This window comes from Ptiloglossa arizonensis, chromosome 3 (genome assembly GCF_051014685.1).
Source record: "Ptiloglossa arizonensis isolate GNS036 chromosome 3, iyPtiAriz1_principal, whole genome shotgun sequence".
NCBI classification, from domain to species: Eukaryota; Metazoa; Arthropoda; class Insecta; order Hymenoptera; family Colletidae; genus Ptiloglossa; species Ptiloglossa arizonensis.
Genome location: NC_135050.1, coordinates 28,354,094 through 28,498,272, shown reverse-complemented (window position 1 = coordinate 28,498,272; position 144,179 = coordinate 28,354,094). Strand labels below are relative to the sequence as shown.

At 42.0% G+C, this 144,179-nt stretch overlaps 5 protein-coding genes across 9 annotated transcripts; 4 read left to right on the top strand and 1 right to left on the bottom strand.

Moving 5' to 3' along the window:
* The first annotated feature begins 15,748 nt into the window (after positions 1–15,748).
* Positions 15,749–63,210, top strand: LOC143144673 (very long chain fatty acid elongase AAEL008004). The gene is made up of 6 exons (XM_076307316.1): positions 15,749–16,767; positions 33,801–33,873; positions 45,608–45,798; positions 57,090–57,227; positions 59,536–59,778; positions 60,605–63,210. Exons 2-6 carry the CDS (start codon positions 33,813–33,815, stop codon positions 60,950–60,952), a joined length of 981 nt encoding a protein of 326 aa, XP_076163431.1. The 5' UTR covers positions 15,749–16,767; positions 33,801–33,812; the 3' UTR covers positions 60,953–63,210.
* A 4,657-nt stretch (positions 63,211–67,867) lies between these two features.
* On the top strand, positions 67,868–135,765 carry LOC143144674 (very long chain fatty acid elongase AAEL008004). 5 transcript variants are annotated; one of them, XM_076307321.1, is made up of 8 exons: positions 90,584–91,097; positions 119,060–119,213; positions 123,195–123,385; positions 124,051–124,131; positions 125,430–125,513; positions 126,616–126,672; positions 126,786–126,891; positions 128,053–135,765. In XM_076307321.1, the coding sequence occupies exons 2-8, from the start codon at positions 119,156–119,158 to the stop codon at positions 128,526–128,528; spliced, it is 1,053 nt and encodes a 350-aa protein (XP_076163436.1). In that variant the 5' UTR covers positions 90,584–91,097; positions 119,060–119,155; the 3' UTR covers positions 128,529–135,765. The 5 variants fall into 5 exon arrangements, with proteins under 5 accessions (XP_076163433.1, XP_076163434.1, XP_076163436.1 ...); XM_076307318.1 differs by lacking the exons at positions 90,584–91,097; positions 124,051–124,131 and adding an exon at positions 67,868–68,066; XM_076307319.1 differs by lacking the exons at positions 90,584–91,097; positions 124,051–124,131 and adding an exon at positions 69,178–69,559.
* A 783-nt stretch (positions 135,766–136,548) lies between these two features.
* On the top strand, positions 136,549–138,545 carry Arl8 (ADP-ribosylation factor-like protein 8). The gene is made up of 3 exons (XM_076307322.1): positions 136,549–137,009; positions 137,401–137,717; positions 137,793–138,545. The coding sequence occupies exons 1-3, from the start codon at positions 136,887–136,889 to the stop codon at positions 137,914–137,916; spliced, it is 564 nt and encodes a 187-aa protein (XP_076163437.1). The 5' UTR covers positions 136,549–136,886; the 3' UTR covers positions 137,917–138,545.
* Positions 138,546–138,690: 145 nt separating this feature from the next.
* Positions 138,691–140,300, top strand: LOC143144677 (protein FAM32A). Its single transcript, XM_076307324.1, has 3 exons — positions 138,691–139,101; positions 139,387–139,519; positions 139,586–140,300. Exons 1-3 carry the CDS (start codon positions 139,016–139,018, stop codon positions 139,706–139,708), a joined length of 342 nt encoding a protein of 113 aa, XP_076163439.1. The 5' UTR covers positions 138,691–139,015; the 3' UTR covers positions 139,709–140,300.
* On the bottom strand, positions 139,943–143,145 carry Udt (protein undicht). The gene is made up of 10 exons (XM_076307315.1): positions 143,021–143,145; positions 142,766–142,953; positions 142,317–142,562; positions 142,075–142,232; positions 141,860–142,007; positions 141,348–141,774; positions 141,115–141,269; positions 140,797–141,036; positions 140,491–140,723; positions 139,943–140,417 (listed from the first exon to the last, which is right to left on the bottom strand). Exons 2-10 carry the CDS (start codon positions 142,818–142,820, stop codon positions 140,235–140,237), a joined length of 1,845 nt encoding a protein of 614 aa, XP_076163430.1. The 5' UTR covers positions 142,821–142,953; positions 143,021–143,145; the 3' UTR covers positions 139,943–140,234.
* Positions 143,146–144,179: the final 1,034 nt, after the last annotated feature.

Sequence of the window (144,179 nt, the reverse complement as noted above, 5' to 3'; positions counted from 1 at the left end):
CGCTAACCACCTGTTCTCTACCTTAAATAAAAATTCTAAAAAGTATTTCGTATGTAGGAATTACGTAATGTTTACGGATACGTACGAAACGAATTGGAAAGTTATGGATAAAGTCCAAAATCGAAAACAGGTTAAGAAATTAAAAATGAAATTATCTGTATTCGATGTAATATCTAGCTAAGGAATCATACAAATTCATAGAACAATAAACATATACAAACAGTAAACAATTCAGTTAAATATGTTAGCATAAATTACTTTCGTGAGGTGTAACACCTGAGTGGTTAAGGAGTGACAAACAATTTTATAGCAATGCAAAAATAACATTGTTTACAAAGATTTTCCAAATACCATTTACTCTCAAGTTCTACGTGTAATATCTTTTCTAAAGGACGAGTTTATAGAAAAAGCATCGAAGTTACGTTCATGTTCTTATGTTTCATCGAAATGTTTATGTTGCGAGAGTACATTTATTCTTGTATCTCACGAAACTATTCTAATCTGACTTTCCATGCTTTAAAACTTTAAGGCACACGTTTCCACTTCGAATCTCGATCAAAATTAATTTCTATACGCAAATCAATTATTTATAATGCACGAATACGATGCATAGTGTAACATTAATGGTCAGCATATGCGTAAATGTTAATAACAATCGCGTAGGTGAACAAACATTCTCGGAAACTGTTCGCCTTCAAGGATTCCGCAATATCTTGACGTTTGTTTATCATAATTATTAACAACCACCGTAGGACCATACTATAAACAATTATTAACAATGTCCTGCTACAAATAATAGCTCAAAACATCAATTTGTCGAAATATTCGGTTGAATCGAACAGAAACAATCGAAGTAGGGGAAAGTCACCTTCCGCGAGGGTATAAAGACACCCGCCGGTTTTCGAAAATTTCATTTTACAGGGAGCCTCCGAGGTGGACGGATCTCTCGATTTTAGGTACCTGGACCCTCCACGGACCACCATGGACACTGATTGACCCCTTGGTAACCGGTACTGACCGCTGAAAGGCGGTGGTCAGTACTGGCGACCAGTCCCTATTTTTTTTTATTTTCAGTTTTTTTTTCATTTAATTTACTTGTTCCTATACACCTGTATTTACTCACCAATTTTAATTTCAACTTGTTTTTCCATGTTTATTTTCTTTCTTAATGCATAACTGTATGTATCCCTTAACCCACATACACTGTATTCATTTTTTGATCGTGTCTCGACTTAATATGTATCGTAAATTTAATTTGGCCACCTTAGCTAAGTACATCGGAAAACGAAGACTCAAGAGGGCTCCTTCGTCTCAGCCATGGCTGGATCTTTATTTCTAAGTATAGTCTAAGTTAGTTTTAAGGCCACAATGTACGAACATCTGTACTCTGCCGAGCAATTATCGAATCTTTAGCTTATTTTTGCTCGCTTCCTCGTTTCATAGTCCGGCCACCTCTGCTTATTGCATAAGCAAGTGACCGGCCGTGTAGGTGGTCCGAACGGTCAGTCGTCGTCTCTTCCGGTGTGTGCGCTTCTCGGGAGATTTGAAGTGAACACAGGGGCAGGTATCCATGCCGGTCCCTGTGGAAGCCTCCAGGATAGGACCCTCTCTTCGTAAAGCTTCAACAGTCGGGTCCACGGTCTGCGTGCGCTGACACGGAGTTGAGAGAAACGGGGCACTCCTCCTCCGAGGAGGAGTGGAGGCGTCGCGCATTTCCCTCGACAATCGGGCCCAACGAGGGGAAACGGGACTGACCTAGTAGGATCGACTGCACGGTTCGCGTCGCGTCTTTCCCAATTTTGCCTCATTTTCTCCATAATGTAATTGCTCGGCAGGACTAAACCAGGAGATAAAAGGAACTTTGATTCCTTCGATCTCCTTGGTTTGGTAACTTCGTTTGTATTGCGCGTCGAGGGAGATCGATGGAACTTCGAATCCATCTATCTCCCTCTGGGTCTCCGCTCGCAGCAACCTCCACGCGGTGAGACCTGGTAATCGGTATTACTCGCGATGAGAAAGTCTTCGTCGCGAGTAATGCCGAGCTAATCGGCTGCGAATTTAGAATAGTTTCGTGAGATATAAGAATAAATGTACTCTCGCAACATAAACATTTCGATGAAACGTAAGAACGTGAACGTAACTTCGATGCTTTTTCTATAAGTTCGTCCCTTAGAAAAGATATAACAAGTAGAACTTGAGAATAAATGGTATTTGGAAAATGTTAGTAACCTGTTAAAGGATCTATAACTTAGAAAATATTCTTAGTTTCGTGATATTACAATATTCTATGTTCTTTCTGTAGGTATGTATAAAACTTGTTATTACAATGGTCAATGGAATTAATAAATATAGTAAAATCCCAAATTACCTATGAATCGGTTTACCTTCTTTTCCTACTTTTACCGACTTCGCTGATTCAATTGAATATAGTTTCGGGAATCACACGTTTTGAACCTAGAGGTCGCTAGAAATCCACTGATATTCTACGAAGTCGGTATTTCAGATTGTGCGATAACTGAATTATCTACGTTCTGTCTCGTATCTCACACTAACTCTCGTAAGATGTTGTCTATTCGGTATCTCGTCTTCAATCCGTTTAATTACGTAAGAATATTCAGAGTCGATCATTCAGAGAATCTTGTTACCGAAAGAGCAACGCACACGCAAATGGAGGGAATTTTAAATACGAATATACCCAATCGAAATGCTTTCCTTTGCATTTTTCTTAAACACAAAAAACTACTCAATTATATGCTTAATAATAGTGTGCGTAGCTTTCTAGATTTATTATATCGTATGTTTCACTTCATTTTTGACGTGCTCGAAGTGCACAACATTCACATTCTTTATTACACCTTACTCAAAAAAACAAGTCTATATTACGTATTTGCAATACGTATTCTACCAAATGAAAATCGGAACTTACTTATTGCTCTTCGACAAGTCCGTAGAACTACATTCAAAATGTTTTAAACTATACATAAAAGAATAATCGATAGATGCAATCTTCGTATTGCGTTGACAACTGGAAAACATAGTCGCTCAGTGACACGCGAGATTAAAGCGTCTTTAAAGATTATACAAGAGGTATTATATATGGGTCGTGACTATTAATAATATCCGCTGCTTTCCTTCCAATCGATTATTTCGATAATTGTACAAATCTGTACATTTGCGGGAAGTATTCGTCTTATTTTCCGTTGAAACGCAGAGGTTGTCCGCTATGTGGTCAATTAACGCTAATTCGGTTGGTTCGTTCGAAAATCATTAAGAGCGCCACGCGCGACATTCCCGGGTCCGTAATAGAGACGATCTAGTCGTGGGTCCCGAGAACGAGCGAGCAAAGCCGTACTAATTTTCATCGGTGAAAGTGGCGAACGGTGAAAGTCGTGAGCCACGCGACATAAAGGAGGCTTCGGATAAACTGCATATAGCTCGCTAATGCATGCGCTATACATGCTAATGTATTACGACAGATAGATCATGCGTTTGGCCGTCGGTTACGATACGCCGCGCTTCGGCTGCGCGAAACGTGAATTCGTAATCAAGGGTCAGACGGAATTGGACATCATTAGCGAATCGCTTTGGCTCGCGCAACGTCAAAATATACGTTGAACGCTTGACGACAAGTTCCGTCCTTTGGAAAGAATCGCTGAGTCGCAAATCACGATTACGGGTCGTTTCATAAATTAATTTTCGGTGTTCCATTTCGATCGATCCGCTCGAGTATCGTCACTGTTGTTACGCAAGGGAGGTTCGTTTCGTTGCATTAAACGTGCGTTTAATCTGTGTCGATATCTTTAACTTTCGATCTTGCCGCTTTGAAAATATTATTCTTTATCGTTGCGTTCTGTAACTAGACGTACAATAGAACATGTACAATATTCAATACGATAATTTAATCTTGGTAGCAAGAATTTATTTCAATCGATTTACTATTAGGTTCTTCGGAAAGTCATTTAGTTTTTTTTGGGGGGGGGGGGGGGGGCGAGGAAAATGAAACACGATTTTTTTTAAAGTATATAAACATTTTATTAAATTATACATTCTCCATTTTGAAAAACGAAATCACTTTCCGAACGACCAAATATATTTGAAAACAAAGGCATTGGGGCAAGTGTTAAGGACAAGTGTTCGTCTTTTTTTCCCTTTCTTCTTAATATACTTTGTAGCAAAGGTACGATGTTTATCGTTAGTTGATAAAATCACCTTCGGTTCGAAAATCTATCGGCAGTTTTGAAAATTATTAACGCAATCGAAAAGGGTTTCGAACAGAAATTCGTTACGGGGGATGTTCCACAGCGACCTCTTTACAGATGGAGGTATTACGAACAATACGTAGTTCTTGTCAACATCTTGACACCTATCTACTGTCTTTCCAATCCCCTTCTCTTGGATCGAAATCCACCTAATCCCTTTCTCTCGACCGAAAGTGATCCTGGAGCGTTCTTCTGACATTGCTCGCATCCCTTTGAACATCACTGTATCGTTTCTATTGTAAGAATCCCCCAGTCGGATAATATATCGAAATATCCTCGTGGTGCAGTAGTTGCAGAATATTGCAAAATTTGGGACCACCGATTATCAATATGCGAAAAGATAATGGGACGAAGCGAGCACGATCCAAGTAATAAATTCGAACAATAATGGCTATAACCTTTCTCGATCATCCCACGAGGAGCAATTATTGAAATGATCTCGATTTGTTGTTTAGACTCTCTTACATAATAGAACGTATTCGTCCAAAGTCGCGTAAAAAGTAAAACGAAATTTTTTTATACGAAACGTTAAACAAGGAATCGATCGTGAAAGAAAAGTTTCTTGAGGACGATCTTCTTGGAAACTCATTTGTGCGTAAACAAAAGAAGTGGTTACATGTACGTAGAATTTAATAAATCTTATAGAAATTCTTACTAATATCTTTTTATTTCTATATCGACATTTTACGATATACGAGACATTACCAAGAAGACGAAGCTTGTTAATTTATCGCAATCGATACGAGTTCGTTTCACGATGGCTGCTCAATGTACCGCGAAAACAAGGTAAAACAATTTTCGGTACAATTCCGTGAAAAATAAGCGAGAATGGAAATTTACGATACTTTTTGTTCCGTGGATGATAACAATATCTATAAAATATCTGCGTGTCAAAGGTAATGGTGTTTTTGTTGCGGTCGGTATTGTTTTTTTTCGTTGTGCCCAGGGAATCCGTAGAGAGCTATTTTAATATTACCATATCCGCTCGATTTAAGTGGAATATTTCAATCTGCTTAATTAACGAATTGGGACAACTGGTTTCTAACGAGGGCGACGCAAGATTTTTTTCTTTTTCTTCAATTTTTATCCGAGTTTTTTCGCGCGAAACAAAGGCAGATTCCTCGTGCAAAGACAACGAACCTCGATGTGTAACGCGAAACAAATGCAACGCAAAGTGCATCGAGGTGCATACGCGATTCTTCCGTTCGGTTCAAAGACTCGAACGGAGAGAAAAAAGAACGCAAAGCTCAAAAGTTTCGGACGAACGGAAGACGAGAGGAAGGAAATGCACGGAATATCGCACGCGTAACGCATTGTCTCTCGATGCAAATTTATTGGCGTGCCTAATTGCGCTTCGTCGCTATGCGAAGATGCACCGATGGGATCGTAACACCGTTTTAGAATATCGTGCATTAACGCACGATCGAAAGTACCAACTTTTAGAAGTTGATAAATTGTCAACAGTCGATCGTGTAAAATTTCATCGGTATTCAATTTTACTATTATCGGTAGGAAGCATGACGATCCAAACTCTACCGGTGTTGTAGCAATATTTAAAAGAATTTTCTATAAATGTTGAAATTCAGCCTCGCGCGTTACATATTAATGGGAAGCAACGTAACTCTTTTGCTGCTCAATTCGATGAAGAAATATGAGTAATAAAATTACCATTTTCTATTTTCATTTAAATTAATTATACTCGTTTACGCGTCTTTCGCGTATAATCATCGATACGTACGCGTACGGCTCACTCTTGTCAATAATATCGTGCTCGGTCTCTGATTATTTGTCCGTCAATACGTTGAGACGGACAAACAACACACTGTTATTACGAATATCTTTTTGTATCCGCGGATGTTACAATATCTATAAAATATCTGCCGGTCGAGGTAATGGTGTTTTTGTTGCGATCGTTATTGGGTTTTTTAATTATACCGGGGAATCCGCAGACCGCTTTTTCGGTATTAACATATCCGTAAATTGTAGCCGGAATTGTAAATGAGATTTTTGGGGGCTTCGTTGTTTTTATATAGGACATATGAATTTCAAAGCTGGTATCTATTTGGTAGCCGGATTTAAAATTCTCTCGTACGTATCGTGCGTTGAAACGTTGCTTAAAGGGGGCCAGTGAAATCGATTTACACTTATATAAAAATTAATCGTTAGGCGTAAAAAAATTAACATAGCAAATGTTTGCCTTTGGTTGCGGCTTACCGTGATACCTTATGGTAATATTATTTTGCACAATCTAATGTTCTGCGTACGGTGATTCAATTGGGGATTTCATTTTCTTGTATTTTTACCTCTCGAAGTCGATGACTGTTTACTTTGCACGCAGTACCATAAACTATGTGCAAGAAACGCGTTAAATGAAAAGAAAACGAATTTGAATTTCACGCTTCGCGACGTATATACGATTCTCGGTGCATTACATCGATAGAACGTTAAAACGATTTTCATAATGGGTATTAAAAGAAACGAAAAACTGTTAACGACCGTATTTATTTGCCTCTTGGAAAAACTGTATTTACGTTACCGTTGAAAATTACGTGCAACGACGTCCCATAAAGTTCAACAGCGTGAAAAAAAGACGGCAAGAAGGAATCAAAGTACAAATTTAATCCTTTTTACTCGAGGCTTCTTTGCTACTGAAAACCGACGGCTCGAGAAAATTCTGTAAGTCGTAAAGTTAATCCGAAATCGAACATTTTTATATACTTCGCGTACACGTGTTAACATTCTACAACAACGTAATATTTCTGTTCCAATTTGAATTCCAAATTACCAAGTTTTCCCGAATCGAAAATATTGGGTTGTTCGGAAAGTTATTTCATTTTTTTTTTTTTTAGAGTAAAATTCATGTGTAATGGAACATTTTTATATACTTCGCATACGTACGTTTACACTCTACAACAATATAATATTTAAATTCGAATTTGAATTCCAAACGACCAAGTTTTCCCGGATCGAAAATATTGGGTTGTTCGGAAAGTCATTTCATTTTTTTTTTTTAAGTAAAATTCATCTGGAATTGAACATTTTTATATACTTCGCATACGTACGTTTACACTCTACAACAACATAATATTTAAATTCCAATTTGAATTCCAAACGACCAAGTTTTCCCGGATCGAAAATATTGGGTTGTTCGGAAAGTCATTTCGTTTTTTTTTTTAGAGTAAAATTCATTTGTAATGGAACATTTTTATATACTTCGCATACGTACGTTTACACTCTACAACAACATAATATTTAAATTCCAATTTGAATTCCAAACGACCAAGTTTTCCCCAATCGAAAATAGTACAGTGAATCAGGTGATGACCAAGGATCTCCTCTCGAGGCCAAAGGGTTAACAATAATTAATACAATTATCGGTGGACCAACGCGACGAAGATCTCGTTAAAACGATCGCACATTAACGTTTACCTCTATCGATACTGAGATTCGAAGACTCAACGCGCACCTGAAAATTTTGCAATCGTATTTGTTGAACGTATCCCCCAAACGCGCATTGTCGTTGACCGCTCACGGTGTACCGATCGTTCAAGCGTATGTAAACGTTCACGATCTCCAGGAAGTTAATAGATCGATTAATTTACATATAAACGCAAACCGTGCGCGTGTTTCGTTCAAGTGTACGAACCGTGCTTGTTGATGTCTCGAAGTGATCTTCGTGAAACACTTTCTGTCGCGCGTTAAGTATCGATAAACGGGTACCTCGTCTCGTTACGAAAGAGGATACCTTCGTAATAAGTCGCATGTGGGTCACACGTACATACGTACTTACGGACGATGTGTACAAGATGATCGAAAAAAGAAAAAGTCGGGAGAAAATTAACAACATCGTCCACAGTGTTTCCATTTCTTTCGAAATACGAAAGGGTACTAAAACGTAACTGGAGTCATTCTTTTGCAAACGGTTCTATTAAGGTTTAGAATTTCATATTTTATGAAATAAATACTATTCATGCAAATCGATATATATATATATATATCCTAGATGTATATTGTGTTTCAATGTTTTCTTCCACTACTGAATACCGTTCTAGGACTCATCAACGTGCATTGTTTATTACACCCAACGAGTTCTCTTTTTTACTTTGTCTACTTAAGGGTACCCGAATGTAACTAGAATTTGTTCTTTCGACGAAGAGGGAACTGTACACAAGGAATTTGTTCCTCCTGGACAGACAGTGAATCAACATTATTATCTTAACGTTTTGAAAACACGGTGCGAGACTATTGAACAAAAACAGACGGAATATTGTAGACCAAAGCCACGAAGTTTGTCCGTCTAAAAAGTCCTTGGAAAAACATGGCGGTTTTTCTCCACCTTCCCTGCTCACCAGATCTCGTACCGTACGACCTTTTCTCGTTCCCAAAAACGAAGGAATCTATAAATTGATCGATGCAAAAAGGATAAGACAAAAATCGCTCCAATTTGCGAACGTTATTCCCGTTGAACAATTCCAGTTCTCGACGATGAAAAAAATGAACGTATTTACTCGCTCGCTGAGTACTTTTAAAGAGACTAGAATACGAAATTGTAAACTTTGATAAAAGTGTTGGAAACAAAGTAATTCCAGTGACCTTTCCGTATCTCTCTCGTGTGTAACGTGTTGACGAACCAAGGAACGGTTCTAACAGTTGCACGTGAGAATATAAGTGCAATAATTCTTATATCGACTGTTTTTTTTTTGTTTTAAGTTCTTACGAATCTCCTGTCCACTGAACGTAAAAACTGGAATTCCATTTTTAGAAACATTAAGAATGGAAAAAAGATTCCCTAAAAGTATTCAATCTTTCGATCTTTCGGTAAGATGAGCTGTTTTTATACGAATGTTTCGAAATACCACCAGAGAGGAACTCGTAAAGATAGTAAAATACCGAGCTGTAATTTTATTATCTCGGATATTTTTTAAATTCTTCGACACGTCACGGATCAGCTGCTGAAACATTACTGGATTAAAAATACATAAATGTGTCATTTATGCTAAATATACAGCGTTGTGTTTCATTACCAATGCCAAATTCGCATTCTGCGGACAACTATCTACTCGTCGTCTAGTGTTTGCAATTATTTTGAATAATAGGATCGTCGTTTGGCGTTGCTTATACTGTGTAAACAATGTTTTTACAAACGACTTCTGGGAACCGTAAAGTTGCATTCAATGGGAGATCAACGGATAAAACTTTTCCAACGATCTAATACGAAGCGATGATTTAACGAATCTTCGATTTCGACTCTAGATCTCGTCAGTGTAGCTCCATCTTCTAATCCGCACAGACCGATAATCGATAAGAAAATCTTTTACAATACTTATCGAATCGAAGCAATCCTGTTCCACCATCGTTGCAGTTCCAAATACAGGGACGAACTTAAGTTCTCGTCTAAAAAGATTCCTGCTCGTAAAATTACATCCATAAAAATTGACACAAATTTTGTTCTCCAGCGGGCAAAGTGAAAAGGTGTTAATTCGCTCGGCGTTTACTTTTGCAACGCGCGAAAGATTTTATTTAACCGCGGCGTCATCCCGTGTTTTCGCCGTTGCATGTTTATCGAAGGTTCATTAAACGACTTCCTAGAAAATCAACTAGAAACGTTTACTTTCCTTCGTGGTACAACTGTCGTTCCGAGATAACCGGGAACGCGTACCGTAGCTGGTTCAAGGGGAAACGGGCGCGTCCGTTTGCGCTCGCGAGGCTCGACCAATCGAGATTGCGGTTAAAAAACTTTATCGGCAAAGTTCGGGTGACGTCAGGTAACAAACCTTACGCGCAACGACCAACGAAAGCGATCCGCGAGCGGAACCTTGAACCCTTGCTGTGAAAGTAACGTTGTTACGGGAGTCTCCGTTGTGCTCGCTCTCTCGTACAATTCGGAGACGATAACGATTTCGTTCCCGTTTCGTAACACCTGGACACGTCTCGTGAACCTTCGAAGAACGATTCGAACCTTTACGACGAAGACGACCAACGTTCCTGGCGACCCGAACTTTCCTCTTGCGACGTAGGAAGCCGAACATCCGCTCGACATGGTTCACTCGCCGATTGTATTGCGTTGCAACGTACGTAACGCACGTTCGCTCAGAGGATAAGACCGTTAATGTTTACACGCGTGAACGAAGATGGCATGTGGCTGTAATTTCAACGTTTCCCGCGACTCGGACCAGTATTCTACCAACGATGGAGAAACAGCCGGCATTGGTCAAGAGAAAGGGTCCCATCCTTGATGGCCCCGACACGTTCACCGTACTTCCCACATGAATCACGCTTCCTGTCGCTTAGCTGCTCTTTCCGATGGAGATTGCATTTTACTACGGAGGGAGGCACGAGTGAACGCTCGTTTTCGATTCGTGGCTCTCGAAACATCGGCTCGAACGAAATTCGAAGCTCTCGGTGATCGAGGAACGAATGAACCGAGTGGTCGATCGACGAAAAAGAAACTAGCACCGAGAGATTGCGACAGTATGGAATGTTTACTCGTTCGCAACGAACAAACACGGTCGTATCCGCGAAAAGTCTAAACGCCGGTGTCTCGTCGGAGAACGATGTCTCTCTAAAGACGAAACGATTCGCGAGTGACTCGCGAGTGTTGGATCGGTTAAGAGAATCGCTTTCGCCGGGAGCGAGGGTACTCGTGACTTGCGTAACCTCCGGCAAGGACTGTTACACCGGCATTACGGTTTCCGTTGGTTTCCTCGGTGGTCGGGATTACTCTCGTTCTGGTCCACACGGTTTGCTCGTTCCTGTCTGGATCGTGCCGGCGCAAAACGATGCGCAACCTCGCTCTCGGTGCCGCTCGAAAGCTACCATCGACGTCACGCGTCCTTGAGGGAACCGTCTCGTCGAGTTTTGCGAGCGATTTTCACGCGAATACACGCAAACGAGAGCTGCTTAAAAACGACCAAAAGACGAGAGATCGTTACGGGTGTCCACGAGTTCTTCTAGACGACCCCGGTGCTCGATCGAGGTATTTTTCGACAAGATTTCACGTGCTTCGAACGCGTTATGGGTAGCAACGTCACCGGCTTCGAGTAGCGATGGGATCGATTCGAGTCGGTCGCGATGGTACTCGAACAATTCGATGGGGAAGTACTTAATACGAGGTATCGAATCTCTGGTAATTGATACCGTTACTTTTGCGATACGAAGTTATGCAATACGTATGTGAAATTGTAATTGTATGTATTGAATAGTATCGAAATATATTGAATAATATTGTACCTAGTAGTGTAGTACTATACCTACCTACTAATAGTAGAATATACTATTCGGTATAATACTATACCTACTACCATACCTATCTACTAATAGTATAATATAATATTCAGTATAGTACTAGTAATAGTAGATACGTACGCGAAATTGTAATTATATATATTGAATAATATCGGAATATATTGAATAGTATCGAAATCTCCGGTACTCGATACCGTTACTTTTGCGATACAAAGCTATGCGATACGTACGCAAAATTGTAATTATATATATTGAATAGTATCGAAATCTCTGGTACTCGATACCATTACTTTTGCGATACAAAGCTACGCGATACGTACGCGAAATTGTAATTATATCGGGTTGTTCGGAAAGCCATTTCGTTTTCCAAAGTGGAGAATATATAATTTAATCAAATGTTTTTACACTCTAAAAGAATCGTGTTTCATTGTCATCAAAAAAAAAAAACGAAACGACTTTCCGAACAACCTAATGCAATGTCGCGTTCTCTCATCGAAGTTCTTCGTCGATCGTTTTGGAAGATACACGAACTCAACGATGCTTTCGAAGGGACGTCAAATTGGTACCGATACTTTCACGAATTATCAAATGTGTAAAGATACATTTTCACAAGTATCGAACGGGATACCTATTTTGTTTTACGTCTACATATTACGTCTGCATGAATTATCAAATTTGTAAAGATACATTTTCAAAACTATCGAACGGGATACCTATTCTGTTTTACGTCCACATATTACGTCTACAATGTCACGTTCTTTCATCGAAGGTCTTCGTCGATCGTTTTAGAAGATACACGAGCTCAACGATGCTTTCGAAGGGACGTAAAATTGGTACCGATACTTTCGCGAATTACCAAATGTGTAAAGATACATTTTCAGTAGTATCGATACCTATTCCGTTTTACGTCTACGTATTCGATACCGTTCGATGTTATCGTACGCGAGCTGGTATCGATGGTACCGATTCGGTATCGTTCCCATCGCTGGCCTAGGGACGCGTAATAACGAGGTATCGGTGGTTACTCGGAAAAAGGTGTTCAAAGACCTCGAAATGGAAACGATGCTCGATAAGAAGCCTCAAAGCTTCCTCCGTACAAAGAAAGATTGCGGAGAACTCCGTTGGATCGTGTGTATTCTTGTGCCAATTATTTCAAATAATTGGAAACGCGGGAGAATCGAAAAGTATCTACGGTACGAGTTTTCGGCAATGCGAAATCTTCGTTGGTGTATTCAACGATATTTTAAAGTCGCTGGTAACACGTATCGGGTGGTTTTTAACGAGGCAACGATTGGTTCGTTCCTTCGTTAAATTTATTCATCGGAAGAGGACACCTGGTGTAAAATTGTCGGGTAGAAACGAGGTAATCCGAGCTGGCCAACGGAACTTCGTAAACCGCGGCCAAAGTCTTCAATTCAGCGACGAGAACGGGGGAAGAAAATGTGTATGCGCGGCGTGGGGATGGCAACGAGGAACGTGGTAGGTAAATCATGCGGAAAGATAACAAGACGTCGAGGAACGAGGGTTTGGTAACTCGAGGAAAACGATGATGCGAATTATTTTCCATCGTGTTCATCTGGCCAACTTATAGAAAAAGAATAACGAGACCGGAGTGTTGACGCGAACATTCTTGAATGAATACGGCTTTTCGAACGTTCTCCCTAGCCAGTGATTCGACTTCACTTTTTCCAACGATAAAGAAGAAATACGATCGTTAGAGACGCGTAGAAGAGCTTTTAATCGGTTAACGTTTAAAGAAAGTGTGATGCAACGTTTAACAATGAAGGGCTGCCGCCATTTTAGATGAGCTCGAAGTAGGTTAATCTGTACAAATATGGCTTGCGACCGACAATTGGCCACTTTCCCGGCCTTGCCATCGAGTACTTCACTATCGCAGGACTGACCGATCGTAATACGATGCAATACATATTGATCTGTAGAGGGTACTCGTATACGTACGTAGATCTAATTACCCGAAGAAACAATCGTTCTTTAACCCTTTTTACTCGAGGCTTCTTTGTTTATCGAGAAAATTCTTTGAGTCGTAAAATTCATCTGGAACGGAACATTTTTATATACTTCGCAAACACGTGTTTACACTCTACAATAACGTAATTATTCAATTCCAATTTGAATTCCAAGCCACCAAGTTTTCCCGGATGGAAAATATTGGGTTGTTCGGAAAGTCATTTCGTTTTTTTTTTAGAATAAAATTCATCTTTAAAGGAACATTTTTATATACTTTGCATACACACGTTTACGCTCTACGAGAACGTAATATTTAAATTTTAATTTGAATTCCAAACCACCAAGTTTTCCCGGATCGTAAATAGTAGACTGTATTAGGTAGCGACCCAGGATCCCCTCTCGAGTCCAAAGGGTTGAGTTACTACCGTACGCGTTTAGTAACTTTGAATCTTAATATCGGCGTTATTCGGTTACCAACGAGTACTATATGTCGCGCAACTGTCGGTATGCGTGCACCTATTCGCGTTACAACTGTCGTTGAACTTCGGGAATAAAGCTCGTTCGAATAACTCGAGCGAGCGAAAAGTTCCCGAGGAAGCTACTTCGACCGCGCCCCGACCCTTCCCACCGTTGAATAACTTCGAGAAATTGATACGCGAAAGAAAAACCAGAACATCGATACGCGTTACAAAATCCCGGTGTTCTAGAAAATTTGTCAAGAATTTCACGAACGGACCAAAACCCGCAAACCTGTTTTATCGCGTTGGACAATGACACCGAACAACGCAATTACATTATGTACTCACGTTAATCGCGACTCCGGCCTAATCCTCTCTCGCGAACAAGAAGTCGTTACGAAACTTAAATCGCGGCAACTCGTCATTATTTTCTTGCGTTGGTGGAAAGGATGAGCGTCTGTAAACACACGAGAGGAACGCGTATATCAATGACGAAAGCGTCCAAGTAAACGAAACAAGAACCGTAGAAAATTGGTCCACTAAAGTGCAGATGCAAACGTGTTCGTTCGGTAATAATAGTTTCGCGATCAATTGTACGATTCGTATAATTCGACGAAACGAAATTTCAGGTTAGATTCGAAAGTCCGTCGATGTTGTTAATCTTACGAGACACGTAAATTCTTAGGTTACAATTAGGTTACGTTGTAACACGTCAAAACACGAAGATTAGATGCAAATGTATTCGCAACAGCAACATTTGCAAATAACCTGTTTTTTACACTTTCTGAAAGAACTGAGAAAATAAACTTACCGAGACGCATCTAGATTTTCAATGGATCTCAAACCACCGTCATTTCAATATTGTTTGCGACTCGCGTGAAGCAGTCTCGAGTGTTTAAGCAACTTCACCAAGAGCGAATACCTTGACGCAATTATATTTACGATTCGCGAAGTCAACGTACATTTTATACCGCTGTATGTCCGTAGAAAATACCCGAACCAGTTAATAAACAAGATTCTTATCCGCGTGAAAAATAAACTGTCACGTATACACCAACACGTAATAACACTTTCAGGATACGAGGTGGAAACTAACCGAAACATTAGAAGCAACTGTCAACTGCAGGCTGGTTTCCCGCGTAAAATAGATCAGCCTGATTCGTCGCGCGTTCCCATTGGTGCTTCGTCGGGCTTCCTATTTAACTACTTTTGAATGCTGCTGAACTTTATCGCATTTTATTTAATATTTTTAAAACCGAGGTATACATTTGTAAAGTTTGCGTCTCGAATAACTTGAATCTTCGTATCCTACATACCGTGATTGACAATGATCGATACAAAAAGATAATTCAAGTTGCACATAGTTCGACGAATTTTGAATTTTCAAAGCATTTCCGTCGACTTTAAGTCTATTTTAAATTTCATTCGCAATACACGAAATAAACAATTTCGTTGCTCAAAGCAGCAACAATGTGTCGATGAATTATATTTATCGTCTCAAATCGTCGTACCAATGTCTTTGGAAATCATTTTTAGGTATATTTCGGTTGCAAAATATTTTTAATGATATTCTAGTAATTCTAATGGAAAAATTCTCTGGAATTGATTGAAAACGTTCCGTTAAATTATTAAAGGGGCTCGAGACATCCCTTCGTAAAGATTACGAAGGGATAACCAAAGAAATATACCTAGATTTCGAGCGAAAGAAAGTACTCGGGATCCGCGGTTTGAGAACCATTCGAAAACGTTTACTGTAACGTCCGCGAGATGGCAAGTTGGCGGCAGTCGTTTTCGTCGTCGGCACAGCGGTCCTCGGTTCCCATCGTCTTTGTCGCGTCGTCTTCGTCGTCCTCGTCTTCGCCGCGATCCTTCGTTTTTGTTCCCCTTTCGAAAAAGACTTCGTTTTCCAGTTCGACCGTGCAGTGTCGTCCGTTTGGGAAAAAAGAATCAACCGCATGGAGATCTGGCACGAACGAAGTGGGAGATCCGTATGCGAGTACGTAGAAGTGTGACAGGTTACGAACGTATTCGTCGTCGAAAGTGGGAGACGGAAACAGGAGGAAGAGAAAAGAAAAAGGGGACGGAAGGAAGGAAAAAGGAGGGAGAAAACAGTAGCGGTAGAATGAAGCATCGTGGACACGAGGAGTAGGGCGACGGCGAGCAGCAGCAAGGTAGACGGGCGGTCAGGTAGCGTAAACGTTAAACGACCACACGTTACAGCGTACGAAAAGAAACCGTCAGTCGAGTGCGACCGCGTGCACAGGAAACTGTCGGTGGAGATTCGACGACGTTGGATTCTCCTTCCTTTTTTCCCTCGCTCTCCACTCCTTTATCTTTTCTCCTTTTGTCCGTCCCCCTCTGTTTCTCCCCTTTTTTCCTTCGCCTCTCCCATCTGTGTGATACTACGCGCTCGCGACGACGGAGAGGAGGAAGAAGACGCGTGTCGCCGATGAAGGAAACTGGCGACGAGCAGTCATCGTTCTCAGTCGCGTTCGATCGCTTCTAACAGCGGCGAGTGAGCCGAACCGCTCTCGTCCGTTTCGCGATACGGCTCCCGAAAGAGATTCGACCGATCATCGTTGCCGAGAAGATACACGGAAACTCCACAAGGATATAGGACGGACGTCGCTTTACTTTCCCCGTTCTCGTAGACAAGCAACGTGTTTTCTTTTGTATGTACCGTCGGTCAGGTGACAAGAAGAAAACGGGACCGTGCGACGAGAGATTCTCGAACGTCGGTGAAGCCGGTAACCTCAGTGTCGCGAGACGCTCGTAAGACGGAGAAGGAAAATAGCCGGAAGAGGAGAACGGAAGAAGAAGCAACGACGTAAACGCAGGTGGGTGTAGTCCTTTGATGTACTGTGCTCGGTTCCAAATAAGTGTGCGTGTACCGTTGGTTGGCCGAGGCGTGCCGCCGGCGCGCCTTTTGAGGTTAGGACGGGCCGTGATCGATTCCGAGCTTCGTAAAAACGAAACCAGACGCGCTGACCGACGACGACGTGATTCCCCGTGAAAATCCCTTCTCGACTTTTTTCTTTTCGACCGATGTCGCGATTATTGATCTACAAGAGAAGAAACCATTGTGCATCGCGTTGATCCCAACTCGATCTTACGATCGTCGAGCATTTTCCCGGGTAAACTGTTAACTGGAAGCGATCGTCCGCTTCGAGCCTCGCGATGGGTACAACCTAACCTCTAACGTAGCCGAGTACGTTTCAAGTACCGTCACGGATAATGCGTTATTTTATTTCACAATCGTATCGTTCTCCGAAATACAGTTGCGTTGTTACGGTTCGAGAAATAATTTCGACGATAACGATTACGTAGCCGATCCGATTAAATAACCAAGTAATCGTGATCAATAGTTCGATATTCCACGTAACTCTCGCTAATACGAAACCGAGAATGTCATTTTCATCGTATATCTTCTCTTATCGAGCAATTCCATTGGCAAAAGACTACTACAATCTTTATCAAGATCGAACAACGTTCGATCATTTTTCGCAAAAACTCTCTTAGATACGTTAGATCGTTGTATCGATATCAAACGAAATACCCTCGATTCAGGTACGTAATCTTTGGCACACGTTTACCCGGAACACGTAACGATAATTCTCCATTGCTAATTTTGATATCGCGAAGAGAAAAAAATTTCGTTATATAAATCGAGGAGAAAACGGTTCTTTATGTATGCACGTTGTTGATTCTGTTGTCCGAATTCGTCTCACTTTATTCTTCGTCTATTAAAGAAATTGGACGAGTTGGCGATCCAAAGAAAGAAAATCATTCTATCGCGTGTTATACGTGCACCCTTCGTATCGTAGACGGGACAATGTCGTTCGACGATTAAACGTCAAACGTTAACTTGACGCGTCGTATTTAAATTCGCACGATCGTTGCGGGTAATTTTCAACACTAAACGACAAAAAGTGTACGTCGAGGAGATAACGGATACGATTCGAAAATAATTACGTTCTTTCGAAGAGCCACTATCTTGGTCGACGGTAGGACGTATCGCGTAAACGTTACATGCAAAACCGTCCGAAGTCGGAAAGGAAAGTAAATCGGCAAGGTGCACAGCGGCTCGTGAATCGATCTCTGATTCACGAGTTATGTTTATATTCGACGGTATGTACGTATCGAAGGCAGACGCGATTTCGTCGCTACGTGTATCGTTCGCCCTTTCGCTTCCGATCGCACTCGCCGGAGCAACGAATCGAGCGTAACCGCGTTACAAAACACTTTCGTAAACGTTATTCAATCGGTGGTCCTTTCCATCCAGCTGAAAAATTCGTACTTCCATTACGAACGATTTAACACGGTGCTTTGTTTCGATTGCAACGAATCGAACCGTTTTCTACGCGAAACTTGTATTTCATCCAGCTTTACGCGTCGTTCGGGTGCCGTTACATCCGGTTCGCGCGTGCACGCTGTTACGAGAGATTAATAATTCTTTCGCGCGCGGACGTTAAACGTGTCAGCATCGAGAAATAATAACAGGAGAGCGTCGCGTTCATATTTGGTAGAATTGGCTCTCGTCGGTGGTGGTCGGAGCGCGTTCGAAGCTTTTGTTCTCCCTCTGCCTCTCTTTCTTAATATCGCGGACGTTAAACGCGTCAGGTTCGAGAATAATAACAGGAGAACGTCGCGTTCATTTTTGGTAGAATTGGCTCTCGTCGCTGGTGGTCGGAGCGCTTCTTAATATCGCGATGCGTTAATTCGTACAAGTGAAACGCGTTCCTTGTTCCCCGTTTGTCCGATCGTTCGTGGTCCCGTCACGGGAAAACGATTGAAGCGAATTGAGGACTGAATAAAACTGCGTCGATTCCTTTCAATTTTCTTCCACGAATGACGTCCATCGTATCGGCACGAACGCGTTCGCGTTATTTACGAATGCAAATCCCAACGCCGCTAGCGTTTTATCGACCGACGACAATTGAACGAAGAAACGGATTCGTGGAGATATCTACGCACGGGAAATTCCTTCCCGACGAAATAGAATCTTCGGTCACGGGTAAACGTTTTTCGAGTATTGCGTTCGCACGGAATATATCTGTTCGAATAACTCGATAGCTGATATTTCCAGAACGACGATAGAACGACTCGAGTTCGACGATTACGGACGAAAAAGTTCATTTTCGAGACCAGCCTTCAGTGTTTAATTCGCGATGTTTATTCGTAAGATTGTTATCTCATCAAGGATTACGATTGTATCCAAGAAACGAACGAAAAGTTGTCTCGTATTCCTTTCTTTCGTCCACATATTCAGAGCTAGTCGTAATTGCAGATTAATTACCGTTAAAAATCATCCGAAATATTTTCATGGTCGCAGCGGTAGGTTTCCCTCGGAACGAGACCGAACAATCGAAAGATAAGTTTCCGTTTTGGCGCGCAAGAAATTTGTTATTTAAAATTGTACAAGTGTTCCCCGTTCGTTCGAGTGCGTTACATATCGCGAACGATATATTCTCTCTGTTCACCAGACACATGTTTTTCGTCGCCACGGTTGCACTACTTCCTTCCTTGACCTCGGATTGCATAAGAGGCGAAATGTACAATGTCCTCGCTTCGGTTCGAAATTCCGTAGCCAAGCAGGGTGTTCGACCTGCGCGTTCGTCGTTCCAACTCTGTATTCTCGTTACGGTACTCGCGCGACAATGTACAGACGCGCGTCGCGATTCTTCGATTTTATCGTTTTATTGCTAACTGCTCGTTAAGACCGCGCTACTAACAGCAGGGTCTACGATAGTTCCGATAAACGCCCGGAGAAGCAGATCGGCGAGACAGATTCCGTTTAAACGTGGAACCGGTATCGACGAAACGTTCGTGAGCGTTCGGGGAACACGTTCGGCCGTAATACGGTTGAAAAGTCATGGTAATTAACTCCCGTTGTTAGCGCTCCGTTCGAGTTCCGTCGCAGGAGCAAAAAGTAAGGGCATTACTGCCGGTCGAAGCACTTGTTTGGTATATTCGACGATAACAACGGGGATTCGAGGGAATCGATAGACGACGAATGCCAAATGGTATACTCGGTTCGTCCGTACGAAGCCGTAAGTCGAGCGATCTGTGCGCAACGTCCGATCGATTGCGGTTTTAATCGCGTCTCCGATAAAAACATACCAGTTTCCGCGTTATCGTTTGTTCGCGGAAAACATCTCGTCCGAAACGAAGCACCGATCGCTGAACGACGCGTCGTTTCGATCGAGCGTAAGTAACCGACACGTTAACGTGTAATCGCGAGATTTCGTGGAAACGAGTCACAATCCGCGCACGGTAATTCTTCCACGTGAGAAATCCGTTCCCGATGAAGTTGCACGAAGAGTGACCACCTTGAGCTTGAACGCGAGCTTACGGATAGGCGTCGGTGTACGTATCGGTTACCAAGGTCACGCACGAAGTACGAAGCGTCGATCGTAAACGGTTTCGCGGAACGATTTACGCTCGTTGGATCTGTACCGAAAACGACCACGGTCTCGAGAACGAGGAGTCGCGGGTAGCCGTACACGTGCATTTTCGATGGTCACGCGGCGCTAAATTCACCCTTTTCGGGTTACACTCGCTAATAGCGCGGAGAAATGCCTCGCCCGAAAGTAAATATCCGTCCAACAACGCGGCTAGTATTACTTTCTCCGTACTCGGACTACGTAATACCTATGCGTCACGGTCGAGTTGAATAACTGGCCATTATCGGTTTTATTCTTTCGCGAGGATAACGATTTTGTAAAGTAGACGAAACGGGCCGGTAACGCGCCACTGGAATTCAATTTTCGAAAGGAGATCGTTCTTCGAACCCGTGAAATGTCTCGAAATTCGTGCCTCGTGTACCAAGCGCTTGCGCACGTGCGGGAATACGATCCTCCGATCGACAAAGAGTAACCACCGAACGCCTATGGGCGTTCTTCGCACGGATAGGATCAAAGATCTCCCGAGAGTACACGCGACTCGTATTACGCGCGATGTATATTTCCACTCGATAATCGGATTAAAAGTACAAACGCGCGAATTCGATCCGATCGATACGGATTGGTCGCGCAGCGTCGAGGAAATTCGAATACATCGAAACGGCATTCCTTTCGCGGAATGGAAACGAACCAGGTTCGTTCGCGTATCGTTTACGCGAAGATCGATCGATGTCGAAGTTAGCGAAATTGGCTTCGATCTCGCGCGCGGCGCCGATGATTAATCGAAATCGGGAAAACTCCGATAAAACGCGATAACGCCGCGTTATCTTTGTTTCCTCGTCGTCGTCCGTCTGTAGTATCGGTCGTCGTGCGTGGCCTAGAAAATGGCACGCGATTCGCCGTGTACGTGTTCTACGCCCACCCTGAGTTACGAGGAGGTTCGCCGGAACAAGGCTCGCCGGAAGGAGTGAGAAAAAAATAATCAATATCAAAATGACCGAGCCTGGTCACGACATGTGCGATTATAAATTATATACACCCAATGGTGAGAAACTCCCGCGTGCGTGCGTGCGTGCGTGCGTGAATGAGTGAGTGAGTTCGTGCTGGGGACTCGATGCAAATTCACGCACGTGCCACCTGCTCGAGAGGGTACGTACGTACGTAGGTACGTTCTTTCCAACGTGAAAACCTTGCGCGACGTTCCATAGATACGTTTCACCGTTTATTTATTTTATCGAGGAAATCGAAAGCAATGACGCACCGGTAAACAATACTCTTCTAATTCCGTTGATGACGCGGCACCGTCCCCCAAATACGAGTACATGACTCACGCGAGTACCCATTGTTCGAAATTCTAACTCGATGCACCAGTTGTTGCACAGACTCTAAAATTATTACCACATTGTACACGGTACTTTGATTCATCTTCGACGTTGGATACGTTTCGGAGAACGCGGCAACGACATCGCTCAGATTCGTTTCTCCCGGAACGTATTTCGTACCGTTATCAAATGTTCAAATTACACGCGACGATGAGTCATCGATTCTCTCGAAAACTACGAAACCGTCCTGAACGACGTACTTTGCATTTTGAAATTGTTTCACCGTCGAGAATCACTCGCTCGTCGATTGTGCGTTTTTAACGTACTCTCTGTGCAACGCGTTGAAACCTTTCGAATATTTGGCGACCGATTTTACGATAACGATGTAAAGAATCATCGCGTTACGTTTCGTCGAAACGATCTAAGTAACAGTAACGTTGAAAAATAATCAAAAAAATCTCGTTAGGAGAGTCCTCTTTGAACCTGGTTTCTTTTTCGTTAATTTTGCAACCAGTTGGACCACCACCGTAAAAGAAAGCGATACTTTGTCCTCCGATAGTTACGCCATTCGTTTTCGAGGAGAATACCGGATGGTGAACGACAAGAGCCAACGATTCGACGATCCATGGTAATAATCGTTATTGCTCGTTCTTGTATTGTACCATCGATACACTGTAACAGCACGGTTACGCTGGCAAACACCTGGACCGTGTAAAGTACAGGTCGCGTTGTTCGAGTAGCGTAATTCTGGCCCGTAAGTACGCGCAATGACGGTCCGTACGATAAAAAAGAAGAAACGGGGATACATAACGCAGAAGGATCGCGGTCAGTTTCGATCGGCGAATTGCAGCAACGATAGCGGCGGTCTAAAAAAAAAAAAGAAAAAGACCGCTGCGTAGTAAAAAGCGTTGGTCGTTTCGCGAAACGAGCAGTTAAGTGAGTTCTCCTATTCATAGAACCGTTCGTTCGAGAAGAGAATTTCATGGTCAAGCCGGAAAAGGGATCTATTTTCAGCAAGCGGAACTTTTTCCTCTACGGAACGACGTCGTTGATTCTTTGGCCCGGGTACTGCTTTACTGACCGACAATCGAGAAACGAGCAACATCGTTAATTTGTTCGTGAGGACCGACTCGAATGGAACACCAGCGAACGTTCACGCGATTCGAAATTCTGATGTTTGTTAAGGGGTTACGAAAACGATTTCCTTGCCGCTAAACGATCGTTCGAATCTTTGATCGAAGTCTCCGTTCAGATGAGCGCGAATATCGTTCGAACGAGTCGAAAGTTTTATCATTTTTCGAAGCGATGAGCATTCTGTAGCATTCTATCCTCGCGAACGATACGCATTTTTATCCACACGATATGTTTACGTTTTGCAGTTTTGGAAGAATTTATCGTCGAACTTAAAAACACTCCGATCTTTCGTGGACACTGTGAACCGTTGAAAGTGATATACAGTTGGGTCAAGGAAGACGAGTCGGTAGATGTAAACAAATGCACGTGATCCTTGCATGCGAAGATTTCTCGACAAGGGTTCGCTGCAAGTCCGTTCCCGGACGTCCACAATTGACTTTCGTTTATTGCCCGAACGTTTCTACTTCCCAACTCATCGTCGGTAGATCGATTGTAGAACTTATAAAAATACTTGTAGAATTATAAAAATCGTGGCAACACTCCGTAAAAACACTCCGAGCGCGACAAGTGCGACGAGTTTATATATTCTTTTTACAAAAAGTTACCAGACTGCACGGAGAACGTGGATCCAAGTATTTCGCTGGTCCTGAGAATTAGAATTTCTATGCACGCTTTACGTATCGTTTCCAAGTTCCATTGGATGGACCACCATAAGTGGTCGTTAAATCCAAAATTACTAATTAGGAATAATAGGATTTGTTCGATCGAAACAGGGAACACGAATTGTTACTCGAAATAAGTACTCCAACCGCTCAAAGTGTTGCTCGATTTAAGATTACATTGAAAAGTAACTATAGCCTCGGACAAAAATTAATCTACGGTCCAAACTGTATAAATTCAGTTATATACATTCAGTAATTCGAATAAATTGAATAGCCCGTGTGATACCGAGTTTCCACGAAAGAGCTGGTGTTTATAAACGAGATCCGTGCGATCTGCACTTCTTGGAGATCATTTAGAGATCAAGATACGCCTTCTTCGTAAGAAAAAGTTAAAAACGTATAAAATCGTTGCTAAGATCGTTTAAGCGATCGAAACCGTAATCCCGGTAAATTCGAACCTTAGACCGCGTCGATTAGAAAATTGTTTGCTCAAGATCTCCCGCGATAAAGATCGGGTATCGTTTTCGCCACGCGGCATCTACGTGACGTTAGAATACGTTTGAACGATTGTAATAGGTGTAAAGTTCTCGGTGAGATTTCAGAAATGAGTTTCTTTTCCTCGTTGGTTCAGCACGAGGACGAGCCTTTCGCAATGTTTCGGCAACGCGCGGAGATTCGAGGGGTCCGAAGAGGACCGGCGAAACAGCGACTGTTAATAAAACACTTTCTAAAAGATGGTATTAGAGACCGTGCCGGAACTGCTGAAATTCAACACGGATAAATATTAACCTCGCGCCGGATTATAAACACCGAACGGCCAACTCGAATTATCAAAGTATTTCGGCTGTAACCGTCTTTCGGTGCTTTTGGCTCGATTCGTGTTTTATTTGGAGTAACCGGGAACTTCGACGGAAGAATTTCAACAGAGATTTCCAAGATTAGCCTCGTAACGACCGTGAGTATCGATTTTGCGGCAGTATCGTCATCGTTTCGTGTTAAACACCTCCTACTGTACAAATGTTTCTAACGATGACAATGTTTCTCTAAAAAGTTACTCGTCGTACAAACAAGCTGTCCACGTTTACCAAGTTTCTTGTCTTCCCGTTTAAAAATCTGCACACATCACGAATCGGTTTCCAGACGTTGCAGATTCTTCGCGTTACAGTTTCCTCCGATCGGGCTCGTCGTATTTACTCGAACATAAATTAAGCAATCTTGTTACAAATTAATATTTTCCGACGCAACGATTGCGCGTGTTCGTTAACGTAACGGTTATCCGTAACGCGTAACCGTGATAATTGGTTTACTCGGTAAGTAAATAAACCGTAGCGTTCGATCGGTTCGGATACGAGCAACGTGGTCGGACAGGAGTGTCGAGAGTCACGCGATGAAAGGGCGAGCGAGATACGAACCGACGAATTCGCAATTCGTAATTCGTAATTCGTAATTCGTCCGTATCGCGGAGGACCTCCGTAGTTTTCGATCGGACATTACGTTGGTTTAACTGTCTGGTGTAATCGATCTCGACACGACGTAACCACGTGTTTAGTAACTTTCTCGGCGGCGGCGGCGCCGCCTCGTAGCTGCGCACGGGTTCTCTCCTCTGTCTCGGTTACTCTCTTACAGCTGGCACGGTTCGCTTTTTCTCCATCGTTTCTCAGCACGGCGACTCTTTTTCCATCGGAATGCCCACCGAGTGTGCTGTCTGCGCGAGGTCGCGCGATCGCCGGAGAAGAACGCCGAAAGAGAAATTCGCGCGATTTAATAATCGAACTACGCCGGTCAGAATCCGGTTTCGCTCCGAGACGAGGCAGCCTAATCGAATTCGACGATAATCGCGGACTTTCGGCGGCCGTTTAACGACCTACCGGCACGCCGATACGTTTCAACCTCGGTTATCGTTTACACGATCACGTGTCCTCGATTCCGTGATTAATTTTTATTATTCGATTCCGTATCGGTGACGAAAATTATCGTCACGATATCGCGAAGCATTGCAAAATCTCCACGATCGTTGTTACAAATTGCGATAACGTTTCTCGGTTATTCTTAGAATCGAATACGGTGGCCTCTCTCGATCACGATTTTTCGTAATCGTACGATTACTTTACCGGTAACACGTGTCGGAACAAACGGCAACGTCATCGTCCAATTTTCGATTCAACTGGATTCAACCGTCCCGTAAGCGAAGAATTTATATCGTTAGGTAAAGCACAATCGTGTAATCGTCGCTCGTAGGTGTCGGCCAATTAACTATCGACGATCAATTATGAAAATTAATTTATAAATTCTCCGTACCTCCGGTTGCGCCGTTGATGTTTCGATCCCAACCGGTTTTATATGCTCTTTCGCTACGATTATAGAGTCAAAGTTATGGTCTGCTTCGTATTATTTAATGCCATGTATCGCAAAGACATTTACTTTCTCCGTTGCTTACCGATCTACACCTTTTTCGGGCCGGTTCCTGGATCTTTTTCAACGATTTACGAAACCGCTCGACCGGAGGCCCAGGAATTTTGATTTCGCAACTACGCGCGTGCGCCTTGCTCACGAAAACCGCGCGTTGCGTTCGGAAAGAGAGAAAAAAATGAAATTGGTACGCGTTGACGGAACAAACATCGCCCAAACGGGGAAAAAGAGCAATCGGTGTAGCGACTGAATCGTATTTCTTAATTATGAAAATTGCGTTCACACTTTGACTCTATCGTAACTCGAACGATGAAATTTTTGCCTCGTAAATCGACCACAAATCATTTTTGCAACTGCAACTGCAACGTGACGGCGCGCATGCATAATACGAACCGATTAAGTTGATTGCGATGTAATTTTTACGGTTTGTGGAGCAATCGAAAACAAGGGGCACGTGTTTATTTTTTTTATTTTTTTCCATCGGTGGCGACTCGTGTTTAAGGGACGAAACGACGCTTCGAATATCGTAAGTGATTCAAAGAATTCTAAATAAATCTTTGACGACTTTTGACGCATTAGTATTAAAAAAAAAATAATTCATAAAAGTACATTTTCAAAATTTTTCTGCGGAAAAAATAACGAGCTGTTTCGCATTGTACGTGAACTTATAGTCGGCTGAAAAAGTGTTTTCATTCGACGCTAACATTGTAGAAACGACGTTTTTTCATCTTGCTTCTATAAAATACGATTCTCCTCTTGTTTATATTCTGTTTTTGTTGTCGCATAGTATGACAAATGACGTGGTTCAAAAAAAAATATATATATAGAATAAATTTGAATAAATAAAGGTCAAAGGAGGATGTTTTAATCGCCGTTGATTTGTAAATCTCGACAAGACGATTGTGCAACGTCAAAATGCAATGAATAGTTAACGAAGAAATTACGATCAAGTTTCTATTCTGGTAAGGCACCTCTTCAGAATTTTCTCATCTTTATTCAATTAGATTATAAACAGGTTTTAACGATACTGTATAGACGTTATGGAAATTGTCGTTATTAATTGTAACTATCCGACGAATCTTTATCGTTATTTTCGACTAATTTAATTCATTTTGTACGCATTTTACAATAAAATCGTTTAAGTCGGACAAGCAAGTATTCGATAACTTGTGAACGGAGTCATCTCAATTGGCAAAAATCATCCATTTTACAATATGTTATCTTCAGTCGAAAATCGTACAAAATTTGTATCTCGATAGTTTCGAACATAGTATCTTCGGACTGTCCAAATTTCGAAAGATAGTTTTACCATTTAAATTCGAGTTACACGGTTAAAAGAAAACACGTATCTCTTACTTTTGGTTATTCGAGAAACCGTAAAGTTTTACAAAAACTGACATCGAACTGCAAATGTTTTTTGCGACAACAACTTGTCGTTGATGAAATGGAATTTATAATATTAGTAAATGTTAGTCACGGACCGTTTCCATTTACCAACGTACTGTTTAGGAAATGTGACATTTTCATAGTGCAGTCGGTTCGTAATGGTCGAGCTACACGAACGTCATTGGGATGATTACTGTAATTGTGAATCCTCGATTGGCATTTAGCAACGTGTTAAAAACATTTTTATCGAGTAATAACACGGGGTCACTCGCCCTCTGCAACGATAAAACAGGATAATTTCAACACTTTTTCCATTTCTTGCTAATTGGATCCGAAAGTAAGAAACAAGTGACGTACGTACGAGACGTCTTACGAATACACTTTGGTCGATATATTTCCATCTATAACTGTTTGTCCGATTCATCGTTCGCTATATGTCTCTCTACACGCTCGAACAAATACGTGTCTCAATTTTCACACACGAAGCACGCTCTTTAATATCGTATATACATTGTTTCTTGCTGCGGTTGGTAAAATCGTGCGTTTCGATACGAAGGAAACTGTTCGTTTTACCAGTATCCTTTTATTACATTGTTACGATGACCAGCTTTTCTTTCTTCCGTCGTTTCTTCAAAAAATTGGTTTCGAACGATCCCGGTATTTCTCGAAGACATTGTACGGGGTTTGTCGCGATTATCTTTCAAGCAAACCGATTAACTCGAGATGCTCGGCTAATATCGACCGATTTCGTGCATATCTCGGTGATCGATATCAAGCTGTTCAAGATGTAAGCGGGAGCAAATCTTCGTGGCTTCGTGCCAAATCAAGAGTACACGTAAGAAGTTTTCTTGGCCCTCTATTATTATATTTCCTATCCGTGTAAATGACCTGCCGCTTCTCTTGTCACGTTACGAGCTCGTGTTTCGCGTTGATCTATCGATCCAATAAGCTCGTCTAATAATTCAAACGAAGGAACAAACAAACACCGTACATTGAAAACGTTATATCCGTCGAACGTTAGATTTTTACATCGTATTTGAGTACGCGTCAATTTTTTATCGATATTATATCATTCTCCGCAATATATTCAAAGACGTGACATCGTGAATGCATTTAACCCTTAATTATCGGTCCTCGATGCAGTACACGCGCATTAAACTTTCAATTTCTCCGATACAGCAGCTGTCGCGTTAATTGTAGAAAATTCTTACCGATAACTATTATTCCCATCCAGAACGATCGATTGATTTTCATAAATGACTCGTGTCTACGGTACGTTCTTCGAAATTGATCGCGTCGGGTCGTATTTTCGCGTAAGTGCATCCAAAAGTGCATCCAAAGGGTAACCTCTCGAGTAAAACGTGTCGCCGATACAAACGGTAGTTTTCCAGAAAAGTGTCGTTGCGACAAATTTCCTTTCGGTTCCACGAACGTATCAATAATAACGTAGCAATTTCCAGCCCTCGCGTTGTTGTTTATACCCAGCGCGTGAACGATACAACGACACGGCGTGTAAAACCGGTTCACGGGGGCGGAAAGGGGTCTCGTAAAGTCGATAACACGAAGAGGAAAGCGCAGAGTCTCGAGTCTTTCTATTTAGTGAGCGCGTTTCTAATGCGAGTAATTTTAATCGACGGGCGTGTCGCGCGCGAACGTTTCGTTTCTTGAACTTGTCGATTCGATCGCCGATATCGTTGTAAGTTCTCGTTGGAGCCGAAGAAAAGCTCAACGAAAAAAGGTTGCAACGCTTATTTTAAACGTGTATTCGTAGCAGTGTTGTACCGGCGCGAACGTCGCTGTATAATTGACCGGTTACGGGCCGCGGGTGCACTTTCTAATAAAACTTTCGGCGATAAGCGTTTGTGAACCACTCGTACGACCATTGGTGTACATAGCTATCGCTTTTCCTTTTTCGAATCACCTGTCGTTGCCTCGGTGCTCATCGATTTCCGTGCCGGAGCTGGTGACGCCCGACGACAGATCGTGCACGCGATCTCTCCGATAATTTTCCAAATACTTTGTCTTGTATCGCGTGTTTAACGCATTATAATACCGACAGTTCATCCACGAGCTCTGTTAAAAAACTCGAAACAATACGTCCACTTTACAGTCGTTACCAACCATCGTATCTCGCGCACGTAAATCGCTAAATGGAATCTCACGCTCGTAAGATCATCGTGTAAATCTCACCGATGCAGAAACAAGTTTATGTCGCGAAACACCTCGAAATACCGTGTTTTACGCAGTTTTAGCGCGACGAAACGATTATTGTTGCACCCTCGCGGGTTATCGATAACGTTAACACTCGACCAACACGCTAGTGTTCGAGCTCTTGGCGTTACTTTCTCCTCTGCGTTGTCCTTTGTCGGGACGTTACGAAAGAGTAAAATTCACAGTTTTGGGAACTTCGAATCGGTTCGTCGAATTATATACAAACTTTAAAAATGGTTACTCGAATTTTGGATCCGTATTATTTTGTTTCAATTGAATACCGATCGAATTCCTCGACGTTGTTCGTTTGTTTCGTTCGTTGTTCTATTCTTTCGTAAGCGTTAGGGATTAGAAACCAACGAGTGTCCTTGCGAAAGCAAAATTTGCAGTTAATCGAAGGTCGTCGTTAATTCGCAACGGAATCAGAATCGGTTTGTAATTCAATCGATGTCGTTTCAGGTCTCTAGCGACGATCAAAATGTATTTATTTTATCGCCGCGATATACATAACTGAACAATTCATACCAAGGGCGCGAACCTCGGTCGTGTTTTCGAACACGGTGACCTGATTTTTCGTTCGGCAGAGGATCCACGTATGCATACGTGCGGCAAGCGTTTTAATGCCGCGACTTACACCGCCTTGCGTAATTAATCGATTCGCACAGTCATCGTCCTGCTTTTTCGTTGCAGTTACACTTCGCGAAATCCCAATGAAAGCCTCTTACAAAAGGAAGTTAAGTAAGACGACCGGTCGTTACACCGACGTTCCGACAGTATTCGATGTTTTAATTTCGTTGCCTCGGTCGCAGACGTTTTCTTAAGTATCGGTTGCGATCGTCGTGTTCTTTTTTTTTTTTTTTTCATTTCTCTCTTTATTCGCATACCGGAATAAGTATTCCATCCGCGCACAAAAGTAACAAGAAATCGGAAATATTTTGCCAACGTGGTCGAACCCAACGCACAGTCGAGGTCGCGATAATACCTGTATCATTACCCGTAAGTATTATCAAACTTAACGAATACCTTCGATATCTTCGTAATTGCCACAGCGAAGCGTACGAATATATTTCAGCGATCGTTTAACAGCACGATTAGAAGTTTGCCTTGGGAAAAAAAATGTAACATCGACTGAAACTTCTAAATTGTACAAATTGTTGCACGATTGCGTAACGCGAGAGTTCCAAAAACAAAAAAGAAAAGAAAACAAGTAGAATGGAAATAACGATAAAATCGTAATAAGGGAAACTGAGAGGAGAAGAGGGAATAAAAATGAAGAACGCGGAGGAAAGTTGGAAGAAAATCGTTCCGTGTAATGGAGATATCTTCTGGTAGCATAGGCGCGCGAGAAGTTGGCACTGCTCCTACGAGCTGAAACGGTACGGGAGAAAGGGAAATCGTCCACTCGTATCACTTGTGACGTAACAGCTACGCCCTTACGTGGACACATTGTCGCTATTGGCTAAATTAGGCAGGTGTGTAGGTTCACCGCTCGACCGGACAAACGCGAGAAAGTGAGATGCAGATACGTGTCCGAGACGCGTTCGCGGACTCTGTCGTTGCGTCGCGGTTGGTCGTGTTTTGTTTAGCACGCGTTCCTCGTCACACGGTGGACTTCTACATCTGCCCAATTTAACCAATAGCGACAATGTGTCGGTGCAAGGGCGTAGCTCTCCCGTTACGAGCGACGGCTGGAGGATCGAGTGGACGAGATCCCCCCGTTACCCCGTGCTGTTTCAGCTCGTAGGAACAGTGCCAACTTGTGCGTTCACGGTACAAAAGTCAAACTACCGTACGTGTTGTAATATACGTGTAATTTGCATCTATATGTACATTAGTTCTCTCTTCGGTGAAGTTAACGATCGAGTTGATATTGTGTTTTTCTTTTTTTTTTTTTTGTCATTTAACATGTTTTACCGATTTTTTCTTCGTAGCGTTGAATTTTCATTGTACGGTCGACGCGAGGATAAATATGCCTTTGGACGTTCGAAACGGATAACTTTAGATTTAAAAGGAGGATTTCTTCTCATTTTTCCGCTTCGTTCAAATTTTACTTTTTTTAACGAAATTGTTCGATCGAGCAATCAATACGAGGATAAATATGCCTTTGGACGCTCGAAACGACTAAGTTTAGATTTAAAAAAAGGATTTCTTCCCATTTTTCCGCTTCGTTCAAATTGTACTTTTTCCAATGAAGTTGTTCGATCGAGCAATCAACGCGAAGATAAATATGCCTTTCGACGCTCGAAATGTCTAAGTTTAGATTTAAAGAAAATATTTCTTCCCATTTTTTCGCTTCGTTCAAATTCTACTTTTTTTAACGAAATTGTTCCATCGAGCAATCAATACGAGGATAAATATGCCTTTGGACGCTCTCAACGGCTAAGTTTAGATTTAAAAAAGGATTTCTTCTCATTTTTCCGCTTGGTTCAAATTCTACTATTTTCAACGAAATTGTTCGCTCGAGCAATCAACGAGTACCAGTTGTCCGGCCCGGTAAGAAACACGCGTAATATTTTGTGGAGGATTTTGAAATCCCATGTCGCGTTTCTTCTTCGTAGGTTTGTGGAAACGACGACCCGAGAGACTCGTCGGGAGATCCGTACGAGCGCGTTTAAAAGGTAGGACGATCGATGCGGGCTTTATACTTCCGTGGAAACCAGCTCGCTCGCGCCGGACTCCGTGAAACGAGCGAATTTCGCGAACGCTTACTCTCGTCCGTGCATTTCCCACGCACTTCTCTCGTCGCTAACGACTATCCTCGTCCCCACGAGACACGCTCGACGAGATTTTTCCCGCGATTTTCATCCCCCAACGATCCGTCGAACGATCATCGCGCACATTTCACCTTAAAGGGTCGCTCCGTTTAGTTCTCTCCTCTTTCTTCAAGTTTCGAGAATCTTTCACGATTTTTCTCCGAGACAACTGGTGGACCGATCGTGTTCAAACTTCGCACGTGCGTTTACTCGCGTTTACTTGTATTTACTAGCGTTTTAACAAATTGCAGGAACGTTACGGGATGTAATTTCTTTGCGTTAGTTTCTTTCGGGAGTTACGGGTTATTAAACCAGACACCCAGAGCGTACTGTATTTTATTTCACGTTTTATTTCTCGGGATAAGGTATATCGTTGTTGCTGAAACCTTACGCAACGTAGACCAAACTCAAGCGATAAAAGAGGGTATTAGATGCAGTTCGCCCGGGTCCCCTAATTCTTATCTACAGCGGGAAGTGAGCACTTCGCGCGTTCCCACAACCTCTTCGACGCGTAATTCGACCTCGTGTATGTTTCTCCTAATAGGTAAATTTTTCTACAAAAATACCTTTGGACGTATTTTATTTTCAACAGTTTCGTTCGTCGATTCGTCTTCGCCGTTGATACGACTCTCCCGATCGTCGTGAGCGGAATAATCAAAGGGCGATTCGTAATCCGTGTTATCGTTCGTCATGAAGCGTAGACGAACATTTGTACATTTTACGGTGTAGTAAAAAATACAAAGAATCGTTATAAAAAATCGATTATTTTGAGCTCGGAACTGGACAGATCCGTTGTCATAGTCTGGCAAGTGTGACGGGACAAATTCCAAACTGTCACTTTTTAGCGAAGGATTCGAGTCGCGCTCGAATCCTGATTAGAACAAGGATCTATGAGAGTCGCGACGATCACCTAATCCAAACTAAGAACTTTACTTGAAAATTATTCCGACTGGAGAAACAATGGGTTTAAACGGACGTGGCGACCGATTGACTTCAGAATGTAGACTTATTCGAGAGCGTTGTCGGTTTATATACAGTTGTTATCTTAAAGAATAGTACAGGTGTAAAAGTTTCACACGGTTGGTTTTCGGGGTAAGTCTTCTCGGGAGGGCGTTCGTCGAATTCGAGCTTAGAGATCTTGATGCACCGTTCCGGGTGGTCCGAGGTGACAAAGCCATTCGTAGAAATTAGATATCGAGGAATTCGTTCCAGAAACGAGCCCAGAGAAAAGTACGGGACGCATCTCGTTTCCTTCGACGGTTGTCAAAGTCTTCCGAATGAATGAATTCCTGCTCGAATCGGGAAGTTGTTTGAACCGAGCTCGTAGATCACTGTTCTTTCTGTGTCAGCACTCCGCGCATTGGTCGCGGAGAGAGTATTAAAAGTGGTAACTGGGGCAGTTCTGTCTCGCCGAAATCCGATCGCGAAATATTTCTCTCTCGATTCGTAACCGCGCAAAAAAAAAAAGAAAAAGAAAAGAAAAGAAAAAAAATAGTTGTTTCCAATTTGAATCCGTCGTTCGTTCCGCGAACGATTATGCGAAATTTGTCAGCAGCGAGTAAAAAGAGAACACGTTTTCCGTTTGATTACAGAAACCAGCCAAGATGACGACCATAGTAGCGGATCTGGTGCACGGATACAGGGACCTCATGGATAACAAATCCGGTAAGACGATTTCCTTTCAACGATCTTCGAGTAGATTCGCGATCGGTTTCCATCGGGGTCTACGACATCCAAGTGGGTCAGTTTGGCGCGTGCGAACTGAAAATCAAAAACCCCGCGACACGATGGAACGCGAGCGAAACTCTCCTCCGCGAGAGCGATCCGATCCGCGACTAAATCCTAGACGATAACGCGACCGATCGAGCGGAAAGGAAGCGAGACGCTCCTCTCGCGCGAACAGCGATGAAAAATTAATCGAAACTCCGAGCGAGCGTTTCGATTTTTACGGAATCGTATCCTCGAGGCTCGAGCGGTGGGCGATTTCACGCGATTCGTTCGATGCCAGATTTCACTCGACGCGAATACTCGAGCCACGAGACCGAACAACTTGCGAAATGTATTTCTATATTTTGTAAGATATTTGTAAAAAAAGAAAAAAGAACACATCCAGCCTAAAATCGAATCGAACGCTCGACGTCGCGGGGGCACGAAATTACTAAAATTCTCTAATTTACTAAAAGTTATTCGAGCCACGAAACCGGCCAATCACGGCCGGTGAAATGCGACAGATTCCTTGAGAAAGCTTTCGCAACACCTGTCGAACGAGGACAGGTGAATCTACGCGGGGATTCGTCCAAGGAGAAGTGTATTCGTAGACGAGGCGTCGTATTTTATCGCGCATATTTTCAAAATGACCTCTCGCTTCTCACCTCGGTGTGTCCGTGTATACGTGTGTGTACGTGTGAGCACGTGTGCGCGGCAATGTCGGCTTCCATCGTGTTCCCGATTTCCCTACGATCGGCCGCGAGACATTCGTGGCCAGTTCGGTCGAGTCACCGTGGAATTCCGAGTCGAGGCGCGATTGGCCAAACGAATGAAAACCGCCGCCTCGGCGTTTCCCAAACCGATCCATCCACTCGTGAAACACACCATTCGTGGAACCATATTAACGCAATCTGTTCTTCTCACGGGCCATTCGGGAATTCCTGTTACTACCGCGTAAACATTCGCTTTCGATTCGCTTTTATTCCTCCCGGCGATACGATTCTCCGGGATAGTGGAGGCTCGCTCGACCTGGTTTTTTTTTTCTTTTTTCTTTTCGAGTCGACGTACGCTCGATTCAAGACCGTACACCGAAGATGACTCAACGCTCGTAAGTTTCTTCTTGTGACACTGTTAGCGAGTGACGGAGCGGTGCGTACCAATTACCAAATATGAATGGTATAAGCGCTCGTGGGATCGGACGGTGTCGAAACTTTTCTATAGAAAAGTATCGCGGCCGAGGTAACCGATCGCCGAGATCGGAAACCACCGGGAATTTCGTACGTCGAAAAGGACAAGGTCGTGCCTCGGCTGGCGTCTTTGGAAGTCAAATGAACCTTGGCTATCGGATTAAATCGTATACGTCGACGTCGATAGAGATTTCATTCGATGTATCAATAATGACACGTGTTTATCGTACCGAGATCGTATACGTTGAAGTGGAAGGAAATAATAACGGAGTAATGAACGAAGAAAGTAAAACCAAGTGTACGTTCGATCGAAAAATGTGGTAACGTTCTGTGTCGATGTTGAAAACGATGTCCCGAGAATGCGGTAAAAGTGGAAGGAAGAAGAAAAGTAAACGTATACGAGGGTAATAACGTTGATAAGAAGGAGAAGTGGTAGAAAGTAAATTGGAACGAAACGAGCGGCCGAGAAAAGTGAAAATACATTACGGTGATGTGCGGTGGAAGAACCGTGATGTTCGAACGTGTGATAAATGGGTAAGAGATAAGTCGGTGTTACGTTTGTTAAAAAAAAAGAACTCCTCGCGTCGATAATCGCGATTAGTTGGTAGAAGTTGCACGGTTTATCTTCGTTTCGTATTGTACCTGTCGGATTGTACGAACGAATGTGTAACGCGATCGTATTTGCGTTAAGCGAACCTTGGGCAAGATCCGTTAATCGGACAAGCGTAACGAGCAACATCGACACGGTCGAGGATCGAGATGATCGGTAGTTGGACAAGCTTGATAAACATCGGCTTGGTCAAAGACCGAGATGATCGGTAGCGAAGCAAAAAGGAGCTTTCGAGGACGAGGTAAAAACGAGAGAACAAATATAGACGACGAAGCCAAGAGTAAGCAACTTCGCGCCACGCGGTGATACAAAGTACACAATTCCGGGAAGAGCGACGATAAAGTTGAGTCGACGATTGGCTCGTTCCTCGTATAAAATTCTCGCGTAGAAATCGTAGACGAAAATCCCCCTGATTACGGTGTAGGGTGAATTTTCGAACAACCGGTGACGAGTATAGGGATAGGACGATCCCGATGGAACGTTCGAATCGATTTCGACGGGCAGTTGTTTCTCATTTTTACCGGTTAGAAATCTTTCCGTGGCGTATACTTGAATAGAACTTTCCATTAATACCGAATGCATGAAATTTCTCAGCTCGAGATAAAAATCGCTACGCCTTTCCAGCGAATACGACGGTCCCGGTTTTGTTGCTCGAAAGCGGGAAGTATAAACCGCGCGTGGCGTCAGTCTGGGAATTACTAGGAGAAAATGAACACTCGATTGTGTGTGCACCGGTAAAGTTTTCTTCGCGAGTCACGTGGATGGCAGATTATCGTGGCGGCGGAACGTTTGAAAGTGCGACGGGGTTGAACGTTCGTTCGGACGATCGCGTTGCGTTTGCTCGCCGCGTCTCTCGAGTTTCTGCGCCGCCGTCGTGGATTGATTCGTGACCAGGTCGGTGTAACCGTAACACGATTCGCTCGACAGCGGTTAAGGGGGCTCGAATTGACCGGCCCTTCTTTATTATTATTATTATTTTCTTTTTTTTTTTTTTTTTTTTTCACGTTCCCGTGTCACACGGCGCGTGGATTATCGATTCGATACCGAGGCGAGCCACCAGGCCGTATTTTCCGCTAATCGTGTCCCGTGTAGACCAAGAGACACCCTTGCCTGATTACACCGAGCCTACTGCATCAGTGGAATCTGTTCTTGCATTTACTTTCGACGGTCGTTCGGTTAACGCGTTCAACGCCGCGCGAAATTGAAGGCTTCCCGGGGAAACCTGTGAAAACAGGTCAAGTCGTTACGTAGCGATATTCGGCGATAGGAAAGTACCCATTGCACCGAGTTCTGCGCAGCTTCCGTCCCCTATTTATCCCGTTTCGTTTACTCGTCGAACCGTACCTCGATCTACGAAAGCTTTGTTCCATCGCGAACGAACGGTCGCCGACTCTTCCAAATCGAAATCGAGATCGTAGCAGCGCGCGTTACGGCTTCGGGGAAGCTAGCGGACTGTAACACGAAGGAATAGAAACGAGCACAGTCCGTAATTAGAAGAATTTCAAGGGTCGAAGAATCATTGGGGAAGATACGATTCCGTGTGCATGTATTTTTTCGACTCGAGACACCACCGTCGCTAAGTTTCTTTTTCGTATATCGAAACTTGCACCATCCGCGGTCGAGCTCATCGAAATCGTGCAACCGATGTCAAGTTCGGATTATAATATCTAGTTTATTAAAATATACAGGGATCTCGCGTATCTAGTGGTATAGTTTTTGTACATATAAGAATACAAAATCCGAACAAACAAGTATACAATGATATATCTTGACGTGAACGACGACAATGTCGTGTGGTCTTCGTGACTCTCGACTTGGAACTCGATTGGAAAGAAAAACCAAAAGGAAAATAGCCAAACCGTTGACCGCGTGACGGACGACCCTTTCGCGCCAATATAAAGACAGAGTCCTTAAAACTGACATCGACATCTGGCACCCTTAAGGTCGTTGTTGCGTTCGTTCCAACAGTAACGAAAGATTCGAGCACATGGATCGCGTTCGAACGATTCTTTGTTTCCCCAGGCATCGAAACGTTCGCCACGTTGGTATTCGGAGCATTTGTGTTAGAATTTGCAAGTCAGCGTTAACCGTGACTGCGCGAAGCTCGATCCTCCATTGGTCGCTAATTTGTAACGCCAAGCTCGGCGATTGGGCGGCAACTTCGCGACGACTGCCGGCATATTGTAAGTCGTAGTCGTTTAGGCTTCCCAAATATACTTAGACGCTAATACCGTACTAATGCTCGCGAATCGATCGTCTTGATACATCGTGGCCTTGGAAACGACTCGATGGAAGCCTCTCGCGTTGAACCAATTAGCGAACGCTAGATCCGGCCACTTTGACCGACCGAATTCGATTCGCTTTTTTTCCCAAGGATCAACGATGAGAAGTTTTTTCCGTGTCAGTCCGCAGACAAGTAATTGGATTACAACTCCGCGCGCGCAATCTCTAGAAACAATAAGTATTCGGCTGCAACGACAATATTTTACGTCTCCGTCCGATATAAGCAACCGTGTCGCAGACTTGTCCTCGTACCGTGTACAGCGACTTACGGAGAAAGCTCCTTAGTCCCTGTACTACGACTGTCGACCGCAAAACGGTTAATGTCGTAAGGTTTTGTCGAATTAGGATGAGGTTTACCGGCGCGTTACAACGACGTGTCGTACTCGAAGGTCGTAAGAGTCGATCCGTTGTTCTATCCGCGCGGCACGAATGCGCTCTTTAAGGGGATCGGGTAGCCGAAGATTCAATTTTTTATCCTACTGTACAACAGTGTCGTCTTTCTCGAGTCGAACGTTGCTCGATTCGCGTCGAAATTCGCAAAATAGCGGATTGGGTAACCGAAAAGGTCGAACGACGACTTGAGAAGTTTAAACGCGTTTCTCTCCATTTTCTATTTTCTTCTCGTTTGGTCTCGAATACGGAGATTCGAATCGACTTGAAAAAAAGAACAGTGTGTCTGTAACGTATATAATTTCGAGCCGAACCTCTGAACAATTTTTTAGAAATTTTCCTTTCCGAGAGAATCTTTTAATCGACATCGCGCGACACCATTCTTAACGTACACGTACATAACCAGAAAAGATTTCTTTCTCTTTCAGACATCGTGCAAAAGGAAACGTCCAAACTTGCATCAATTTGCTTGGAATCGATTCCAAAAAGAAGACTGTTTTGAAACAATTCGTTCCTCTAGCTCTCGTAACATCGAGTCGGTCGTATTAGCAGTTTCTATATTTGTTCGTCTAGTCCTCTCAACATTCAGCTTTTCGTATTAGCAGTTTCTGCAAGGTAAAGGCGTACACACCGCGAGCGATTAGCGTTTACGCGTGTCTGTGGCCCTGACGAGGTAAATATCGTGTCTGTCGAAAGAGGATGATTTCTGGCGTTCCCTTCCGATAGTGTCCTCGTCGTGTCCTACGATTCTTGGAAAATATTTAACGACGACTGTCGGCCGAAAAATCTCACGGTCGATCTCGTGTGTCGCGTATGGCCTCCCCAGACTTCTAATTCACGCATTGTCCACCGGAGTGTCATTTAGGCGACGAGTCGTAAATTCGTTGAAGCCTGTAGCGTATCGAGGGTGCTACGAACACGCTGTCCCTATTACGAATTAATGCAATAGAGTGCGAACAGGCCCTTGTTTACGGACCGTTGCTGATAGCCATCCGCCGCTGATTCAGGAAACACGCGTAGCCACCTTGTTCAAAGTAGTCATTTTTCTCTTACTTACCATTTTCAAAGTCCAGAAAACATTCTAGTCAACCCGCGACTAGAACTAAGGTCATCATCGTCATTCTCACCCTTAGAAAAATCTATAAAGACCGAGGAAAACCGATCAGAAAAATTAGTAACCGTGATCATCGCTCGGTCGAATTCTCAAATGTATATTTTTTTAATAAACTCGTTTTGGTACAAGTTTTGTGAATTTTCTCGAGACAGAAGTCGCGTTGAAATCGAGTTACTCCGATTGGGGAAAATCGAAACGAATCATTGTGCTCTTTGTTATGGAACTGTGAACTCTACGGAGGTGTTCGTAAGTAGGAGGAGTCGAGGAGGAGTTTTCGCGAGATTCTTTCGAGAAGTTTAACGCGCTATTCGAGAACCGTGAATTGGTTGTTCGCGAACGAGTTCTAATTGCCGTAGACGATTTCGGTTTCTATTTCGATGCGTTGTAACGATGCTCGGGCGCCAAGGATCCGTGCGATGGAAAAATTCACGAAAGGACCGTGAGTGTTGTCCGCGAGCTGCACGAGGGTAAATGTTTACGTGGTTCGCGTCGAAGTCCAAGGCATGTCGCGCACGTGTGCCTGCTAAAAGGTGAATTCAAGGCCTGGCTAGATTTGCAACAGCACGTGCGACGATGGATGAAATACTTAGATAAAGAATATAAGATAAGCAACTTCCGATGAAGTCATTCGTTTCTTAGAGATTACAATCGATAATAAGAGATTGTATTTCCTGTTTAACGAATACAAACTTTTCCGAGTAAACGTTGCTAGTAAATAGTTACACGGAGCTTTCGTTAATTTGTTATAAAGTAGAATAGATCGATAACTGAAAAGAAAGAGTTCCTAGAAATTCTTAGATCTAGATAAAGAAACGACGGTGACACAATGAAGGTAATTCAGGTGTTACCTTTAAACGCGGTATTATGGATTCGAAAGTAAATAGTTACACGAAGCTTTCATTAATTTGTTATAAAGTAGACTGGATCGATAATTGAAAAGGAAAAGTTCCTAGAAATACCTAAATCGAGATAAAGAAACACCAGTAAAGATAACACACTCGTTACCGTCAAACGCGGTATTATGGATTCGGAAGTGAACGTTGCAAGTAAATAGTTACACGAAGTTTTCATTAATTTGTTACAAAATAGAGTAGATCGATAACTGAAAAGGAAAAGTTCCCAGAAATACCTAGATCGAGATAAAGAAACGCAAGTGAAGACAACACACTCGTTACCTTCAAACGCGATATTATAGATTCGGGAAGGTTCGTGTATCGCGCGGAATGGAATTATAATACTCGTATAAGGTGAAACGAATATAATGAAATATCTTTCTCGCAAATTCTGGAAAAAAAGAAGGCAGTTTGCGGGGGGTTGGTCGTCGAGTCGCAGAAGCGTGTCGTGTCCAGCGGTGTGCGTCCGTGTGGACACGTAGCGACGCGGTGTCGCTGTTCGGTCGGGTCATGCGAGTGCAAGGGTAATTTACCGGAAGGTTTGGCGACCGCCATCTGAACGAACTGCCGCGTCTTTCCGCAGGGGGTTGGAGAAAAAATGGCCGAGAAATTTATCCAAGCTGACGGGCAAGCGAGCAGCCCTGCACTCGAGCCGACGAATTTTCCACGGCTGAGGATCTTCCTCTCGTGCCGCTGCTCTCCTATGGCTTCCCTCGCGTAATCGAATCGCTCGCTCGCTCGCCTGTCGATTACCGTTGCGATTCGCCGACCGCATACAGCATCCCCCGGTTAACTGTCGAGTCTCTCGCCCTCGATATACCAAACGGTGTCATTCCGTTGTTCTTCGTTCAACGCGAGCCATCCGTCGACAACTCGGAGATACTTACGCGCGCGAATTTATACTTTTACTATTTTCTACGTATCTCGAGGAAAGTGACTCGAAACGCGAGAGTTTTCGAACTATAGTTCACCCGTGTATACAGTATCGAAAGGATCTTCGAAACGAGGAATTACCGTATCGTGTATTGTGTTCTGTTCGCGCAGATCTTTTCAAGCGCGTTTGAACGCGATGACGTTATACGTTATCGAATATACGTTATCGAGCCCGGGACGGGTCGTTTCCTCGATAAATATTATAATTCTCATCGGTTTGGTTGTACACGCAATTGGGAATGTAATTCGAGTAAAGTCTACTCGATATCGGACCGAACGAGATAATCGTACGATTGTAACTGTAATTATACTTTCGAATAGACGTTCTAAGAGCAAGTTACGTTTACCGGGAACAGTTTACCTGTATTCTGCGCAGCAGTTACGGAAATATATATATATATATTTTTTTGTGGAAACATCAGGGTACAAGCGTACACTCGGAGACAGATGTCATTTTATTCGATATCCAGAAACGATGTCCATTTACGCGATCAATGCTGCCGCGACAAAAGAGGAAGGTCCACCTTTGAAATCTTCGAGATTCGATGCCATTCATCGAGATCGATAACAATCTCGACGATGTTTCCGTGGATCGATCGATATCGGTCACCCGTTGTACGGACGTAACCAGCCGGGCATTCGATTATTTTTTTTCGCGACGAATCGGTGTCAAGTTTTTAACGATTCCGTTCGTTACAATTGTGCGAAAAGCGCATTCGCTTATTGTAATTAGAAATAAAATGAATCGATCGGAGTATCGTTCCGCGCGAGTCACTGATCCGCATTGCGATACCGCTTTATAATTTCCGTTGTCACGGATATTTACATATCGACGATCTATCGTTACAAATAAATTGTTTACTAACGAACCGTTTTACAATTCCAGACGAGCGGGGCGGCTACGATCTTGTTTTATAATGCGGGTCAACCGTATGCGTGCGAAAATCGTTTCGCCGATTCGATATATGCGTTTATGTATCCTGGCTTTGTTAATAGATTCGTCTCCTTAGCGACGACTTCCGGTCGGAAGGGCAAAACTTTGATACCTGCGGCAGGTGCACAATGAACTTCCAAGTGATTGCATAACGCGAAGAGGAGACTTTTAAATCGCGCGTTGATTGCTCCACTTTTCGAGCCGCGTATAATAATACCGTCTTGCGAAATTGTCCAGTCTCCTTTTTTGCCAGCCGGGGAATGTCACCTTGCTCTCTATTCCGTTACGTAATTTTTCTGCGTACACCGACACGTGGACTCGTTGAACACGTTCTTTCTCTTTTCTTTTTTCTTTTATTATTATTATTATTATTTTTTTTTTTTTTTTAAGGAAATTGCTGATCCTCGTAAATCAACTCCTAGCAACCTGTAAATAGATGTTTACCGTCGTTGAATTCGAACGGAGATTGTTTACAGAATTCTACTCCGTTTGAATCGAAGAGAAAGAATTAGGTGAAAATCGAACGACAGTTGTAGAAGGATCGATGAAGGGAACCAGAGAGATCGAATCGTTAACGATCAATAAGAGAGTTAGTGTAGCTGAGAAGCTTAAATTGCCGATTACCGTAAATCAACTCCTAGCAACCTGTAGATAGATGTTTGCTGTCGTTGAATTCGAACGGAGATTGTTTACAAAATTCTACTCCGTTAGAATGAAAGAGGAAGAATTAGGTGAAAATCGAACTACAGTTGTAGAAGGATCGATGAAAGGAACCAGAGAGATCGAGTCGTTAACGATTAATAGGAGAGTTAGTGTAGCGATCAATTGACGGTAAAATGTTCGAATAAGTAACAACAGAGGTACATGAAAATAGGTTATCGTAATCGAGAATAACAAAGATTTACCATACGGACGTACTTGTAGTTCACGGGGTACTTAATTTCACTGGACGATCATTGCCGCAATGTTTTTAGCAATCGATGCAATTACGCACAGAGTTCGCGCCGCGATAATTTACAATATGATTATATTGCGTATGACATCGATGGAATAAATGATCGGGCAGTGAAATGCTTCGTGCTCGGTAGCAAGGACAATTTGTCAACAGACTTTAAACTTTCAAATTCGAAATTCGTCATCGTTGTTTCGAGCGATACCTAGACGATATCTGGGATCACGGATTCGGTTAATTTATTTTATTACGATGTCTACACCGTTTCTCGATATCTTTTACCGCGGTTCGACTCGGGACGAAATTAATGGCAAGCCACGATAATAAAAGCGGTCGATAAAACCTTTCGTAGATAATATTAATCTCGTTTCGTCCGTTCGGAAAAGTGGTTCTCGAGTCTGACATTTAGGTTCGGTTTGTCCGTTGATTTCGTCGTGTCACCGACAAGAACTGCGTATCCGTGTAACTCTGTATTTTTATTTTGCCCGGGAATAGAAACAATCCGACGAGATTCGCCTCCCCAAACTGTCATTAGCAATACCAGACCGGAATCTAAACGTGTCTCGTCATTCTTACGCTACCTACCGTGTAACACCTTTTCTTTTCTCTTTCTTCTTCCTCTTCTTCTTCCTCCTTTTTTTCTCCATTTTCGAGAAACGAATGTCTCAGAATTACGTCATCCCAATCGTCACAACACAGAGACGTAAAAGTGAATCGTCGATTTGTTTTTATCGTCTGAAATACGATAATTACCTTTTTACCTCTGATACGCGCTAATGGTGTTCTTCGAATATTCTAATCGATTGTACATATTTTTCCGTTGAGTTATTTCCATACGCTTTAAAGATGGCAGGCCGTGACATTACTCGTGTTAAAATATAGTCGCGAAAAAATGATCGTCGCGGTATCTTCTCGATGGATCTCGTCGCCGCTTAATCGAATTTCGGATATTCTTCGTTTCGTGTCGCGGTTGGAAACGTTGAGGGCACGTGTATCGTAAGAATTGTTCCGTGCTCCGTTCCATTCGTCTGTAGCAGTCTCTGCAGTAGCGTCGGCCATTGTTCTCCATCGCAGGCGATGCTCCTAATGACGCCATTGTCACCGGAGAAACGAGGCTGAAGAAAGTAAACAACGAAAGGGGGTGAACGTAAAATTCATAAACCTCGGAAGTTTTGGGGTCACTGCATCTTCTTTAACCCTTGAGCAGGCGCGCGGGACTCTAGTGGACCACCCCACCGTGGTTCGTTGTGTGTCGCTGCCGGATATAGATTGTTTATTTTTAATTGGATCGAACGAAATTAAATACCTTGCTCGTACAAGAACGATAAAAAAGGGGCGGTGACACGCGTTCGTAATCGAAAGAGTACGATAGGAAATATTGTGAACGTAAGTGTCTCTGTTCGAGGATCGATTACGAACTTCGAAGCTTACGAATTCGTAATTCGAATTAAATTGGACGGTGCGCCATTGGAAGTACGTTTATCCGTTTGTTCGAAAATTTCTTTCGGTCGTATAAATCCATGCTGAAACCTCTTGGTCGATCGCGAGGAATCGGTTCAACCCGGCACGATAAACCATTCAATTTTCCCTAATTCTAAACGGATAAATCGCCCATTGGGAAACAGTATTCCGCATTGTTTCGTTCTCTGGAGAAAATAATCGGGCTGCGAGGAGGTTGACAAACCGGGAAGACCGTGCACTTCGTCTGCGCGTAATCATTGGAAAAATGGTCGTGACGAAGGTTCGTCGTGCGGTAATAACGATGCATAATATTCCAAGCGGTGAAGAAACGGTCTAAACGACGAAAGAGACGAAAGAGAGACAACGGGGTTTCGGTTAGATGTCTGTCGGATCGGTGGGCAAAGATTCGATAATTAAACGCGGTTTGAACGTTATTACTGCCGACAGGGGAGCCGAGGTTTAATTAGCGGGTAAACGTGGATGAAGTGGACGCGGATTCGTTCTCGGACGAGAGTGAAATTCGCGAGGAACCGACGACGAGGCGGTATCGCTCGAAGCGGAATCTTTCATTTGCTGTGGTTTCTGGTCGTGCAGACGCGTCGCGAAGAAGAGACGAGTTTTATACGGCTTTCTAAACAGAGGCGCGTTGGGCCCTTTAATTTCGTGACTCGAGCTGGTAACGATCCACCATTGAACGGGGATATTAATCAGCCTCGCGTCGAATCCGACTCGGTGTTCCCTCCCGACTTACAAATTACTCGCGACAGATTGATAGGCGAAGAGAAACATTTCGGTGGCGAACGTTTCAATTCGATAACGATTCGCGTCGCTCGATGCTACAACGTGGCAGGAAATTTTACTCGACGAAAGTCGTTCGAGGATACCCCGCGTTACACGATTTTCCCGCGCTCTAACGGACTGTGTTCTGATTCTAGATCCCAGAGTGAAGGATTGGTTGATGATGAGCAGTCCTTTCCCGACGCTGGCGATATGCCTATCTTACGCTTATTTCAGCAAGGTTATGGGACCGAGGATAATGGAAAATAAAAAGCCTTTCAACCTTCGCCAACTCTTGATAGTGTACAACTTCGTACAAACGATATTCTCCACATGGATCTTCTACGAGGTTCGTCCAATCTTTCTCTCATCTTTTCTTTTTTTTTTTTAAACCTTTTCAGACCCTTCGCGTGTTCGTACCAATGGACACGAATTTAACAATTCCGTCGCGAGGGCCCCTCCTCGACAATACCCATCGAGAGAAACGTTTCGGTATTCGTAAACGTCCTGGAAATATTTTTACGAATTCCGTAGAGTCACTTTCCATCGGGAACGGGGAAGATTCGTACACGAAGGAGAAGTCTCGAAATGAATTTTCGTTCGTCGAATACGATTGCAACGTTTGGGTGATCGGATCGAATATTGCGCGAACGAACAACGTGTAAATCGAAAACTCGCGAGTAAATACGGTTGCCACGGATCGGATGTAGGGCTCGGAAAGGAGAACAGTCGTCGACAGGGTACCGTAATTAACGTAACGTTCGAAGATCGATGAACGCGACGCTAGGAATTGGTGCGCCTTCTTTTCCCCTTTAAGCTCCAGTTCCGATCTATCGGTACGGTTTTACTTACCTCGGTCCCGAGGTTTCAAAGGGTTAACGCATCGATGGAACGCGCACCGCGTTACGCCCTTTCCTCCCGCCGGTTTCACGATTTCTATCCTGGCACAGAAACACGCATACGGCCGTGTACCACGCTTAGCCGACAAACTCGATAAAGTAATCCCATTCCGACGTGTATCATCGATCCCCGCGTAGAATAATTAATAGCCGACCTCGGCTCCCGATACACGCCTCTCTGTCCCTTATTCGTGAAAGTTATTGCCTGCCGGCTACGATTCGGCGCTTCGTGGATTGCATAAGTCGCCCCGACGAGCGGCGACTCAATGGAATTCATCGCGCCGGATGAAAAGCTAGCTCGCGATCCGACCAACGCGTCGGACGATTAGTATTTTTCACCATTCTCTCCCGCTTTACGACCCTTTCTTATTAGACCACCGGCCATTAGCATCTATTATTCAGGGATTTCTTCGTACCCGGCTTCATCGTCGGTGAATCTTCTTCGTTGGTTTTTGCCGAGGGAAAATCCTACGGCGCGATAGTCGATTATAAAAATATAACGAGCGAACGAGGACGGAATTAAACAGGGCAGAGACACGCGAAGAAGAGTGGAATATAGATAAACCGCGCCGAGAGGAATATCGATACGAGAATTTTCATTGCGAGGGAGACACGCTCCGGTTCGCTTTTCGATGGTGTTTTTGCACGGTGATGACGGTACTCGAAATTCCAAAGTCAACGATGCGCGGTCTTAGGGTGGTTAGCAATTCGGTAGATATTTAGCGTTAAAGTTCCAAGAGACCGATGTCTATAATGTAAACGCGATCGCCAGATGAGCCCGGTTAATAATATGTTTGTGTCCGACAAACTGGTATTTCCTTTCCGCGCGAATTTCAATTCAGTTCAGACGGAAAGATTTTTTTATAAATGTCATTTCTTGCGGATGTGGATCGATCTACAGTCCCGCAAAAACTGTGGGAAGAATTCTTGCGAAAATAACGCATTCAAATTTATGCGCAATTTTAAACCGAACTTATCGATCGAACGTAACGTACATTTTGAAAAAGATCTAGACGCAGGTTAGAAATATTGTATCGTTTAAAAAATATCGCCCGTAGCAACCGCGTCGAAGGCTCATCCGTCGATCGTGTTTCTTATCTAAATCTTATCTAAATGAAATTTTATACAATCTTTGATATTTCGAGCACCATCGTTCGGCAAAAGCTCAATAAAAATAGAAGATTACCCTTAGGTGTGTCTTCTTCTTATTAGACGTCTCGATGGTAGACGAAAGATGAGCAACTCCGATGGCTACACTCCGAACTGGAGTTCCATTAATGGTGTTTGTATGGGGTCCGGCTCGATCCCAGTGCAATTGATTTCCCGTTCCACGAAAGTGGATACCGAGGCCCATACGCCCACGCGATGTGTGTCCGATCGCTGCGGTGTCCGACGAGGGTCAAGAATGCGCATGCGTATTTAATCAAATACCGATCGTATTTGGTTTGCGCTTAGTATGTCGCATGCGCGTCCAAGTACAGTTATCTCGTGAGAATCGTACTCACGTAGGTTCGTTGCCGCGTAACTTTCTACGCATTTTCCGTTGGTCCAATTATTATTTGCCTATGATCGTCCGACGATCGATCATCGCTCGAGAACGATCGACGGAAATTTCAAACGTTCTCGACTCGACGATGGATCTTGTCGGTGAAATTTGTCGCGAGTTCTGCAACGAACATCCACGCTACAATTTCGAAAGTCGTTTACCCGGGAATTATTAATTTTCTTCAGCTGGGATTATTCTTATCGCGTCGATTCGTACGTATATGTTAGTAGATTAAAAAAAGGACCGGTGTGATGGTTTCTACGTGCAAATTTGGAAATTTGTCGCGAGAGTCCTGCAACGAACATCCACGCTACAATTTCGAAAGTCGTTTACCCGGGAATTATTAATTTTCTTCAGCTGGGATTATTCTTATCGCGTCGATTCGTACATATATGTTAGTAGATTAAAAAAAGGACCGGTGTGATGGTTTCTACGTGCAGATTTGGAAATTTGTCGCGAGAGTCCTGCAACGAACATCCACGCTACAATTTCGAAAGTCGTTTGCCCGAGAATCTTTCATTTTCTTCAGCTGGGATTATTCTTATCGCGGAGGATCGCGCTAATTTCTACGTATATGTTCGTAGATTAAAAAAGGACCGATGTGGTGGTTTGTTCGTGCAGATTTGGAAATTTGTCGCGAGAGTCCTGCAACGAACATCCACGCTACAATTTCGAAAGTCGTTTGCCTGAGAATCTTTCATTTTCATCAGCTGGGATTATTCTTATCGCGGAGGATAGCGTCGATTTCTACGTATATGTTCGTAGATTAAAAAAAGGACCGGTGGTGGTGATTCGTTCGTGCAGATTCGGAAATTTGTAGCAAGCCACTACCGGAAGTGGAGCCTCCTCTACGAGCCTCCCCTCGACCATTGCATATTAGACTCGATCGAAGACCGTGAAGTGACGTTTAAGAGGCATCTTCAAATATCGAGGTTACGTCGTCGGATTTTATCAAGTGGCGACCGAGAGGAATCGTCAATACAGACGAGAAGAATGTCACCGGTAGCGTGCATTAGCGCGAGCGGAACTTACGATCGCGATGACCGGCAACCGTGTTTCGATTACCTCGATTTAAGAAAATCGAAAGGTCGAATGATCACTCGTTTCAATGTCGACTTGCACAACTCTGTAACACCTTCCAACGTCGTTGAATTAAGAAATCATTTTTACGATAGACAGGTAAAGAGAGAGAGAGAGAGAAAGAAGCTTATTCTCGTTGTATCGACTATTATTTACGAAAATAAGGAAACACATACGTAAGAATGTACTCGTTTGAATATTTTAATCGCAATAATGAAAGAAAACAAAAATTATGCTGCCTTTTCTTTCAAAAGATGTACGTACATTACGTACAAGATTCCGTGTAATTGTATCTGATCGTACGCATGTGCGGTCTTTCTTCTTCGATATCGTTAGGTCGTTGGGTAATCGTAAATCTTTGGACTTATCTATAAAATATGATAAACGACCAGAGGTGACATCCGGCATTCGAATTTCTGTTGACTTTGTAAACACATCTAATAGAATTCAAATGAAATTTGCAAACACAGCAGGAAGCTTTTTGTCGCTAACTTGGTCGCCGCGATCGATAGTCTGCTCCGTGTCTTTTGTCCGTGCCGTGTTTCCCTAAAAATTAACCTCGCGACTGAACAAACACGCCAAGCCGACTAAAAAAAAGAAGAAAAAAAACACTCGCGAGTAATCGTTTGTATATCTACATACGTGATGTTTTATTTCTTACCTCGAAGGAACACGGATGCAAATTAGACAATATCCTGTGTAAACAAATTTGCGAAAGATAACGCGATGTAAACAAAGGAACGTGCGTGCCTGCGATGGAAGAAACTCGTTCGGACATCGAAACCCGTATGCTTTGTTTATTTCCCGAACGATCGTTTCGTGACGTTCTCGAAGAATGTGCAAAATATAATTATACAAAAAAAAAAAAAAAAAGAAAAAGAAAACGATACGAGAATTATTCGTGAAACGATTCGCGAGTGACGTTTGTTCCGTTAATCTCGTCGCGTACACACTCACCTGTTCAATCGAAGGCACGCGAACGGTAATTAAATCGATTTAACGCGACACTGACGATAATTTAAGATCGTTCTCTCTCGTGGAACGTAATTTTCCATAGCGAGAATCTGGATGTTCTTTTCGCAAACGCATGTACGATCCGATTCCTCGATCGACTCACCGACTTCAATTTATCGTCTGGTAAAGAGTCGATCGGAGTCTTTGGATACACATTTTTCTCCTACAAATAGACGATTTCGATCGTACGAACGCAAAGCCCTACACGATCGTAAATGCAGACTAACACCGGTTTAGACATTTAATAGCCTTGTTGACTCGACGCAAACTCTCTTTCTTCGATTCGAAGTATACCGAATACGTGAAACGTTCTTCATTTTTTTTCAAACAGAACCGCGTCTATCGTACTATCCTTGCTCTAGGATTTTCTCTAACTCTTCACGCTACAGCTTTTTGATTCTTGCGAAGAATAACAATATCGTTAGACAATCCAAGGTTCATCTAATAAACGAACCAGTCTATATCTCCGTCCCTATCGATCGGTAGAAAAAAGAATCGTAATGGAAAATTTTGTATTGTTCGACCTGCTCTATCACTCTACAATTTCTTTCTAGCTGCATCGGTGCAGTTGCAATCTGCAATCTGCAATTGCGTTCCAAACGGAACGCTGTAACTTCTATTTTTTTATTTATTTTTCTGTAATTCCGCGCGTTTCTTTCATCGACCGTTTACCTTCTTTCGGAGTTATCCTTCTTTCGCGGAAATTATTGAATCGTGGAGTTCCATTTACAGACTCGAGTGGCCAATTTGGGGAGCGCGGGCCGCCTTTGAGCAAACATCGAAAGAATTTTTCTCATCGACAGTGAGAGGCTATTAGTACGCGAGGAAGGTCGAAGTCTATCGTTTGGTTTGAACGCCGAGGGGACCTTACGGAGTACCGTAACGAACGGGGGACATAATTTTTGTCGACACCGTGACACGATTTCGCGCGACTCGAAATCCCGGGAACAGGTGTAATATTCCAGCGGCGTTGATTGCGACACGTAGCCGTGCTGTCGCTCATAGATTTCGGATCATCTCGGTGTATTATAATTTAGAATGCAGCGAACGGCCGAACGTAATTGCCCTGCACACGGTGTTTATTTCGCGTGGTGACCAATCACACTAATCGCTCGGAGCATCGCGTCATCGAGAACTGTTAATCCTCGAGTTATCAAAGGGAAATGGGCAGGTACTTTGTGCACGTGTACATTGCCATTTCGAGGATTCGGGTTAAAATAATTAACCGAAACCTTTGAAACGAGTGTCTCTTTACGCGGGAACGTAACAGGTCGTTAAACTTAGTACTGTACCGTTCGATAGGTTTTCTCGAACGACGAGAGTTATTTAATAATGTAGTTTGTTAAGATGAAATTTATCGAATGATCTATAATTATCGTATTGTAAGAAATGTGGTAAGGTCTGGAAAAATAACGAGAATTCAGAAATGGGTACAAATAGTGACTAGTTGTAGTTTTTTGTATCACGCTTGGTACGGTTCTTTCCAATACGAGCTGAATTTCCCGAATGGGACGATAACGAGTCTGACGTAAGAACAATATGTTTGCACGAAAAATCCGTTATTTGTATCGTGGAGAAATATTTGAAAACACAAGGTAGAAGGAAAGAATACAACGAAGCAAAATCGGTCGATGGTGTACGCGAACGTTGCGGTAAACTCGCAAAGGAACGTCACGGGAAACGTGAAAAATGATAAATTAAACGAGACAACAATCGTACGTGGCTCGTGTAACGGATACGTATTGGAGAGAGACGGTAATATGTCCGTTACACGGATTGTAACGATCGTCGAAGTGAAAGTGACTGAATTCCCCGAAGTGTCGTATTGAAAATTTCTCCGTTCTTAAACAAAAATTACACAACTGTTCGCTCGCGATGTACAATGCAATATCGAAGAAACTGTTGAGTTGTTCGGAAAGTCGTTTCATTTTTTTAGAGTGTGCAAACATTTTATTAAATTATATATTCTCCATTTTGGAAGACGAAATGACTTTCCGAACAACCCAATATAATAAGGTACTTCACTTTAACCTCTGTGTTCTAAAATATATTCAAAACTTACAATTTTCGTCAAATTATCGTTTATGGGTTTTGATTAGGTAAATATAAAGCCTGTTGATCCTCTCACCTGGTGATAATTCGTGCAAAAAAAAAGCTAAGATTAATTTCTCTGCCCCAATGTAAAGGACAACGAACGCGACGCGTCGAATCGAACTTAAACCCTGTGTTCTAAAATATATTCAAAACGTACCTATTTTGTCAAATTATCATTAGTGGGTTTTAATCGGGTAAATACAAAGCCTGTTGATCCTCTCACCTGGTGATAATTCGTGTACAAAAAAAACCAAAACTAATTTCTGTGCTCCAACGTAAAGGACAACGAACACGACGCGTCGAATCGAACTTAAACCCTGTGTTCTAAAATATATTCAAAACGTACCTATTTTGTCAAATTATCATTAGTGGGTTTTAATCGGGTAAATACAAAGCCTGTTGATCCTCTCACCTAGTGATAATTCGTGCAAAAAAAGAGCCAAGATTAATTTCTGTTCTCCAACGTAAAGGACAACGAACGCGACGCGTCGAATCGAAACAATCGCCGCGATGAACAGCGAAAACACGAAAGAAAGTTTCGCAAAAGGTGCCTGAAAGCCGAGCGGAGGGCGTCTGGTAAGATTTGAACGGTTGTCGATAAGCCGGTTCGAAAATTGCTCGAACGTGCACCGTGTACGGTCTCTAACGCGAGATCACACGACGCGCGTGGCCTTGACACACAACCACGCTGCCTCGACCATACTCGCGACGACGTGTTCTCGTTAGAGCGGACGCCAGCCCACGCAACTATACTCGAGCTTTTCTAGCTGTTTAACACGGTCAAGTTTAATGGAATGTCGTGTCTCGTCCTCTACGATACGAATCGAACATCGCGGGAATCGGATATCGCGCGACGTCGGTCACTCGCTCCCGTCACGCGACAGAGGAACGCGATCGGCGACATTTTGCCCGACTTTCACGAACCCGGAAAAGATACGAGCTAATGGACGGGATTTCGACCATCGATTCAAAATATAACCGAATGGATACCCCCGTCATCGGACCGTCTCTTCAACGCCTATTAAACTGTGCAATTTTTTTCACAAACCGTGAGAAACGAGACCTAACCCAGACCTAATCCAGGCAGTTACCTGTTGTAAACGTAACGCGATGCGAACTTTTCGTAACGTTTTATTTTTCTTCTATGTATGTATTAGATCTTGAGTAGGTTTTGTCATTCGATGAGAAATGGTGTTATTAAGTTCGTCGTTTTATTTCTTGAAAAATGGTATTATTGTTCGATGAACGTGTGTAAAGTTTCGTGTAGGTTTGTCGATCTTTTTGAACGATTTACAGTTGTTCAAAGTTGAAGTGTCGTAGTATTTTTTCTACTATGGAGAAAATAAAGAAACTTATAGAAGAACCTAGTGTAATGCTTTTAATGTATAATAGAATCGATGGATTTACTTCCGGTAGAAACATTATTCCCGTGAAACGTGGATTCGATCGGAGAGCGAGAAAACATTGTCGCGGTGGAGTTTTGAAGTTCTAGGCATACAATAGTACCTCGCATAATGTTTGAAAAACGGGACTGGCAATTGTCAATACACCAAGGACAGGGTAGAGAATTTTTTTACTCGGAATTGCTCGAACTCGAGCTCAAAGGGACCGCTCGGAAAAAATAACGAATACTTAATTTTTATGGGTGTCTTTATGGTTTTGAAAATGACGATCTCTCGAATCACAATTTTATCCGTATCTTGTTGAAATATACGCAGGTCTCGTTCTTGTTTCAAACGACGAGTTAAATTGTCCATATACTCGAGCGTTTCATTTTTGTTTCTACGAATATAAAAACACCACGACAAATGGCTCTTGTAATCGTGTTTCGTGTGAAAATTAGAATATTTTGTTAACAAACGTAGCCTATTAAGAAGGAAAAATGAACGTAGATAATTAATGGAAAAGAAGTGGCGCGTCGTTCGTTCATAAGTGGATAAAATTTTCCGATCTAAGTTGTTCGATATAAATTACTATACCTGTATCGCGTAATCGGTTACTTTGGCTTTCAAAGCTTGCCACGACGAATTGAAATCTCGGCAGAGATTTGCTTGATTTACCAAAATTATTAACAACATCCAAAAGACTTGAAAAGTTTCGCGTTAACTGTATCGTAAGATATAGTTCGTTAGAAGAAGTCCGTTAATAATATATTAAGAAGAAAGGGATACAAGACTTCACGATTTCTTGTCTAAATTTGTTTAGTTTTTCAATTGTCGGGTTCCGTGCACGAGACCTCGCGTTATTATGCAACATCGGTTTCCACTTATCCGTCTGTATGGGTTTTTTCCGGTCGTTTTCATACGCACATTTCCATTTTTTTTTTCCTTTTTTATCGAGTTTCGAGAAGACGCAGCGATACACAGTTTTTGCACGTGTGCTTCGACAGTTCGACTACATTGAATCGTGTAAGAATTTCTTGCGACGGTATCTCTTTTTCTTTTTTTTTCACTTCTGTCTAGAAACGAGTTTCCGTTCTCGCTATCCGTCTGGAAATCACGGATGCCTGTCTCGTCGCGGAATTCTTCCTATGCTCGTCCGTGCAACGAACGTTTCATCCGACACGAGCAAGTTCGTTAACGCGCTTCTGGGGATGCATCCGCGACATTTTCGATCCGAGCGAGTAGTAGTCCTTCGCGGATAATTGTACGGTTACTCGTGCTTGGTCCGCGAATACAATCTCGGTGCCACTTAGTCGGTTATCAAGACACCGGGACGACCTCGGGAGTTTTCGCTTCCGTGTCGGAGTCCGCGCACGCGGTCTCATTTTCGAGCGCGTGTTGCTTCCGTTAATCGGGAATCGTGCGCGCGATTATGCCTGCCGAGCGACCGTGGCCACCAAGACCGAAGCCACGTGTCACGCTCGAAATAACCACCGAGTCGGAAGTTCGACTCGAAGAGACACGGTACCTTTCTCGTCGCGACGAGAATCGACTTTTTATACAATTTATTCCAGAGAAATTACGCGACGAATCCATCCTTTTCTTTTTCTTTTTTTTTTAGACAGGAGATACACTGTGGATTATTCGAGAAAAATTGTCACAGTCGTGTACGCGTACGTTGAACGAAATTCCGTACCGATTCTTCAATTTCGAAAAATTGACGGAATCTACTCGAGAGATTCGTAATCTCGGGAAAAGAACGTACGCAAAGATCCTTTATTAAAAAGCTCCGACGAAGATATTAAACGCGAAGACAATAACGAGCTTGCGGTTGATACGGGAATCGATTTGCGGCGAGACCCGACAGAAATGATCAACGATGCATTTACCGACCTAATTCAACGTAGACACGAAATTCGTATCGAGTCAAGTTCAATCTCTAAGCGATGCCAAGCTGGCACGAGAAAGTGGTGACTGCATTTTTTAAATGAAAGATTAATCGAACGCGGTCTCTTTTTCTCTTTAATACGACACAGTGGTTTTCAAACTTGTTTGGGTAGAGAAAAACTTTACTCCTACGGATGTTCCTTCTATCGATCATCGATTGAAAAATTCAAAGTTTTCTTTCGCGCTCTTTTTTGATCGTAAGACACCCCCTTTTCAGAGATCGCGCAGCCATTTGGAAAAACACTGATTGAACGTAATTTGATCGATGGGAAATCACTGAACAAATTTAAAGTTTTCTCCCGCGCACCTTTTTGATCGTAAGACATCCTAAAAATCGCGCGGCCATTTTGGAAAACACTGATCTAACGTAATTGATCGATAGAAAATCGCTGAAAAAATTCCAAATTTTCTCTCGCACTCTTTTTTGATCGTAAGACATCCCCTTCCTAAAAATTGCGCAGCCATTTTGGAAAACATTGATCTAACGTAATTTGATCGATAGAAAATCGCTGGAAAAATTCAAAATTTTCTCCCGCGCACTTTTTTCATCGTAAAACTCCCCCTTCCTAAATATCGCACGGCCATTTTGGAAAACATTGATCTAACGTAATTTGATCGATAGAAAATCGCTGCAAAAATTCAAAATTTTCTCCCGCGCACTTTTTCGATCGTAAGACACCCCCTTCCTAAATATCGCGCAGCCATTTTGGAAAACACTGATCTAACGTAATTGATCGATAGAAAATGGCTAAAAAAATTCAAAATTTTCTCCCACACACTTTTCGAGCGTAAAACACCCCCTTCCTAAAAATCGCGCGGCCATTTTATAAAACACTGATCTACCGCGACAATAAAGCATTTATTTCCTAGCTCATATTTAATTACACATTCCTTTCGTCGCTCGTGGCACGATATCGGTCCAGATCAGGCCTCAGTCGTATCCGCGATTTAAACCAGCGATCCGGCTCGATAATTTCCAGACGTTGCGAGTGCGCGTAACGTTTCTCTCCTACTTCGATAATTCGTAAGTACCGACCGTGCAAGTTTCCAGCGCGAAGGGGTAAACAATGGAGAGTTGACCCGGTAACCACGAGCGTCTTAATTATTTCCGAAACAACAGCGCGGAGACATTCTCTCGGTTTACAAACGAGGTTTCGTTACAATTGGTCCGTGAACACTCGAGCGCGGTCACCTCCGCGAGGTCGGTCGGTCTGTCGGTCGGTCGGTGTGTCGATCGGTTAGGTCGTCGAGGGGTGAATCGCGATCCGGTTCGCGCTCGGATCGATCTGTCGGTTTTTCGGGTCGCGCGGAACCGTGGCCTGGTTCCCGCGAAAACTCGTGAAAAACACGCGGCGAAACGCGAAACAAACAGAAGACCCCATTGTTCGTCGTTCTACGAAGGAGCGGGAGCTTTTAGAATTTTAAATACAACCGACAGTCGTCTCGCGACAGAAACGTAGCCGAGGACTCTCTTTTGTGCTCTCGTTCCGCCCTTTCGCCGTTTTCCATCCCCCTCTTTCCCCCTCGTTCGTGCCCGTTCATGGGCTTTCCCGGTTTCTTGATCGAACAAAGCGACCGAGACAGAGTTTCTCCGTGAAAAGCGAGCGATCGTCCGCCGAGTCTCCGGCTGAATGCAGCCCTTTTATTGTCCTCACTTTCCGCCGTTTTCTTGTTTCAGTACTTGATGAGTGGCTGGGCGAAAGGATACAGTTTCCGGTGCCAACCGGTCGACTACTCGAACAGCCCTATGGCGATGAGAATGGCGGCCACATGTTGGTGGTACTACATCAGCAAGTTCACCGAGTTCTTCGATACCGTGAGTATTCTTCGCGCCCGTTCACTCGTGAATCGCAAAACGATCGCGCTTTTCTTCTTTTTTTTTCTTTCTTTTTTTTATCTCCGAATAATTGCACTTTCGTCGCTCCTACGAAATATTTCCTTTTCCTTTGTTCTCTATTCGACGTCTTCGTTGCACATGTACTGATCGTTCGATAAGTTTTGTCGTTTTCTCCATCGTAGAAATAATGTTGCGACGCTTCGACTTTGAACAAGTGTAAATATACGAACGAGTCGGTAGTACCGTCTTTAGAAAAATAAAACGACGAATTTAATCGTTTCTTATCGAACGACGAAACTTATCGAGCAACCTATTAAATCCGAAATCTGAAAAATCCTTTCGTCCTTCGAAACGTTTTGTTACTTTTTCTCACAGACTTTGCATCGAAAGAAAAAGTAGTATCATCTCTCGAAAAATAAACACGACGAACCTAATAGCTCCGTTTCTTAACGAACAACAACATTATCGAGCAACCTATTAAATCCGAAACCTGAAAAATCCTTTCGTCCTTCGAAACGTTTTGTTACTTTTTCTCACAGACTTTGCATCGAAAGAAAAAGTAGTATCATTTCTCGAAAAATAAAACAACGAACCTAATAGCTCCGTTTCTTAACGAACAACAACATTATCGAGCAACGTATTAAATCCGAAACCTGAAAAATCCTTTCGTCCTTCGAAACGTTTTGTTACTTTTTCTCACAGACTTTGGATCGAAAGAAAAAGTAGTATCACCTTTCGAAAAATAAAACAACGAATCTAATAGCTCCGTTTCTCATCGAACGACAAAATTTAACGAGTAACCCATTCTATCATACACGAATCTTAAAGAAGCGACTAAAATACATCGACGATTGTGCAAAAGAGAGGCGGTACGGTCAAAGTCTCGTTATCGAAGCAACTTCGATAGAGACGGTACGATGACAGAAAATTTTAATGAAAAAGTGTACGCGATTTTTTCTCCCACTGTTTCGACCCTATTCTAAACATTCGTCGACTTCTTTCGAATTACGTTCGGTATTTAATACCACAGGTAGCATAATTGTGGCACATTCGAGGCGTGGTAACGCAAGGAGCGTTGCGTAACATTTTCAGAGTAGACGGTGGACTGGAGCAACGCTGGTTAAAGAGATCCGAATGTTTGGTTTAACCGTGTTTAACCTTGCACCGTGAAAAACCGAAAAAAAACCTGATAAGGTCGCGTCTCGGGAGTATTCTCGCGAAGGGCTAGCGACCTCCGTTAGCCTATCTGTTTCGCCCCCGCTGGGAGATTGCACGGAAACGATTCCTTGGTCTACGGAGTGTAACCAGGGCAACGACCGTAGCATCCTGATAAATTCACTTTTAACGAAATAAAAAATACAGCAAGCCCCCCCCGCAATTTCGAACGACGTCGTAGCTTTTTCCAAGGTTCGGCTCAAGGCTGAGAGTGCATAAAAATTAATCTTACGTACAACCGACCGCGAGCTTGCGTTCTGTTTCGTGAAAACCGGTAATACGAGGTCAGACGGCATTCTTGTCCATTGGCGAATAGAACCGTGTGTTTATAACCAGGAAAATCGACTTTGATGCGTCCAGTGTCACAATTCTGCTTCGTTACGAGATCCAGTTGTCGACTACGAGACACCGTACGTCCCTTCGTCCAAATCTTTATCGACCAACATTTAATTCGACACGGTTCGTCCACCGTTACGGATCTTCGACGATTATAAATCTTCGACGATTATAGATCTTCGACGATTCGTTGCTTCTTGTTACGTCGAACTTGACTCGACTTTACTTTCCATCGTGGTAAGAATAACTAAAATTTTCTAGAATCCCATAAAATCTGAAACCGTCGTTGATCAATTTTTGCGACTCGACGTTACTTTCCATCGCGGTAAGAATAACTAAATTTTCTAGAATCTCGTAAAATCTGAAACCGTGGTTAATCAATTTGCGTAACTCGACGTTACTCTTTCCATCGTGGTGACGATAGCTAGAATTTTTCTAGAATCCCAGAAAATCTGAAACCGTCGTTAATCAATTTTCATCCGAGTAGGTTTTTGTGCAGTACGGTCATTAGAACGGTGTTAAAAGATGTTGCAAATGTAACGTCGGACTGCACGCATATTGAACGAGATAAACGTTACCTGAGAAACCTATTAACTAATTAATTCAATAACTGGTACAGTCGCGGGGTCTCGGTTACGATACCTCCGAGCTGCGGATGTACCTGTTACATTATTCCACGTCTTGTACGTAACGTTCCAGTACACAAGGGACAATTATGTTTGCGTTTTTTTTTCAGCTCTTTTTCATCGTGAGGAAGAAGAATCAACACGTGTCAACGCTTCACGTGATCCACCATGGAATAATGCCCTTCTCCGTTTGGATGGGGATGAAGTTCGCGCCGGGTGGTCATAGCACTTTCTTCGCCCTCCTGAACACTTTCGTTCACATAATAATGTATTTCTACTATATGGTGGCTGCAATGGGCCCCCAGTATCAAAAGTACATCTGGTGGAAGAAGTACCTGACTACCTTGCAAATGGTGAGTCCTTCGAAGAACCTACGCGTTATCGAGGTACCGAGTGCGCTGATAATGAGCCGGTCTGGATTTCGAGGACGTCACGTGTTTCCGGGAACATCGTCTCGGGACGTAAACTTTTTCGAAAATAAACGACCAAACTTTCGGACCGCCCGTCCACCGATCGAAATGATAAATAAACGTTGCGCAAACACAGAACCGGAAATGCCCTCTTTCCGAGAGGTGCTTCGAGAAACATTTTTGTTTTTTTTTGGGGGGGGGGGGGGGGGAACACGTTTCCATCTTCGAGAAGTTACTCGCAAGCCGAGCTCTCTTAATGCACACGTGACAACCCACTGAGCCAGCATTTGCGCAAATCTGAGCTTTGCGTAATATTTGTTTACAGCGAGTAAAATGTAATTCTACGTTACGAGCGGTAATTTTAGAAACATCCTGCGCGTAAATGTATACCACGCGGTACGATGATTAACGCTTTACGACGAGTCCAATTAGGGGGGGATTAATTCTGTTAAATTTAGTCAATGTGGTCGGAATGTGTCCTTCGGGTGAGCCGTAAACGCGGGGTTTACGACTCTAGATACGATTCCGACCCGCGGGCGAACAATAAACCCTAATATTCCCCTCTGCGAGGGAACAATCGAGCCTGAGGATCTTCGTAAAGCAAAATCGCTTTTGAAACTTTAACCCGGTTAAAATCGACAAAATATTCCCACCGCGACGTGTGTTTTTCTTAAGCTGACAAATACTCGTCGAAACGCGCGATTGCGTGTCGGTTACGGCAACGTGCTAGCAAACACACGTAACGAAACACGTTGATGTTTTGTTTCAGGTGCAATTCGTGATGATCATGACCCACCAGTTCCAGCTGCTGTTCACGGAGTGTAATTACCCACGTGGCTTCATGGTCTGGATCAGTTTGCACGGCGTGTTGTTCCTGGGTCTGTTTTCGGACTTCTACAAAGCGAAGTACGTGGACAAGTCGAAGCGGCCGAGAGCGCACAGCTCTCAGAACGGCTCGGCTGGTATGTGCATGCCGGTACTCGAGGACTCGACGCCGCGACAGAACGGTGTCTCATCGTACGCGACGATCTACAACAAGGAGTACAACAGTTGTTACAGCAACGGGACCAACAACGGTTACGTCGCCAACAACAACACGGAGAAGAAGCTCGCTTAGGAAAAGTTCTATTCTGGGTTTTGGGAAAACACAGCTCGGGACACTGAATCACACGATACCATATTTAAATCCAATACACGGTTCGATCTCGTCGACGCTCCATCCTCGTTAGTGGATCGCGCGGGTGATCGACCCGCGCGTTCCAAGGATGTCCCCGACGCGAGAACACAAGTCGCGCCCAAGTATCGCACCGCGGGGTCTGTGCGTTCTGAAGCGTGCGCGCGCCTCCTTGGCGCCCCTGTCTCAAGAGTCGTCGACGAGAGGACCAGAAATCGCACACGTTCGATTTTCCCGCTAACGCTTCGAAACTGTATTTCATTTGTTAAACTGTCCACCGAGCTGCCGACGCGAACGCGTCCAATCGTCATTGGGGTAATCTCTGGAAGGGGTTGTTACACGTAAGAACTATTATCGATAAATAATTATCATTCGTGGAGGGTAAAAGAGAAAAAAAAAGAAAGAAAGAAAAGAAAGAAACGAAAGAAACGAAAGAAACGGAAGAAACGAAAGGAGGAGGAGGGTCTTGTGCACTTCGGTCCGTTGTCGGGGATCGCGTACTTGATCGATCGATCGTGTATACAATCGTAATTCCGCAACGGGTTTGCGGACGGTTCGCGGGTGTCCTCGATGGCGCTTCGCGGAACCGCGTCGGGAACGACGCGAGAAGAACCGGACGGAGGAGCGGAGTGAACGCGAGCGCGAGCGCGCCAAGACCGGAGCAAGAAAAAAGCGGACAGGATTAAAACGCGCACACACCAGCAGTAATTTAATAACGGTTGACCGGATCCTCGTCGGAATTGGACGGTGATTCTCTGTTCTTTTCTCCTGGACACGCGCGGCTACCGAACGAGGGTGCGTTCCCTTGTGTTGCGCGCGTATACGCGTCAGCAAGAGTGTGATGATCGTTTGTTAGAAGAGGTTGTACCGTGATTTGTGACGAGGCATTTCTCTCGTTGGGACGCACCGGAAAACGATCCCCCTTTATTAGGTAGGGATGCGCGGCTACCCGAACGATACCTGTCGGCAACGAGCGCGAGATACATACTTGTCCCGGATCATTGAAAACTTGGCGTCGCGTACGGTACGTTCGCGAAACCCCGAAGCTCGATCGGGAACTCGAACTTCGAGATGTTTTCGTACTCAGGGTCTATGCAAAAACGACTTTATCGCTGGCTAAGACACTCGAAACCGAAATATACGAGAAAAATCGAGCATTCGGTAAAACGGTCGCTATCTTAAGTACACTCTATATCTATCGTCCCTGTTATATATGGATCGCTCCCTAAAATTAACCAGAATCGGGAGCCCTTAATTGCGCTTCGTACAGTGTGTTTACTTAAATAGTCTTTAGTTTGCATTTTCACGAGTACGTTCGACCAAGTTCCGGGGATACTAACGTTTACCCATCGAGGAAACGAGCTTCGGGTGACCGAACACGGGCAACGCGTAGCGAAATTCTCAGGATCCCTGACGCGAGCCGAACCGGAATATCATCGGGTAAACGCGCAACCCTATCATCGACCGTATTCCCTTATCGTTGTCCGACTCTGTCTCTCTATTGCCCCGATTGTGTTCAAAGCTTTGGTGTTCGTCGTAGGAAATAAGCATCTGTCGATTCGCGCGAAGGAGAATACCGTCTTATCGGCTCCTTCCTCTCGAAGCTTGGTTCCCGCCACCGATTTATCGGCTCGGCACCCAACCTAACGATATGTAATCGCGGCAATAACGAATCGACTTAGCGAATTAGCTTTTTTACGGCCCGAGAAGCCACGCAATACTTTCTTTGTTTCTTTCGGTCGAACCATCGCGTAACCGTTAAGCTAACCCCTCGGTTCGGTGAGCGTTAAGGAATCAAGCTTCCGAAGAGCCCACGAAACTATCTTTGACGAAGATTATCTCTTGTTCGCCATTTCGAGCCGGTCGAAATTAGTGAAAATCGATGAAAGTCGAATGCCAGTCGTTCGTGATTTATACGTGCGTAAATGTTACAAACGCGTAGAGGGAAAGAGGAAAGCATTCACCGTAGAAAATCGTATAAAACCTCTTGTCAAGGTTTACGAACTTTTGTACTCTTCCTATTGAACGGAAAGATCGAAAGGATTTTTTTATTTATGACCGCACCGAAATAAAACGAAATCTGACGAAAGAAAACACACAACAGAGAGAGAACAATTCGATCCTGTGAAAAGAATTCGACGTTGTATATTTTTACAAGGGAAAGATCGATCGCGAAATAAACAAGACACGTTGACGTTCGATGATGGGTGTCGAAGACGTGCTTTCTTGGTGAAAGTATTCGTATATAGAACAAATTTATTATGCCAAGTTTTAAATAACGTATTAGAGAAATATTTGATGAAGAACGATTTATATAATAAAATACGAAAAAAAAAAACGAGAGAAAATAACGTCGATAAGATTGTTAATATAGTCGTAAAAAAAAAAAAAAAACAACAAAAAAACGAGCGTACAGGTGCAGATATTACGTCGCGATCCTCGAGGAAACAAACAATTTTTCTTCCGATACGCTAGTTTTTTAACGTTGCGTTTCTTTTTCCTTATTTTCATCGCTGGATGGACAAGGTATCCTCGTGTCCCTCCCGTTTGTTCCAAAGTGTACAGGAATTGATCGTCGAGTTACAATTTAGCGTGATAATTTTGTATCGTCGAAGCAATGAAGTCTACGCTCAAAATGTTGTTCCCCTGTCCCCTTTCGTTGATACAAAAAAAAAAACCGCACAGATGTATATTTCCAGTTACGAGTGAAGTCTTATCGTACATTAGTGTGTGTCGATCGATCGGGTTCAAATCGATCGCCCCGCCCCCAAACCCCCCACCCTACCCCCCACCACTCGCTTTCTTTCTTGTAAATTCGTAAATGAATATTTCCATTTCGAACGCATCGCTGTTCCAATTGTTTGTACGACTACATTTTACAGAATCGTGCGATCCGATACGACGCATGAACAATTTGCGTGAACGTTTTTTGGTACGGTGGAACCTCCATTGTCCGAACTGACACGGCAACGCAAACGGTTCGAACGAGAGAATTTTGCGAACGTATATATAATAACATTGTCTTAAATATACTCGTGACTATCTAGCGCGCGCGTCGAGCTATAACGAACGAAGCTTCACCGTATATATATGTATATGTATATTCTTCCTAATTTTACTCCGACCACTGTCCAAACTTTAGATTACTCCGTGTTTGCGCCTATAGTTGACGGCTGAGCTGCAAATTTTTGTACGAAATCGTTCCGATCGGTATTAGATTTGAAACGCGTAGAGAAACCTTTCGATCGGAAAGGAAGGAGACACGTTCGGATAATAGAGGTTCTAATGTATTGCATCACGGTGCACTCTGTACCGCCGATGTGTTTGTAAAGATACCTCAGCGTAGGAGACAAAGCAATTTCGCACCTGTTAAAGTCTCGCAAAAAAGAGTACATATTACGTTGCGTTCTAAGAAGAGGAAGAAGAAGACGAAGAAGAAGAAGAAGAAGAAGAAGAAGAAGAAGAAGAGAAAAAAAAAGAAAGCAAAAGACATTTTTTGTCGATCCAGTTCGTGTCTGTCAATGAGAACAATAAGCCACGTCGACGTAGAGACGCGGTTAACACATTCTAGCGAAAGTTCGTAATGTTTCGTGAACGCGTGTGTACAAAAGTTGTCGTTTTATGGTCACAGTCAAAGAACTCGCCGCGTACTCGAGCGGACGATCAAGCATTTCTGCGTGTTCCTTTCGATTAAACGCGGTATAAAAAGGCTGCTTCTCGATGTACAACTTTCGTATTTTTCTAAAACGTGCACGCGCGAGTGCCACTTTTCCGCCGAGTCAGTCGTGCACTTTTCTAATGAAATTTCGATGACTATTGGTAGATCTAGCGACACGATTTTTCGAAGAAATTTCTCCGACGCGTTACCAGGGATTCCTTGCAATTCGTACTGTTCGAGGCGAGCCGGATCGCGACGCTGTGCCCTTTTTGAAATTGATTTCGATATTTGCACCGTCACTCGTACTTCCATACCGTCGTGTACCATGGGACAACAACCGTCTATGAACATTAAGCTTAAGGAGCTTCGAGTTCTCGTTCGATGCTCCGGATCGACTGATTCTTTTTTTACCTAGAACTTTTAGAAGAATTTTCAGACTCGTCCCGAAGACGTTCGATTCCGTGTTCTTTCGAATTTTCACACCCGCGCGTGTTCAAGGAGAACTGATTTTCGTTCGGACGGTCCAGTTGGCCATTACTCGAACGTCGGTCCGGCGATTCGATTAAACGGATTCTTTCTTCCATCGAATTTTTCCAAGCGGAAGAAGGGAGATTCGCTCTGTTATTTATATCTTCGTTTTTCGCGATATATTAAATTTTCTACGCGGTCGAGGTCGACCATGTTCGTTATAATGGCTGTACATACGTAGTAACCGAGTTTCCCCGAACCCTAGCGATCATTTCCCGAAATTGTTTTCGAAATGTTGGCAACTTCCAGTAAAAAAAAGTCTCGAACAGTATCAACCGCAACGTTTCCCTGTACCGAATCTGGAGCACACCACTGATTTTGCAATGGTCACGTTTCAAAGAAGGGGTAAGATCAACTCTCCGACGCAACGTTGATTCGTTGAGCCGTAAGCGTCACTTATTTTGTTTTTCTATCCTTCTTTACTTCGCAGCGTTCCACAATCGACCGAATACAAATGCGAAAGAATCCCAAGTCGTTGTCGTCGTCGTCGTCGTCGTCGTCGTCGTCGTCGTCGTTGTCGTCGTCGTCATCATCGTCATCGTCGTCGTCGTCGTCGTCGTCGTCCCCTTCTCGAATCGACCGAGTTTTCTTTGCCGCACGCAACACACAGAAACGAAACACCGAGTTCACACGATAGTACCGTAGTATTTATCAGACGATACACCTTTTTGTAGATGGAAACGGGAAGAGGCTGCACGCGTACAGATAATACGCCAAGTCGACGATCGATCGTCTTTCACTTTCAGAAACTGTTTTAGCCACGGTGAAAGGTGTCGAGCCGAGGTTCGCGCGAGGCCGAGGAAACAAGAGCACACATCGTCATGTACCTACCTAATGTTACGAACTCTGTAATGATTATTGATTCTCATTATATTTTTGTACATAATTGGGGAGAATTACACGAGAATAAAGTGAATTTAAAAGGAGCGAGTTGCCTTCAGCCATGAACACAGGGAAATCGGTGTCCTTTTTATTCGATGTAAGACTAACCTCCTCAAGAAACAACCGACACAGCAATTACGAGGAATTACAGACACAATTGTGGAATTCGTCCGCGATCGGATCGAGCATACGCATAATCGACATATTTTTCGTAATCAGAGATCAACGAAACATTTGCATTCTCACTGTCATCCGTTGTTACAGTGACGACCCTTGGCCTGCGAATTTCCACGACCCATTGACACCTGGATCTCGTTAACGATTCGACCCATATTTTATCACGTAGCCACTTGTAATGTTCGGTGACCACCACCTAAATAAGTTTCGTGCGAAATAAATAGTTGCTGAATCGGATAGGGCGTGTAGAGTCGGATAGTGTCAAATGGAAAACAATTTTTTCTCCGTCTCCGATGGTTATCTTAAGGTCGCTTTGCGTCTCGCAAATCGTGCGTTACACGGAGTGGGGGGACATCGATCGCTATCGTCCTTCGGAGCATCTCCTTTAATTTTGACGGTACATACAACAAAGTTGCCGAAGAACCGCTTGTTTGGAAAGGACAAACACGAATGGCGAATCACTGGGTTTTTTTTTCTTTTTTTTTATTTTTTCTCTCGTTTCAAGGTCATATTTTTCGAAGTCGAAGGTCAAAGATGTTTTCTCAAAAGGGAAAATATTTTTCCGTTTACGGTATTTCGGTTGACATCGAGACGAATTCAGAAAACTAAAACATGACCTTCGAAAGATTTTTGAACACGCGAACGTCGTATTTCGCCAATGCAAATTTTTGTATGCGAGTAATAAATACAAAAAAAAAAAAATTCTACATAAAAAGTAACGAAAGTAAAACTTCTTGCGTTCCCTTGTATCTGTAACTAGTTCACGCGGCGTTTGATTTAAGGACGTCCTGTATATCGGGATGCATAGATACCGCGCGTGTAATTAAACGAAACGATTACATTATCGATACGCGTGCATCGCAGTTTGCAAGAAAATTTCCCGTGAATTGAATTAAATCGTGTACACATACAAGTATAAAATTACAATCAATCGTTAAGATATCGCTGGACGGCAATGACATTCGACTATAATAAAGTCAATATATCTAGCTGGTAAAAATCAACGCGTGAAACGATATTCGAACGTAGACGTTTCCGATTATTGCATTACGATACGGTAGGTTATATTAATTTTATGTTCTTGCATACTTCACGGCGCATAAACAAACACGTTTCACATTAGTGAAACGGATAAATGTGACATACGTCGTGGTAACACCTTCTTGTCGACACGTGTGCCGTGTTAGGTTCACGAACCCACATCTCGAAACTCTCGTCGAAATCAGTATCGATTTCGATGTTCGGTGCACGTGGTCAATACAGCGTCTCGCTTACATTCTTATCTTCGAATTTAATTGAAAGAACGTATACCCCGTCGTTGATAAACGAGTTTCGTCGGTACAAATATCGTAATATTTATCGAAATGTTCGAAAACGTTTCTTTGCGTTGCGCACGCGTAAAATTTGGACAAAATTACAACACCTTTCTACCATTTTGAACGAATTAAGCGATAGATCGATAATACTCGAAAAAAAAAAAATGTATTATCAATCTACACGTCGTGTTAGTTTATACGAATTACCAAGCGTGTCGTTGCAGTCACATACAACGTGGCAGCGAAAAAATCGTTTCGATTTAGTCGCGTCCGCGCATGACGCGATTTTTCACAGTAACCATAACTCATGGCATCAGTTCTTTTTACCGTTCGGAGAGTGTCGATCGCGTTCGTTATCGACTGTATGTTGTTGGTGCAGCGTTGTTAGTGGTGAAAAAATGGGAGTTCGGTGATGATGTTCTTCGTCGAAATTCAAATTTCATGGCTGATGACGCGACATCGACGATAACCGATACATTGAAATTCTACGAGACACGTGAGTATACCTACTAACTACCATAGTCAATCAAATTACCGTACGTAACGAACATTGCGCGTCACAACAGTGTATCCGAGATGATTCGATACGGTACGCGTGATCTTTCGTACTAATTGCAAGTACATACTAGCAACATTTCACAGTCGTTCGTTTACATTTCGTCGTCAGTGTTCTATTTGTAGAGTTTATGTACGTGCACACAACTATTATCTCGGGCGTACGATAAAAACTTGGCTCTTATCCGGGGAATTCTTCTATTTAAGAAAATGTAACAGCTGTAAAGTACACCGTTAAACGAAGCACGATAATCCTTAGAGAAAAGTCAGTGAACGTGTGCGCGAAGCGACCACAGGATCGAAATTCTAACAGAACGTCGTTCAATGTTCGTATACTCCTTCGGAGTTCGTAACTCTTTCCTATAATTACATATTAATATGCTGTACGAATACGCTTCACCGATAGACGTACGTTATGTACACAACGCCGCAAAAGCCACGCGGCAAGCTACGCAAAGAACCGCAGATTGCCGGTAAAAGGCAGGTGCGTATCAACAACTTGGAGAAACTGTGTCGTTGAATAGCCACGCGAGTACATCGTTCATTTAAAAATCAATCGTTCCGGAAACGAAGTCTCGCGCGAGAATATTCCATAAAAAACAGACTTTTATTCACATTTCCAAGAATCGTCTTCTATCGAGACAACCTCCAAAATCCATAATGTTTCGAGGAAGTGACAACGCGATTCGCTGCGATCGACTATTCGTGAATGAATTTTGTAAGGTTATCCTAACACGGACCGTATAAGTAGCTCCTCGTGTCATTGACCGTAAAATGGCGATTACGTCACACCGATATCGACAAATTTCAAATCTCGTACGATACGAACCTGCTGTACAAATGCCAAGAATTGTCAACGTCAACGACGCTCATCAACGTAATCAACGAGAAACGGATCGAACTTGCGTCGGTGTAACCGTACCGCGCAATAATACGTTTCGTCCGTGGTTTCTCGCAATTGGACAAAAATGTATAACCGTGGATCTTTAAGATCGTAGCGCCGAGCCTGTCCGTGGTTCTCAGACGAAACAAGACGAAACACACAGTGCACCACGGGTAACGCGACTACTCGGGGAGGATAGAACGCGACGGTAGCGCTGGGAAGATAGAATACAAGGTTTACGCGGCATATCAACGACGACGGTATCGTATGAACGCAAACGAAAGACGAAGGTAGCACGTTAACGCATCGAAACGGATAGAAGATTCATCGAGCAAACTCGAGCGTCCCCGTCGAGCCCCGCCCTGTATATATTTTTAACCGAGATCTATCGAAAGTCCGGCCGGCGTGATTCACGATTCGTTCAGCGAAGAAGTGTATCTTCCTGGCAGAAAGGAAGGAAGCGGAAGGACGCGTAGGAGGGACAAGATACGTCAGAGTGGCGCAACAAGTGAAGAAGGCACAGCTTTCGTTTCAATTACACCGCGTATAGAGTAAGTAGTGTTCTTTCGATCAGCTGATCGCAGAATTATACCGGCGTTCGAGGAACCATGAACGACTACATAGTCGTGCTCGCGTCTTTTCTCGGAACGTTGCTGCGCGGCAGCACCTCGCCGCTAGCGAATTCCTTATAGGCCACCCGGTGTACAATCTATCTCGCTGAAACGGTTGGGCGCGTGCAGCGACGCGCGCGCACATGTAGAGGTTAGAGATTTTCGAATATTATCGAGATTCAAGTTGTGTACGAACGTTCGCGTAATTTTGACGTTGGTTGTCGTACTTTACCACCGGAACGCGTACCGCTGTAACTTTTCCCTTTTCAAAAACGAGTTAATCGACGGCACAGCATCTATCGTCCTTTTGTATACGAGAGCTTTTGGTACAGATTGACGTGCTACCGTTCTCTTCAAGCAAGTATCCGATTCGAGTAAACGCTCGTTCGAAGCGTGCCGTTTTAAAATTATTATCGTTTTTGCTCTCTTCTCAACGACGTTATTCCCCGACGTGGTACATTGGCCGAAAGAAGCGTGTATAACAGGTTAAAAGACTCGTCGTTTCTTTTAACGAACTGCGTCCTTGAATTCGAGTATCGAGTGAAATTTGTGAAACATTGACGATAGATATTTGTGAATGTTAAATACAAACAACGACGCAAAAAGAGACGAGGTCACTGTCCCGAAACGACACTGATCGTGAAATCCTTCCGTACTTGATTATACGATCGTAATTTCTTACGCTTACATTCGAACATTAAAATCCTGTGAATTGTTTTGTAAATTTATTAACACCGAGAGCACGAAATTAGCGAGCTTGTTTCAATGGTAAATCTAACGATACGGACGTAATACTTGGTAATTCAGGATAAGTCTCTCACAATGTTTAACGAGGACATTTGAGTATCAATAACTGCTGCTAACTTTCAACGAAATTACGGTTAATGCGCCGCAACTCGAAGAACATCGACATCGAAGTTGATGCGTCTACCTTATACAGAGTAACTATCAGATCGTTCGGAAAACCATTTCGTTTTTCTTGGTGAAAATGAAACTCGATTTTTCTAGAGCGTATAAACATTTTATCGAATTATACATTCTCCATTTTGGAAAACGAAATCACTTTCCGAGAAACTCGATAATTATTTAATGTTACGGTTAAGTAACATGATTTACTTAATATAAATAATTGATCGATTTACTAAATGATTATTATCCAATCGTTCGATGGTCGAACGAAACTAATCCAAAATAATAATTCGATAAACGATCGGCGAGGATCGAATTTTTTAAAAATTCCTGAAACACGATCACACCGATGTGTAAGTTGCTCGCTACTTGAAAAAACAAATAGAAGAAATACACCTACTTCGTAGCTGGAACGACAAAACCGTGGCGAACGAAAAACTGGTCTAAACGATCCCGGTAAAAAAAAGTAACAATGCGGATGACTTTTGTGTATATTGTCGCAAAGAATATAGCATGAGTAACGCGCAAGGTGCGGTGCACGAACATACGAAGGTTGCATCAGTCGAGGATTCGAGGAATTTCATGATTTTCAATATTACCATTGTTACTTCGGACGAGGTGCAATTTCGTAAGGTGTGAAAAATATTCTCGGTAAATCTCGAAGGGAATTAAGTATCGTATAAAATAGTCGAGTAGATTTTTCAATTTACTTTAATGAAAAAAAAAATTGAATACTCGAATCGTAATTTTTCTCGTTCGAATGCATTGCGATTAGTACGTCCTTGTTAATTATTTGGTTGTTTGGAAAGTGATTTCGTTTTTCAAAATGAAGAATGTATAATTTGATAAAATGTTTCTACGCTCTAGAAAATTTGTGTTTCATATTCACCAAAAAAAACGAAATGACTTTTCGAACAATCCAATAGATAGTATTCGTCTAAGTGCATTTCGTATCGAAACGATGAAGGGACGATTTTATGAGGTAAAATCAGAAAATGACGAGGTATCATCGAATCGAGTAGTGTCTGTAGAAGTTTGAGTACTTTCCCCTGGATTGCACCCGAAAGAAATTTGGAAACGCGATTTCTCGAAATCGTCGTGACCGTTGCGAGAACTTGAAAAGTTGGCGACTTTCTACGGCGCGCGTGTCGTAAATCGTTAGGAAAATCGAAAAAGGGAAAGTCGATAAAGACCAGACCGGTGTTGACCAATTTCGTGACAATAGAAAAGGTTTCGACATTTACGAAACCGAAAGTAGCACAAAGTACGAGATCCATGGGTTTCCTATAGGAATTGCCCAATCTTGTGTCGCGACAATGGCGTAGTCTCGCGATCGAACGAGCTCGGAACTACTGAAAATGGACAAAACTTAAAACCAACATACGGATAATTACTGTAGAGTAATATATATATATATAGGAAAATATGCCTATTCCTCTGTTATAATAATATATTCCCTGTGGATTACAGATGGAAATATAGGGTCTGCGCAATGTCACGACGCGTACAAAAGGAAAAGTCTCGAAAACTCTTTTTTAACATTTTCTCGATACCGGTCGACTCAAGTCCGTATCGGTCGCTGGTTACATTACAACTCATCTTGTGTCATTCGCACAGGGCTTCAACGAGCTATCGATTTACCGAAACAGTCGCTCACTCGATCGAAATTTCGCGCGATTCGTTCGCGCAAAATTCGTCCCTACATTACCATCGAAAATATTCCATCGTGTAATTCGAATTTGAATTATTATTCAACGAATAACGGCTACAAAGTTCTTTTCTGTCTCGTTACGCGAAACTTTTATCTAGATAAAAACGATTCCGGTTCTCGCGACGCGGACGAACCAGACGAGATCCGATAAAATCGGGACTCTCTGTTCGCGAATAATTGGCTTTGTACTTAGATCGACGCGTAACTTTACGCAAGAGTTTTCTCGTTACCTGGATCTCGCGCCTAAAGGATAACATCGTATCGTTGGAAACGTAATGGAGCCGAATGGAAAAAACACGCGGGAAAGCGTTACGTGTACGGCTGGTAACGAGTTGCATCGAGCCGTGTAATTTCCAATACGAACAACCGAATTCCCCGCCTCGGTAAAATTCAATTTGAACCGCGACTATACGAAACACTCGTTCGTGAATCATACGTTGACGCGCATACGTACACGGGTACCGAGTACGAAGCGCGCGTGTTTCCACGATCTTCTAAGTATGCCGATCTCGTAGCCGCGGATGTTTCTCCATAGCGGGGCCTTGGAAACATTTCGCGGAACTCTGGAACCGAAAACCAACATCCGAGACAAATTACATATTTTCCCGCCATTTTTTCCTTTATCCATTTGCGCGCTGCACGTCGCGTACGAATTCGTCTCGGAGGGTCCTTCGTTTCGTGAAATTGGATTCGAAAGTAAAACTCGAACGATTCGTCGTTAATTAGAATTGTATCGAGTCGTTTCTCGCATCGATGGCGTTTTTTTTCCTGTATCGAGTCGTTTCTCGCATGTTTCTTTCCCCACGTTCGATTCGCAAAGCTCGTAACCCCGTGTCCTCGAAAGCTTTCGGTTCACGGTTTGCCTTCGCTTCTGGAAGTTCGGTAGATCGCGATAGTAATCGACAGTATCGATTAGCGGCTCTTCTACGATCTCATCGCACGAAGGAACCTTGAACGAAGATAACGTCTTTGGAATTTCATTTCGAGGAAACGAACGCGAGTTCCAGACTTTTCACGTTTATTTGAAACCTCTATCGGGTGTCATTTTGTTCAACCGTACCGAGTGTGTTCATCTACGATGCAATTTGTATGGATAGATAGCGATAGGTTTCGTTCAACGCGTTCCAAGTTCCCGCTAACAAGCGTGAGTCAGTCACGAATGCGTAAATAGATCTTATCGATTCGCGTAGCGATAAATATTCAACTTCTTTTCCCGAACGTTGGTGATTACTATCTCTGGCGACGTATCCGCGTAGCACAGTACCAGAAAAGCTTCCCGTTCGATCGTACGAGCGATACTCGTCGAGTCAAAACTGCCCTGACCCATCCGCGGGTCAATGGACCGTATTATACCGCGTTAACGCATTCAGAATCCTTGCGTACGTCTCTCGGTTTTCTGCTCGCGGACGTGATCGCATTGCGCCGCGTCTCAATGAATGCGCCCGGCTCGATACGACACGAAAAAGATACATACCTCGTTCCCCGAGCGTATAAAAAACTCCTTTGTCCCGATGGATGGATGCATCTTCGCGATTGCGAGATATCGTGTGCAACGGAACTCGGATTTTCGCGGAACGATCGCACGCAGTCGTGTCTTTCGTGCGACTACGTCTTCTTTCATTTTACTAACGAAGTATTCCGTTGATTTTTCGTAACGACGATTACCATTCACGTGTCTCTCTTCATCCGTGCGTATTCGTTGTTTTCAAGAGTCTTGAGAAATATTCGGGTAAATCTCGAAGGAAGTCGACCCTTTGCACTGGAAGCTTTTCTGATACCAGAAACTGGCACCTCGAAGAGATCCTTCGAATCGTGTAATTAATTTCGAACGGAGCATTTTCGTTTCAATGTTTCATATACGTATGTTTATACCTTACGAGAAATTAGTAATTGAATTTTAATTTCAATTCCAAACCTAGATGGTTTCCGAATTGGAGAAAGTACACCGAATTGAGTGGCGATCGAGGATCACCTCTTAAGTTTCAAGTTTCGTATCAAAGAGTCGAGTAGACTTTTCGATTTCCTTCGATGGAAAAAAAATTGAACACTCGATTGGTAATTTTTTTCGTTTCAAACTACGCGAACGTATCGCGAACCGTAGGTCCCTGTTAATTGGGTACGATCGTCCAAGTGCGTTTCGCATCGAAACGATCGAGTACTCTGTCAATGATTGCGGTCGAATTGTTAGGTGCTAGCGACGTATTTGCACGGACGAACAATAATTTCGACGGCGCGTAATTCTCGTCGAAACTTTCTCTTCGGTAGCCTGCATCGATCAGAAATTCCTCCTCTCTCTCTCTCTCTTTTTCTCTCTCTCTTTCTCTCTTTGTGCGCGAACCGTTTGGACATAACCAACGACGACAACGACGACGACGAGAGAAGACACCCCGTGCACCGACCAAACTATTATTTTACGAGCTACGACGACGAGGTTCTCTCGATGGAACCGCGTAACCGAACAATTACTTTATTCCCGCGAAATTGCCTCCTGAATCGTTCGACACGGATTTACTCCCTAGGACGCTTCTCTTCGATCGGTATCGAAGAAGTCGCTGCACCTGTACGTCCACCTTACCGAAAGGTAACGCAGACTCGCGTGTAACTCGCGTGTATCTCGAGAACGAGGAGAAATACACGAGAAAATCGAAACAGGCACGAAAGTACGATTCATTGGCTTCGAAACGATGCGTTTACCTTTCAACTGATCCCTCTTCGAAGATACAGTTTCTTTCGTTTCGCTACCGAAGTATTCCGGTGTCTCTCGATTTCAGTGTCTCTTTCGCGAGATCGTTCACGGTGAAACGAATACCCTTAAGGTCCTTCTCGTGGTACGGTGACTCGCTTCGTTTCTTAGCAAAGAAGTGAAAATCGCACACCAAATCCCACGAGTGTGGCGATTGCGGTACGAATTTCAGCTGGAGAAGTGGTTGCGCGCGACGAGTGTGTTTTCTAGCGTTAATCGTGACGCAACGCAATCGATTTTGCCGATTTCCGAACTCGACGCACACGGTTTCTCGACTTCCTCGATGTCTCAACGTACCGCGTACCTACGTTTCTCATCGATTCGTCCAACCCCGATTTCGATGGTGTTCGTCGGTCACGGAAATTGATCGTTCGCTCCGAGTCCCGTGGAAAACTTCCGTGGACGGTTTCATTACCGTAAACAACTCGAGAACGAAGACGCGTGTCCATTGGACGAACATTTTACCCTTTGCACTCGAGGCTTCTTTGTTACCGGAAATCGACGCCTCGAGAAAATTCTTCGAGTCGTAAAATTCATCTGGAATTGAATATTTTTATATACTTCGTATACGTACGTTTATACTCTACAAGAACGTAATATTTAAATTCAAATTTGAATTCCAAACCGCGAAGTTTTCCCGGATCGAAAATATCGGGTTCGAAAAGTCATTTCGTTTCTTTTAGAGTGTACAAACATTTATACACACCTGTACAATGCACGAAATACAGTTTACTCGAAACGAATTATGTCTGTCCACTTTGGTTGCTCCAAAAAAAATTCGAGACTAAAATTTGTTTACCGTGACAATGCGAAAACATTCATTCATGCGTGTCGGTCGCGAAGCGAATGAACGCGAGAGTGCTCCACACCGCTGATCGCCACGAGTGCCAAAATATCTAGACACGGTGCCAAACGATGCTCGAATATCCACGAAATAAAAATTCCACTATTTCTGGCGGTCAGTGAATCGATAAACGAAAGATGTTCGTAAAAACGCGATTTCGAGGGCTATAAATACCCGTATTAAAAAATATGTTGCTCCGTGTCGAGGCTGGAGTCCGTTCTGCCATTATCGTGGCCAATTAACGGAAATCGGGAGAGTCCTCGCGGACGAACCGAGTCACGGGACGCGTTCGTCCTCGAAAAAAAGAAAAAAAATTCTTTCGCGGTTCGAAAACAAGCGGAACAGCTGCGCAAAGTGTGCTTCGTTGCGCACGTGGAAACGCGGCTTTACGAGAACGCCGTTTCCCGAAAAGGTGGGTCGGGTTGCGAAAAATAATGTAGGTCGGGGAGGATAAGGGGAGCTCGGTGCGCGGGGGCATCAGCTGGTCGAAAAACAAAAACGGGGCACAATGTCGAGCATACCGAATCGCGTTAATCGCGATTCAGAAACGGTAAGCGGAGTGTGCTCCATTAAAGCACCGGCTGGCGGGAAAGAAGGCTCGTGGCCGCACGTTTCTAGTATTGTGCAACGAACCAACTACCGACGAGGCTCTCGCGCTCGATTTTTCTGACAGCCGGATCGTGTTCGGCGTCGTGGCCCGAACTCGCCGAACAAACTAGGCCAAGGCCGCATTCTTTGCCCGCCGCGAGCGTTATCGGTCGATCGACGAATAATATCGAGACACGGACGACAGATCCGTTACCCTTTCGAAGCGATCGTCGTACAGGGGATGTTTCGCGAGTCGTGCGAAATCACGTGACGATCGTACAAGAAGATCACGTGACGATCGTACAAGAAGATCAAGATTCGCGACAATCAATACAAGATCGTTGCTCCCTGCAATTGCTTCATCGCGGGGATACTTTGTTGTTGATGCAATCTAGCTACTGGTGGAAAATATGTTAGTTTTTCCCACGCGGTGTCGAAGCTTTATTCACGGTGGTCCCGTAACAAGCACGAGAGAAGAGAATAATTTATTATTCTTAGACAACGAACTGGTGGTTCTCGACCCGGGTTTTTTTCCCGAGCGAGGCGGTTTTTATTATCTTTTCTTACACAATGTTTTACGATGCAGTTTTTGCATCCGAAAAATCACACTCGTCTCGCTGAAATCTTTCGCGCGTCTCTCCGTCTCTCGTTTGTCCTCGTCGCGTGGGAAAATAAAAGAGTATCTTTGGTTTTTAACACTGCGGTTGTATGTTTAAAAAGACAGCAAAGCAAGGAACCGTACTGATCTTGTACTTTATTCAACTATGTGTTTACACTTTCTCCGAACGAAACTGAACGTTCAATGAATCTGTTCGCGAAACAATACGGTGCTCCTATTAGAGACACCGGAATCCAGTAAAGAGGAAATGTTTAATAATTTTCCTTAATAAAAAACTACATATATTGCGGACTATGAAGATGTAAAAAAGATTGTTCTGTACGTTCGAACGGAAAGATTAAGAGCGGAAGACACCAAATTAATTATTTTTGCGACACACGTAGTCGAAGACCAGAACTACGCGTTGGAGACTGTTTCGAAGGATACCACACGCTGGAGAATTATAAAATATAATTTTCCCATAAAAACATAACATTAAAACACACTGTTGTACGAACGTATACTTAAAGTTCAAGAATGAATAAATCTTGCGCGTCCTTCGTAATCTTACATTTTATCTATCGCTGATTTTTCAAGGGAAATTAATTCCGAACGGTACGAGACCCGTGTCCAAATTTCATACGACCTCAAAGAGTTAAAGGAACCCGATTACCGTCTCGATGTCGATAACCGAATTCTTATTAAAATTTTTCTCACCGAATCCTCGAGTATCTACCAATTCGTATACCTGGGAATTCGAAGGGTAGACCGTTTAAAAGTGCTCGATCGCGGCCTCGTGCGCCTCGTACGCGATACTCGCCTGTATTGCGATCAGCTGAGCACGAATGACTCAGTGTTTTGTCGGCTTACGTAAGATCGACGAATTGGGTCGTACGCCGTGTGGAAAACGCGCGACAACTCCTCTTGAATTTTTCTTCGAGAGGGCAGTTGCTCCGCGAAAACGTGTTCACCGTTGTTGTACACACGGTGTCCCGGTGTCACGGGTATACGATACGGAGCTGTTGACCAACACGTGGACAGAGAATATTTTATTCGAGTAAAAGTTGACGGATCGAGTCGGACGTGTCGCGATTTATTCCATCGAACGGAAACTAAACCTTTCCACTCGAGAGGCGATCGAAGATCGTCACTCAATTCGGTGTACTTACTGCAATTTGGAGAACTATGTAAGTTTGGAATTGAAATTAACAATTCAATGACTTACTTATCTTCTAAGATGTAAACATATGAGTAGGAATCGAATTAGAAACGCCTCCAAGCGTGGACTCCAAGCGCAGGCTTAGAAGAGATATCGCGTGCGAACAGAACTGCCTTAAGGTAAACACTTGGCAGCGATTTGCTTGTTAGGTATCTTGGAAAGCATAAGTGGCCCTTTACAGGTGGTCCTGCAAGACGACCGAGCGTAAGAATACACGAGTACGAAAGGAAATACATGTGGTTCGGAGAAATTGAAGAGCGTTTGGAAAAGACGAACGATCAGGATGGACGAACGTGACCGAATGTCTAACGTGAGAGGGACTGAGGATTAGAATGGAAGAGAATAAATGCGCGTGGCTGTATAGGGTGCGAGATGAGCGTTTTGAAAACGGTGTGTAACGGTATGTATGGGTAAAAAAACGTAATAAGACAGAAGAGTTGAACAGAACGAAGAGACTTGCAAAAGACGTAAGCGACGAAGACTCTAAAGACGCGTGTCGAGGGCATCGAGACGATTAGCTTTGTTTTACACATAGTCGATCTATCTTTAGTGAAAGAAGAAACTAATTGCCGATACCGTGTCCAATACTAATAACACTGTAACGTATACAATACATAATATACATGAATATACACCAACACACCGCACGGGTGCAACAATTTTTTGGAAGCTCGTACAGAGATCGACGTATGTATACGAAACTTTGAAACGAAATTGCTCCATTTTGGAATTAATTATACGATTCGTAAGATTTCGTCGAGGTGCTGGTTTCTTTCTGGTAGCAGAAAAACTTCGAGCGCAAAGGGTTGAGGTCGTTTATACTCGCGCGCTTCAACTTCGCGTCGAGAACTATTATATATAATAATATACATAATATACATAAATATACACCAACACATCGCACGAGTGCAACAATTTTTTGGAGGCTCGTACAGAGATCGATACATATATACGAAACGTTGAAACGATATTGCTCCGTTTTGGAATTAATTACACAATTCGTAGCAGAAAAGCTTCAGGTGCAAAGGGTTGAGATCGTTTCCACTCACGCACTTCATACTTACAAGTTTGCGTCGAGAACTATTAAAAACGATAATGGTGGCTCAACTTGTTCCTTGCTCCGTGGAAATACGAGGTAATTAGCGAAACTTACCGTCTATCTGACGTCTCCGTGGAGAATACTTCGACGTGATCATCTTTAAGAGTATACTATGGCTGACGGACAGTGATTCAGACTCGTGTAGCTTGGCGCAACGAATGATCTTTGTTCAGAGAACAGTTGTCTATATACATGGTTTTGGTTATCGATAATCCTGGTATTTGGATTTTGTGTCGGTTTTATCGGAGTATTTAATGGTTTTCATACTGGACACGACTTGACGATGAAAAATGGCTACAGGTAGTCGAGTTCGCGTACCTGGATTCCTGGAGGGAAGAAACAATCGACGAATGACTCGCCAGGACGATTTCGTCTGTCGACGAATCAATGATTTTCGAACCGCGAGACTCACCACCCCGAGAGGTGTTCAACCCTCTGCAAGCGTGTACCTTTCGACGTATTTGTTTACCGTTTTTGATTTTTCTTCTCGACGATTACCCACCGATCGTGCATTTTAATTTTCGAAGCGTTCGTTCGCAAACGGTTACACGAGTCTTCGTTAAAATCGTATATTCGTAATCGGTAACCTTTGGTTAACACGAACGAGATGTATAATTCAACGATGAATAGAAATTATTGAAATTTATCGGCGAAATTTACTTTGAATTGGAACCACGGTTTGCGAACTTTATAATCGTCGAATAATTTCTGGTACCTGGTAATTTCTGGGGTATCTCGCATAATTTTTCTTTTCTCGTTTCTCCGAACAACGCGATCGTTTCGTCCGATACTTTGTACAAGAAAATTATTTACCTACTTGAGAATAAACGAACTGGTAGTATCGTACGATGGATGCCGAAGCGTTCGAAAGTTGATCGAAACAACCTACCGTCCTCGTGAACGATTATACATATATAAGGACGGTAAAGTGCGACTAAAAATGCCTGTTACTTTATTCACGAGGCTGCATAATCCATTATCGATGTACGAAACATCGAGTTGTGCTCGATCGGTACGTAACACCGAAAGTGTTCGCGTTTGAACGAAAAGTGTGTTTCAAAAACGAGTGGAGAACACGGTGAACGTTAGACCGAGAAAAAATTCTCCAATTTCGATGAAATCTAGGAAAGACGAACGCAAATACAAGACGATTCGCGCGTGTCGTTTCGACGAGTAGTCTAAAGGTTGCTTTTGTATAATCACTTCATTCGTTTCGAGAAATTGTACAGAATGACCAGAAAAAATTAGGTTCGCGCTTCTGTGGTGCGTTAACGCGTTCGTTGAGAGACAATTTTCATCAATATTGTAATTTCTTCCCAAACACGATACGTTAGTACTCCCACGATGTAACCGTGTTTTCAAACGTTAACAAACGTTAACAAACGAAATCGTTCGATCGAGGAAATCGTCGCGAATAAATCGCGACGCGTTGACTCGATCCGTCAACTTTTACTCGAATAAAATGTTGCCTGTCCACGTGTTGGTCAACAACTCTGTCAAGGGAATCGAGTGGACGGGACCAGTTTCGTACGATCCTCGTTTCGAAAATACGTGGTCGTAGCGATCGATGATTTGTTAGCGGAATTGTTATCGATTCGTCGAGCAGTTTGCACTTTCTTGCGGAAAGAGCGCTCGAAACGGTCGCTCTTACTTACGCAATTACTGGAATCGTTAATATCGAGCCCCGAATACGGTGCGCCGCGTCAGGACACGGAAATAATGATCGATGGTTATTTAGTTTTTCGCTCGGCGATTCGTGTACGAAGTTACGAAACACTGCTTGGAACGGTTTCGCTGGTGAGTTATCACTTCGAACTTTAGTCGATCGTATCGCGGCGATAAACTTGTTGCGCTTGGTTCGACTCCCCGTACGCGATGTAAATGTTTTCGGAAACAATTTTCCGGACACCCTGTCCAGACGTTATTGTCGCGTCCAACTCGACCTTGAGAAAGTCAATCGGTCAACGGTAGAAGAAACCACCGATCGTTTCCTAGTCGGAAAGGAAAGCTATAAAATTTTTCTTCGAAGAAAGAAGCTGTCTCGATGAAATCACTTGGTTCTTGTAACTACCGAATCTCTCGGTTTGGACAAAGTGTCGGTAAAAAAAGGTCAGGGAAGTTCAAAGCCACGAGAACCCGTGTCCGTGTTGCCGTACACACGGACGACTCCTACCGTCGACGAGCATTCAAAGATGGAAGGAATGTTAATGGCCTCGAGGATACAGTGTCGTCGGTTGTACGACTCCTCGTGACCTTGAACTTATCATAGTCAACCGGCATCGTTTCTGTTTTTTTTTTCTTTTTTTTTCATTTCATGCAAATCGCGCTCATAGGTACCGGCAAGAGACTGTCGAAATCTCCGCCTCGAGACTAAACCCTGGCGGTTCAGAGACACCGTGCACCCGCCACCGTACATCTTCCTTTCCTGCCCGTTTAATTTTATTAAACAGGTACGCGCGAAAAATTCGTACGGAAGAATTTTGTTTAAAAATTCATGTATTCAACGGAGATAGTTTCTACGTGATTTTTTGTAAAATATTTCCGACGATTGGGCAACTTCATTATTCCGGTCCAATCGGAGACGCTTAAAACTCTCGCAGACCTTGGTTTTATAGATACATTTATCGTCCCGGGTCTCCCGTAGGCGAACTAATCATAATTATTCTTGCGAATCTTATTCGAGCATCTCGGTTGCTCAACGTTAGGGAGACCCGGTGTATAAAATTCTTCGAGAACAAAGTCTTCTTCGAGAATCCATTCCGAGGAAACGAGCGCAGGTACGAACATTTCCTTTCGAACGATATTTACTCGTGTTTTAAAAAGAAAGAAAATATTTTTAGTCGTCCACTCGGGTCGGAGATAACGCTGAGCGCGATCGAAGGTCCATATTTAACCGAATTCCGTTCGCCTTTCACCGATTCGAGATTTAAAAATAACGATGTGGCATTTTTTTGCCGATAGTTAAAAAACTTGTGACTTTGAATCGGAATCTATTGGAAAAGAAATTTTAATAGAACGATCAAATGGCGATTACGAAACGGTGAAATATTGTTTTCCATTCAAAAACAGATTTCTACTCTGAAAGAAAAGTTACGAAGGTTCGATCCTAAATCGTACACATTGTAGATGCGTAGTATTTGTTTTCAAGCCAATCCCAACATTCTTATTCGAATTATCGTTGCAAAACGAAGACACTTTTCAAGCCGCTGCTCGAATCGAAAGTATTATCATTTTACTCCTAATAACACATTCTACTCGAGAAAGATATCACTTTTGAAAAGTGCTCGAAAAAAAATCATATTTTTTCGATCACTCGAATCCTCTGATCCTTCTAACCGCCTTGGCGAATGTTCCTCGTTCTCGATGGCCTTGCAACATTGTAACGAATCGTGTTCTCATTATGCACGTGCAATTTTCTCTAGGTACTCTGGTGTGACAGTATTTCGTTTCATTTGCGTATATAGTCGTTCGCAAATCGCCGAAGCGTTCAGACGTGTCGAGGGTTCAGTGAGTTTGTAAACGTAAACACAGAGATAAGTTTATACCGTGCGTATAACGACACAACGTCGAAGGTGGAACTAAGGAAGCTAGGAGAAGCGAAGAGTAACCAGTAGCGACCGATAATCGTTTAAAATGCGATCTTCGTGCTTTCGTTGACCACCACAACCATCAATTTCATCGACCACCAATTTTCATTATAAACGATCGCAGCTGGTCCAAATTGCTCTCGTAACAACATCGACGCGATACGTACGTAACGTATATACACGTTCGAAGAACGAGACACTGATAATACGACACAACAAGTCCAAGTTTTGCTAACACGAATAACACAAGTCCCGGTATTAAACTCGTCGTCGTGCGTAGAAATAGATATTGTTAACGAGGAGCTCGTAGCCTGGTAATAAATATCGAAAAAGAGAAACAAACAAAAGGGAGAATGGGACCATCTCCACAAACCGAAATCACGTAAACAAAAATCGTAACAGGCTTCGAAAAAGATACAAAAGTTTATGTAGCACACCGACGAAGATTCCCGCGGTAAATAAGTGCAAAAATCACACTTTACTCTTTTTTTTAGAAAATATTATCAAATACTCGATCAAAGACACATGTAGCTCACTAGGATTCTAGTTTCGTTGTATTGTCCCCCTGGTGTAGGGTTGGTAAAGATTTGATAACTTTTTCGAACTGTAAGTGACAGATTTGTTGTCAGAAACGACTATTATGCAAAATATTTACAACGAAGCTCGAGTCTTGTCGACTCTAAAGGGAAACAATTGTACAAAGCTGTACGATCGAGAGGGTACAATCGTCAGCACTGGTACATCCACGTATTGGTTTGCTGATGTATCAAAGACATCAAACCTAGATTTCTTCGTTACCTTATTCGTAATACGCAAGATATATATGCACCAGGGATGTTCGGGTAACCGAAACTTTCAGTTCGAGTCGATTGGGATATTTTCTTCAAGTTTGGAACGAGACCTGAAATTTTCCATCGTCTGAAGTTGAAATCAAATCCCGAAAGTAAATTCGGGTACACAAAACATTCGGAAGTAGAACCCAATTTCAGTTTCGGATACGCGAAAGTTTTGAGTTCTGTTCCAAACGATGTTCTATCACACTCAACATTCGGATATCCGTAATTTCAGGTACCTGAACATCTCTAACGTCCACTGACCTTGTAATTTGCACTTTCATCGTCTTCCAAATACGTGTGGGTCTCAAAAATAAATTCGAAAGCCCAATTCGAAATCAGAATCCAATTTCAGTTTGGAGTTCTGTTCCAAACGATGTTCTATCACACTCAACATTCGGATATCCGTAACTTCAGGTACTCGAACATTTCTAACGTCCACTGACCTTGTAATTTGCACTTCAATCGTCTTCCAAATACCTGTGGGTCTTGAAAATAAATTCGAGAGCCCAATTCGAAATCAGAATCCAATTTCAGTTTGGAGTTCTGTTCCAAACGATGTTCTATCACACTCAACATTCGGATATCCGTAATTTCAGGTACTTGAACATCTCTAACCTCCACCGACCTTGTAACTCGCACTTCCGTCGTCTTCCAAATACGTATGGGTGGTTGTCGGTTCGTAAAAATCGTCAATATCTCCGATCACGAATGGTAACGCAAACATCCGTAGAAAATTCTGCGTGGATCACTGATCTTCACCTCGTACAAATAGTACCGAAAAGGCGCGTTTGCACCAAAAATTACGTAAGCGAGAATCAAATTACGTCACCGGCCAAAAGCGTTTTGCTCGTTGCGAAAGAACGTGTACTCGCTGGATTTGGCGATCGGTCAGAATCGCTCGGCACCGAAGGTTTTTCGTAGATATTGGAAATATCCTAATAAAGGGGCCCCATGAAACAGGTTTTTCCTGGAAAAAAAATTAACGAACGAACCAACTACGCAGAATAGTATTTTTAAGGGTGTGCGTACACGTGTACCTTTGTTTTGCCTTTATTCAAAGGAAACCACTTGCCTAATTGATTCGATTTTTTTTTTTTCTCTTGAGCGAAAGAAAATATTTCATATCGCTTGGCAAACATGGTCATTGAATTAATTTCCACCAACGCGCGAGTGTGAACGTAGCTTTTCTGTCTAAACGATTCCAGTTTCTAGAGTGATCCGATATGAAAATGAATGGAATTCTATTAAATTTTATCAAAATGAATATCACCTTTTCGAAGCCGATTTGTAAATTTAGATGTCGTAATTAAACAAAATTATGCCACTTTATGCAACGATTTGTTCCTCCATTAGTGAATAGAAGTCGAAAAAATTGATGCCCGAAAAATGTTGCCGGGCGGGTCATTAGTACAATTTTCCAATGGGATTTTTTATATATTATTTTTAAGGCTCGTGTTATTGCCAAATACCGTAGACACGCCGTTACGATTTCAACCGATACAACTTTGTCGATTTTCAGAATTTTCTTACAATGTTTTTATTAGCATATTCTCCGTATTACGTACAATTAAATAAGCAAATTGCGAAACATAAATTTTTATCAAGCCATGAAGTCATGTAATATCCTTACGAATATCTTAAAATACAGAATTTTTCTGGATGACGAACCGGAAGAATAAATATGCAATAATTGCCCTTGAATGATATTTGTATGATAAATAACGAGAGAAGATTTTTACACGATCGAATCCACTCCGTACAGTTAAATCTGATTCATGCTTTGCGATGTTTTATTTTTCGAATAACCGTTTCTGCTTGCAGTATTACATTTGCATCGTATGCGTCGTATTAGAAAAAATTTTATGGTTCCTTCAACCGTAGTAAGAGCCGTATAAAATTTACAATTTATAAATGGCAAATAGAAATACCATATAGGCAGGAAAATAATCATTTTTACCGTTTCTGGAACTTCGTCCCGAAGAAACTGTGCTTTAACTATTCATAGATTCGATACCATTAAATAAAGAGTAAGGTTGTTAAAATAGACGGTTATGTAAAATTCTATACATTTATTATACATTGAACGATTTGTATACGATTCGTTAAATGAATTAACGCGTACTTTTCAACGCTATCGAATAAATTGGTTGTTTATCCTAAAAAATAGTCGAGCTCGCATCACGACTATACATTTACATTCTTTCTATTTTCTGTACCGGAATTATATTGCTTTCCGCGCACGATTCATCAGCATTGTTACGTTTACCCATTTATTTATTTATTTAACGAGGAAACCTCACTGCGATACAAAACGAGTAAGCAAAAAATAATTGGTTACACCAAATAAACATATATAAATGTATACCAGGATCATTTGTTGTATATAAATATACATCAGATGCATCGAGAAATAGATAACCGTAACAGATAGATGCATTTTGGTACATTGCATCGATATCGTCGCGTCGAAAATTCGACTGGACGTTAAGAAAGGACAATCGAAGGGAAAGTTTTGATCAATAACAATTTATAAAGTTACAAATCATCCCGAGTATATCGACCAAGACAATTCTCGCACGATTGTTACGTTTTTTTACTCTCTGTACGGCAAATTGTGTTACTTTATAAAAATGTTGGATCAAAAATTGAATTCGTACAATTGTTCTTTGTACACGCACGGTAACGTTCGAGCACGAATTTGAATATTATAAACGCCAAGCAAAAATTCGTGCTTTCTGGATTTCGATTGTCACAGTGAATCGACAGTTTTTGTGTTCTACTTTGTACCTTCCGGCTAGATGATTCTTATAATTCTTATAGCATCCTCTACAAGGTAGAAATAATATCAATGTGTCTGAAATGTATTATTCGATCGATAAATTGATGTATCATTTTGCTACATTCTCGGTATTATTTTTACCGGAAGAATAACCCAACAAACGTTGCATCGTAGCAACGTAAAAATTTTATTCAAATTTGCCAAGTTCGAGCTCGATTAAATTTTCGTCAGGATCTTAGAGTATCGAACATGGATAAGAATGTTTTCCTAATCGTAAGCTAATTTTCTTTCCAAGACTCCGTACATACATTTTATTCGTTTATTTTCGTTAGGATAAAATTGTTTCGTTGACCCGAAGAGGGTTGCGCTCACTGATAACCCGTACCTTGTGTTTACAAAACATAACGAATAACACAGAAGTACGTTTCCCGGGATTGCAATTGTCGTTCATTTAAATACACTCTGAATAGTCCTTGATGCGTGCAATAACAAAATCGGGAACATAATTAATCACTGGCAGATGATATCGGACAGGATGTCGATCACTTGTTAATTGTACGCTGGTTTAATTGCAGCGTACGTCGCGCCGATAACACATATTTCCATAATCCAGTATTTAATAACATATTCGATTCAATACCGAGCTTCAAATAAATAAACTCGAAGATGTCGAAATACAGACGAAATGAAACATTCCTCGATGAAAAAATTGTGACGCAAATTCCCATAAAAAACCAGCAAAAGGTTAAATAACAAAACATCAAAAATCCACGATGACCATCACACATGTTCAAACAGACGTAACGCGTGTTCTTTTCATTGGCAGAAAATTTCAGCGAAAGTTCGAAATTCCTAATGGAGTTGGAGAATTGTTGCCGCCAACGTTTGCTTGTCGGTTCGACGTACACTGGCGAACAACCAACCGAGTGTAAATTATTTTTTACCATCGGGCCGGTCTTCAGCGGCAGGCTTCTTGCTCTTCTTCTGGCGCGAACCTGTTGTTGGCCGACGGCTCGGGTCACGTGGATGCGGTTGAACGAATAAAAAATTCATTTGACTTCTCGACCAACACCGAACACCTTCGAAGCTTTTGAAATTCCTTGAAAGCCGCTGGTCGTGTTTGCGATCGTGCCCTCGCTGCCACATGCCCTCACGTTTCGTTTCTTCGCGATTCTTATCGCAACGATAAATACATAACGTACCGTTTCGTTGTGCACATACCGCCCAGATAACAATGTAGCGTAATCAATGCAGTTCGATTCGGAACAACGACTATTCCAGATTCAAATTCACACAAAGACGTCATTCCTCGACCGTTCCGTGTCGTTGTGATAATTGCACACGATTGATCGTCGTAACGATAAATAGAGTCATAAGGTGTACAAAATTTGTGACTAATTGACTTTTTCATCGGTAATTACCACCCATCTGACAGCTAGCGATACTCGATTGTAATTGTTAATTAACCGCTACGGATGTAAATATTCTTTTTATGTTTTTTAAACGACGACAAGAAATCGTTTGTATGCATTCGTCGTTAGATTCTTGGAACCTTGAATACGCGTCGATCTCTCTTTCAACCACGTTGAACGTAAGTGATTCTCTAAATTTCGTTTCTCGATGTATCGCAGAACGAAAGAAGTTATCTTTCGTTCGCTATTATTATCGTAATAGTGAAATCTGGATAATACGGACAACAGCTTCCCAATGACGGTACCGCGATCGATCCAACGTTCAAGTATTTTGCCGCGAGTCAACAAAGGTTGCAAAGATTTCTACGCCTCTGCGGAAAATATACGTCAACGTATTGCAAATAGTCGTTACTTTAAATATAGAAAACAGTAGTCAAGGTGACGGGCGACTTTTTAAACGTATGTACCTCGTGAGATAAGCCGATGTTTAAACATCATTTTCTTCTTCTTTTTCGTCGCATTTTGAACCGCAACTGACGCAACTATACCTTAGACGGACAATATTTTCATTAAAATATTAGTATACACGATACAGGTATGCGGTACAACCGGATCGACGATAACTTTTACAAATAACAACAAACGTCTCATTGTACTGGTTTCACATACCAGAAGAAACGATTTTGTATGAATATTCGATCAAGAATCGATTAACAACTCTCCTCGTTCGTATTCGGAGAATATTTCTCAAACTTCTCAAATACCGGTTAATTGGCTATCTCGTACAGTCACTTTGTCTCGTAAAATTTATATTTGAAAAAAACTTTTCGTTTCGTTAACGTTTTGACTCGCTGTATTTAAATTCTGTTAGAACGTGTACCCTGTACGGGAGACGAGCAAAATTTTATTCAAATAAAACCAACCAGGAGTAATTTATTCGCGACTGGTTGTTCGATCGGACGGTCAAATTTTTATGAGACCATTGTGGAATATTTCATTCTATAATACAAATTCTATGTTTTATTCGACGACGATTAACGGATGAATAATCGCCTCTTTGAAACTTCTTATCTAGATTTAATTAAAAAGTTTGCTCATCTTTGTTCTACGATAGAATTTAACCGTATTCATATTTTTTCAACGCACCCGACGTATCGTCTTAGATATTTCTGTACTCGTTTAACCGACACTGATCTCGAATATTTAACTTGAACGTTAAATATTCTGTATTGGGGTGTTCTCGTTCGCAGTTGAAATTCTTTGGAAAAAATTTGTACGTAATCGGTGCCCGTGACTCTGCTCGTATTCCCAAGCTTGTTAATTGGACGCTTTAAACATTCTTACGCTTATCTACGCTATCGAAGGAATCTTTAATTTAACGCTTCGACTTTACGCTTCTACGTAGCAACTGGTGTCACGGTTATGACAATATCTTCAGCGACCTTGATACGACCAACCGTGAAATACACGTAGGACGGTCAATGATCCATGTTTCTTTTCAAAGTCATCGATGTTCGTGTTAAATTCCTCGGGTCAAGCGAACACAAATTAACTTCTTTTTAACAGGTAGAACCTTGAAGAATAAACATCGGTATTTGTGAAACTCGACAAATTCGAGTTGGACCTCGATCGAAAGTATCACTGTTTGGAATTCGTATTCCAGGATTCGTTTCTTGTCACCAAACACCCCTTGGTTATCGACGGATAAACAATTAATGATCTGACCGAGAAATACTTGTTCGTTTAAACAATTTTACGGCCGGTGACTGGAATAAACGAACAATACCAGAGAGTTTTCATCTCGAATGGGAAGAAATCTTAAAGATTTACCGCGTACATTTTTCAAAACCTTTCGAACACTCGAGACACACTTCGAGCGTTGTTAGTTAACCGGGCAGGTATAATCGTCGCGGAAACGAGTGGAACGATGTCCGTGGAAATCTAAGACGCGCGATTCGATGCGATAAATCGCTCAATATTTCTTCAAATATTTCTTCTCCGTATACAATCGTTCCCAGACCGACACTTCGTAACGGTTAACATCGAAGGTCGATTCGATCCTTAAACTGGAATCGCTTGAAAGAAAAATGTAAACGAAGTATTCTCAGTTCGTGATATTACCCAGAGCCGTGTATCGCTTCCTCGCGACATCGTTTTTCCGCAATTGGAACAGTTTCCTCGGTGTTCGTCGTTGAAGAACCACGAGTCCCGTAAATCCGTGAGATCTCGGAGGGAAAGACCTTGAGCTTGCACCGTTCGAACGGAAGAACGCGTTAAGGTTGCTCGTGTCTCGAAAGCAGTCTCGGGATACGTCTTCCAGGTAAATGAGAATTATCGCACCGATCGAGCGACGCGTGTAGGTTCGTAGTTGGCCGTAGCGGCGTTGATCGTGACGACGCGAAACGACGGTATACATTAGCAGGTGGAAATTAATTCTCGTTGGAAAAAAAGAAAAAGAAAAGCAAGAACGAAGGGCGTGCAAGAGGCGCGCGACGAATGTTATCCACGAAGGCGGCCGGAACACGCGTCGAGAGCCGAAGGATCGCGAAAGAGTAGAAGGGATGCGGTACCAATATGGCGGCTTGGTTAAAAGCAATCCACCGGCGTAACCGCTGTCAGTTCGCGACTTGGCACGGCGGTAGCGCGTTCGTTCGTTCGTTCGTTCGTTCGTTCGGTCGTACGTACGTACGGGTATCAGCGGTGTCGGTAAACCCACACTCCCGCTCTTTTCCCAATTTTCTTCCGTTACGATTGCTTACTCGGTAGATCGTTCCGTTGGAATCACGATCTCGATCTCGATAAACCAAGATCTCGTTCGTTCGCGTATTCCGGGAAAATCGTCGGTGGGAAACGGTGTCCCGGAGGTGATTCGTAGGCGAATCAACGTTGCGTTTCTGTGATCGAGTACCGGTTCTCGTTACGTCTTCCCGTGATACGGTATCGTTCTCACGAGCGACAGATCGGGCGAGAAATCGGTAGCCAAGATTTATCTCGTCGAGCGATTCCCGTTCTCCAGTGCCGCGCCGCGCCGCGCCGCGCCGCGCCGCGGGCCAAACCGTACAGACAACGACACGTGTGTGTGGTTCCATTGTGAAGAGGAAGAAGAGAGACAATTACGCGAGATCGCTGTCCCTCTCGTCGCTCGATTCTTCGGTAAGTGAAGAAAGTAAACTCGCGAAACGGTCTAACGGACCACCGCTGGTACTTTGTTTCTCCTTTCTGACGTAACGAATCGACCGTCACACGGAAACGATCTCTCACCGAGGCCTGGGCCTCGATGCGCGCGCTCCTGCTCGCTCAATGAAACGATGTCTCACGGATGTCTACTCGTTGACTTTCGCGCGCGTTTTAAGCGTCCGATACTCGAAGCGCGAAACAAACTCGACGAGTAAACGATCGTTATCGCGGTAGACGTACATCGAGGACGAAAGATTTTAATCCATCGGGAACCAACCGACCGCTCCTTTCGAGAAACAGGATTCGAGGGCGTCCCCTAACCCTTTCGTCGAGGCGAGAGCCTTCCCGGCGAATCCAACCGGTCGTATCCGAGACGAATCGATAAAACGCTTTCATATTCTATACATTCCGCACGCTGAACTACATCGAACCGCTGAAACTGAGTTTCCAAGCGAGGTCGTAGATCCGGGGAACAAGTTGACCGGAATCGTTCGAGTCGTTTGCAATCGAGTGCATTCCGTTCTTGCGATTTCGTTTTCCTTAAACGAGCACGGTACAGAGGACGTTGAATAATTCCGATGTACGATCGATATTTTGTAACTCGAACTATAAACGTACGATCCGTAACAGTTCCAAGTTGTTTAAGAGTATTCTCAACGAACTTGGAATCGTCATTGATATCGTCATAATTACGGCACGTTACAGTTATATCGATCTTACAACGGGCCGTATCTTTAGATATCACCGAGCGGTTCGACACGATTTTATCAAAGTCGACTCGAGATTCGTGTTCGAAGGAAGACGCGAAACCGTACACATCATTTCGACACGTTTTACGCACGTCCGTCGATCTTCGGTGAAATACGTGCCGCGAGACTCCGTGTCGGACACTCCGGTGCGGATTAACACGATTTTCTTGAAATTGGATCGAAAGCTCGGATGTATTCTAAGAAGGACTTGGAACTGTAACCGTAACGCGTTGTAGGTCGATCGATCGTACAAGAGACACACTTTCAGATTTTCCGTCGACATTATTTTCTCGAATTTGGCTCGAGAGCTCGGCATTCGTCGTTTTAGCGAAAATGTGGCTCCGATGCCTAATCGTGACGAATACTCTCGAGCGGATCGATTTTGTCCAAGTTGCACCGAATGATCGAGATCCGTGCAATAATTGCTATAGGTTGTCTATCCATCTATTTCGCGAGGGAATCGGTAAACGAGGTACGTTAAAAATTTAGAGTCGAACGCTCCCGATCGGTTTTGCACCGTTGTATCGAATTTAACTCGAAAGCTCGAGATCCATCGTTTTCGGAACAACGTGGTTGACCACGGTTCGCGTGTTTTCACCTGGACCGTAACACGGTGAAGTCGTAACGCGATTCGTGAGCCACGAACGCGTAAAAAGCCTCCGTGAATCATCGACCGTGCGAGCACTCTCGATTCGAGTTCGATTCACGTTCGACTCGTTCGCCACGCGCTCGTTCGAGGGGCGTGTTCGAAATCGGTGGACGGTGTTCGTTGTCGTCGAAATGGGTTTCGAAGGCCGAAAGTTTTCATTTCGCGAGTCTTCGGTACCCGATTTCGAGTTTTCTCGTTGGTTTCGCGATCACGATAAATCCCCGCGTTCTCCCTATCGTCGTTACGGTGCAAGTTTCGAAACAAAAGTTTCGCGCGTTTCCGGGAATCGTCGTCCCCATTTTCCTCGTTCGATCGGTGAAATTCTTACGCCGCGAGATCTCGTCCTTAACGCGCTCTCCTGGCGTCTTACGTATTTACGCGGTACCGGGAAAGCGATACGAAAATTCTACGACTACGTACGGGTGGAACATACCAGTTTGTTCGATAAGTTTCGTCGTTTTCGTTGTAAAAAAGTACCGCGATACTTCGAGCTCGAACGACTGTAAATATACGAACGAGTCGACGCATCTGCGCGAAACTTCGCGCGTGTTCATCGAAAGGTAGTTACGTCTTTCGAAAAATAAAACGACGAATCTAATAGTTACGTTTCTTGTCGAACGACGAAACTTAGCGAGCAATCTATTAAATCTGAAATATGAAAAATCCTCTCGTTCTTAGAAACATTTTGCTATTTTTTCTCACGGACTTTGCATCGAAAGAAACAGTACTATCATCTTTGGAAAAATAAAACGACGAATCTAATAGCTACGTTTCTTATCGAACGACGAAACTTATCGAGCAATCTATTAATCCTGAAATATGAAAAATCCTCTCGTTCTTAGAAACATTTTGCTACTTTTTCTCACGGACTTTGCATCGAAAGAAACAGTACTATCATCTTTGGAAAAATAAAACGACGAATCTAATAGTTCCGTTTCTTGTCGAACGACGAAACTTATCGAGCAATCTATTAAATGTGAAACTTGAAAAATTCTCTCGTCCTTAGAAACATTTTGTTAGTTTTTCTCACGGACTTTGCATCGAAGGTTAAACTGCACACATAAATGTTTCATTAATCGTCGCTCGAACACGTAGAAATGTTTAGAATTGTATCGATTTCCTATCCAAAGGAACAACGTATCTTTGAAACGAAGTTTGAACCGGAACAATGTAGTTTGAAAGACGAGTTCGCGACGGTAGTTCCACGTATGTATTTCGTGCGCTAGTAACACGATTATTAAATATCTGAAACAACAAGCTTTCTCCCCTGACTTTAAACACTTTCGACGATAATCCCATTTGAATCAGAGGTCAGTCTTTTTCCACACAACAAACTCGATAAGTCGGTAACCGTAAAAAAGAAAAAACCGAATAATCGTATATTCAACGCACAGATAGGTACTGCATCGATCAGGAATATATTATAGACGTTAATTCGATTATGCATGTTCGGTGCATTATTCTCCGTTTCGTTTATTTCACACCTTGAGGACGACTTGAACCGCACGGAAGTAGATTACTAATCGATCGATGACTTCGTTTCAATATTGATGTGGTATCGAGGTTCCCGAATCGAGCTGGAACAGAGACAAGAAATAATAAATAAAATTTCCCTCGACCTGCATAAAATCACGTTCGAATTTTTATTCAACGTCCATCGATCTCCGTTCGTACGGTGAATCTCTCGCGAATCGTTCGTCATTGTCGAGAGATAAGTGTCGTTTGTACGCTCGTTGATTTACCGCAACATTTAATAACAGTACGAAATGAATTGTTTTCGTTCTCCGAAAGATCGAAGACACTGAGACGGGGTCGACGAAACTCCGACACTTCCTCTCGAACGATGGAATAATAACGCTTCGAACAACAAAGGAAGACTTTATGTATTCCTTCGATTCCGTGCACGATTCGGAGCGCATATTAATCGTTGTCGTTGATCGGTTATTCCTTGAATCGAGAGCCGGAAGAGGCAAATCTTGGATCCTTGGTCTAATTGCCGATTCGATCCTCGAAACACGGTGTCCTTGGCGGTGTCTGATACGGCCGGGAACCCACGCAACTTCCGCAAAAATTTTACGAAGATCCGGAAATGTCAAGGCTCGCTCGCGATTAGCATACGCGAAATGAGTTTTTTTTCTTCTTCTTCTTTTTTTTTCATTTTTTTTTTCCATTCACCGCGCCGCTCGGAGATTTAACGAACGCGTTGTATCGTTTCCTCGTGTCGTTCTACCTTGGCTATCTTCCGTAAAGTAATATTTACTCGCCCCGTTCCGGTGAGAAACGATGCTTGCGCGCGCCAGACGAGCGGGGTATACTTAATTTCCCGATCGAGTTTCGATCGGAACGTCGAATCAAGTATTACCGAACCGAAGGCCTGTCGAGTCAAGGTCTGTATAATCGAAGGTGTCACTTTCAATATCTCGCCAGTCCACGCTTTAATTGTTACGGGACCCGGGCTTATCAGCGATTAACAATCTTATCGAGACGGGGCAAGATTTGTATCTATTAACCGAGTTGGAAGACAAACAAACGGGGCCCACGTTCGGCCCGCGACCAGAAAAGAAACACTTTGCGTGTGTTTACCGACGATCGTTCGGAAGAAAGAATTCCCTCGAGGATGGCGGGAAAGGATTATTTCTTTTACTCGTATTGTTACAGTTGCGAAATATTCAAATATATCGTTTTCGCTTCCGGCTCGTGCAACCAAAATACACAATCTTGTACACGGGGTGTGTGTCGTAACACGTGAGTCCTCTTAGTACCGCGAGAACAGAGATCAAAGTTTTTGTCGTGGGCTCGATTTCGGTTTGTTGTCGAATTGCAGTCGTTTTTGCGCACCAAGGTTGTACAGATATTCACGTTCAGTGAAAGTACTCCGAGTGGAATTTCGTTATCGAATTCGAGTAGTGCGATTCGTTTGAGTAGAGTAACGAACAAGGTCGCAAGGTATCCAAGTTTATCGAGCAATGCGGACAAACAAGTTTCATTTGACAATTCTAGTAAGCGATTATACTGGCCCATTTCGCGGTTGAGAATCATCGAATGTCGGGTAGAAATTGGAAATAAGGTCGAACGGAACGTACGGTTGCACGAACCTTTTTTTTTTTTTATATTATTTATCCCTGATCCATCTCCGAAGTGGATTCTTACGAGAAAGCACTGCGCAACGAACGATTGTTTATTAATCGATGTTTCGGTCGTGAGATGTGTGGGCACTCTTCAAGAACTATCGTAAAAAATAGAAACGCAAGGCTCTTCGATTCGAAATCGTTGATCGTAGTTCGCTTGCAAAATAATTCAGGATTAATCACGGAAGAAACTTCGCATCGAGGTGGATCTTTTTATTTTGACGGGTCGAAGAGATCAAATATTTTGTCGTTGCTTTTTCTAAAAGTGACATACATTTAAAAATCTCCAATGCAAATTTAATTAAAAATTCATGAATTTGACGGAAGTCTATAGACCTTTGTTCCGAGGTTGGACACCTGTGCTTCTTAGCTCGTTATTTTACATAAATTTAGCGATTGGGAAATGTCAGTATCGGAATATCAAAGGACGGATAATTCCATATTAATCGATACGCTACGATGAAAATTCAACGACAATACGCTAATCGACGATAGTACGCCACTTCCATAATTTACATACGGGGATCGCTGAGAATATTGCTTCAAAATTATACGCACTGTTTTCGTCGGCGTGTATTATTTTTCATGTTCGTCGGTCGAAGTGTACATCGATTTAATTTTTTAACTCGCGTTTACTTTGGAAGAATTACGTATTTCTCCAAACGACGATGTAAACGAGAAAGTACCCTCCTCACGAAGGGGATAAAAAAATCGTCGTAACGTTTTAATGCGATTCGTCGTTCGTTTAGACTACCAAATTCCTATTGTACATAAATATAATTATCCGATCGGCGAGGAGTATTCGCGATTCAACGACCTTGACACCCGATTTCCGGTCCGCGTTACGGAATTGTTACATATTTCATTAATTGACGCCGACATCAATCGTGTCCCGGTATAATTCAATTTTCAGCGGTTATTAATCCGTTGTACATATCGAACGATGTATCGTTAATAATGCATATTTCCCTGACGATTGACATCGTGTTTGGAATTATTCTCCGCTTTCGAATACCAAATCGAGCAACGAATTAAACCGACAACCTCTCGGCCGTTCGGGACCTTGAATACTCGGATACGATACGGAAGTTTTCAAGTTTCGCGATTTCCAGTGAATTTCCAATCGTTCCTGGAACACGACGGATGTTTCGTTCCGAGTTATTGTCGCGTCGATCGAAATATCGCCGCGCGATGGAACTCACCTGTACGAACGAAAATCGAATGGAAATTAATCGCGGCCCGTTTCGTTTTCATTCGGAAATTTCTCTCAAATTTCTCCGAGAAACAACATCCGTGCTCGTTGAATTCGTTTCGCGAACGCGAATAAATACTCAACGCGACAGTTTTCCAAACGCTCGATACCAAGAGCCAGTCGTAATAAAAGTAAACAATTTCTCTCCTCGTATCACAGGAGACAATTCTCCAAATAGTCCATCGGGAGAGCGGTTGGATTATAAAACCGAATACGCGAGAGAAGAAAAATACTATTCGAGTTTAATACGTTCCGATGCGTTTGCATAGTTCGAAATTCTCGAACGGTATAAAATTCGTGGAGTAACAATACAAATACGAAGCGTACGACAATACAATAATACAAGTACGGTTAAACGTTTTCCTCGATAATATAAATATTTTGACCCCTGTTCTCAATCGCCGTCTCCATTGGTCGTCTAGCAAGCTACAGAACTATCTCTGTATAAATACCGAAAGAATTGTGTACGGATTATGTTGACGATTATTCGAACAGGATACCACGCGTCGCGTTTACGAAACCGTTACCACGAACGTACAAACTTGTACGAAAATTGACGAATGTACGGAAAAATTACGCGAATTGTAACTTACATTGTAGAGTGATCCAATGATCGATGTGCGCGTACGACGTTTGCTATCGTGCGAGAAAAATATATGGCTCGCGAACACCGTTAGAATTCCTCGATCGTACAAGCCCGCGCAATATATATTGCGGCATTAAATACGAGGAATTATAGACTCTTCGCACCGACGTACGCGTAATTACCGAAATTTATCGGGAGATCGATATTTTCGTCCGATAATACGTATTTCGCTACACGCGGGCTAATTTATGGCTGGCTGTTACGTGAGTGGACGTTGCGACACAGCCGCGAATTTTCTGAAAGGGACCGAAACGAGTTTTTGCTTTCTCTATTATTTTTTCAAACTTCCCCTCGCGGATCCTCGATATTTTTTTAACCGCGAGCTGGCGATCGAAACCGAAACAAAACGAATCGTTGCATCGATCGCCGACCTATTCGTCGATGACGCTCACTCGATGATACGCGGGATGAAAATTCTGATCGGACACGAAACAATTAACCGTTCACTCGATATCGCAACGGAAGACAGTTTTATTGCCTCCGTCCTTAGCGATAAATACTATTTGACTGATTACCGTCCCGGGAGAGACGTTCAATCAAAACAATACACCGAACCGCTCAAAGGAAGCAAAACATTCTTTTCAAGGTGCAACGAAGATGCGCGAGACAAGTTGACAGAAAACGTTCGCACCGTAGATCTTCGCACGCGACGTTAAATATCCGGTTTTCTTGCATTACCAGTTTTCTTACCTCGTCTTACATTTCTTCTTTACGTATTTAAAGAAATCTACCAATACGATTGCTTTTTATACCGCGTCCGTGTTGTAAACAATACGTATTAACGGCTTGAAAAATGTCGCGCGTACTGGTAGAAATAATTATACATTTCCGGCGCGTAAATACCTCGATTTCCATGAAACGTAAAGAAGAAAAAAAACGGTACAAAAAAGTAATAAAGTTATTGCCGGTATTCGTTTTTCTTAATCGATCGGTACAGTGTATTAATTATTGTTGCGTATACATTGCAGGAATAACACTGCGCCAAATGTACGCGTTATTCTTGGCATCCTAGGTATTCGATCTATTCTCTTGAATTATACGGAACCGGTATTCTCTTAATTATGATGAGATAAGTATACCGCTAATTGATCATTTAAGAGAAAATTGTCACAGAACCTTATGTATCTTTTGTAGGTCTTATGGAATGATCACATATAATTTGTAAAACTACGTGCCAACCGTTCCTTTATCATTTTACAAGGCTGAAACTCACCAGACGCGAGTAGTATGCGCTTGCATCGAATCCTGGCACTTGAACCGATCTTAGTTCAATTCAGGGACAGAAAGGACATTTTCACCCTGGTTTACTTCTATAAATATCCTAAATGCCCCCATATAGAAATCGATCCTAAAGAGAATCGAAACCTTCTCCAATATTGAAATCTAGTAATTACACCGATCCATAAAAGATACATCGAACGTTCTGAATGCAAATTTTCGCCAGAATAAAAAAGAAAATAATATTCAACATTGACGTAGCGTGGCGTAAAAAAGATTGCAGGTATCGTCCCTGTCGAATGATTCTTTTCTTCGAAGCTATCATTTTCGTTCTTTTTTTCTCAAGTGTCAACTACTGGTACTTGTAACCTGGTTTCGTTGCAACTCTTCGCAACAATTTAATGTTTGTTCCGTGACTGTTAATGGACGCTCAGAAAGGACATTTTCATCTTGGTTTACTTCTATAAATATTCTAAATGCTCCCATATAGGAATCAATCTTCGAGAGAATCTAAACGTTCTTCAATATTGAAATCTATAATAGTAATTACATACGATCCATAAAAGACGCATCGAACGTTCTGGATGCAAATTTTTGCCAGAATACGAAAGAAAATAAGATTCAACATTGGCGTACTGTAGTGTAAAAAGGATTGCAGGTATCGTCCCTGTCCAATGATTCTTTTCTTCGAGGCTATCATTTTCGTTCTTTTTTTCTCGAGTGTCAACTACTGACACTTGTAACCAGGTTCGAGCAACGTGTTTTACATGTTTGGTACACGTTTGAAAGTTCGACGGGCGAAATACCGATGCAACTGTTCGCAACAATTTGGTGTTTGTTCCGTGACTGTTGATGGACGTTCAGAAAGGACTTTAATGCGATCGTTATATAAGAGGATTCTCTCTCCCGCCTATTCCCCCCTCCGTTTGAACCAAGATCCCGTCGTGCGGTACCATTAACGCGTTACAGCGGCTCTCGGGGAACTTGCAACTTCATGCAGCTATGCACTTTCCCTGCACTTGCCGCGGCTGCAAGGGACTCGATAGACATCGGGGCTTTGATTCCCATGGAAGAAAAAAAAAAAGAAAAACAAAATTCGATCAGTGTTTCGTGCTGTCTTTCTCCTCTTTTTTGTGAAATTCCACGAATAGAAAGGAAGACGACTCGCGGCTCGACGAGCCTAATTGTTCTTCCTGTGCATCCTGTGCGCGCGGTTGTCGAAATAATCGTTTCTTCGAGACGTACGTCTCGGTGTTAGTCTTCGAGTATTCGACGTTTCGAAATTGAACTTTTCTGTGAACTCTACGAATTTTCATTCCAAAACGCGTACCTTCCTACGAGTGATAACCTTTCTGTGAGTTCTTCGAGTATTCTGCGTTTCAAAATATTATTGTTATTATAGTTAAACATCTTTACTGCGGGTACAGAGTACACGTATCGTCCGACGAAAATAATTTGCACACGCGAGATATAGCCGAGGATTGCTTTTCAACCTATCCTTAAAGTTATTGTACTAGTAGAACAAACACGAGCGATCGAGATTGGACGAGCTAACGTCGGGAAACAGATCGATATATTGAATTTGAATTTTAAATTTTGAATATTTGAATTTTGAATGTTTGAATTTCGAATGTTTGAATTTTGAATGTTTGAATTTTGAATATTTGAATATTTGAATTTTAAATGTTTGAATTTTGAATGTTTGAATTTTGAATATTTGAATATTTGAATTTTAAATGTTTAAATTTTGAATGAATGAATGTTTGAATGTTTGAATTTTGAATGTTTCAATTTGAATATTTGAATTTTAAATGTTTGAATTTTGAATGTTTGAATTTTGAATATTTGAATATTTGAATTTTAAATGTTTGAATTTTGAATGTTTGAATTTCGAATGTTTGAATTTTGAATGTTTGAATTTTGAATATTTGAATATTTGAATTTTAAATGTTTAAATTTTGAATGTTTGAATTTCGAATGTTTGAATTTTGAATGTTTGAATTTTGAATATTTGAATATTTGAATTTTAAATGTTTGAATTTTAAATGTTTGAATTTTAAATGTTTGAATTTTGAATGTTTGAATTTTGAATATTTGAATTTTAAATGTTTAAATTTTGAATGTTTGAATGTTTGAATGTTTGAATTTTGAATGTTTGAATATTTGAATTTTAAATGTTTGAATTTTAAATGTTTGAATTTTAAATGTTTGAATTCTGAATGTTTGAATTTTAAATGTTTGAATTTTGAATGTTTGAATTTTGAATGTTTGAATTTCGAATGTTTGAATTTTGAATGTTTGAATTTTGAATATTTGAATATTTGGATTTTAAATGTTTAAATTTTGAATGTTTGAATTTTGAATGTTCGAATTTTAAATGTTTGAATTTTGAACGTTCGAATTTAGAATGTTTGAATGTTCATCGTCCTCCATAGGAGTCGATCAATTTGCTATACTTGGAAAGTCGGTTACGACTTGCGAACGTAGACAATGGAAAGGCATTGATTTTAATTGTTCGACGTAAATCGTGCGTGTAATGTTATCCGTTCCATACTTATACGGCGCGTAAAACGCGAGCAACGAACGCGAATCGTTTTACAGACGCGATTGCGTACGGAGACCCGACGTGTAACGCGTACCACGGTGTACTTCGATTAATCGACGTACAAAAAAAAAAAAAAGAAAAAAGAAAAAATAAACGGTCTGGATCGTGGTTGTTACGGAATAAGAAACGGTACGTTCGAGGGTACCGGTACTACGTGAAATAAATTCGGTCATCGTTCGCGGTGTCCCGTGACTCTTAACGCGTCTCGATAATAATCGTTTATAAATGGCCGTCGAGAGTGAAAGCGGTCTTCCTTAGGATACAATCGCGGATTTACAGGATGGGAGAAGCCTTTGGGCGAAGAACTTTTTCCCGAGTTAGAAAGTACGCGAAATGCAAGGCGTTGCTCGCTCGTCTATCTCGCGAAAAAAAGTGTCGCGTTGTTTCGTACGATCGAGCAACGAATTCTCGAGATTGGACGACGATGTACCGTGTAATCGTTCCCGAACGATGGCATGCACTTATCTCTACGCTTGTCGAAATTCCGTGCTAGCGAAATTCACGTTCATCGTCGAAATTTCAATATTGTCCTATGCGTCACGTTTCCTTTGCGTTAACGCTGAGCGTTCGCTCAAAACAAACGAGTTCGTATCGGCAGTTTCGCGTCGTCTCGGTGATCGTAAACTCCATAAATTCGAAAAATGTGTCACGTAACGAGATATCGAACGTGCTCCGAATAGGTACGACGCGATTGGTTTGCGACACACCGAGGATTTCGATTGTCGTCGTCGTCGTCGCCGCGAGATCTCTCTATCTCTCTCTCTATCTCTGTTTCTCTCTTTTCAACCGGTGACGATAACGCCGAAATTGTTCGTAAACAATTCCAAAGCGAGAAAACCCTGTCGCGCCTTGGCGGACGCAGACGCGAGCTAGACACTCGTGAAATATGTATTATCTCGCTTCGAAGTGGACTCCGTTAAACTCGGTTCTTCGAAAGATTTTGCTCTCCAGGATCGAAAATCCTAGAAAACTATAGAGACCAATATTGCACGGTGCGTTTTCAAACACGGTCGATTCGTGGAAGAAATGAAAAGTCTCCCGATCTTATCGCGCGCGAGTTCGAATCCTCGATCGTTACGAGAAAGAAAAATGGTGCGTATAAGTATCATCGGAGAACCCTAACGGAATACCATCGAACCGTACGAGTGGATAATGTTATGTACAGGTATCTCGAATCTACACCAGCGGCCAGTAATTTAAGAACGTTTCGTGGCATAAAAGATAAACGTGTCTTGCATTTAATGAATATCATTTTTCGCGTGTTGCACTCATAAATAATACACGTCGGGTATCGTGCAATAAAACAACGATCGAACTTCGGTTTCGACCGTAAACTGCGAATTTGTATAATTATTGCGGTTTCGATGTATCACATTTTTCTCTTATATTTTCAAACGGTGGACAAATTGTTCGCGAACTCGCTGCAACGAGATACATTCACGCATGAAGGTTCGATTTTTATCGAAACGGATCTCAGGTGTTGACTCGATTGATATTCGCGAGTGCGTATTGAACTTGATCCCAACGCCAACTATAGACGTAAACTGCACGCGCGTTGCAAACAATGAAGCTTCCGTGTGTGTTCCCTTTCGTCTGGCATATCCGGTCGTGCAACTTGTCGCTACTACCTTTTACGAACACACGTCGATTAAACCTGTCCACGTCTACTCGAAATATTCGAACACACGCGGTTCGAGCCGAGTAAAACACTTTCTTCGGTACACCACGCGGTACCGTTCGATTAGATCATCGGTTACCCGATTCTCGGAATATTCGGTATATAATTTCACGGCTGAACGGCTCGATGTTGGAACACCTTCTCGATAAGTTTGATAATATTTACAGTTCCTACTATTAATAGTATTCTTAACACGTACGCGGTCCCTTGACCGACGAGTGCGTCAAGGCGTTTTACAGTTGGACGAGTGTCGTGTCGGTACGAAATGTTGGGTACACCGTAAAGACAAATAAGGCTCGTTACTCGGAAAACAAGATAAAACAATAACGAGAAGAAAAATCGATAAAACTTGACGCGCGTTCGATCGGTACCCGCGATAATATTCTTTCGGTTGAAACATTGCACAATTGTAATAATATGGGACAGACGAAGATACAGAGGAAGGAAAATATTTATACGTTTACGCGCTGCTCCGACACATTATTAATCAATGTGTCGCGTAGGGAATTCGTTGTAAACGGCGTTTCGATCTCTTCTTCGGCTTCGTCGTTTCGGTCAGCCTTAAACGTGCATCATTAAACGTGCTACGGACTGCCCGACCGAATGCCAATCACGAATAATAATTGACAGTTCGATTACTATTTTTGACCTTCGCGCGATTCCTCTACGTAATAAATATTTCATGCTCGGTTGCACCGTCGGATTATTTTCAAATTTTCCGTTATCCCGACACGGAGGGATTCTTGATATCGTCGATGGTTCGTTTCTATCGTTTCGATCGAAACGTCCGGTCGGTTGCACTTTTTTTCCCGCGAGAATTCGTACGTTTGCGCAAATCGTTGCATCCGTTTGGTATTAGCTTTCGAACGTCAATATTTACTCGCAACTCTATCGGTGGCAGCACTTTTTAACTCGTCTTGATGCAAATATCGTTGCACGAGCATCAATATTTATCCATAACTCTATCGTTGGCAGCACTTCTAATCCCAGTTAATGTAAGTGTACCTGCCGCGAATCGCGATACCCGCTGGAAAATGTCAGCGATTCGATTTCCAACGAAGATGATGGACAACTGTCGGGTACGAACGTTTCGCAATGTCCGAGAATTATTCGATTAACGTTTCATTTCACGCCCGTAGAAACGCACCGATCCGTCGTCGACGCAACTCCATTGATTTATGTCGCGCGAACCGGGTGATTATGTTTATTTGGCAAATACGAGGATTTATCGCGCGATATCAGCTGGCTGTTTTGTGTTTGATCATTCGTTGCGCGATGCAAGGATCCGGAGACACTGCCAATGGCTTGGATCGTACTTTTTCTTTCTGCGTACGACAAAATTACGTATTTAATTAACGTTCTGAATACAGAAGCTATTCTGACCTCGACACAGTCTACTTCGACGATTTCACGTATCGTAGCTTGTTACGTATCGGCGGTATAACGCGTTTCCAAAGTCACGTCGTTGGAAGAATGGGGCGGACGTTTATTCGGAACTGGAATATCGAAGAAAACCGATCGTCGATACAAAGGAGAATCGAGTAACCGCGTTAGGGTACTCGTAACGACGAACCGAGTATCCGAAACTCGAACGAAGATTCGTTAACCTTCTTTCGAGTTAATATTTCCGCATCCTCGGTCGTTGGCTCCTTAAAAGTAACTAACGTTTCCGGCGAACCTTTACATATTCGAAACTCGACCAAAATGAAGGCTCTTGCTTCGTACTTCTATCGACGATAGTTCGATTCGTGACTTTGGGAAATCTTTGTTTCGGTGCGTGTACAAAGTACAGGATGGACCACGAACGATTACAATTTAAAGAGTAAAATTGTTCTTCCAAAATTGAACGATCTCGTCTCGAAGATTCTTGAAGCAACGATAAAATCATTGGCAATATTTCTCGACGTTTGAAAAGCGATTCGGGCGATAAAGTGATCGTTTGGAAAATTAAACGCAAAAAAAATACAATTCTCCGGTTGCTCCGCAAAGTAGCATTTCTCTCTTCGTAAAAACTTTCTTTTCTTTTCCGACGGTTGTCTCGCGGCGCCATAACGATTTGCAATTACCGAAGCGGACAGGAGGGAGTTTTGTAATCCGAAGTAAGATCGCCTCGTTGCTCGTAGACGATAGCATAATAAGGAAAAGAAGGGAATAAACAATTACGTTTCATTAACGCTTGGCCAACGAATCGGAGAGATTGATTCCGCGCTATTGGTACTAATACGATAACAATGTTTATACGAATTTTTAACAATCTCGAATCGAAGGCGATGTTCTCGTGCGCGGTAGGAGAGTTTTTCGGGGAGGCAGAGTACACTAAAGATGTACACTAAAGATGTACACTAAAGATGTATACTAAAGATGTGGATCTCTTTGATGCGCAACGCCTTTGAGAAGCGAGCCTTTTCAAGTGGTTCGAGTACTGTTCGATGGCGAGAAGTCGACCCCTAGAAAGAATTCCGAATCGTATCGGTTGAGCCGTTTCGTTCGGCCTTCGAAGGCCAACGACAAAGCAAAACTTACCCGAGACTGTCCACGTTCTCCTTACACGTGACACTATATTATTCCCCTTAACCCAGCTCATGGCCGGTGAATTTTATTCGAACGTGACCGGACGATCGGACAAGCTTCCATCGACTCGGCGCAAAATATGCATCTTATTTGTATTTATATAAGAATTTCCCCCGTCGCGGGTTCGAGTTGTATCTCGGTGCGTTGCACGCGCGAGAACCCGGAGTTGTTAAGGGGTACGGTGAGTTGCGTGGACGGACTCTGTAGTCGTAGGTTTGGTACCGAACGTATCTTTTATTCTTACTCGATCGACTCGACTTACTTGACCTACTTGACTGACTTTCAGTTTTACTCGATTTGCTCGAATTACTCGAGAGGTTTGCTACTCTCTTTCGAACTCGGACAAATCGCTGCAACGTCCGATCGAGCGTGACGCGATCCAGTCGCTGCCCAAGTGTCGATCTTATTTCCCGGTAGAACGGTGCTCGAAATTAAAAGCGAAGAAAGAAAAAAGGAAAAAAAAGAAAAGAAATTGTCATCGTGGATCCACCAGGATCGCGTCCTCGTGGTCGTAACGAGAGAATCGCGTCGAATCGTCGACTAGTTTGCTCTCGTCCGTCGCGTCGACGTCGTTTCGAATGTTTACCGATACGACCGGTAGAATCGAGCGCAAACTCTCGAGGACTCGACGCGCCGAAAGCGCGTGCTTTTAATTAACAAACGAGTAGTTCGGGAGGTGGCCACGGTCACCGGAAGCGACTGCGGAGGTCGTCGCACGAATCATTCGAAGACAAAAGGAACGAGTCTCGCGTCGCGAGCCACCCACGGGGTTGCCGGGTTCGACTCACCGTCAGAAGAGAAGAAGAAAAAAAAACAACAGTGACATAATCGAATCGATGTCGATAAGATACGATAAACGGCTGGAAAGCACGTCGACGTCCTCCACTTTTCTCCGCGAGGTACGCGGCCGCAATTTCTTGCGAGTGTCAACAACGAGAGGCATGCGTGTAGTTCGCTCCTTTCCCTCGTCGGCCTACTCTCGCACTCCTATCCGTCTCTGTTCCACACCCCCACCATTTTGCTCAACACCATTTCCCACTCCTTTCCACCTTTCGCCAGTGTTTTTCTTGCATCTCTCTATGTTTCGCGTTACTCAAGGCGCGCAACAGTCTCTGCGTATTACTTAAGAGCACCGGGCCGGTTGCGTCGCCTGTAATAGTTACACTTGCACTTTCATGCCGGGTCGTCGGCGAGCCACGCGACTCGGACTTTCCCGCCGAGCGTCGTTTTACCGAGACCGTTCTGGCCTCTTTCGAACGCCTCGGCCCACGAACCAGTTACCCGCACGGCAATTCTTACCTCTCCGTAACAGTGTTCTTCTCGCGTTATTTTTCGCGAGCTATCCATTGATGGAACCGCCTCGATTCCTCTGTGGACCATCGCTCAACGGAGTACAACATCCTCCGGAGTAGAAAAATCTCGTTATTCGAGAATTCTTTCCCGCGACGCGGAACGTCCGATAGAAAAGTTTTCTACATTTCTTAAAAGTACATATGTCTCTCGAGAAGTATCCACCAGTGGAACCGCGTGGATTCCTCTGTGGATCATCGATCAACGGAGTAGAAAAATCTCGGTATTTGAGAATTTTTCCCCGCGACTAGAAAAATCTCGATATTTGAGAATTTTTTCCCGTGACTAGAATAATCTTAATATTTGAGAATTTTTTCCCGCGACTAGCAAAATCTTAATATTTGAACATTCTTTCTCGTGACTAGAAAAATCTCGATATTTGAGAATTTTTTCCCGTGACTAGAAAAATCTTAATATTTGAGAATTTATTCCCGCGACTAGAAAAATCTTAATATTTGAGAATTTTTCCCGCAACTAGAAAAATCTTAATATTTGAGAATTTTTCCCGTGACTAGAAAAATCTCGATATTTGAGAATTTTTTCCCGTGACTAGAAAAATCTTGGTATTTGAGAATTTTTCCCCGCGACTAGAAAAATCTCGATATTTGAGAATTTTTTCCCGCGACACGGAACGTCCAATGGAAAAGTTTTGTACATTTGTTAAAAGAACATACCTTCTCGTTGTCTTTCGCGAGGTGTCCATGAGTGGAACTGCCTGGATTCCTCTGTGGACCATCGCGATGGTCTAGCTCAACAAAGTACACCATCCTGTAGAGTAGAAGAATCTCGATATTTGAGAATTTTTTCCCGCAACACGGAACGTCCAATGGAAAAGTTTCGTACATTTGTTAAAAGTACATACTTTGGAGAATATTTTCGCCAATTATCGCGAAAGAACATCGATACTCGAGTATACGGAATATATGAATATCCTCGTATCGTGTTACCTTTACCGCTTTACAATTATTAGAATTTTTAGAAAGTGGACGAATCGTTTATCGTTGCGCGAGTGGATTTTTAAAAATACCGATTCGTTCGAAAACGACAAGCTCTTCGGGGAAAAATTAAAGTTTGCTTTAAAAATTTACGTAGCTTCGATACTTGATGGATCGTATCCTGTTAGCGAGTGGAAAGTTTAGGAAAATTCTTGCAGAGTCGAAGAGTTCCTCCGATCGTGCTACGTGCACGATAGTTCTACGAAAAAACATAGTCTGTTCTTGAATAAAAAGAATCGGAAGATATATCGGACATTTACGTAACGTGGTAAAATAAAAAGTATTTCATGAATCTGTAACAAGTGACGACCGATGGCGATTATAGTTTTTAAGCTCTTCCTGTTATTGTTTATAGTTCCAGACAACTCAATTTTTTGCCTCATGTTTATTCAATACTCTGTACATACGGTAATCATCAGGATGGGCAAACAAATCTTAACTAATGCTCGACACCTGTCCGACCGATTTATCACATTGTTTTTCGCAATGTCTGGGAACGTTTAAATTACACTTTTTTTTTTCTACGAGTAATTGACGAAGAACTTCTCGACTCGTAGCTGCACGGACGTCCAACGAGTTTTTTTTTATATATTCTCGATGGTTGAAGTCTGCTCAAATCCATCGCTAACCGTGACGAATATCAAGGATCGAGTCAAACCGAAACAAACGCTTCGACGATCGTCAGTCTCGGATTGGATATGTTCCAGTAGAGATTCGGGGGCCTCGAACTGTTCCCAAGTCCTTGTCTCCCGAATTAACGCGCCGCAAATTTCAATGCTCCACGTGACTGTTTCTCGGCCTAATGTCGCGCGCGAGAGATACTTTTACGAATCGTGTACCGGTTAGACTGGAGTTCCATCGAAGGCGACACGACAAATTCTTGGACTCGATTCTCAGGAAGTCTGCACCGATACGCGAAGTAAAATTTCATCGAAATCTAATCGGAAGTTTTAACAAAAAGAACGCGTTATCCAACGCTATTATTTTAAAATCCTACATTTCAATGAACTTCGAATTACATTTTCGAATAGTTCTCCGCAACTCGTCGTAGAACATCGAAGTTTTCCTTCGAAGTGACTTCTTGTTTTTCGCGTGTCCGCCTACTCGGTTCTATCGCTAAATTACACATTCTCGTGCCATGTGCAAACAATTGTCGTCTAATAAGGTTGCTCGGTACTATCAGCCTCTGGTATTGTATAACGTTAATTGTACACCGTGTGTAAATGGTACAAGTTCGTGCACCAGGTAAATCGTAGCTCTTTGAGCGCGAGTGATTCGTCGCGGTGACGTGATTCGGTTTCGATCATCTTTCCCTCATTTCGTTAAGGTTCGACCGAGTGATGACAGTATATTTAGATATGTCGGAGTACGAATAGACTTCGCTAGGTGCAGTTCGAGTTAAATAAAGATGTGCCTCTACACCAGCTATCGTACAAACACCGCGAACTTATAATATTGCGAGGTCGATAATAGAATGTATAAATAATATTTATCGATTTCTTCGATAATTGAAGGCATAAAAGCTGATTGTACGTAAAACTTGTAACAACGCATAAATGAAGTGGACGTACGAAAGGAATGTAGGTAGTACATAAATTTTATTCTACAAAGTACATTCGAACGAGAATGCTCGAAACCACGGGAGAAATTCAAATTGATCGTTCCGTCTATCGACGGAGTGAACGATACAATCGAGACCGGAAAATTGAATTTCTGTTAAAATATTTAGACGGTACGTGGAAGTCGACTAAGTTAACTCGATTTAAAAATAAGGTCGAATCGAGAACCACGACACGATCGGTCGTAGTGGTCGTTTCGATCGTATTTATTGTGCTTAAATACGCGAGCTCGTTATATAACTTATAGGATGCAATATGTAGGAAACTACGCAATGTAAATACATTTTAAACGAGGCCTGAGCAACGTTGCGCGCACTGAAAATTCACAACTTTTCTCGAAATGTTTGTACAATCATCGAACGATGCGGCTGTTTAAACAATTTTCAATTTCCGAGAGACGCGTGATCGTCGAACCTTGTCGCGCGTTTACCGTACCTTGGAAATCGATTGAAAATGATCGATCTCGGCTCTTTCGTCATTTACCGCTTGCCCGTAATCTCGTACGCAATATCATTATGCGTTGGCCGCATTGTGGATAACTTGTCGGTATAAATACCGATTGTGTCACTGAGAATTATGAACAGTGATCTCATAGCGGTGCAAAAGCTTTCGCGAGACTCGAAATCGCGGGTTTTCCTCGCGCGCGCGTTCAAAGCGATCTTCTCGTCGAGATCCTCGCCGCGGACAACCACGTGGAACTAATTAATTCGTTCGCGGTGACGTTATCGACGAAAGATCGAAATTTGCAACGTTTACCGCGGAGACGTTAACCAATTAACGCGCGTAGACTATTAAACCATAGGGGCGAGAGGTCGTGTTTAATTTCACCCGTGTACGTCTTATCTCTCGTTTGAATTGCATATGAATCGTGTCTCGCCTAACTTGACCAACACGCGCGGCACAATCTTTGTTCCGTTCTCTTTTCCTCGGAAGGTTACACACTTGTGATTATTTCATGCGATCTTGGATATCCGCTAACGAGCGGAATTGTTTACGAACCCGAGGAGGAAAAGATGCCTTGGAATCGCGTTCGTGACCGAAAATAATCCGCTTGAATTATTAGGAGTCTCGTTGTTACCGCAGAAAGCAAATTCCTGTATCGATTCCGCGCGGCGAACCGCAACATTCCATCGTGCGCGATTCTTCGAGCTTTCGTAACGTCGATGAGTATCTCGCGCGGCGATCACCGAAAACAAGAGCCACGGATGGTGAATAAATTCACGGAAAAACAGTTGAGAAACTCACCGTTAACGAGCCGCTCGCGAAGCTTTCGTTTTACCAACGGGCAGGAAATCGAGTTTCCCTCGATTCGAGACGAAACAACGAACATTTTATCGCTGAACGTGCCTACGCGAGGGCACTGCGACGATTACAATTTCGTCTCTCGATCGTCATCGATCTCTGGCTCGAAAAACCGAGCCGTGGCTCGTTCGGGTTATTTGCTCGCGACTTACAGTTTTCAACCTTGACGGGATTCGACACCCAACAATTAACAGTTCCCTGTGACGGGCCACGAGGTGTTGTGCAATTATTTTGAAACGTTGACACAACGCTTACGTCGTTATCGATCGCGTTAATTCGTCCAAACGTTGTTGAACAAAATCGCGAGCACGTCTCGAGCTAATCTCGATAATCGCGCTTCAGAATCCATCGTGCTCCTCACGAGCTCTGAATTCTCGGTTTGCGCGCCAGCTCCTGATAATCTTCCGATGAGGAGTACACGCGATCGTTTATCGGATAATTATCGATTGTTGACACTTTCGAACCAGACGGTCGACACACTGCATCGAGAGTAATCGACGTTCTTTTTGGAATCCTTCGATGCGATGAGAAACAGAAATTTCGAACATCTTCAAACTTAACGCTACCGCATGTCCACCGCTCGAAGATCTTCCGCTCTCAAACATGATCGAAAGTCTATCCGGTTGTTCGAAAAATCATTTCGTTTCTTTGGTGAAAATGAAACACGATTTTTGTCAACTGTACAAACATTTTTAAAATTCATATTCAAATTCAAATTATATATTCTCCATTTTGGAGAACAAACTAATAATTCTTCCGAACGACCCAATAATTACACGATACGTAAAATCGTCCAATCCTCGACCATCCTTGAGTTCGAATCGTACAAAATATAGCCAGATTTTCGATCTAATCGTACAATAACTTATCGTTCAAATGGAGAGAAACAGATGGAATAAAAAATAAATGTAAAAAAATATATCGTACATGAAAACTGGTGTCTTTTCTTTCAATTAGGACGTAAAGCTTCAATCCGGTGGCAAGCGAGCGTTGTTCCGCGAAACTGCATCTGAGATAAGTCGAGCATCATCGAGAGTGTATCGATGAATTTTTTCGGGATCCATCGCGGCGTATTAATTCGCGACGGTGTTGTGCGTTGCTTGGCGTGGTTGTTGCCAGTGAATCGAAACATTTAGCCCGCGCGTATTGAGGTCAGTAGTTTGTTCATCCTATCGTTAATGACGATTCCAGTGTCGAGACACAAAGCTTCGACGCGGACACGAGCGAGCGAGCGAGCGGGCGATTCTTCCTTGCGTAACGTACACAGAGACACACCAGCGCTGGCCCGTTTTCTGCGCCCGGCCCATTATAATGTATACAGTTTTCGCAACTTATTCCCGAGGTATTTCGCTTGCTCGGCGCGTTTTCGACTTTTCGTTTTGCAAGCGAACGAGACGCGATCGCGATCCATCGCGGACCAACGAATCGAGTCGCTCGGCGACCGTCTCTCTTGGATTTCTATGCTACCCGACGGTGGTTACACTTGCCACGAATAATCGGTAACCCATCGAGCAGATATGCACTAAATTTTCTTACGGTAACGCGAAACCGATGTATTTATTCGATCGGAATTTGTGATCGGTCCTCGGAGATCAATTTCTATTCGGTTGTTCGGAAAGTGATTTTATTCGTTTTCCAAAATGGAGAGTACATGATTTAATAAAATGTTTGTACATTCTGGAAAAATCCGGTTCATTTTCACCAAAAGAAACGAAACGATTTGAGGAATAATCCAATGTAATTTGAATTTTTATTCAACGAGCAAACGATCGAAATTTGTCTTTCGATCTTCGTTCGAAGTTTTTCGGTAAGAATTTACGTCGACTTGGTCCGATCTCTGTACCCTAGGTGCACGATGGAATTTGAACAGGATTCGGTGGCACGTCGATTATCGTAAGGTCGTTTCGAGGAACACGTATCATCGAAAAGGACGAACCGAGACCTATCGACCTATTCTTCGAACGTTCGAGGTTGTTAGTTCCCAAAGATATCGTTAACGAGCACGTGCACTTGTTGCGATACGAATAATAAAAGGAACCGGATAGCGATCTCATTGGGGGAATAGGTAGAAAGCATTAACGGTTGAAAAAAGGTGAAAGTACTTCGGCAACCACGAAAAAATAGAAGCAAACCGAAGTTGAAAGACCAAACGAAGTACGAACGTGCTCGGTCTTCGTGTATCGTTTCTTAGAAATAAACATTTCAACCTTGGATCTGGCTTCTCTTCGATATAAGTGCTCGTATATTTAAAAATGACACAAACATTAAACAGACGAGAATCGAGTTACTTATGTAAATTTGTATTAATATCGCGAAGTCAAAAATTGAAGTGTACTTACGTACGCAAATATATAAAGTAACTAAAGGGCACGTGAATCAGGATCGAGAATCAATATTGACAAAATAGGTGTTCACAGCGATTGTAATCTTTATCATACTAATGACTTCTGTGAAACATAATCTCATAACATGAATTTCGATATTCAAATATTTAAAGTAACTAAAAAGAGCACGTGAAACAAGATCGAGAATCAATATTGACAAAATAGGTGTTCACAGCGATTGTAATCTTTATCATACAAATGACTTCTGTGAAACATAATCTCACAACATGAATTTCAGTATTCAAATACCTGCTCTATACTGTTCTGCAACTGCACGCTCTATTTTTTTTTCGTTCCCGTGCATTAATTGCACGAACGATTCCAACGATCTCTTTCATTTACTGTTCTCGATCGAATTAAATCGACACTTAATATTCAGTGTATCGCAGTATACTTTTCCTGAATGATGCAGCAGTGTACGTATCGATGAATGGTTCGCCCGTTTTATCGTAAATTCAACTATCTCGTAATCTTGAGAAAACCGATCGCTGTTCCGATATAGAGAAGGTACGTTACGTGGTCGATACATTTATACGTTGCACTCGTTATCCTACGTTCATTGAACGACTCTATACTTTACATAAATCGTTACCAAGGGATGATTACATACTTCTGCACCGTGCAAAAACTCGATTAACAACGCGTATCGTAACTAACGTGCCGATAACTTTCGGTACTCCACGTGCTCGGTATCACCGCTAGACACGTAAAAACTAAAAAAAAAACAATAGAATCGGAGCACCGGAAGATACTTTCTGTAATCGTTCGACGAAAGAGATCCACGTTTGCTCGTATCGATGCAAGTTCCACCGTTGGTGTTTCTCGATGCGTATCGTAACCGGCGTGCTGATAATTTTCGGTACTCCACGTGCTCGGTATCACCGCTAGTAACCGTAAAAACCAAAAAAAGCGATAGAATCGGAGAACCGGAAGATACTTTCGGTGATAGTTCAACGAAAGAGAACCACGTTTGCTCGTATCGATGCAAGTTCCACCGTTGGTGTTTCTCGTTCTCGGTTGTTCTCGGTCCAGGTGCCGCGATCCCGAATGGTTGCCTGAATAGGATCTTGATCCCTGTTTTTTTTTGTTCCCCACTTGTATCGATCGGTGAAAGGACAAGATAGAGGAGTCGATAGGTGGCCTTACAGTCTCCGAGCGTCCGTGTACGAATCGGCGACCGGCTGACCGATGATAAATGACGACACCCATTCAAGTCCGTTGTCGATTGGCCTTGACGAGAATTCTCTCGTCGGTTGAGTTGTATTGAAAGCGAAATTCAACGGGTTACCAAACCGCGTCCGTTCAGCTGACCAATGCGCCGAGCGGACGTGTGTACGTGCACATTGGCCCGCGTGTGTGTTCAGGGACACGATTAATCGCCGCCGGCGGCATCCGCGGCATTGAAATAAACAATTAACCGGCGTCGTTTTTCTTCCGTGTCCTCCGGGTCGACGGTGAGGAAATCACTCGACGGAAACGACGGGCCTTTCCACCTACCGAGAACCCGATAGCGGGAACTTGCTCGACGATATCGACTTAACGGTCACCGAAAAGAAAATCGGAGAAATTAACGCTTGGATAATTACGAACGTCTTCGAAAAACTAGAGAAGGCTTTCCACAGCTAGAACGTGTATACTATTGTTATACCGGCAGCGCGTAAGCTAGGATGTAATATTCGTTGCGAGCGTCGACCTAATCGGTTCGATAACGCCCAATTTGTATACGTATTTAAACGAAATACGTTGCAGCTGTTATTTCTAATCGATGTAAATGCAAAAGTATTTTGTAAAACTATTGTACAACCACGGTGATCGGTGTTCGTGTGTTCGTGTGTTTCGTTTAAAGTGAAAATCGAATACTGTAGGAGGGGTAAGTGGACAATTGTGCGTTACACGGATAGGAGGAGAGGGTGTGTTTCGATGTTTATTCTCGTTGAGAGAATAGACATTTAGAAATATTTTTCAATAGTTGGAAATGTAATTGGTAATATGCAGCGGGTCGTAGATCGCCAGGAGCGAGACCTTGTTTCAACGAGCACGCCTGGGCGGTGTACAAGGCTGATTGCTTTAAGGAAGGAGAACAACTTGTTTAAATAAAAAGAGGCGAATACTTTATCGATATTGAATTATGTCACTATTGCGCGTGACGGATATTTTTTTGAGCGATGTTTAGAGAACGTTCGTTTCGTACGTACCTGAATCGAGAAATCCTTGGAGAATGTCGAAGAGAAAGATCTAAAGTTTCGGTTGTACTTTTCATCGCGTTCAATCGCAAAAATCTTTACGTTAATTGTATCGATACGTTCCTGAATGCAATTTTTATCTCTTTCGAGTTCCTTGTAGCCTTTACGTTAACCGCACGAAATCGCTGCACGTTCAATTCTCAGCATAAATTTGCAGCATTTGGCCCAATTCGTAAATTGAGGACTTCCATTAATTGTAAAACACTGTCGTAACCGTTATTGAAAATGCAGGATGCGACGAGTGCCAATTATTTCAAGGTTAATAGTTCAGTAACAACTTCGGTCGATGAAGAATCGCTTTTTGAAAACTGTCGGTATAGAAATACTCTTTCGGATATAAAATAACACAGTGACAGCGGTAGCACAAATTTGATAAAACAATCCAAGCCAAAACGGCAATACGAACGTTAGCAATAATGGTGATGATAATATTATTAATAGGAGATGAATTCCAGGAATAGTCAGAAGTTGGTGCAAAATATTTGTTAAAGGTTCGATGTATCACAGTGTGGGCTCTCACGGTACGTGTATAGTACTTTTACGTAGAAGTTGAAGATTTTTCAAAGAGAATTAGAGAAATTCTTTGAAAATCGTCGTAGCAAAATTTCGTTATTTTCGATAACTTTGCGCACTATTGTATCCAGCGAGAAATCTTCGTTAATATGAGATAACGTTTACCGTACCTGTGGATTAATTCGATGAATTCATTATTGTCGGCTCGTTATGTTTGTAAATAGCTTCGAATGGCTGAGCATGTCAGATATAAGTCAACCTACAATCAACCTACACGTATGGTCTACACAATTACGTCGATTAGGAATAGTCGGTCGGTTTCAAGGTAAAAGTCGTTAACCAAATTTCTTTTAACAACTACTGGTACGTCCGAGGAAGTAACTTTGACTAACTACATATGTAACGAAAGTCTAATTATATGTACTTTTGATCGACAGTTGTCGCTCAACGCCCCCAAACTCCGCCTCTCTCCGATAATTAGCTATCTATTTATATAAAACTACCTCGAAAAAAATGAAGGTGCGATCGTTAAGAGGTTCTGTAATAAAAACCAGTCACTCTTTAAGAAGACACGCGATGCAGACTTTGTCCTTAAAGTATTCCATCTTTTTCTATACCCATAAACGTTGTTAATAATACCATTTAACGAATCAAGGTGGTATTTCTTCTATCTAAGCCCCGTTTATGGTCATGCTCGTTTTAGATTTACTCACGTAGAATGTATCATTAGCCGTGCGCTACGAGCGACAGTACATTTTAATTGCCCTTCGAGAAATCGCTTCGTCGCGATTCTAGACAAAAGTTTCGAAAAATAAATTCAAGACGAACGACCGTTTGTCCGTCGCTCGTTGATCGAAAATTACAATTCCAATTGTACGATGAAAAAATACAAATTCATTTTTCCCCTTCCCTGGTTGCAAACCGTGGATGTCATTGTGAGAAATGTATTTTGAATAATTCGTAACAAAACCGACGAATACCTTTCGAAAAATTAATCGCCTCGATTTAAATTTGAGAATAACTTGTCGCGTTTCCCAGATCGTTTAAATCGGTCGCATCGCTCAAGACTAAGTAACACCTCGGTGTTTCGGAGAGCGATTTAAATAACTCCTCATTAACTGTCAAAGATTGTACGATTCGTTCGCAATTTACGAATTCTTCGAGCGGCTACGCTTTTAGTTAAGAAACCGCTTAATCGATTCTCGAAGAAGGCCTTCGACTTGGTCCTAAATATCAAAGAGATAAATCGCTGTTGGACTCGTCGACGAGTCAATTTATTTTCGAATTGTGCGATTAACTTTTACGTTGGAATGTATTTTGGAAGGAGGTGTATAATTTTCCACTTGGACGACGTCGGGAGGCTCGTGTTCGGCCGAGATCGGTAGTCGTGGCTCCGATCGCGGGTGAAATTTGACCGATCGACGTTGGAAGTGGTAGAGGCGTGTTTGGCGCAGTGGTTCAAGGCCGTGGCGATTCATGGTCGGCCCGTGAATTGCGCGAGTCTCGTCCGATCGCGGCGTGTAATCCATAACAAAAAATAATGTGCCCGATTTCGTAAGCGAAAGCACGCGGTGAATTTCGGGACGATCCTGGCCGTCCGCGCGAAATCACTTCTAATTCAATGCCGATGCCGAAAATCGCGACACAAACGGCCGTCATTTATGTAACCGGCCGACGAAGTTTTACGCGGACGTTAAGTAATACGCCCTCGTTCGCGCGCGTAACAAAAGAAGTTCGTTGCCGGCCGAGGCGGGTGTGCCTCTGAACTCCGGGAGACCACCATGGTTCAGGTTTCCCGATGTCTCCGATTTTACGTGGCTCGACGATCAAAATCCACGCTCGTACGAATTTTAGGAAAGCCACGTTCGATCTCTACGGCTAGCTTCTCGAACGCAAATTCGACGAGGACGATTCAAGAAAGAGTAATCACAAACCTACGCCAACGATTTAAGAAAGAGTAACTAAAAACCTACGCGATTTAAGAAAGAGTAATTAAAAACCTATACGATTTAAGAAAGAGTAATTAAAAACCTATACGATTTAAGAAAGAGTAATTAAAAACCTATACGATTTAAGAAAGAGCGATCAAAAACCTACGCGAACGATTTAAAAAGGAGTAACTAAAAATCTACGCGAACGATTTAAGAAAGAGTAACTGAAAACCTACACGATTTAAGAAAGAGTAATTAAAAACCTATACGATTTAAGAAAGAGCGATCAAAAACCTATGCGAACGATTTAAAAAGGAGTAATTAAAAATCTACGCGAACGATTTAAGAAAGAGTAACTAAGAATCTACGCGAACGATTTTCGAAAGTGTAATTAAAAATCTATGCAAGAAAGGATAATTAAAAATCTACGCGAACGATATACAAAAGTGTAATTAAAAATCTATACGAACGATTTAAAAAAAAGTGTAAGTTCTTATACAAATGCCTCGATACGAACAAAGATAAAGATCTTTGTGTAAATAAACGAACAATCGCTCTTGTCCCGGTTGCGTCAGATTACTTCGACTCGTCTCGTACTTAATATTACACCGAAGCTTATCAAAGGCTTATCGATAACTCTTAGACGACAGTTGCGTCGAGACGTTTTTCGACCACCGAGTTAATGTGTCGAGATAACGTTAACATAAACCTCGTTCATCGTTCTCGTCGATTAATCTCGTTTTAACGAGCCGTTCATACACAGACGAGAACGACATTGCACGTAACGGAAAAACTGTATTGCCAGTAACGTTCCAATGACCGTTTCTAAACGATTGGAAATCGATCGCGGTAAAAATCATAGTCACGTTGAGTTATTAATTTACAACAGTGAATCTTCATACCTAACGAAACGACGTAACGATCAATAGAAGACGATTGTTAGTCGACAAGCATGAAAAAAAAACTGAGTACATTTTCTTCGCGTCTCTGGAAGAATCTGTGCATCGAGAACGAATAACGAAGTACGGATTGTTTACTTTTTCGGATCGGTGTCCGTTCCTAGATGCTTTTCGCGATATAATCCTCGCGTTGTTGATTTTTCCAGGAACTCGGAAATCTGGCCGTGGAAATCTGCGCCCTTGATTCCGACGTCGCGAAGATCTCGTAAAGACGCCCTCAGAGAGTACAAAGACGAAGAACAATGTCGATTGTAATGCAGTACGTGAATCGGTTCCACCAGATACTTGACGAACATGCAGGTAAGCGTTAATTAATTAATCAATTGATAAATTATTATTAAATTAATCGAGCTTGCGAATAAATACGCGCGTAAATTCTCTACGCGAGAATCTACGATTTCCCAAAATTTAGACCTTGCGAAGGAATCTTAAGCATGGAGGAATATCTCAGGGACGATCACCAACGTCGGTGATCAGACACGAATTTATTAAGGAGAAACAGGAAAGAGCCAACGGCTCCTGCCGCTCGCCTCGTTCTTGTTTTTTTTCTCTTTTTTTTTTTTCCTTTTTTGCTTTAGTTCTTCTCCTCGTGGTCTGCCTACGCGTTTAACATCGAGACAAAGTCCTTGAACGTTGTTCCTGCCAAATTAGTGGAAACATCGTTTATCGAACCCAGGGTTACATAAACGATCCTGGAATGTAGTAGAAAACACAAAGAAATTATCGCGCTACCTTTCAATTTCCTGATCGTCCTCTTTCGTATCGCAACGTTCAATTGTACGCTCGCTGGTGACTCGTGTGCGTCCATTTTCACATTATTTTATACCTATATTGATTTCTTTCCACACCGATTGAAAACAGTATTCGAGTTCAATGTCGAATATTTTAAAGGTAAATTTGCTTTAATTCACGTAACACGATATTCGTGAATTACTCGTATAAAGGTTTCCAGCATCGGTAATATTCTCGGGTTAATTTTTATTCGTTAAATTTCGTAATCGTGTTAATAGTTCACGCGTGTAAATATGTGCATATATGTGAATAATTAATGTACATGGATTTGAAAGCGTAATACGATAATCGATATCCTCTGGTTGCTCGTACATTTCCACAACAGTTCCCCTTATATACTGAAAATTAAACAAATCCTTTCCCCTTCCTTTTGACGGTACATTTCCTTCTTTGTCTCGTTCTCCCACCTAAACGTAACGATTTCACGCCACTCTTCGTTTTTCTCACCTTCAGCCGTGTCGATACTTCCTTTTCGAGCTTACGGCTCGCATTAGGCGCGAAAAAATTCGGGAGCACTGCGCAATTGGTACAGTAATTACACTGAGACAATATTTGATTCAATAACGCGTTACACGTGGACAAGGTCATCGTCGAACAGGTGCTAGATTCCTTAATATTTGTCCGGTCCACTGTCACGGTTCGTTTATCATTCGTCGAGCGCGCGCACGTGTAAGAGGAAATTTCTACCGAGTTGGCAAACGTTTTGCAACCGCGTTCGAATTTTCATTTACCGTCTCGTAAATATTTCGGATCAACGGTACAAAAAGAAAACAATAATAACAATACGCGCGTGAACGTTTGCAATGAAAACGGGGAAGAAAAAGAATCGCTATCGTACGCGGTGTAAGAAATCGTGCTCGTTTGCTAAAAATACGCTGATGTATGTGTAAATTACGAGGAAATGAGAATACAAAACAACAGATGCTCCGAGGTAATAATTACGATTTAATAAGTTCGTCAATATGTACTTTCGGTGTAAACAAACGAGGAACAAGATGTAACTGCGTTTCGAAGCCGGTGTACATAATGGACATAGAAACAGGCAAAGTAAAGTAAATTAACAAAAACGATTCGATGACGTGATGAATAAGTAATAACACTCTTCGTCCCGTTGGGGTATGGATTGACGCAAATGACATCTACAAAAATACGACGACAAAAATACGTATTTATTATTCTACGACATTGATCTCCCATTGGAATTGTACTTTTCTTGTCTCTCGTTCATTCAGGTTCAGAGTAACAATTCTGCTAAACTAATTCGATTAACCGATGTCGTTCGAGATGAGAAATATCGTTCGAAGGCAACGATCGTATCGGAGTTTTCTAATGTAAAATGTTTTTCGTTTCACCCTCGTGAACCGTACGCAACGAAACGGTTTCCAAATTTAATTTGACGCAACTACGTGCCTTTATTATAAAATTCTATTTAAAAATAGCGTCCCTTGTTAACGCCTCGAGTTCCAGCAACGCCGATAGGAAAATTTCGCGAAGGTGTTAGAACGACGACGTGGATACATTTTGCGCAGATACCTTACCTAGAGATTGCGCAAACACGACCTTGCGCAAAACTCTCCTCTCGAGAAATTCAGGATTGCGCGCGTATTTCGCGTTAAGCGAGCAGAGGTGTTCCTTCGAGCGCGCACCAAAAATCGAGAAATTTTCCGTGTCGAGAAGAAGAGCTATTAACGAAACGGATTTCGCACGGTTCTCGTCAGTGACGATAAATCGAGTAGATTAATCATTCGACTTCTTTAGCAACATCGTTAACTTTCACTGACCGCGATGCCTGAATCTTTTGATTTCGCTCAGAAACTTGAGTCGCGAATTTTTATCTTTTATTTTCTTTTTCATTTTTTTTTTTTTTTTTGTTTCGTAGACAAGATATGCTGCGAATGGACCGTACCAATCGCAATCGTTCAAATCACATTCTAATTTTACTTCGACCGTACAGTTTTGTTCACCCAATTTCTAATTCGCGCACAGAGTACGCTTATATAATCGCTTATCCGCAATCCACGAGATTTTTCGATTGTGCGAAGATTTTAATTATCGAAAGGAAAAGAAATAACAATGCGTATATTGCGAAATGAGAGAAAAAGAGAAGGGAGAAGGGAAATAAAAGTTGAAAGCGACACGAGAATCGATGAAATAAAATAGAAGGAAAGGAGATAAGGGAAAGAATGGACAATGGAGAATAAGAATAAATATTTGAGATGATAATTACGTTGATGGGAAAGAGAAATTATACCTAATAAAAAGCAGAGCACGACGAAGCACAAAGGGACAACCGCAGTGGACAATTTTAGTTGATCGTTTGTTACAGAGGGTCATATATGGCGACAAACGCGTAGCGCCAAACGTGTTTGGTATATACGATCGGTCACCATAAAACGGTTAAGAAATTGTGCAATTTCGATGCAGACTTGGTAACGTCTTCTTAGAAGCAGAGAAAGAATTTCGAGCGAATATCGCCTATAATACTCGGTCATTCTGATCGTACATTGTAATATAAATGTCGATCCCGGTACGGTCGACCGAATAACTTTGTTTTTTTCTTCTTTTCTCATTTTTGTTTTGTACCTACAGTCACAATGCCGGAGATTTCGATGAGCGGACGAGCAGAAAGGGAAGATAGAATTACGAGGAATCTCTCGTTGCAGTTAGTCATTCAAACGTCATTCGTTGCGGTGTGCAACGATGGCTCGGCGACGAAAATGAATTATTCATTTCACGTGTTCGGGGGAACCTGCCGCGGATTTCGAGGACGGTTTTTCAGTTCCCTCGTGGCATAAACACGACCATATGGAACCGCGTTTCTGGAATTCTCGCGCGGATCTCAAGTTTAGAATGTTCCAAAGCGTAGAAAAAAAACGTTATATGGCAGAGGCCCAGGCTCCGAGTCTCTGTCTTCGGGTGGTATCTATTTCCTGGCTTTTGCGTCACGCGTGAACCCTGAAACGACCGATGAAAGCGCACCAAGGTCGATCGAAACGTTAAAAGCACAGGTAGGGAGACGAGTTAATGAAACGATTCTACAACTGGTTTTAATGCAATGACGCGATAGTTGATTGAACTTCCGAAGGACGCAAAGGGTGAGGAAGGATATCGCGTGGAGAAACCTCAAGGTCGAGGTTGTTACACTTTTACCGTGGCTTTGCCAGCCACGCTAAAGGTACACGACCATGAAACATCGGCAGACCATACGAAACGACTCGACCATACGTAAACTTCTTTCGTAATCGTATTTTTTCTCGGCTTAGAACCACGTTTGGTAATCTTTTGGAATTTCTATTCGAAAATTTAAATTCGATAGAATCCCATGACTACCGTTAGTAACCGTTGTTCGACCTCTGCATCGAGAGTCGATGCTCCCGACATTTTTCAAAGACCAAAGTATCGATGATCTTTTCCCGAGTCGGAACAATCAACTTTCCTCAGACACCGTAGAACGAATATAGTACTCACTTGGTCGATTTCTCGTTTCAGATAAAAGAACGACGAATTGGTTTCTCATGGGCTCACCGTTTCCCACCCTGTTCATCTGTCTAAGTTACGTGTACTTCGTGAAAGTTCTCGGGCCGAAACTTATGGAGAACAGGAAACCATTCCAACTGAAGAACTCCTTGGTATTCTACAACATGTTCCAAGTGATCTTCTCGACGTGGCTGTTCTACGAGGTAACGCGTTCCCCTCTGACGAATTTAACCGTGTCCTTAGTTCTGTGTACCCACACTTTGTACCGAACACTGTCTGTACGATCTCGTCGATAAGAGAATGCGTTCGTTGCATGCGTTGACCGGTGTGCGCACGTAAAAGAAACTGTGCATCCAAATATATCCAACGAGTCACGAGAACTGGACGTTCGCGTTGCATGGAGAATCAATCTCCGCGAGAATCGTCGCGAACGTCTGGTCGAGTCATCGAGTTCGAAATCGGTCCGCACCAATGACGCGAGCACGATTAGTATTTACGAAACGGCCATAAGCTTCATTTTTACGTGACTTCTTTGCCGATACGGTACCCACACCTCTATCCGCGAACACACGACTCGACGATTATTCGGGAAGCTACTTCCGATACGAGGACACTTTGAAATCGCGAAGTCGCAATAGAGTTTCCCATCGCGAGAGTACGATGCAAGCTTTCCACCGACGTTGAGAAATTATATTTCCGTCGAATCTCAATCCTATTTTATCAAATTTCTGTGAAAGAAATTCGTGAGGTAGCTTTTTTCCAAATACGAAGCTCGTGGAGACGCGTTTCGAACTCGATCGGACAAACATTCGATAGATGCGGAGGAGGAATCTCGATAAAACGTTAATTTTCCAAACAACAACAATAGAGTCTGATGGGCGGATGGTGGGGCCAGTATAGTTTCCGTTGCCAACCGGTGGACTATAGCAACACTCCGACCGCGTGGAGGGTAAGTTTTGTGTTGTTCGTAGCCTCTTCCACAGATGGGTGACGAGCGACCACCACTCGAACGAAACGGACCTCGACGAATGTCAATTTGAATTTTCTAACTGAATCTATGTATGTATATACGTACGCGCATACGATAATAATAATAACTGCCCCAAAAAAACGAGGATAAGCTCCCGAGTCGGCGATAAAAAGTAACGGTAACAACGATCGGGAATTTGTGTAACAATAATCCGAAACGAAGAATCGACTCACGGAATCGTTTCTCGTTCCGTGCGAGCGTATCCTCCTTTTAAATTTCTTAGAAACGTCGGTATCTCTAGGTAAATATTGTTCTGCACTCAACCGAATTGATGATATGCACTTGTTGCGGCGACGTATACGCATATAAACGACGATAAACCGTCCTACGTTTTCAAGGGTCTTGTACGGTAGAAGTTGAAGAACTACGCTATGATGCGGATTGTTTAATGCTTTTGTAGACGGTCAACTCGAGGGGAAGAAACGAGCTATCAAGGAGGAGTAAAACATACTAAAACGCTTAACGCTTCCTCGCTGTTTGATTGACGCGCATCTCCGCAGTTGCTTTGTGTCTCCTTACTTACCTTGGCGCAACAACTCCGGCCAACTGGTCTTCGCTGGTTATACAGGACGATTCTAGAAATTGGGCCGAGCTCTGTACCTCTTTACCAAGGGAATACGCGAACGAACTCGGTTTATCGATCTCCGTCTACCCGTAACCGCGTCTATTCCAATGGATTCATCGATGCATCAACAAGATGCAACTGCACAGATATTTTCGTTCGATCGAGAAAAGAAATCGCATCGAATAATCTCGATTGTTAGCTCCGGTAAATTTGCTTCTCTTCGCTCGAAGGCTGAGACTCGGTTTCTAGAATCACCTTGTACACTTTGGAGTATCTGTCCCTGTTTAATTTGTGTGCGTGCGTGTGCTGTCCTAACTGTGTTTACCGCATGAGCGTTCTAGCCGGACGATCCCCGAGGCCTGGCGAATCTCTCTGTTGCTAATAGACAAACGATTAATCGATACTTTACTTTATTGGCCATCCGTAACCGTTTTAGCTTGGACGTAAATTTGCAATTCTAAGGGAACAAGCTGTACATAGGTAAGAATTCACACGCACTACGAGCAAAACGACCATCGATGCGTCGTCGAACCGTGGTGCGACCAAAGGTCATTACTGTGGTTGCAGTTAGCTTTTCACGCGGTGCGTATACCGGCATTTATGTATTCTTTTCATTGATCGGAAAATGGCCTCTGGGCGGTTGTGGTTGCAGATAGGAATGTCCGGATGGCTGACTGGCGACTATTCTCTAAGGTGTCAACCCATAGACTACAGCGATCGACCCCAAGTACTAAGGGTGGGTGTTATTCCCCGTTAACATGTAAACGTTACACTAAACCCAAAATACACTTCCCGCAGCAATCAATCGGATACACGATTAAACTGGAAATTCGGTGTCAAAGGAATATTTCGAATACGTAGCGTAAAGAAATATTTTCGACTCAAATATTCTCAACTAGAATGAAAATTTTCTTTCGTTTTTCAACGAAAAGTGACCCTTCCGTAAATCGTTCGATCTAGTCCTATGAACAGTTCTTTTATCGTACCATTGCTGAAAAGCTTCTGTTCATATTTTCTTCCGTGTAATGTTTACTCGACACTTTAATCGTATCTTTACCGTCCCTTGCGTATGCGCCACTAAATTTCCAAGTAGTATACAGTAGTTAATCGAGCAAGCTAACACACTTCAAACTAGCCGCTTCATGCAATTAACACCACTTAACAGACTACGAGTAAAGAACAAAAAACTTGAAAACAGACACCACTTACACGACGACAATTGCATTCACTTACAGTTCATCGCTCGATAACTATCGCCCTAGGTTCACAGAACGTTATTCAGAACAGATTACCAACTTGACTGTCGTCTTCGTCGACGTGAACCTATCGAGAGCAAATCTTTGGAGACTTCGACGGTGGTGATTCTAATTTCTTCTATCGATCACACGTGCATTGTTTTTCGTTTTCAATGACGACGAAACCGGAGACATTGCGCGTAGCATCGAAATCCAATGAAATACGTTTGCGTGCGAGTAAATTTTGCAAAATCGAGGCAACAATTTTAAATTGAATCGGACCTTTGAATAGAATCGTAATACAATTCGTTCGAACCTTTTACGAATACGTTTCTGGAAAACTGTACGTATATACTTATCAGGAGAATCGAAACGCAATCGAACGTGTACGAACTCCGTTTCGATGGTGTAAATGTTTGAACTTGACGACTCCGCGCAAAGTGTAGACGTTTATTACACATCGAACTTTGTCCCCGACGTTGATCATCGAAGCACAATTTCGAGAAACGCTCGATCTCCAAGGATTTGCCTTTCTTGACACGGTTGTCGTAGCCACGAGTAATGTATAAAAGAATCGTCTAATCGATATTTTGCAAAGCGCAGATGGTGCACGCTTGTTGGTGGTATTACTTCTCCAAATTCACGGAATTCATGGACACGGTAAGTAATCGGAGTCTAGTAAAGATTGCATCGAGAACGTTAGTTCAGTTCCAGCGTTCGATCTTTTGGTAACCGATTTGTCTAAGATTTCTCGTTGTTCACCGCCTTTGTAGATCTTCTTCGTAATGAGGAAGAAGAATCGTCACGTGTCAACGTTGCACGTTATCCATCACGGTTGCATGCCAATGTCAGTATGGTTCGGCGTTAAATTCACACCTGGTACGTAAACAAGAATCCTTCGATAAAATCCTACGATTTAATGGTAATCCAATTGTTCGTTGCATCGAGTCGAGCGATAGCCTCGTTCGGATCAAGCTCCACCTTAAATACGCACTAATTGCGTAGAAGCAAAGTCGACTTTTCATCAACGGGACGGTTATCGAGTTATCTAATAATCGATAATAATTTTACATATTTGTCAATTTTTTGCTCGAGAAATTACACATCACATCCGACACTAGTGTATTACTAGCGGATGGTAAATCTGTCTGGAAGTGAAAAACGATTGCAAATTACTCGATATCGACTGTTTCCCAAGAACGTTTAATTTCCATCGACGAATGTGCCAATATCGAATTGAAATTTATTCAACCATAAATTAATAAACATGCGACCAAAGATTTTTTTCTGAACGCGTTTCACGACTCACGTTTGCGTGTCTATGTGCCCCAATTCGTATTCTTTTTATTAATAAAACTTGGATCGACATTACGTTTACACAAACGTTTTTCAATTAATGGTGTACGCGTGGTCTTAATCTACACCTTCTGGCGTGTTTCCGCTCGTTCGTAGATTTCAATCGTACGGAGAAACTTTTATTTTCGCCGCTAAAGCAGTCGGATACGCGACTTTTAAGACACTCGGCGTGCAGTTTCCAGTTCGTCAGCGCACAATTAATGCGAGTGTCGCGGGCAGCTATTTCGTACCGTGTCGTTGAAATACGGTTTAATATGGAACAACGAGTTGCGAGAAGAAAAAACTAAATAGCATCGTAAATGTCTCAACTTTCCGCTCATTCTCCGTACGAAAGCTTTAGGAACGCTTTGATCAAAAATGGAATTGAAATACAATTTCGTTGGGAACAACAACGCCCGAGTACAACTTTATCCTCCGGTCGGTGCCTAGAAGTCGGACTTGGTTCAAATTTAGACTTTAAAACGAAGAGCAAAAAATCGAACGAACAATACTTTTGACGAACAAGTACCGAAAGTTATCGATGATCTACGATCGACAGGAGGATCCGAACGAACTCTACCCACGACTCGATCGCTCCGTCTTAATCACGACGAGTCGAACCGTAGCGGTGGTTTCAGTTTAGCAGCCATTTTCCCGTATCTGATTCGTAATCCGTTAACGTTTGTCCGACCTCTTCTTTTCCAGGCGGTCACGGGACGTTCTTCGGTCTCCTGAACACGTTCGTCCACATCGTGATGTACACGTACTATATGATGTCAGCGATGGGCCCGCGGATGCAGCCGTACCTCTGGTGGAAGAAGTACCTGACCGTCTTCCAGATGATCCAGTTCGTCGCGATGAGCGTCCACGCGTTCCAACTGGTCTTCATCGACTGCAACTACCCGAAGGCGATCGTCTGGTGGATCGGTCTGCACGCGACAATGTTCTTCTTCTTGTTCAACGAGTTCTACAAGCAAAACTACCAACAGAAGAAACGATCGATGATGAACGGTGTGTCGAAAAAGGAGAACCAGTGGAACAGCAGTACCCAGGCGAACGGTCTGACGAACGGAGCGATCATGTCTTCGGGGCGAAGGGACGCGGCCGATTACTACGTGAAAGGCGATAGTTTGGCGGCATCGGAGCTCAACCTTCGAAAATCCTACACGACGACCGAATGACCCGATCGCGCCACGTCGTTAGACCGTCATCGAATCATCTCACCCCCCTTTACACCATCATCGATCCTTCGAGTCGCATCCGGGCTTCGCTCTGTTCGCGCTTACGGTCCGAGGATCCATCGCGATCTCAACGGGACATCGAAACACCGAGAAAACGTGTGCAGTAAAATAGTACAAAATTGTTCCCTGTATACGTGTAGAGGGAGAGACATAGAACGGGTGAGAGAGAGAGAGATATGGTGAGTGGTAGGACGAAGCAATGTACCCAAGATGTGCGACCCGGATGTGTCGCGACTCAATGTCACGGAAGCCTGGTATCGTCGGTGATCCAGGTATCCGTGATCCTTCCTCGATCGCTGTATCGTACACCCCGCCCACGACCAACGTAGAGCTGACTTTCGCGACGTCGAAAGCGAGAAGCCTTCACGGGTGATCTTCTTGTGTACCGTTCTGCGTCGACGTTGAACCAGCCAGGCTGATCGGATCGGTATCTCGCCGATAAAATCTGCTCGCGCCGGAACGGGCCAGTATAGCCAACAATTACGTAAAGGAAACTCGGATGTATAACTTTGCGCCCGTCGTTGTTACATTAACGTCGCGAGAGACGATTGTTCGTCGTATTACGATAGAGAAACACGGTAATCGGGGAGGAGTAATCGGTTTTTATCGACCGTGGTGAAATTGTGGCGGTTTCCGCTACGGCGCGTCGGGAGAGCCCGCGTCAGGGCCGTGACGAGCGACACGGGCCAATAAAGGGCCCGCGTGTCCTACGTACCCCTGAGCGGTGCCGCGAGCCCGACACGGCCGATATTAGAAAAAAAAAAAAAAAACGAACAAAAATTCTTCGTAAGACCGTTTCGATGTTTTTTACACTCCGCGTACGTTCGCGATTATTTTTATCCGCTACACGGTTTTCCCGTCGAAAAATTCGAATTTCATTCGTAACAGCGAATGGGACAAAGAGGTTTCCATTTCACGCCCCGGGGCGCCAAAGTGACCAAACGCAACGCCAATCTAAGCGGTTAAAAAGAATTCTCGTTCTCTTGAAATTCGCGGGAAATTGTCCGGTCCTTCTTCCTTCCCTTCCACGCGCGCGCATATATACACATACGCACACACACACTCCGTTTCACTGGAACAAACATTGTCGGGGGAGTAATATTTACATAATTTTGAAACGCGCCGAAACACGGGATGGCAACCCGCAAAACGTTTTTGCTGTCATCGGTTGTGCGCGGCGGCGGCGTCGGCGGCTCATAGATTATATAAAAACAAGGAATTATATAAGAGAGTAACGGTGAGTCTTGAATCGGTATTGCGTAACAATGCCACCGACCGTTATTCGGATTACGTAATTCGGGAGGATCTCTTTTTTTTTCTTTTTTTTTTTTCTTTCTTTTTTCGCGTTTTCTTTCAGCCTGGATCGCGCGTACCATCGGCCGTTAGAAAATTCGTTTGCTTTTATTGTTACTCGTTCGAGAGCCGGTGACCTTAATTCAGCCCGATCCAACAGGGAACAGTCCGCCTCGCTCGCTCGCGCGCTCGCGCGCGCTTTCGCACCGAGTCTCGAGCGTTACGTAAACCACGCGCGCGGGCGGAAATCGGGCTTAACGTTTGCGCGTGCACGCACGAAATTCATCGAAATTCGTTAAAACGAACCACGAGAAAGAAATCAAAACGAGTTGCACACGATAGGTAAATGCGCGCTCCTTTTTTTATACGCAAACTTTTACCAATCGCGTAAATTTATATATATATACATATATAATATTTTTTTCTTTTCTTTTTTCAAATCGTTAAGATTTTAGACGTATTTTTAGCGTATATACGTTTAAAAACGTATCTAAAAATTTCAAATCGCGAGAAACGCTTTACGAATCGTTCGGGATTAAATTCAATGTTTTGGAGTGGTAGGTGCTCTATCTGCGCGGCGGTCGTGCGCACGGTGTACGGGTATGTCCAGAATTGTATATAAAATGCATCGTCTGTTTGGGTATGTTCGACTCGAGAGCCAATTCGTGCTCGAACTACGCAAAAAGTATATACGGAGTGTTAACGAGAATCAGGCTCCTTTTCAGGGTCAAATTTACGCTATCGGTATAAATGAAGAGGTCCCTTAGACCATTCGACGATCCAAGGCTTTGTTTATCGAATTGCGAACGGTCAACGTTCACGAATGTCGCCTGTGGCGCGCGCTGTTTAAATCTCAGTCAGCTGAGCGCACGATCGCGCATGTACGTACTCGCCCACGTAAAACACGTCGAGGCGCGTTCACACGTGTCGTACACTTCTCTCGCGAACATTAATGTATTTTTAAACATTCCGAACACAAAATGGAACTACACGGACTTTTTGTACTTTACGATTTTAAACGCGTTCATTACGCATGTGCGTACAACGTTCCGATTCTCGTTTATTGTTATTAAAATTAATGTACGAATTAAACCTACGGCCCAAGCCGTCGCGATAACGATCCGATCGCTTCGTTTATTAGTCAGTTTTTCGATTTTCCGAACACAAATTGCAAGGAATAGCGCTGTGAATAAAAATTAATATAGTGATAAAATAAGTAGTCATTGATGTAACGTGCATAAATGTTCGCGAGGAACCGACAACATTTTTTTTCATCTTTTGAGAATTAATTACCCGCAAAGAGGGTCCGAATTTAGCTTTGCGTGTCCGTTCGTTCGGTCTTTATCGTTATTAAACTGTACAATATAACGCAAAGAAAGGAAAAGCACTAGCGAAACGAGCCTTATTATCGAGACTAATGTTGCAATTAAAAATAAACGAGTGTTTCGGTTTAAAGTAATAGATATCGAACAAGATTCGTAACGTATTATTACGTAACAACATTCTTGCACAAATTGCCGTCTAATGTACGTAGAATCTTTTTAAAAATTTACTTTCCTCGCTTTCAAACTAGAAAGCTCGTTAATAATTTGATCGGTCTATACTTTACCAGTTTGTATGGAAAGCTACACTCAGATATGATAATCGTGTTTCTTTTATTAATTTTTTTCGCTGTCAGCGGTTTGACAAGTGTTTCTCGTGTGTGAGTACGTGCATGTGTGACGCGCGCTCGGCCGATTGGGATTCAAACAGCGCGCGCCGAAACTAGCATTCGTAAATTTCAACCGGTCGTATCACGGTAACAAAGTCCCGGATTGTAAAATGATAAAGAACTATATGGATTTATACTGCCACGAGGAATTGATGCTGAATAAAGGTCCCGTGTTGAAAAAAAAAAAAAATGAGTTCAAGACTTTCAGGGCAGACAGTACCTCGCCAAATGGAAGAAAAGAGTTCTAATAAACGTGGATCGATATGAAAACACCAGATTACCAGTGTATTGTTTCTTTCGTTGATGTTTGCGGATTTTCCACGCACCTTCGTGTAAGAAAATCTCGAGCTCTGACCGAAACGGAAAATCGTTTATAATTTCGAAAACAACAATTTTTCAATTCCCATTTATCAGGACATTTTCCTCCGTTTGGCGAATCCCATTTGCTTTGAAAATCCTGAACCTTTTTTTTTTTGTTAATATCCTGTATACATACGTATACGTTGAAGGAGAAAACGAAAGATTGTACAAAGTTTGCAATTTTCTACTAATCGGTAATAAGAACGATCTAACAATTTAATTGATAATGTATAGTTGAACATAGGTATATGCGGGGTGACCCGATAGAAACAAAACACCCGAATTGTCCTTTACGAATCGTTTCGTGGAATGAATGTAGCGGCAAGATTTTGAAAACATTTTTCATTGTTTCTAGAGTGATCAATCGATATCTTTCTTTGGCAAAATTAGTCGTCTTCTTCTACACGGGATTAAAATTGTTGCTTGCAAGACAGATTAGATTATTTACGATACATTGTATCTTGCAATAAATGTTTCGGATCGATGATTTTCCGTAGCGACGCGTAACGCAATGTTTCGCTCGGAACAGGTTGCGATATTCTTATCGAAATAGTGAAATTTGCTTTTAAGTAGAGAATAAATATCTTCGCGTCAGTTTCGTCCTATAAAGCGATTCGATTGTTATCTTTCGACGGAAGAAGATAAGAAGATAATCGGTTGTTCCGTTTCTGAGGGGCCACTTTGTATTTAGGACTTCTCGCTGATTGGCATTTATGCCGACTATGTTATACGCATTGCGAAGCCGCGCAAAGCAACGGAAACGTGCGTTTTCAACGACCAAATTAGATTCCTCCAACGTGCCTTGCGAGAGTAAACGGATGTGCCTTAATATCTAGGATGTGTTCCGACCATCGCGCGTACAAGGATCGTTCGAATTCACAACGAAACTTAATAATGGCGCACCACGAACGATCCGTCGTCGATGTCTCGTCGTAAACGAACGCACAAAACGTCCCGTTTCGGTTTGCAAACACGATCACCAATATCAAAAGCTGTGATTACCGAAACGTATTTGGTCGCGTGTCACTTGTGATCTAGACATTAAGGTTTCGATTCAGAACGCACCGTTAGACACACCGAATCAACACGTACGGAAATCTTTCCTTTTTGTTCGAACGCTGCCCTGTATTGCAAACTGCGAGACTTGCCTCGGAGCTAAAACTCACGAACAGAGCGTTCAAGAATCATGGTTGTTGAGAATTGTTGTTACGAGTTTTGAAAGATCTGCGAGCGTTTATACTTCTTTTCTTTTTCTTTTCTTTTTTTATTCCTTTCAGCAGATTTTTCAAATTCCGTTGAAACGTTGACACCAACAACCGTCCACCTTCCTTATTCCCCCTTTCCTCAGGCAGTTACATACTTACATTTTTCTTAGCGAACGCTCGTGATCCGAGAGATCTGTGATGTAGATCGATTCGTGTATTGCGCAAGCCAACGTTTTCTTCGACCGTGTAACATCGATATGGATATTTGCTCACATTTTTTCATAGAAATTCCCCAGAACAGCAATTTCATTCGTTTGCGCATCCAGTAGATTACCTATACAATTGTAACGGTTGGAGACGCGATCCGTGTAGTTCGCTGATCCATGGAACTTTGTACCATGCGGACAGACCATAAAAGATCGAATTAGTTACGATGAATACGATCGATGTGCACAAAACGTCCACCTGGTGTTTCGTTCGCTTTGCACGTTTCGTACACCTTGTACATAGGTAGGTTAGTTTTGTACTATCGTAAAGGAACAAAATTTAACGAGAAACGGAGGGTAGCAATCATTGTGTCCGCGCTTCGTGCCGACACGCGAATAGATAAAGCTTAAAGAATGAAAGGAAACGACAGAGACAAAAGTAAAGTCAAGTACTATAACGATAATTTATATACGAATCTACATCTAGATGTTATTACGAATAAAGAGTTGTTAAAAAAAAAAAAAAGGAGCAAACGAAGAGAAATTTACACCGAAACTTTTGTAATCGCGGCTATGTACATAAACACACTCGAAGAAGCGAAACCGATGCCAAAATGAAACCCCCACGAATTGAAACGTTACCTCCCCCATTTACGACCTGCCAAAAAATACGAAATCAATTATCGGTAATCAGCGAATGGTTTTTTTTAACAAATCTTTGCATAAAAAAAAAAAGAAACGTTAGGATACTTTAGCGTACATATCGAACATTTTTTAAATGTATATTAGCAACAAATTAAGTGGATAACAGACAACTGTAGATAATATATTCATGATACTGTCATTGGTACTGCATGATACTAGTATGCGGCTGGATTAGGTTTAAGTGTGAATACACGTAAATAAGATAACAACCATAAAACGCACACTAGTATCGTCCTTAAACCCTTGATGAATCTACCCTGCTATTAATAATGATTTGTACAGCTAACTTTGACGCGACTGTTTCAACGATAACTGTATTGTGTGGGGTTGATGTACAACCTATCGTACGACTGCCATATGACTGTCATTGCAACTCGACGTACGACTTATCGTACGGTTTATCGTACAATAAACCGTTACGTCTATGGCTCCTATTACAACCGGAAACCTCAAGCGGTGTATCAACTGTAAAATTCTGGCCCGTGAAAGCCTTAAATGTCTCTTATTTCTCTTTTTACATATATATTTCGTTGTTACTTGATTGAGTTACAGTAGGTATAATTTATAAGCGACTACCATTTTTTGGTTACTCGGAATTATTTAGCGAGATAGAATTTCTTTTCTTCGGTCTAAATAGCTCAATCGATATAGAGCGGTCGTCCAACAAGTGAAAAATTCGTACTCGAATTCCTCGTACAAGAATCCAATCGACCGATACTTTTGTCTTCCTAGATATTGTTAGACTTTATCGTTGCACTATATCCCCTCCGAATGACGTATGACAAAAAGAAAAGTGCAGATAAAGGAACAATAATTCACTCGAGCAATAACTTCTCGCTCGAACGGAGAAGAATCTCAGATTATTATTGCTGCGACTCGTGCGGAGCTTCGCGTTATCCATTTTTCTTTTTCCAAATCTTTCCCGAGTGAACAACGATCGCGGAATAACATTTCGTTTCGGCGATCGTTCCGAGGCGTAATTTTCTCTCTTCTTCGATTCAATTTTCAACGATACGCGTCGCTGGATTTGATTTTCGAAAACCCACGTCGATTACCTCTCGCGTTCGTTTAATCTTCTCTGAACGTTGTTAAGCTTGCTTTTTTCCCCAATTTTTATTACGCTTCCGCAGCATCGTTACCCGTTGTAAATTTGTAAAAAAAAATAATTATTGACGGACACTGCCAAAGTTGAACTTTGAGTAAAAAAAAAAAAAGAAAAAAAAGGAAAAAATGACATTTCGTAAGCACGAACTTCATATTTGTGAACGATTATTATTCTCGAATCGAAACGTAAGGCGACACGATTGCACGCCTGGCGGATGGGATATAATAAACAGGACTGTGAAATGCCAATTGCGAGACGGATTTAAATAAATTAAAGGAAGATTAAGTACAGAAATACAGACACCGGCGGATGGCGCATTCCCAGGGCCACCGGTCATTGTTTTGTCTCGCGAGATGTAGAAAACAAGTTGAAGCTACTTATCTCATGTATGCAACGCGGACTTAATTGCATCGTGCTTCGTTTTCTCGTGCGTTGATAGGAAACGAGATTTTCGTAATTGCTACGTAACAGTTAAAAGAACTACTACTACCTCAAAGACCAGTGATGCACAAAGCAACCGAATGTTTTAAGATTTAATTGAAATTATTATCAGAGATGTTAAGAAATATGAAAATAAACTGACTGAAACGTACTGTGTCACGAGTTCGTGCTTATAATTAAATAATTTTACAATGTTTTTAATGGATGACAAGAAAAATAAATCGATTTCGTTCCAAGTGCATTTGCATGTTTCCTATATACGCGACGTGTTGATGGCTTCTATAAATACGGAAACAATAATTCTCAATCGATAAGTTGCGATCTTTGAATTAGCGTAACGGCCGAATTTTGAATCAACGTTAAGCGCGCAGAATGAAAACATAGATCGTTGTCCAATTTTTACGCGGGGAAACGTCTACAGCCGTTAGAGATTGCAATAACAACGTAAAGAATAAAATTATAAAAGTTCATTACAGTATCGAAGTTGAAAACCACTGTCTTCGTACAATGTATAGTTTCGTAGCAACCTGAAACTGTCGAGAGTCAATTGCCGCGACGGCTCACCTACAATGACGATCGTTATTTTCTTTTACAATCAAAACAGATTGTTGTTAATAATGCATATAAATATTACAAATCCCTACGATCCATCGTAACAATCGCATTCGCGTCTTCGTAAGATGCCTACGCGTTCTTTAAAAAAATTCATATTTTAATTTTATGAAAAGCGCTACATAATTTTAAACTTAAATGCAATATATATATATATATACATATAAACATATTTTCTATAGACAATCTCCGGCTGTATACGGTAACGGTGTATATACACGCAATAACAGACTGGTTGGAGAACTGACAGAGGTCGCCAACGTTTACTTGGTCTCTGAATTATTAATCAACGAAACTGTACCGAAATGCGAACAATGTCGAGTTGAGAATCGCTGCAACGTCTTTTGTTGCACGTCAATGCCCGAACTGTTAAGATCGTTTAGCCAGCGTAGACTCCTACTAACGATAGACTCGTTTGGTATATAAGGTTTTTCGTGTAACAAAATTGGGCACGGCACCCAGTAACGCATCATTGTCGCAAAGTATTGCGCGGGTTTGTCAGCCAGTCACTGACTAGAGCGGTGCATACCTTTGGATCTGACGGTTTGACGTCGTACTCGAGCGCAAATGACTACATCTCAAAGACAGTGAGCAGCGCACTTTGAGTGAACAATTTATATTTCTACCGGTGGAGCTGGATTTCCTCCGATCGTCTGAAACATGTTGGCGCTCATCAATCGGATTTTGGACTGGTTTAAGTCCCTCTTTTGGAAAGAGGAGATGGAATTGACTCTCGTCGGCTTGCAGTACAGTGGAAAAACCACATTCGTAAATGTCATAGCGGTACGAAAATTTCTATCTGTTGTCGCGATTTAATGGTCGGGGTTCCTTTTATTTTCGACCTTTCAAATTTGCGGTTCTTTAATGATAAACAGATGAAATTTACCGTGACGAAGCAACATAGCATGACCTTCTTGGTTAGATTCTATATTTCGTTCGAAGTAACGTCCGTCATGAATGTAAACTGTTTTTACATCCGCCCTAATTTGAAAATTTCACAAGTACGTGTTTTTACGATAATTATGCCGGAGAAAGGAACTTTTAATCGTTGTTGCCTTTGTTCTTTCTTTTGAGATAGAAACGATACTGTATTTTAAAGAAAGATTTTTTGCACTTTTCATCTATGTTTCCCTGTATTAGGTGATCGAAGGAATATTTAAATCCTTTTTTTCAGTCAGGACAATTTAGCGAAGACATGATTCCAACTGTTGGTTTTAATATGCGCAAAATAACAAAAGGCAATGTCACTATAAAAGTGTGGGACATCGGAGGTCAACCAAGGTTCAGATCTATGTGGGAAAGATATTGCAGGGGAGTGAACGCGATAGTATACATGGTAGATGCGGCGGATCCTGAAAAAATAGAAGCTAGTCGCAACGAGTTGCACAATTTATTGGATAAACCACAATTAGCTGGTATACCAGTGTTAGTTCTTGGCAACAAAAGGGATGTAAGTGGTGCTCTGGATGAAAATGGACTCATAGAAAGAATGTATGTGTATTACTTTAAAGTACAATGGAAGTATGTACGGTGCTAAAAGTAATTCTGATTAATATATATTTCTAGGAATTTATCTGCCATTCAAGATCGTGAGATTTGTTGCTATAGCATTTCGTGCAAAGAAAAAGACAATATCGATATTACGTTGCAGTGGCTTATAGCACATTCTAGAGGTGGTGTTCAACGCTAATACGTGTAATAAATTTTACATGCTTATACATTCTTATCGAGAAGCCCAAGATATTGATAGCAGAATTGGGATCAAACGTACGAGGGAGTGTTCAGCGATGATTTTACTTTGAGTCGATTCATTATTGTAGAGCCTTTTTGTTTAAATCTAAGCTTTAGCTGTTCTTTGTTTGAACATATATAACTCATAGAAAATTTAATGAAAGAAAACCAAGGATGTTATGCTTAAGCCAAATATGCTCGTGCGAATGATAATGGGACACGTTCATCATTGCAAGCACCTTAGGAATAAGTACCAACTTTTTTATATTGTGTTTTTAGATAATCTCTTTAAGTAACAGTGCTGTTTCTCTAACATAAAACTGGAAGGCGAAAATAGCATTTAACAATGTAGAGACAATGGCAGTTAGTACTTATACAAGCGCATAATTATATCAATTATCATATAGTACTCATTCTGGGAAGTACTAATCTAATTAAGATTAACATCACGGCATAGAGATTACGTACATTTGATCGCTATATGTACACGAAAATGATGCTAAGTAAACTTGTATAATTAATGGAGAATTATTAATGATATTATACCAATTTATTATGATCCATAAAAATGTGACAATTGTGTTATGTATATACACGTATATATATATAATATATATAAATATATATAACGTGTGTGTATATATATATAATTAAATATGAATATATACAAATATAATTATATATATAATATATATAATTATACATATAAAAAATAATAAAGGATGTAACTCATCTTTTTTTTAAGTGGAAAATCGCCTCCGAAGAAATTTCTATTACCGAAAGATAAGATTAATAAAATATTGTGTTTTTAAAACAACAATATATAAGATATCATTTTTGAACATTCAAAATTGCGATGGGAGCGTTTTTATTGGTCGCCGGTGCGTATGACATCACAGCATAATCGATTGCATATTATGTCGAGAATCGATTTGTTGAGATTTTTGTGTTCATGTAATGTAGTTGTGTATGTGTCACGTTCTGACGCGAGACGCAACGTTCGGGTGTAGAAAACAGTAATAGTGTTTTATAGAGAAATATTTATTTAAAAAGTTAATATGCCACCAACAAACGATAATGACCCGTATGCACATGTAGCAAAAGGACTTTTAAAACTGAAAAATGATCAAGGCGTGAACAAAAAGTATGTAAATGATAAAAATTCGTTCTTAATTTAGGTTATGTTGAACTTAACAAGTATCGAGTAAGTTTTAAATAAAGCTGGATAAAATATGCATTTTGAATAGTAGCTGGTAATTTAAAAATTTCGTTCGAACTACAGTTTCTCGTAATTAAAATAAAATACCATTTTATTTGCATCACAGTTTTGAAATAGTGTTCTTATACCTAATTCTAGGTATTATTTGAAACAGAAATGTTATAAATAATTAATAGAAGTAGTACTATTATTATATTTCTTGGAATCTAGGAAGAAGCATAAAGAAGGCAAAAGTAAGAAATTGGTGGAAGTGACAAAAATTGTAGAGGAAGAAAAATCAAAGACCACAGATATCAAACGAACAAAAGCTGAAATAGCGTTTCAAAAAATGCAAGAAAAAATGGTAAATAATTATTTAATCTTTAAAGATCAAAGATAATTACACGCGACTATATAACATTAATTGCAGCAAAATGAACGAATAAAACAAAAGGCCTCTATGACTCATAAACAACGGGTAGAAGAATTTAACAGACATTTGGATAGTTTGACAGAACACTTCGATATACCGAAAGTCAGCTGGACAAAATAAATTCTTTATGTATATCGTAATTGTATAAAATTTTATTCATACATACGTATTGTAGACATAAATATTTAAGGTAATATTAAAATTAACATTTAATCTTATATAAGATTGTACTTTATAGCAAATGTTTATAAAAAAAAAAATTGTTAAATGTCGTACGTCTGTAAAACGGATGGAATTCTAAATCTTACGATTATATCTTTGATTCGTACAAATAATATTTATAACTAGTATAAAACTTTAGAATATAAAAAGGCACATTTCTCAATGCACTTTACATTGTAACATACATTAATTTAAACTATAGTATTATGTTACAATATACCGAAAAAATCTGTTTATAATCTATAATGTATATTACATAAGTGCATTGTAAAAGTTTGAAATATATAAACATTATTCAAATTTAATAAAGTGTATATACATAAAATGGACGGAATAGACGTATTAAGAGTGAAAAAGTCGTTGACTAAAATGGAAAGTCTAATTAATTAATACTTTTGCTAGTACCTTTGAATAAAAAGAGGTACTATGTGTTAATTAGAAGTATGTGAATTATACTAATTATCGGAATTAAAGTTGCATACGAAAATGAGATTTGTATTCCTCCATTACCGTAATGGAACACTTTTATGTAATTCTCACTTACTACCCAAGGATTACTTCCGTCGTCAAAATACATTGGACACTGATCTCGTTCCCTTTCGTATTCCTACATACAAAATTATGGTTATAAAATACATGTTGTACATATTGAAAAGATATACCAAAACATATATATTTACCTGCAATTCTAAGGCAACCGCAGCACCTTCGGTATAATTACTACTTGTAACGTCTTGTTTAAGATCACAGAATGGTCCAATAGCTTGAGATATAAGGACTTTATTTAAATCAGCTCTCTGGTACACCCAACATCGATATTTACTATAAGGATCCAACTCGTCGTATGTTATCAAGTACGACTTCAAATTTTCTTTCCAAAATCCGATACATTTCATTTTATAATCTGGCATACCTGTTCACGATAAAAAAAACTATAAAGCATGTATGTAATTTTTTCCTTTTTAATTGTGGCAACTTGAACTTACTGTAAATATCTACAGGTTTTCCTAAGTAATCCACGGACAAACAATAGGTTTCATCGATAGCGATTTCTTTTTGATCGGTGTCGCAAACTGAGAAATCTGAGATATTTTGTTTACAATATATATTCGGTCGAGGGGATAATGTAACACCGCCTAAAATTCTAGTTTCGAACAAAATATCTCCTTTCTGAACAAACATGTATTTTCCAGCTACGGGACAACGTACTGGCACAGGATCCTTTGCTAAAAGTGTAAAAAACATCAATATGAAAAAATTGCTCGAATACCTATATTTCTAAAAAAAAAATATGTTATACCGACCTAAAAATAAGTCATATTTCCAAGCCTCCTTATTAGGGAACTGTACCCAAGAACAAACGGTGTGGAAATCGTCTTTTATAACTGCAATACCGCGTCGATATCTGATGATGTTATGATGTCGACGTACAAAATCGAAACAAACATAATCTTTTTGACTGAAAATACGATTCACCGAATTATAAAAGTACTAGAAAGTACAGTTTTTATTAATATTATTATGTACTTGTACGTACCACCCATCGACAGTCAATCTTGCCATCATAACTCTGGAATCTCTCGATTCGCGACAAACATAAATTGTACGCCTATAACGACCTTCGTCAGGATACCAAGTTTCAATTATATGCGTTTCGTTAATGAAAATATCTGCATCGATGTTGGCAGTATTTATCCATTGTCCACTCATATCTTCCGGTAATCTACATCCCGGTTCTACCACCTCGGCCTTAACAGGTGTTACTCTTAAACGCTCAGGGCTTTTTTCGACGGTTTTTAACGTATTACATTCCGCAGTAATAGATACTCCGATATAAAGATCATCGTCGCGATTTTTTAAGAAACATCGGTACTTTTCATCTTTCCTAGATTCTTTTGTATTTGCGACCGCAAAGAAGTGATTTTTATCTATAAACCAATCTCCCAAACAGCTATATTCTACCACTGAAATATTTATAGTATAAAAATAATGAGAAAAATATTGTAGAAACTTTACAACAGGGTTCTGTCTAAATAAAGAAAATATTACCTCCGTCGAAAGTGTCTTTCATACCAGGACACTGTTTATACGTTATATTAAATTTTTGATTGGTTATCAAAAATTGTGTTCCTGCAGTCTGGCAAGATCGGATTTGTGCATCCGGATGATCGCACTCTCCTGTAAACCTAAATCGGTTCTGTAACAAGAATGTAAGAATTAATTTCCTTTGTAAATATTTTGATATTTTACAGATAACCACTAACTTGATAAGCAAATTGCCAAACACCCTCAAGAGACGATCTACAATTTACGGGAACATGATTTTCGGAAAATAGCGTTATTAACTGTTGATCGGGCTGCAATCCTTTGCATACATTTTCCACGGTCGGTTCGACGTCGTTAGGCAAATTTACACAACTCGCTAAAACCATAAAATGAATAATAATAACCTATACTTTCTACATTTTTACCATCGATTCTTTTAACGATTTTCCAGGCGTTTTACCTTCTAGTTTTTCCAATACATTTACCGTTCGAACGATTAAATTAACACAATGATAGCATTTATCTTTCCGAAATACAAATGTATAATTAACATGATACTGTTGTAGCATATCTATACAAATACCCCGATTCGTCATCGTGTCTGCATTTATTTCCGTTAAAGTATTTCTACCGTTTTCCCATGAAAACCATGATCCTCTTATGACCGGAGGAATTTGACAAATAGATTCTTGAACAGAATACGTCACTGTAAAAACAAAGGTATTTTTAATCAACTTTTAAATATAATCGCATAAAAATGTTGAATTATGTATTAATTGTTAATAGTATCTTCTAAGGAAAACTACTATACTGAACGAAGTTCTTATTTTTTAACGAAGCAGAAGTTAATTTATAACAATCGTATACATATCAACAACTGTGCGCGTTTTAAGATTTATTAAAACTTACCTTGGTAAATAAAATATAAAGCAGATAGAAATACGTGCCACTTTCTTGTCGTCATCTTGTCATTAAATTAACGATGATTTCGATAATAAAATAAAAAATTAGTTTAATCGTGTTCAATCGTATAACGCATGGAGAAACTCATTCCTTACGCCCATCCACCCACTTATGAATCATGCCTGTGCTGCCATCTAAAAATTGATATATTTTTAATTCTTTGAATAAGAATTCCAATGTTCTGTAATAGAATATTCTTACTTTCTGCAGTTACATTATTAACGTTAAATTATTCTATGAAAAAGTTGTTGCAAAAGGTATGGTAATTGATTAAAAATTAACGTAATAAATACGATGTTTCGTACGAGTATAATAAGAGAGTCAAGCTGTGTCAGTGCCGAGTCGGAAATATTTATGAAATTTAAAGGAACAAATCAATAGATGGCAATGCAGTCGTGACACGTTCAGAAGTCTTTCTTTCAATGGGCATTTCTTGATAAAGATTTAACAAATAACCAATTACGTTGCAAATTCAATCGTAAAAGATTTGTTTTCGAATCTCGAATTTCCGCTTACAAAGTAATTGTACAAACATTTATCGTTAATTCGTGTAATTGATTTGAACTTGAATAAGGTTTAAAGTTCAAATTTAACGTAAAACGATATTTTTAAAACGTTGACAATTTATCGTCAAAACTGTTATAACGAACAAACATTTACATAACAACCAATCACATTAAACGTTACAAAATTAATAATACAAGATGTAAATTACTTAATACAAATTCCATAACCAACATTGTCTACTTTTGGTTGTATATATTTCTTACCGAACTTAAAATTAACGAGTTCGTTAGATGTCGCTCTAATGCTGAATCGGTAACAGAGATACTGTGATATCGTAGTATCAACGATGTTGAGGTGACATCTTCACGCTAATCCTGGAAACTATATTCAATTGACTCAATAAAATCGGTAAATGTAGTAAAGATGAAAACATCGTAATTCTATCGAACTTACAATGAATTTTTTATCAATTGACTTACAAAAATTAATTTTAATCAAGATTCGAAGTAAAAAAGACGATTATTAATATGTTTTTAAATACATACAAGTTAAGTTTCAAAATATGGAGAGTAATAATTATTTATCAGCTAAACGAACTAAACATTTGTCAATGGTTACGATTCAAAGATACCTGTACAAGTTACATATTTGACACAAAGGAGCCAAAATTTATTATCGTTGATTGGTAATCGTTTCACGTTCCTTCCTTAGAATAATTCATCCGGACATTTCTCAACTACCCGAACAACTAGATAAAATTTTCCAAGTTTCCTTTACTTTCTTCCTCTACGATACGTATATGACACTTTAAGAAACGAACGATCAAACAACAACTTTCGTATCCTTTTCTACT

Excerpts from the sequence above, each read along its gene's own strand:
- LOC143144673 (XM_076307316.1), top strand. The coding sequence starts at position 33,813 with ATGACGACCATAGTAGCGGATCTGGTGCACGGATACAGGGACCTCATG. Across the intron at positions 45,799-57,089 it reads CCACATGGATCTTCTACGAG|TACTTGATGAGTGGCTGGGC; the intron begins GTTCGTCCAATC and ends TTCTTGTTTCAG. Across the intron at positions 57,228-59,535 it reads TCACCGAGTTCTTCGATACC|CTCTTTTTCATCGTGAGGAA; the intron begins GTGAGTATTCTT and ends TTTTTTTTTCAG.
- LOC143144674 (XM_076307321.1), top strand. The coding sequence starts at position 119,156 with ATGTCGATTGTAATGCAGTACGTGAATCGGTTCCACCAGATACTTGAC. Across the intron at positions 123,386-124,050 it reads CGACGTGGCTGTTCTACGAG|AGTCTGATGGGCGGATGGTG; the intron begins GTAACGCGTTCC and ends CAACAACAATAG. Across the intron at positions 126,673-126,785 it reads TCACGGAATTCATGGACACG|ATCTTCTTCGTAATGAGGAA; the intron begins GTAAGTAATCGG and ends CCGCCTTTGTAG.
- Arl8 (XM_076307322.1), top strand. The coding sequence starts at position 136,887 with ATGTTGGCGCTCATCAATCGGATTTTGGACTGGTTTAAGTCCCTCTTT. Across the intron at positions 137,010-137,400 it reads CATTCGTAAATGTCATAGCG|TCAGGACAATTTAGCGAAGA; the intron begins GTACGAAAATTT and ends CCTTTTTTTCAG. Across the intron at positions 137,718-137,792 it reads AATGGACTCATAGAAAGAAT|GAATTTATCTGCCATTCAAG; the intron begins GTATGTGTATTA and ends ATATATTTCTAG.
- LOC143144677 (XM_076307324.1), top strand. The coding sequence starts at position 139,016 with ATGCCACCAACAAACGATAATGACCCGTATGCACATGTAGCAAAAGGA. Across the intron at positions 139,102-139,386 it reads GATCAAGGCGTGAACAAAAA|GAAGAAGCATAAAGAAGGCA; the intron begins GTATGTAAATGA and ends CTTGGAATCTAG. Across the intron at positions 139,520-139,585 it reads AAAAAATGCAAGAAAAAATG|CAAAATGAACGAATAAAACA; the intron begins GTAAATAATTAT and ends CATTAATTGCAG.
- Udt (XM_076307315.1), bottom strand. The coding sequence starts at position 142,820 with ATGACGACAAGAAAGTGGCACGTATTTCTATCTGCTTTATATTTTATT. Across the intron at positions 140,724-140,796 it reads AAAACCTGTAGATATTTACA|GTATGCCAGATTATAAAATG; the intron begins GTAAGTTCAAGT and ends TATCGTGAACAG. Across the intron at positions 140,418-140,490 it reads CGGTTGCCTTAGAATTGCAG|GAATACGAAAGGGAACGAGA; the intron begins GTAAATATATAT and ends TTTTGTATGTAG.